This window comes from Xenopus tropicalis, chromosome 8, assembly GCF_000004195.4.
Source record: "Xenopus tropicalis strain Nigerian chromosome 8, UCB_Xtro_10.0, whole genome shotgun sequence".
NCBI lineage: Eukaryota > Metazoa > Chordata > Amphibia > Anura > Pipidae > Xenopus > Xenopus tropicalis.
In genome coordinates this window covers 111,129,623-111,251,518 of record NC_030684.2, presented here as the reverse complement: position 1 = coordinate 111,251,518, position 121,896 = coordinate 111,129,623, and the positions used below count along the sequence as shown (strand labels likewise).

General features: G+C 38.6%; 1 protein-coding gene and 1 long non-coding RNA gene across 8 annotated transcripts; one reads left to right on the top strand and one right to left on the bottom strand.

Annotated features, from left to right (window-relative positions):
* Positions 1-3,782: 3,782 nt before the first annotated feature.
* meis2 (Meis homeobox 2) lies at positions 3,783-100,199 on the bottom strand. Of its 7 annotated transcripts, none has more exons than XM_012967803.3 (13): positions 99,233-100,199; positions 98,205-98,434; positions 97,314-97,455; positions 96,809-96,859; positions 96,250-96,300; positions 95,131-95,280; positions 79,125-79,239; positions 49,396-49,541; positions 28,223-28,299; positions 12,464-12,522; positions 10,738-10,848; positions 9,921-10,005; positions 3,783-5,105 (listed from the first exon to the last, which is right to left on the bottom strand). In XM_012967803.3, exons 1-12 carry the CDS (start codon positions 99,242-99,244, stop codon positions 9,947-9,949), a joined length of 1,203 nt encoding a protein of 400 aa, XP_012823257.1. In that variant the 5' UTR covers positions 99,245-100,199; the 3' UTR covers positions 3,783-5,105; positions 9,921-9,946. The 7 variants fall into 7 exon arrangements, with proteins under 7 accessions (XP_012823257.1, XP_012823259.1, XP_012823258.1 ...); XM_012967805.3 differs by having other exon boundaries at positions 10,738-10,827; positions 99,233-100,198; XM_012967804.3 differs by lacking the exon at positions 99,233-100,199 and adding an exon at positions 98,757-99,016 and having other exon boundaries at positions 49,396-49,502.
* Positions 100,200-101,164: 965 nt separating this feature from the next.
* On the top strand, positions 101,165-105,838 carry LOC100498462. The gene is made up of 2 exons (XR_208950.4): positions 101,165-102,745; positions 105,324-105,838. It is a non-coding gene; the product is annotated as an uncharacterized LOC100498462 (long non-coding RNA).
* Positions 105,839-121,896: the final 16,058 nt, after the last annotated feature.

Genomic DNA, 121,896 nt, shown 5'->3' with positions numbered 1-121,896 from the left:
ACTGGCGTTTGGGGCATATTTTATATAGAGTTTATAAAGGAAGGAAGGGAAATATTCCTGTGGAATTCCCCCCGTGATTTTGTTCCAGGATTAAAAAACCGGCTCTTTTGTTTTTCGATTTCTCACTGGATTCGACAAACAAAATACAGAGCATGTACACTTTGCTATTTAGATGGAATGTACAAGAATGTCCAAGTGTTATTGTATAAATTAGAGCTTATTATAGTACTAATAATATTACTCCCTACAATGTTATTGGAGAGCAGTGTGAGCTGCTCATACCGGCCTGGCCCTGCTGCTCTGGGATCACTGAGGGAGGTGGAGCAGAACCATGGAGGTTCTGGTGGTGCTGCCGTTTCCTACAAGAAGAACTGGTGATACAGGCTAATTTAATAATAATAATAATAATAATAATAATACTAATAAATAGAACAAAACTAATAATAGTAATAATAAAGTGTTATTTTATATCTAAAGCCTTACAGACTCACACTATAGCGGACACATTCTAATGATTACATTTAATTTCACTTCTTTTTTGCAACCCTATTGGGTCTAACCTTGAAGTCAAAACTCTTATTTTGTTTGTGGTTTAATACAATTACACGCACCCAGTGGAATAAAAGCTGCCGGTTCTGGAAGTACTTTGCAACCAGTGGGGAACTCGCCGGTTCTGGAGTCGTTGGTGAATAATGTTCTGGAGTTAATCTAATACTCCTGAGTAACCTGTGGGTTCTGGAAGCATTCTGGCTGGCACCAGTGGCACCAGTTCTGGAGTTGTTCTGGGATCAGTGAGGAATCTAGTGATTCTGGAATTGGTATCAGAGACCTGTAGGTTCTGGAGTTACACTGAAACCAAAGAGAAACCCGATGGAGTTACTTTGGCATCTGTTAAACTGGAAAAGCACATTAGCTGCGGACTACTGTAACTATTATGGGATATCATTAGTTAGTGGAATATAAAGTACGGGTTCTGGTGTTACACCATTGCTTATGGCATGGGCCAAAGATTCTGAAGTGATACTCAGCGCAAAGTGTGCGGTTCTGGAGTTACAGCAGTGTGACCTACAGCACTTATATTTGTCTATTTGTGTCTGTTAGTTACCCTCCCATATAGATTGTAAGCTCTACGGGGCAGGGACCTCCATCCTCTTGTGTCTTTGACTCTTATCTTATTACAATTGTATCTTTTATTTATTTGTGCTTATTGTTATACTTTGTATTTATCTATTTTAATACCCCCTGTTTATATTAATGTATTCTACTGTACAGCGCTGAGTACATAAGTAGCGCTTTATAAATAAAGATATACATACATACATACATGCAGCAGCGCTGGGTTAGGTTACAGTGTGGAACAATAGGGCACAGGCTACAGGTCAGGGTCGGGTCTGTTCTGGGTCGGCACCGATTATACCATGAGAATGTGGGGGGACCCACTGGCTCTGAAAAAGAAACACTGGTCGGAATGGAAGTTGTGGGCTGGCAGAACTATTCTCTCGCTGTTTTTATATACAGACTGCGACTGCTTTTGTATCCCACCCCCCAGGTTCCCAGTGGCAGGACCCCCCCCCCACCCCTTGTACATTTGGGGAGCGGGGGCTCAAGGCAGAGAGACAGGAGGAAGTTTTGTTGAGTGGGGATTTCGCATTGATCACTCAGGGTGAGCTAATGTAATTATCCCCATCAATAGAAAGCTGCAGAGAGGATCATTATGTGGGTGACGTTGATAAATGATCTCGGCTGAGCGCTTTTCTCTGGGGGAACCCAGCACTGACCCTCCCACACACCCAGGGTGACCATAGAAACAAACTGCCCCTAAGAGGGCCCTCATTAACCCTTGCCTGCCCGGCGCCGCCAATACCTTGCTGCACACTTCCAGCGGGCACCACCGAGCGCTCGGCCGAGCAGGGGCTGTACACTGGCGGCAGGGCTGGGCCGGCACAGGCCGGGAATGCACAGGCCATTAGTTCCGAATAGAGAAGGATTCCTGGTATGTGCTGTTACCTATATCTCCAGGAATGGGCTCAAGGTTACATTTCAGCAAGGATAAATAATAGAAACCCGCGGATTTCCAGTAAGATGAGTCTCATCTCAGCCCTTTCCATCCTCTGAATATTTTATTTACGCAAAATAAGAAATATTGAGAGCAGTAATTGATTCCTAATGATTTAGAAATCGATGCGTGGAGGCCAAAGGGTGTTTGTTTATTTTGCAGTCTTGCTCTGAAGCTGCAGCCCCCAGTGAGCCAGGGGGAGAGACAGAGAGAGGGGCTGTGGGGCTGGGAAATGAGAAGCGAGCAAGATCATCCATCATCCCTGTCAGGGGATCTGGCTGGGGGAGCACAGCGCACACTCCCCTCTCCTCTACACCCAAACTATTAATATGAAAATCGCCTTTCACAGCCTGCACCAGCGCAGCCCTCTCTCACAGCGACTTTCTAAAGGAGCCCGGCTTTCCCAGATCGCCGCATTTACCCCCAACAGCTTCTGTTCATAAAAAGGGTGGATGGGGCACACAACTCAAATGTATGTGGGGGGGGGGGGGGGGAGCCTTCATCAAATCTGCCCGGGTCCCACTCCGCTTACAGACATGGTGTAAGTGCGGCACAGCAAATCGCATTATTAGTAAATGTACAATTCATAAAAGCTGGGGTGCCCTGTGCTCACGGAATACTGCGGGGCCGAGCTTAGAAATGGTTAGAGGGCTGAGGTGGTTTCATTTTAGCTCTATAAAATTGCTTCTGCTTTCTATACAAACATATACATATATATTCTCATAATGAACCAAATACAGCAATAGAGTCCAGTAAAAATAGTAATTAACACACAGATTGCCATAATGGTACGAGATAAGGCCGCTCAGCCAATGCCGAGGAACCTGCCGCTCATTACTGATATCTCCCGGGCACACGGGCGTTAATGTCGGCGCTGCACCGGTGAGTAGGGCAGTGCATGAGCTTATTGGCTCCCCCGCCTCACTGATACCTACTGCCCCCTGGCTTCCCGCCACACATGCCTGCAGCTACGAGGGGACCAGCGCACCCCCAATTTATCGCAGCAGTTTTTTTCGTTCCGTTGCGGCTTTCTGCAATCTATTCTCCAAGGTAGTTTCTTAACGGGCACATCTCCTAAACAATTTCGTTTGCCGTTATTAATTAAAAAACAAACACACACAGCAATCTTTATAAAGTACTTATTCAAACATCGTACATAATGCCACATATAGCGGATAAATCTAGGAAGGTGTGAGCAAAGGCAAAGTAACGAAAACGGTTTCTCTCGTTATCCTGTTGCGATAAATCTGGGCTGAACACGGCCGGGGTGATATTCGGGGGCCGATATCAGCTCCCACACACTGTATTGGGTTCTGTGTATATGAGCATCTGGCACGTCTGCAACTCCAACAGAAAATGTAGCAAAAAGCAGAAATAAAGTATAGAGAAGGGAATCCCAGCAGTGCGACTGTGTATTTACTCTCATTTCAGGGTTTCTGTGCATTAGTCGGTGCAACTCACTCCCCTCCCTGCAAGCAAGATATAGGGCAGAAGAAGTAGGGCACTTGCAATATGTCACTGTTCCCCGGCTTCCCATTTGGCTCCACCAGAGCAAATCCGATCCCCCAGATCGCAGTGCGATTAATGGAAGGAAAACTCTCAGTGACACACATGACTTTGCGGAGCAGAGACAGTCGCATCTCTGTGCCATCAGGGACTGCCATGAGAGTGCAAGGCCACCCAGCCTCCCACAAAGCGCTGCTTCACATTAACCACACGCAACCCCTACGAAATCCAAAATGAAATATTTATTACCGAATTTTTTAACACTTTTTTTTCTTTAAACATAAACTCACAGTCCTCATACAAGTATTTAATGTAAATCTGACAAAGCTTAAGGTAACAGCATTTTTCTCTAATGAGGAACACGTGCTGAGAAAGAAATTATCCATGGACATACAATACCAATCCCACAGCAGGTTGTACTAGGAGAACATTCTTGTTTTCAATTGAGGTAACACATAGAATATCTAACATGAAACATTAATAGAACGAACTCTGAACGAATCTTGTTACAGTATTCTCTGTCTGTCACGCTTTCTCCCCGGCAGTCGCTCTCACACGCTCGCAGTCGCACACACACGCATTGCTCACACACTCGCTTCCATACTCCAATCTTTGAGTTTACAATAAAGTTCAGTCTGTCATTTGGTGCAAAGACCAGATTGCAGGATGCCCCCTTCCATACGAGGGGATGCCCACATCAGGGAGAGGCAGTGTCTCTTTAGTGTCCGAGTGACGGTGCAACTGTCCCAGTGGCATGTCCTGTAGTGCTGACCGACCGGGGGTTGCAGACAAGGGCCCCAAGTCTCAAGCTGGAGGCTCTCTCTCCCCTGCACTGGTCACAGGTGGAAATAGTCAGTAAGTTTCCATGAGGAAGGGGGGTTCGGCTGAGCGAAGACAGTCATTCTTTTGGAAACAACACACATAGTGTGGAAAAAACAAGGATATCTTTTTGTTTCTTCTAAAACTATTTCAATCAACAGAAATGTACAAGTTAACTTAGTTCCTATGATTTATCCTACAGTAGTTATTATATCTCTGAGTCTTTCTGCTTTCCAGAGGGGACTTGGGGGTCTGGTTGCAATGGGCTTTGTAAGGGAACCCACCACTTCACATTTGTGTTCTTGGTTCATTGGTCCTTTGTTGAGTTTGAAAAAAATGACTTTTTTTTTTCCTTTTAAAAAAATCACAGCTGTCTGGAATTTAATTTACTTGTAAAACTGGTCAAAGTTCAAAAAGTCATAAATAACATTTTATTCCCTCGAAGTTCCTTTTTACCGGTGGGTTTCCTTGTCCAGAATATGATGCCAAGGGCTGGGGCCAGAAGGATTGGGTGCTTGTGCTGACATGGCCATCCATGGGAGAGCAGATCCTCTCTGTATACAAATGGCTGTTGACAGGGTGACTTGGCAGATGGAGGGCACTGGTGGTCCATGTCTGGAGGAAGAGGCTGATGCCAACTGGGGAGATATGTGAGCTGGTTGTACCAAGCAGATACCCATAGGACCACCCTGAGAAAGACAGTCCCCTGGCATGCCCTGTAGACCTGAAAAATAAGACACAGGACATTATTTAGATATAAATACAAGCTTATATTATTTGGCTTTGCATAGACACATTGGCACAGATACCGTTTAGCAACCACAACTTATCCCTTCATTCACCTCCTGATTTCCCCTTTAATGGAGTTTCTACATTAGTTTACTGTAGCCTTGATCATGCAGGGAAATGCTTTATGTGGTTACACACACATTTCTTGTGCTTAAAGGGCAACTAAAGCATTATTACAATGCATTCTTAATGAACTCCACCTAGTACATGGCATGTGTGCACTTTGTAACAGTACAGCAACTTTAATACAATCTCATTTTGTCGATGTTGAAGTCTATGTCATGTAAAGAGGTTATTTACAACTAAATCATAATTTAGTATGATATAGATGTACAAATTCTAAACATTCTTACAACTGTTCTCCTTATTCTCCCCCTTTGGTTTCTGTGTGACAGCTGCACAACAATTGAAATAACTGAGAAATCATAAAAAAAATAAAAAATAAGACCAGCTGCAAATTGTCTTAACATAGCACTCTCTACAACATAGAACTTGTTCATTTTCAGGTCAACCCCCTGTGTTTCAGACGGCAAACACAGGCTGCAATGGCAGGGAGTTGATGTGCTGGTGGAATCAGGGGGCATCTGTGCATTTCATGGTAGTGCTACATAACAATAAAGATGATTATATTTGCTTGAGAAAGCCAAGCATCAGTTGTACAATTTTTCATGACAATTTGGCCATTGAGTCACTTGCTCAGTGGAGTGTATGAATGATGGTTTATTGTATCCAGAACAGTAAGCATTAAGGCATCGAAACTCGTTACTATACAAACAAGCCTTTCTCTGCAGCATCACTTATCTTCATATATTTTTTAACACATTAAGAGAAACATTGAAGCATATGATTTTCCCTGTAAAGAGAAATAGCCCCCTAAAAAAAACTCTACCGCCATGCCTCAAAAACATGACATTGCTGTATACATTAATCCTAAGAATATCCAGAAAAAGCAATTAAAGGTGGTGATCAGAGCTGGGCCAAGTAGTGTTTGCACCCGAGCAGTCCTGGACTGGGATTCAAAATAGGCCCTGGCATTTCAAGTACACAGAGGCCCAATTGTGCCTGTGCCTAGACTTTCCCACCATGTAGGAGAATGCACCACAATGCACCATGGGTTGCTCACTACATACCAAAGTGACAGGCTGTATGGCTATAGAGGTGCATTGCTGCTAGGGCTGTGTACACACAGGTGCTTGCTAACTCCTAATGTCACTCAAAAGAGGGCATTGAATCGTGTTTAAAAATAGTTTTGTTAATGCGCTCATAATACATTTGGCATATATTTAGAAATGCCCAGTATTGAGTTTGTAAATGCTTTCACATGTCACGGACAATTCACTTGCAGTCACATGTATTTCACATGCTTCCCACGGACAGTAATAGAAAAAAGGGCTAGAATGCAGTATGTGTACTACAATAGAGATCAGAGGGTTTAACAAAGAGCAAAACCCAACCAAAATGGAAATGATCTACCATATGCAAAGGGGTTCAGCAACAACAAAGGCCCTGCATGTAAAACTCACTCATAGCCCAATATGGGGAGTATAATACTCATTAACAAATAAGAGTAGGACAGAGTGCCTGATGTGTCTTGGACAGTGTGTAATCATAGGCCGCCGTAATCCCTGGTTGATAGGCTCAGCTTACTGCACTTTCTTAGTATGACAATATTACACTCTCTTATTTCACTACCACCCTCATTCTGTGTTTCTGTAAAGCCTCATATGAGAGCTCACAGCTCTGTGGGCAAATTTGCATTAAAAATGAAGTAAACATTTGTAAACTTCACACACTGCATTACAAATGGGTATACTATACAGGCTGGAGACTGCTTGGGAGCCCATATAATAACTTGGCATACAGTTTGAATGATTACTGATTGGTCATACAAAATCTTAAGCTTTGAATGGATGATCAGGGAACTATAGCCTTTTAAAACCAAATACCTTACTAATGCAGAACTGCACAGACCCCAGTGTAGTCTTCAGCGTGTATTAAAATGATGTTGCACCTCTGAGCTGCTATGAGAAACCCTGTGCATAACATCACTTTCTAGTCTGATTTCTTTGTGGGGCTTTACCTTCTAAATTAAATATGGGAAAAACCAAGGGATGGAAAAAATGTAAGGTTGGTGAAACAAGAGCAATACATGTGCAAAGCAATAGATAGATGCTGTATTGAAAGTATCATTTACCAAGATGGACTACTCTAACTCTATCCAACTAGAATTACAGCAATCACTTGTACCTCATTGAAGGTGGTTGTAAAATATATAGGGTAGCAAATGTTTTCCCATGTAATATAAGGGGTTGTTCACCTTAAAATGAATGTGCAGTATGACCCAGAGAGTGATTGTGGAGCAATTTGCATTTGGCCTTCATTTTTTATTATTTGTGTTTTTTGAATTATTTAGCTTTTTGTTCAGTAACATTCCAGTTTGAAATTTCAGAAGCTATCTGGTTGCTAGGATCAAAATTACCCTAGCAACCAGGCAGTGGTTTGAATGAGAGAGTGGGACAAGAACAGGAGAGGGCATGAATAAAAAGATTAAATTAAAAGTGACAATAACAATAAATGTGTGGCCACATAGAGCAATAGTTTTATGGCTGCTGTGGTCAGTGACCCCCATCTGAAAGCAGAAAAGTGTCAGAAGGCAAATAGTTAAAAAAAAAACCTGTACAAAATGTAGAATGAAGACCAATTAAAAAGTTGATGTAATGTAATGTCTATTCTGTAATATAATAAAAGTTAACTTAAAGGTGAACAACCCCTTTACCCAAAAATGGGAGAATGATGCAAGGCTTTTCAGGAGAGGGAAGTTAATGAATGTGGCAAAAGGGAGTGAATGTATCTCCAATGGCTGGTCTACAGTGATTACTCAAGAAATGGCGTCAGCAAAAAAAAACAAAAAACAAACAAAAAAAATCCCCACCATTTTATTGGAGTGAAGCAATGTTGCTCTAAATTTATGACACAAAAAGTAGCACACGGCATCTAAAAATAAGCCTGCTGCAGGAAAATAGTAGCAATTGGGACATCTGCCTCTCAGACATGCTAATGAGCTATGGGGGAGTAAAACGTGGGTGTGTATCTCTTACATACATACAATAGCGCACGGGAAGGAATAAATGGAGCAGTGCAGGGCAAGTTTAGTGACGGCGGTGCAAACATGGGTATTATGGGGATCTTGAGGGAAGTCAGATGCAGACAGGTCATTTGAGAAGAATAGGGGGCTGTGCTGGAGCCCCAGCGACCTTCCAATGGGGAGGGGGTATGTTTTGCTATATGAATTTAACACAAACCTTCATACTAGTTTGACTTTCTTTTATCTGCAGTTTAAGTATCAGTGAGTGTTTAAGATGATGAACATATCCACATGCTGCCCTGGAGCCCTCTAAGCAGTTATCCTGCAAGCTGCATGGCTGGCCCTCTCTGTTTGTTCTCGCCCGCCAGCCTACTCAAGGATGATGATAATTAAGTACCAAATATACCATATTGTGTGGCTGCATAATCAAATCAAGAGAGGATAATATTCTTCTGTATTAAGCTATTAATGTAATTGGTCATGAAGCATAAAATATGTTATGTAATTAAATAGGCTAGAAATTATATGGCCTATATTAAGAATTATCCAAGCTGAGAAAATGTTTTCTCTATGGCCGTTATAGGGAACATTGCTTCCCGTGTCCTAACTGCATTTGTAAAAAAAAAGACGGAAGAAGTAGGAAAATTGGCTCATCGGTGAATGACACTGCAGCCCATTGAGATTAGCTATGAAATGCTGGCCTCTATTTACATACACTGAATGATTTAATCAAGATACACCTTCCTATATTCGGCCCCATTAAACAAAGAAGTTTCAGTGTGATGTGCAATTCTGTCTGCTCCGGTGCCTCCAGCCAAGGGAATGAAGCTGGCAGCTAGCACTTTTTCTTTTTTTCAAATACATCAAAAGTAGTCAAAGCTTTAAAATCTAATGGTTTTCTTAATCCAAGTGCAGTCATTCAACCCTCAGTGAAATATATATTGCTCCTAAATGTCTGTCTCTTTAAATTTATTGACTGTCCTTCTTTCCTCTATAGTCTGTCACAAACATGTGGAAGAAGGGGGGAGAGGAAACAATGTAAACACAGCCGTGCCATTACCGGCTGATGTCATACGCCCTAGATGTAATGGAGAAACTTTGAATGCAAATATATTTTACGCATCTCTGCAAAGCTGGACGGTCACTTAAAGTACCTGAACTGTGTCTCACATACATTTTCTTTCAAAAGCCATTCAATTCCAAACAACAGGTTTAGTGTTATGAAATAGGCGCTGTGTGACAGTGACATCTATGGAAACCCATATAGTGGATAGCGAATTATCAGAGGTCAAACACTAGGCGGGCATGGACTCAAGACAATTCTTATGCAGCTGTGACGTGGATAGATGTACGAACAGCATGAAAGGAATACGTAGACACAAAAACTGTGCTGGTTTTGCTCTTATAGAGAGAAATGACCCCCTTTGTCATATATATTCATTCATTTTTCAGTACAATTTTAACAATAAAGCTTCTAATTCTAACACCAAAAGCTTAACAAGAAGGCCCTCAATTCTTCTTTCCAGGAGGGCTGTAGGCACTATTGTCTATTGAACTGAGTAGCAGCGAATTGGAAGTGTGTACACCAACTGAATTCCCATTGGTTGCAGCCTGCTCAGCAGTCAGTATAGCTATGCTGAGCAGCTAAAAAATGGATTTACTTACTTCCCCTTGATTGCGCCGCAAAAGTGTTACATATAGTGCCACTGCCCGTCCATTCCCATGTTCATGCCCATTCCACTCATAGGGCCTGGAAGTAGGAGAAAACCCAGTCAGTAAAACAAGATAAATTACACTTAATTATAGAACATAATTAAACTTAATGCAAGAGACAATGCACCTTAAACTGTAGTCCCTAAAGATAACAGTCCTTGTACATTTAATGCCTTAAGGCAGTCTGGGGCCAAGTAGACAGCAGGCTTCATTATGTATATATAAAGTATGATTGCCTAATCACTTTTCAGCTAGCGGTAACTACAGTTAACTTTAATACCCCTTGAAAAAAAAAAAAAGCTGCACCCTGTAACTTGAATTTTTTAAAATCAGAATTATGGATTTTCTAGTACAAAGAGTGCAATTACACTCTTTGCACTAGAAATGTAGTCCCCCCTCAACCCGCACTGAAGCTGCAAACACTAGATGCAGGGGACGGAATCGGTAGGACCACCCTGTCACCCCCCCCCTCACAACCCCCTGGTGGCCTTCGCAATGCAGCACCCTCACACCCTGTGCTTACCTTTTTTGCACTAGATTGAGGGCATTCAATTCAAGGGTTGAATTTTTGTATAAATAACTGGGTTTCTGCTCTTGAAGTTACCAGGAGAGGCTTTTTGGCACTCCTGGTATCCTAAGAGCCACTGCTGACTAAAGCAAGGTTCTCACAGGGGCACCCCTATTATAAGTTAATAGAAGGGATTGGCAATTTCTGTGTAATTCAACAAATGGATATCAGTGGGTGTCTGAAGAATAAGTTTTAACTAACCTGCTGGCCTGATTCCCATGTGTTGCTGCCCGTCCAAAACAAAGCTTCCCATTGGCTGGCCTTCTGGACTATACGCTGCTCCTTGGCTCACTGAAGGATCAAGAAGAAAACCTGATTGTGGTCAAACGTGGACACAGAGAGGAAAAAAAGAAGAAGAGACATACCAGAAAATCAGCAAAGGTTCCAGTTTCAGGACTGAAACACATATTTGCATCCCACAGAAATATAAGTAGCAGACAAGTGATGTCTAACCAAATCAGACAACACAAACTTAAAAGGGGCAGATACAAATTAATGGCTTGAATTATGCAGTGGCCAGTTTAACACTACAGAAGTGAACTTTTCATTAAGTAAGTGAACATTCACACTGTAGACTCAGAGGGCAGTGTTGAGCTTTAGACTTGGAGGACAGAGTTAAGATGATGGAGTGTGGTAGCATTCATCCCTTATACAGAAATTAAATCTCCTGAAACATCAATGCAGGTATGGGATCTATTATCAGGACAACCATTATACAGAAAGCTCTGAAATCCAGGAATGCATTGTCCCATAATGTCCATTTAAAGCAAATAAGTCTTCTTATTTTATTTGCATGATTTCTCTTTTCTCTGTAATAATAAAACAGTAGCTTGTACTTAATGGTAACTAAGCCACATGAATCCATATGGTGCTTTTTTTAGTAGTCCTTTGCCCATGTAAAACATTTTTATTATTGCCTATAATGCATATATATCAGGACAAACAGTGATCATGTATAGCAGGCTCTGATTTAAGCATAATTAGAGATAGGCAGAATTAAAATGTGAACACTCATGGTAATTGTAGTACGGTGAATCATTTATCCTAACCAATTTAAAGCAACCTATTTGCATAAACCCCCGTCCAAATGATAATGTAAACATTTTTGGAAAAGGAGTAATGACAACGTATACAAATGAGCAGATTTTGCTCTTGCTGAAGGAGTTAGAGAAGATACGGAGGTTGTGTGTGCGTGCCAGCATTAAAATAGAAATAAGACAGCTAGTATTTTAATGGCGCTTTGGATGTATTACACGTTGGCAAGCCAAGAAGAAAAATAATCCTCATGATAATCTTCATTAGAGCCGAAGTCATTAAATAAGTTTGTAGGGATTTTTAATGGGAAGTTCCTTCCAAAGAAATTTAGGACCTTTCTTCCCCGCCCTCTGTTTTCCCCCACACACATTCTCACCATACACCTAAAAAATCCCGCATTATAATGCAAGCCTAGCCAGCTTTGTGTGAATAGGCAATTAAAAAATACATACAATGGGCCACGTATGAGAATGGCCTCCTTACACTGCCGGGAGCTGCTAAGTGGGACTTGGTAAGCAATGAGAAATTTAACCCATCCCGGTAAAAGCACCCAAAGCGACCCACTCCAGCACTATGAGGGTTAATATGCTTCCTTGTGGCCCACTACTTTGCGCCAATTAGTGGTTTGTGAAGAGGAGGGGTTGCATTTGTACCAAGAGCATTCTGGAAATCTCCAATTAGCACCAATTAGCTGCTCCCTATGGTGGGATGCTGGGATTTAAGGGGGCGAGATTGCCCCCTCTTCTTGTCTCTACTGTCTCCCAGAATGTCTTGCTGAGGCATTTTATTTACTGCCTATTGAGAGCCTCTCTGTTTCTTAAACCTTTGGCTGCTTGAAAGTAATGACAGAAGCCCTAACATTTAACCCATTAAAAGGAAATCAGCTTCTCACCTGCTCGATTTGACTGGTCAATCATAGGTTGTACTATTCGCCTCCTGGCATTGATAAACCTGCAAAAGAAGAAAACACACAATGTAGTGAAAACAGTGCCAAAGTGATGTACAAAATGCTGCAAATATTAGGTGTTTGTTACAATAAGATACCAAATACTTTACACCTGGTATCCAATCCTGAAAACTTTGTAATGCCTTTGGTTTTTGGCTTTCACTGTCCATTCAGCATGATAATTTCATTCAATTCTTGTTTTTTTAATGTTAAAATGTTATTTAGTAGATATAACAGATGGTGTCCCATATTACAGAAAAAACCCAGGTCCCAATCATTTTGCATTGAAGATCCTATGTGGGGAGTATCATGCATAAGTAGCATTTCGCCAGCAAATAGCTATGTCTACAAGCTACTGTGGCAAGGTCCTCCAAAGAAAGTGAAGAAAATAGTTCCTACAACGGTACAATACTTTTTATACTAAAAGTCATTTTTTAAAGTAATGTTAGACATTGGTATAGGCACCCTCCAGCCATCTTTAAGTTGAGCTTCTAGGAGTAATAAGGAAAGCAAATGGGAGGTCTCCTCAAATATCACCATAACTGGCAGAGCTGTCAAGGCAGGAAAGGCAGAAGTCCTGTCAAGGGCCAAGTTCAGGTAGGAGCCTGGATTATCCTAAAAAGGGATGGGGTTAAGATTGTGTGGATAGAGTCTGGGATTGGGCATATCAGATAGATCAAGAGGCGGTAAGGTAGGTATATGGGGCCCCCCAAGATTCATGAAGGCAACCTTGTTGTTTGTCCTCTAGACATTGATTACGAATGCACCACTTCAATCCATATCATCTTTAAGCTTTCTACCGGTTTTGTAACCCTTGTTTGTTCATTTATAGTTAAATACTTTAACTCCTGTATGCTATAAAATTATTATAATGCACTGTATAAAAATAAATAAATAAATATATATAATAAAGCATAATACATTCTGTCTATCCTTATATACTGTATATGCCAACAAACTCTATACATCATGCTCTCTCCAAGGAATAAAGCTGCCTTTGTATGATGTACTGTGAAACGTGTGTCAAGTCCATATTTATTTTATCATTATAAAGATGAGGTCATCGAAGAAGCTTACACAGACAGACTCTTTGTGACATCATAAGCACTAAGCTAACCCTTTAGGGCATCAACCTTTGCATTTTAACTGGCTAAAAGCTGGCTAAAAAGCTTCATTTAGAAAGTTGTCCAAAATAGCAAAATTATTTGTGTTTGATTAGATTAGGGAGTTAGAAGAAATCAAATTGTTGGCCGTGACGAATAAAAACACACCACCCAATTGAACACACATGCCCTAACAGAGATCTTAGCATGCCGCTGGCTATCTGCAACTAGAGTTTGTCATACACAATCCACCAGCCACTACACACAAACAACTTCATGTCTGCACCTATTCATTGTACCATGAGTTACTATATGTTTCCTTTAAGTTAAATGCATTCACGCTTCAATAATATATATACTACCTATAAGATTGCTTTCTAGAGTTCAGTTTTTCTTCCCTCAGATCTTTCAGCATAGCTGCACTCCCCATTCAGATCTAAATGAAGTCCAGGCTTTTGTTTTCACATGGCTTCCCTGGGTCAGCAGAGACATCCATTAAACTGTCTCAAGTTTTATTGCCAGCCTTACAGAGCCTATAGAGTAGGCTTCAGGACTGAGGCCCCCACTCTTCCCACCTAATATACACCACCTCCTGCTGACCCAAACGTTAAAACTAGGGGTTATTCAGAGGTCGGTGCCAACTAGGGTTGCCCTCTGGTGCCAAATGTGAGCCCAAGAAATTGCAGTTTTCATGACCTTGCCACAACGTTCTGTCACTGATGTATAAATATAAAGTGCAAAAGAGAGTGGTCTAGATACGAAACTATGTAGGCCTTGATTTTGGCCTAAGGGACGGTGCTTCCAAATGCTGGCCTCTCGATCACTGAGGAATGTGTGGGCACCAGCTGCAGACAGCAGGAAAATCCATCAGAGAGTCATGGGTGACCATGCAAGCATGTTAAGGGAATGGTTCTGCAGTTACCTATATTTTTTACAGCTGTTGCATGGATAATGATTATAGCTAATGCTTAATAAATATAGCACTTATTGACAGTACTTATTAGTCATGGAGTAAATAAAATAAATAATCGATGCATCCGAGCCAGAAGATTATAATTGGGATAGGTATTAAGGATAAACAGTGGCAGTGTGAGCAGTACACACTTATAGTTACTTTGCTGTTTATAGAGCAACTACTGCAGACATAGAAATCTCTTTTTAACCACCAAAAGTTTTAAATGCAAAAGGTATGCTGTATATTTGGAATCATTAACAAATCAGCGTGAACTGAGGCCTACACCAAATTGCAACCCTAGATGCTAAATAAAACATACATTATTTTACCACTGAAGGTCCGGCAACTCTCCTAAATCTACTGGCTGCCCAGTGATGGCCTGAGCCTGAATTAAGCCTGGGAAGGTACAGGAATCAGACAAAGAAGTGTATAAAGAATGTGTTGGGGTGGGAATGACAGATTTATCAGCTGTTAGACAGTGAAGGGTTAAAGGCGCCCACGGCATAGCACTAACCTGAACCCAAGGGAACTGGCATGCACCATTTCTATTTACCAGTAGGGATGTGAAGGGAATAGGGTGTGTATACTTAACACACACATGTGTTTGGCATTAGGCACAGAGGGAACTTTCCCTCCACCCCCTCCCTAAAAGCAGGTAGTAATGGTCCCCTATTTGACAAGGACATGCAGAGCCATAAGTCACTGGGCCGTTAAGGCTGGATTTAATTTAGATGGTAATCCCAGAATGAGTGCCTGCAATTTTTCATGTTACCTTAACTGGTAATTGTTGCCATTAATCCTCCATGTTTCGAGTTAAACAAATAAAAGGTACCAGTATAAAGCAGACCCCCATAGACCTGCACCTCCTATGGATTAAACACTACCGTTGCTGCAAATACACACTGTAAATGCTACTGAAACTCTGGATCTATGTATACCTGGATCTGGATCTATATGTATATATATATATCTATATACTTTGTATATATATATGAACCCATGTGGGCCAATAGATACAGTAGAGTGCAAGGTGGCAGAACTTACAACCTTTCCTTTTAAAACTACACCAAACCCCTCATTGTCTCTGCACCTTTTAGTACTTGAAAATACAAAAAAAAAAATTCAGTTTAATGACTGGTAACATAACCCACTGGTGGAATAGAAGGACGTTCCAATTGCACCAAAGTCTAATTTGGGTAATGATTTAATATTGCATTAAATAGCATGCAGTATTTAAAATATTGATTTTATTGGCTTACAAATCAGAATCCCCATGATATAGCATCAATAATCAATACTAAGATATCCTTCCTGGACCAGCACCATTGGATACGAGAATACGCAGCAAGCTTCTACCCCAACAAAGACCCTCTGAGGCCTGGAAACCATTAGCAATCCCCACCCCCAACACACCTCTTACCCAGGACTCCAGGCTGTCTTCAAACAAGTCATTAAATGGAGGGTTGAAGGTTCAAACAAGGGTCATTTCTTTGGATACTACACAGAAATGTTTAGTAAACTGGGAGACCTCTCTGATTGCTCCAGTGCGCTCTAACATGGGGCTACGGCAAATTAGCATGGTGAGAAACTTGATTTACCATTTCATCAACATATGCCTATCATCTATCTATCTATCTATCTATCTATCTATCTATCTATCTATCTATCTATCTATCAATCATCTATCTATCTATCTATCTATCTATCTATCTATCTATGTTTTAAATTTTAAAACACCTTCCAATACACATGAAGTTCAATAGTTGTAAAGTTATTTATAAACATAGTTGCAATGGAAAGGCATTTTTGTTAATCCTTTTTTTCTGTGGTTCTGACTCTTGAAACAATGTAGCAGAAATCTGCTCTGCTCGGTTTGGTAAACACACTCTGTAAAGCTTTCATTTTCTTTGGCTTTCTACATTTCTCCCAAGCAGCTTTCCACAACAGAGTTCTGCTGAATCTGTCATTAATGCAGTATTAATTTAGAATTCACCCTATGCCCAACAAAGCTGCTTCTTGGACAACATTGTTGGCTCCTTATTAAGAAGGCTTGGAGAAAATGTATATAGTTTTCACCTAAAGTTTTCACATTTATATTTTCAGAAGATCCATTGGAGCAGTGGCAGTATACATTAGGGAAGCACCAAATCCCCTATTTCTGGCTAAATATCAAATACTATACCAAAAAAAAATCAGCCACCTAACGACTGGGTCAAATTTGCAATTTTCAATTTAAACAAAATCCCCCTAAAATTTGATGGCTTGGATACTTGAATCCAGGTCCGGACTGGCAATCTGTGGATACTGGCAAATGCCAGAGGGGCTGCTGTAAAATGCCATAGACACTGGTGGGGGGGCTGTTTGGTCCTCTGTGCACTTGAAATGCCAGGAATTTTAAAAAGAATAAGGGTTTGCACACAGAAAATACAAGCACAGTGGTAGTATTAAAAAGTATAATCATTTATATAATATACAAAAGAGTTTTTAACAACAATCAATTTTAATTGCAAAGATACAACAAGAACATAGATTATTAAGATAATACATACCACAAAATGTGCACAGGCAAAAGAAGACACACAAGTTAGCGTATACACTTGCCAAAGATGAGAATTACCCCAACGTTTCAGCAAAAAGCCTTTCTCAAAGGGAATCCTCTTGAAATGCCAGGGCCTATTTTGAATCCCAGTCTAGGCCTACTCAAATCCAGTCATTTTTAAGAAAAACCCTGCCTTCCAGCTACATACATGGCTGCAGCTCACCCTTATAGTATAAGTTTCCTGACACATCAAAAATCATAACCATGAGAGAACAGCAGAGTCTTCTGGACGGCAAGCTGGACTGGAGGTGTTTGTATGCACTTGTGTATAAATGTTATAGCACTGTTGATGGAAATAACTTACTGTACTATACTCTATAACTTTACTGTATAAAACTGTGCATAAAAGGAGAGCAAGGGTACCAATATGGATATCTATGTGCACTGTTGACACAGTTGGTTATGAAAGGGAAAATGACACTGCAAGTGAGAATAGAGGCACACCTGGAGCATGATAACTAGGCAGAATGGCTAGAGTTAGTTTACATAAGAATGATGATGATGATGATGGTCGCCCATTGCCCAGGTGGAAGCAGGGAGGCAGATGGTAGTTGCCTGCATTTGCTGTGGGTTTTGCATATGTTGTGTCCCCACTGGGAAGAAGAGATAGCAAATGTAGGCCCCCACAAGCCTTAGCACTTTGCATATCAGTCTGATTTGCATACAACTGGCCCTCCTGATGTAACATTTCCTCTGCTACATGGTGCTGAGCTGCAAAGCCAAAGGAGATTTTTTAATACAATACTAATAACTGGCTTGAGAGATACTATTGCTAGAACTAAAACTACCAGAAACCCCATTGAGCCAGAGACTGCAGTATGTAATACATGGGAGCCATATTTTTGCTGTATGTACCACATTGATTGTGAATTTATTTGAATGGTGTGATAATAAAAGGAAATTTGAAGCAACAATAACAGTTTTTCCATAGCATTTGGTCACACTGCATTCTATTTTTCAAATACGTCAATATAATAATTTCCAAAAAAGAAAGTATTCAGACACATAATGACATGGGAGTCCTCGCTTGTACTTGTGGGAAAGGAGACCACACTTTCCACGAGGCAGCTATGAGCCTACTTCTTTAAACGGACACAAAACAAAAACAAAAAAAGAATGCCCCTGGAAATGGAGCAATTACAGAAAGGGAGCTTTGAAGAGATGAAGGTGAGAGTGTGTAGGTCCTCAGCCTTTCTACCCCTGATTAGCTCTGAGGAAGATATTTTCTAGGTCTCAGGGAGACATCTCTGGTCCAGATGTTACCTGTCCATCAAGCAGCTGAAGTGGACAAGTAGGCTGGAAGGGAGCATGTCAGTGCTTTGATCTGGGATAGAGGAACGGCTGATTTATGGAGTGGAACTCTGTTCATCCGTTCTGTTTTACTTTCTGTCCTAAGGCAGAACCACATATTGCAGAGAGAAGGGAAGAGAGGCAGGGAAAAATGCACCGTTCTTTACAACATCAACAAGCTCTGACAACTGAAACAGGGTTTTTCTTGGCCTTAACAAAGCTCGCAGGCATTTCCTTTGATGCTCCTGTTTTCCCCCTTGTGCTTGCTCTCTCGCTCTCTCTTCAACATATTACCTGCTGTTTAATTCAGCTGCAGTAAATGGAATGGACTGTGGCCAGGATGCCTGGGGCACAAACACACCTGTGTATGTAAGATGGCACTACAGATGGGAGTGTGCTCAGTGCAGGCACATTGCTTTACCTTGACCGACTGGCTGTGTTATGATATTTTCTAGCCTGCCTATCTATACAGCCAACTTGAGAAATCCACTGTAATCTCCCCCCTTTAGCCTTTGGATACTTTTATCTAAATTCAATTTCATTGTAGCCGCTTACTTAAAGGGAACATTAAACCTCAATTATTCAAGTCTCCCTTTTCTCATATCTGTGCACTGACTGACTCAACCTACTCTGTGTTCTGTTATTCTATGACTCTAGGTCCTAATGAGCCCTGTGAGCCACCATTTTTTTTACTGGCAGGTGAAGATTTGGTTAGTATCTTCCTGGCAATGAGTAAACAATGGATCATTTATCTTACATGCAACCCTTTTTCGTAGGTAGACTCTGCAAGGTCAATAAACAATTCCTAATTGGTGGACACGAAGGAGAAGACCATTGTTAAACTTTTTCCGAATAACAAAAAGGGCACCCTTATAATAAAGGCTCTCTCAAGAATTTCTAAAACTACTTTCCAAACCTTGCCGAGCAAAGAGTATATTTTGTGTTTGTCTTAATAAGCAATGATAGCTGAGGCTTGTCTCTGCCTCGTTCAATCCTGCTATGAAGATGGAATCTTTAGTGTTTTTCCAGGTTTTTCCTTATATAATTTAGTACCCTCCTGCACTCTTGTGATATACTGACTTCTAGATTATGAAAATATATTGCAGAACAAAGACTGTAAATTAGTGAACTGTAAATCAAGAGCCACAACTACAAAAATTAGGCTAAAGGCAATAGATAAGTGATTCCTGAAAATGCAATGTGCTCTGAACGATTCACTGCACAATTGTCTTCAGAAGGTATCCTGAAGCATTGTAATGGAGAATAATAAATAATGATGGAAGTATTCAAATGAATCGATCTGTCTTGCTCTTTACCAGCTGTAGAGTGATGCCAGGACCTTAGGGATATGGTTTCTCTACTGCCTTACCCTTTCTAACAGCAGGAAGTGTTTGTTGCACAGGGATCAAGACTGTTCATAAACTGTAAGGAAGTACTAGTATTTTCATTCTGCTGATCTAGAGATCAGTGCTAGACATTCAACCTTTTTTGTGTGTGGGGGGGTAGTTTTATAAATATACCTTTATTACATATAACTTTCTACACTGTATTTTGGTCTAAATCACTTCACACACTTCTGTATATATAACCAATGCATTCTCCATTACCCTGGGATCTGCCCAGGACTGTGCATAATAATAATAGCAGTATAGTATAATGATACACACCTCCATGGCTTGACCTGATCACTAAAGCTTAACTGCAATTTTCATTAACATAAACCTTGCAGGCAACTTTATAGTGTTAGATATTTTTAAAGCAAACTGTGCTAACGATATAATATGATTAAGGTAATGTTAACCCTGCGGTGCATAAAAGTGTCCCTGCAGTAATGAAGGGGTTATATTTTTCTCCACACATAACTAGGTTGGGTAATCCTGAGCTGTACTTTAATTTGGTTTTAATTTTATGGGCTTCGTTTTTAACTGCTTGCCTTACAGACCTTTATTCCTTACAGGAACAGTTACCTCATAAACACAAGATCCGCCGCTTCCTATGCACTTCGCCTTCCACCTCAAACTGCATTTCCCCCCATGCACTTACTCTCTTTCTCTCTCTCCTCCTTTTATTACTATGGCCTTTTCCATTTTTTCTGCTCCAAGCCTGGGACACAAATCTCGCTGCTATTGCAGTGTGTGACATCTCCGCTCGTTTGCCGCTGCTCATTAACAAACAATACTGCTGTGAAATTGGTTTAATGACAAAGTAATAAAATTGCTATTCTGCTCACAGAGAGCCCCAGGCATTCTGAGGCAGGCTCTGGGTGCCAAGATGCATTAAGCTGCTTATTCGTAAAAAGAGAATCATCTGGTTCTAAACTCCCCTCCCTGTATACATTTTGCCTTTCATCTCCTGATAAAAAAGATATATTTTCATAGGTACCTCTTCAAGATTGAGTATGAGATTGTTTTGAAGCAGCATGGTATCTGCTAGATCAGCTATGCACCCCAAACACCGGCATGGTGCTCTAATGCCAATTTCACTGCACTGTACAAGAATGTTCTCTTGAAATCTTCTAGAGCCCTTTAGCTATGAAAGCTGCTGATTCCTTATCTTGAATGATTTCTCTTGAAAAGGACCCCCCATGAGCTACTATTTTATTTGCCCTTTTATTTAACCATGAAATCATCATTTTCAATACATGGCACAGAGAATCAAGTACCCTAAGTACCAAAATACTGAGTCAAAATAACAAATATGAACCCACCAATTTTCATAAACAAATGTGATCCATTCATAACGTAATCATAACATGTCTACAATATGTGCTTATGGGCTTGATTACTACATGCCAAACGGTAAGAATAATGGTGTATTATCATATCTACAGTAGATGGCCAAAAATATCCGGAAAACTGCCGGTTTAGAATCCTATTTGAAACCAAGGGTATTCATCGTAAATTGATCTTTTCGTTGCTGTTAATGCTTTCCACCTAAATGTTGAAACATTGTTAGGTTTGGTTTCATTCAGTAACAAGAAAATTAATGAAGTTGGGCACTGATGATGGGGATCAGGCCTGGGTTTCAATTCATCCAGTAGTTCAGCTGGGTTGAGCTTAGGGCTCTGTGCAGACCAGTCAAGTTCTTTCACTAGCATCTCAGTCTTCCCATTCTATAAGAACCTTACTTCTGTGAGTTTGCATGGCCTTCCACTTTATTTATTGAAATTAGGGATGCAACGAATCCAGGATTCGGTTCGGGATTTGGCCAAGATTTGGCCTTTTTCACCAGGATTCGGATTCGGCCAAATCCGTGCCTCTGGCTAAACAGAATCCAGATCCTTAAAACTACATATTCCCTATATGTGTGGTAATTCAGAACTATATAAAAGAGCTTGTCAAGTGCAAAAAAATGAATAGTTACTATATCCACATGTACCTGTGAGTCATTTCTGCTAATTACGTGGAACACAAACAGTTCCCTTTTTGTTTTCATTTAAATCTAAAGACTCAGCAAGAGTTGCAGATAGTGAAAGTCTTTGGTTTAACATGTAATGCTTATCGTGGAAAAAACAAGAATGTGTTGCAATGCACAACAATCTTGCTGAAAAGCAAAAACTTCTTGTATGTCTTTGTCAGTAGGTATAGAGCACAAACGAAATGGTTAAAGTGATATTCTATATGTGTTTTTCTTGCTGAGTTCAAATGCAAATGTGGACATAAGTACAACACACAGTTGCATCACTTGGTGTTTACTTGTGCATTTACATTTCATTGTTTATTGCAAAGCAAATTGTAGTACTTACAGCACAAATGTATTGTTAAAGACAAACAAGGGCGTTCTCTTTTTTCCTTGAGATGTATTAAAGATAAAATGACTCTTGTATTAAACAGAATGGTAGTCATAAGTTAAAGATTCCATATAAGATGTAGAAAAATTCAGCCCAGTTATACTACATGAAGTTCTACAGGCCGGCTAGCACTGGGCCTGTGCGACAGCATACCACTACTGGTTAAATTCACCTGTCAATAGATACTTATATTAACTAAGGTAAGCAGTGTCCATGCCCCTACTGCTTTTTCTTGTGAGTGCAGATTATAGCCTAATGAGCAGGAAAGGAGTAATGCAAAGAAAACACACCCCCAGACTGCAAATTCCAAGGGACAAAGCCTTCATCTAACATACCAAACAGAAACCAACAAAAATCACCAATCTTCCCTGCTCAGTGCAATTAAGCAGGACGTAAGGGTAAGAACTGCAATGTTTTTGGGTGGTACTAGCCTTCTTCTATCAGGCATAAAGGGAAATCAGTGCAACTGTAAGGGGGAGATTTATCAACGTACGAGTTTGATTTATTTTCATGATTCGAGTGTTTTTATGCTAAAAAACTTCAAAGTATGTTTTAAAAACTCAAACTTCAAAATTTGAATGTAAACATTTGCCATCTAAAAGATTGTGAGTTTCTATAGTTAATAGTAGTTGTCCTAGGCAAAGCCATATTTTCAAACTCAAATTTTTGTTTTTCAAATGAGTTTTCCTTATTAACAAATAAACAAGCATTTAATATACAAGTTTATTCGATTTGTAAAAACAAACTTAAATTCACAAACTCAAAAATTGATAAATAAGCCCATAAAACTTGCAGTTGGGCCCATAGGCCTTATTTGTTATATACATAATTGCACAGAGAAGTTGCATCTATTGACTTTCAATAAAGTGCATATTTTGCTATGGTGGAGTTAAAATCACTGAAATCCCATATAAAATGTTCAGGAAGTTCTGAAAAAATAAGAGTAAGTAGACTGGAATATCTTGGTCCACCCATCTTGGAATACCATTCTTTCAGTGTCTGAGAACTTACAGATATATCTGTAAATGTAACCATCTTCTTGTCTCCCCATCTAAAAGATACAAAGAACTAAACAAAGATATTTATCTTACTGTTCAACTGTTGTTGAACCATGACCCCCAGCAGTTCTAAGTACATCCAAAAAGCATCTAACTGTTGATACATGAGTAGGGATGCTCTGAATTCACTATTTTGGGATCAGGGCTGAACCCCGAATCCTTAGTGAAAGATTTGGCAGAATATAGAGCCAAATTAAAATCCTAGTTTGCATATGCAAATTACCAACAGCGATAATTTTTCAACTTCCATGTTTATATGACAAAAAGTCATGGATTGCCCGGACCTGAATCCTGCTGGAAAAGGCAGAATCTTGCTCAAATCCCAAACTAAATCCTGGATTCGGTGCATCCCTATACATGAGCTCAGTAAATACATTTGGGAACTAGGAGGTGTCCTGTTAAATGCATATTCCATTTTCAGAGGGGAGCGTGCAGGTGATTTATAGGCATAGACTTTATCTAAGTCTGAACTCACCTGTAACCCTTTTACACTCTTTTCCGGCCTCTAATCACCTGTAATCGCTAAGTGATGATTACCTGCCAATCTATTGCACAGTTTCACTTCCTGAGACTGTCACCTTTAACCAGATTGAAACCTTAGTTTGCTCCCTTGCTAATGAGACTGATAGCTTATCACCTCAATTTAGGGAGAGTTTCAAATCTCCTGTTTACCCTCAAAGGTGAATAAGACAAACAGACTTTTCCACTGCTTTTAAGCACACACATGCGCATGCAGGCACACACGTAAACAAATAGCTGTTTTATAGCAGGCCAGCAAGTGCTAATGACTTGGCTATGGGATACAGAGGACTATGTAACAGAAAAATTAAACAAAAATATTGTAAATGCTGTACATTATACACAAAAATCTCATTACTTGTTATATTTGTAAACTGCCAAGCACAGTTTCCTGTACAGATTGAAAGCAGTAAAAATGCATTCATAAGACCCACAGACACAAATATTGCTATGGATAAAGAAGAACCCCATGTTTTTTGTATCATATCAAAAGCATCTCTTTTAGCTGGTTGGAGTAAGGCTACTGCCACATGAAAAGGTTTCTCAGCCTGCGTATAAGCATGGGCCGAAAAAGACGCCCCTCCAGTCAGATCTGCAGAATGGTGTGTCTGCACACAGAGGTTCTGCATCAGCGAAGACGCAGGTACATGGAGCAAATTTTTGTGCCTTAGCATGTGAATTCCCATTTGCAGCACAATCCGCTCCATGTCTGACGCAGCATTTCTGGGTGCAAACACACCATTCTGCAGATCGGAGAAAAGGGGAGTTTCTGCTCCGTGTGGCAGTAGCTTAAATGTTTCCTGGTTCTGCAATTCATAGTACCAAATAAAATGGTAGACAAAAACTTGACTTTGAGTTACTTAACTGGGACAAGATTTGCCAAAGAGAATAAATAATTGCAATGACCTGCAGAGATTTATTGCAGGTGACTCAGCCGCTCTTTGGTTTCTTACCCTTAGGGAGCTGGAAATACCATACAAGTTGCCATACATCATATGACCTCCTTTCTATCATGCCACTTGTTTGGGCTTAAGTAATCGGAACAGCACTTCCTTATCTGCCTATGCAACGTGCACTGGCTGGCATTGTGCATCAGCATATGTAATTTTCAAACCTGTCCAATTCACAAACTGTACGATACACGTTAGGACTGTTGATTGTTGAGCCACCATACATCATATAAAATGTACATGTCAAACTCTATCTAGGTTAAAAAGTCATATGAAATACAAGGGAACCAAACAGGCTAAAGTCCAGCACCATTACATTTTTTCCTAAACCTCTGGAAGAAGGGAAACAGATTCACAGAGCTGGCTAACATACAGAGAAAAGGGTCTGAAAAAAGAAGCTGAATGAAAAAAGAGGTGAATGTGTTTAGTGAATAGATAAGCCTCCCCTTGTACTGTGCACCAGTCTCATCTCTTTTCCAGGTTAGCAGTTTATTTGTGCATTAATCACAGTGACAGAAGCAAGGCAACTCAATTTTCTGCCTCCCTAGCTGGGCGCATCACTTTCTGTACTACACTCAGCATGGAAATGGCTGCATGTAAGCTGTGGTTACTGGTTTAATTGAAATGCTATCCACACTATAGGGTGCATTAAACTCTGATAACAGCAGTTCCTGTGGCCAACTTAAGTAGCTTGGGAAAAGAGCAAAGAAAAAAAAATTGGCTGACTGATAAGTCAGACAAACTGGCTAATTCTCAGAGCGTGTCTCTCATTGTGATCCGTAAAAAATGAAGGGGGGGGGGGGAATGAATCAAGGAACCACGAAAATCAATTGACCCACGGGTGGCTCATCAGGAGCTCAGGCTGATAAAGCTAACAGCTTTGTTGGTGTCTGCCTGCCTGCACGCTACAGATAGAGCACTTTGTAAATGAACCTGCTTTGATAAATATATTAAGGAAAGCTGTGAATAAAAGGCAAAGGCTTCTCATTTGTAAATACAGAGCTGGCTACATGGAATTAGAATGATAAAATAGAGTCCCATGTAATTAAGTTTGTATTAGTCCTGAAATCCGTGCAAATACGCTGCCCGGAATTTTAAAAGAGAACTGTCGTTTCAATTAATCTGAACATCACCCCAGAATGTACCGAACAAAATTAAGCTTGTGATAAAAACCGGGCCCTGTATTTTGATAAGTAAATCCAATATAATTTCTTCGTGGCTCTGATCTTTGTCTACAAATCCTGCTGCTCCTCTTTCTCCAACCCCTCCTTTTTTCTCCATGTGTCTCTCTCATACAGTCAGGGATAATCTGGACAGAGAGGTATCCTTTTAGGACTGGCTGTGAAATATCAAAGCAGGTTGTGTGTTGTCAAGATGGGTCACAGAATCACAGAAAAGGCTGCTGCTACTCTCACCCTCAAAGATTCACACCCTTTGTAGATAAAGTCATAGGCAGGATGTCTCTTATTCCTCTCTAATTCCTCAAAGTACTGTTGAAGGTAAGGCTAATCTCTCCTCCTCTTTCTACAATGTTCCAAGAGGGCATGGGTAAAGAGATATTAAGCCTCAGTTATGATCAAAGTGTAAGTGCAAGGTTTAAAGTGCATTTTTCTGATGCAAATTGCTATGGTTTTTTACGCACAATACAGTGCATTTTCATAGAATGTCATCACATTTGCATCCACCACAACTTGCATTCAGTACACAATATGTCTGTGTTGGTTAACTGTGTGCAGGTTGCAGGGCTTATTATATTGTTTGTATGTTGATTGGGCAGGTTTAAAAATCCCATCAGGCAAGGAGCACATTGGCTCATAGATGGGATTCTCACCCTGACGGCCTGCATCCTGTCAATGTGATCCACCTCAAGGTGGGCATATCAGGGAAAAACCTGTTCATTTGGCGAGGTTGAGATCATTCTTTTTATGGCTGTTTATTGCCCCTCAGCAATGCTAACCAATGAGCCAAGGTTCTGCCCTCTCTAAAACACATGTTTTGTTCCAGTATGACCATAAAAATCTAAACAGTTTCAGCATTTTCATATTCACTTCAAAGCTATGTTCACATAGGGTCCATATACCTTTAAAGTGAGGCAAAGGGGATTCTGTTCATAGATTATGAAACAGATAGTGCTTCTACCATGCAGGATATCAGAGAGACATTTAGTCAGAAGGTTAACAACCCTATGTAGTCGTATAGTGATGACATGACATTGTGGTTTCCTTTGCCAAATATCAAACTTACGGCTGCCATGCAAAAGAAGTCTCTAGCATGTTACTTAACATAACTGATAACACATCTATGATATATTATAAAATAGGAATAGGTGGAGGATATTCCTCTTTATGTATTAGTATTCATTTTTACTAAAAACACATTTTGATCAAATGTCACTTTTTCCTTAATTTAAAACCAGAAAGCATTATCTAATATCTGAATTTGTTGCCCCTCCATTACCCAAACTACTGTATGAACCTACAGCAATGTATCAGTGTAGGTGGTTTTGATTTAAAAGCACCTCTTTACTCATCTCATGTGTTCTTATAACAAAGCAAAAATTAGCTGTTCTACAAATGTTACACAGTGTATGAGTGGCTATTCAAAATATCTTGCTTTCAAAAAACAGGAGTCAAAATCTTTGATGAGATCATAAGCCAACAACAAATGGATAGTAAGTAGCTGCAATATCACAAAACAAAGACTATTATAGAAACAAAGAAAATGATAATTGATCAACGTATTGACAAGAGTAGTGCAGACTGTGCTGGGCAACCAGCACACCAAACTAAGTACTTAGTACAAGTGATCCTGTGGCTGTTTGTTCCCATATAAACACACTAGCTACTTTTCTAGTGCATCTTTCTGATTGCTGGAACCATGAAAATGATTGCTATTTGATAAGGCTGCGCCTGAGATGTGTGAGACTTGGTTAGATTCAGTTTGTGAAGAAAAATGTTCTGGCAAAGAAACATAGAATCTAACTTAATCTGACTTTTTACAAATTTTAAACACTTCATAAAGAAAACCAACTGTAGGGCCTTCCAAATTAGCTATTTATGGCAACAGTTGTTGAAAAGTATACAATCACATAGAAGCAATTAGATTCCTACTGACACCAAGGATGTGATGGCAATCTAACTAGTACAAACAACTGCTTTGGTTTGACTACATCAGACCCTATTTGCATGCAGGGTAACTAATATTTCTAGAAGAAATTCAGTCCATCAAAAAGTTGTTTCTTTTGGGGTTTTCGTTGTGGGTTGTTCCTACACATGTAACAGCCATTTTGATGACCTTATTGATGCTGTGCAATGTTGAACACTTATAAGATGTACTTGAATAACTGGTAAATAGAATTTATCACCTTTCTTAAAAAAACTTGTTTTGCTATTCAACCAGCAAACATGTCACTGTACACTGGAAATATACATGCTTTCTTACCAGTTGTTAACTTGCAAAATAGTCAGTCCCGTATCCTGTGCTAACTGCTTCTTCTGTTCTTCTGAGGGGTATGGATGCTGCAATATATAAAAAGGCAATGATCTTAGAATAAAACATCCACATATTTAAATGCTTTCTGCAAGAGCCATCATTTTTATTACCTGACGAGTCCTAAACCCAACATCGCACAAAAATGGTTAAGCAATTCAAAGAAAATCAAAGAAGTATTTGGAGCACACTAAAATAAATTGTTCTGAATGATTTCCCTATGCCTCGTTCTCCACACCCTTGTTTAGAAAAATGCTTTTTTCATGCAGAGCTGGCTGTAAGCAAGAATTTACAGTACTTAATCTACAGCACTAAAATGCCTAAAGAGCCATAGTAGCTTCAATACATTGCAAACACCTTGGTTCCAGAAAATAATACAATATAGGCATTATTTAATATGCTAAATGATGCAAAAGTATTTTACTATAGTTCTCTCTGCAAAGTGACAGGGAATGTGTAAAACAAACATTATCTCCCTATTGCTTCTGTAATACAATTTTGTGCAAAGGCACAAGAGTCCCATCCCCTGTGTTTAAACTGCTCTGTTTGCACAGGGTAGAATGCTCCATCGCCAACACATTTGCCCAAGTCGAAGAATAAATATTATCCATTCAGCACCAAGTAAACTTTTCCACTTCTATGAAGGAATTAGCAGAGACGGGCCTAGAAAGCACTGAGAAATGGTTAATGCACGTTTTTCCCCCTCCCACTCTAAACAAGCCAGATAGAAACTAAACCAACAGCTCATTGTTTGTGAGCCAAATGCACATATATTGGGGCTTTAAGGAAAAATACTAAGATGCAATTTAGGATGCAGAGAAGTAATAATATGTAACTGGACTAATAATACAGTAGGGTCCTGGATTGCAGCATTTGGCGACTTCCACTAAGGCAAATGGCAATCATTCAACAGACCGTGATGGCATCATAGGGTTAATTCTGTTTGTATTGATACTCAAGGCTTTTAATATTGGACAAATGTTAACAGACAAAGATGATAATGCTGAGTTAATGTGGGTTAAGGCTAAAATGAAAATACATTTTTTCTGATTGCCGGGTGCTGACAAATTTTTGGCTTCTTCAGCAGCCACGCTATTGAATCCATGTAATTACACCCAGGCTTTTTCCTCGTCTGCCCCCCTTTCTGCTCCTCCTCCCTGCTTGCCCACACTGCTAATGACCTGCTCTCTGTTATCAAAACCACTAATAGTTCTTAGTCCAGGCATTGGAAGAGATCATCATATATAAGGAGGGACAGGGTGATTTGCATTGGGTGAGCAGAATGCTCTCACACCCTACCCTGTCCCACCATTGCCTAACTGTTGTGAACAGCCTGTATGATAAATGCTACCCCTAACCCACAGACTGTTTTCAACAATGCCATTGCCACCTATTCTTCTGGACGTAATGGAGATAATGAATGAGCTCTGACGAGAAATCCTGCTCATCACCATCCCATGGTGGCTGGGAACAGAGAGCCGCCAACTGCAGGGAGAATAGGAACTTTAATTGGCTGAAAACATCATTTACAGAAGGGAGGGTATGGTAATTTTACCCACACAGTGCAAAGCTGTTAACTGGTTCTGTGTGCAAGGATATGGGCCTCTTGTTGCCTCTTTGTTCAAATGGCAATGAAGGGTAAAGTGTAATCCTTTTATGGCTCCACAGAAACATAAGGCACATATGTGCTGAATCATTGTTCCCAGCACCTTTCGCAGAGTGATACAATGACAGGCAACTTTCTCTACTTCGATCTGGTTGCACCATTCCCACATTAGCTGCCACAGGGTCAAGGTCCACACAAACTTTGCTCTAATTGGCTCAAAATTGGGTTCTATTATCAGTAAAACATACTGTACGTTAAATAAACCCCAAAAGTTTCTGTCATAATCAAATAGCAGCTAAGCATGCACCAGTCCAGTTTTATTTTCAGCTGGAGTTGTTTGTGGCAAATACACACAACATATACACCTATTGCGACACTCCTTCTGAAGACAGAATTATTTCAGAGCCAAGCCTTTCTACGTGATATGTGATATGAAGCACCAATCCGATGTTCCATACCTGTGGCAGAACTATAGAATTTGGGCACTGTGATTGTCACATTAGATGACAACTATGCCCTCCAGCATAGTGCCTGTGACCTGCTTGATGTGTGCCCCAACACCCTGCTCCCTAGTGAGGCACAATGTGCAATGTCACATAGACCTGCTAGCTGTAGGTACAGTAGCCCTCTGCCCTTAGATTATTAAAACAGTCAATATTTAATCTGGGCTTTATCTGCTTGGAGCATGCAATAAAACTGTTAGCCTGCACAGCTACTAAATCTAGACACAAGTTAAGAGCTGTACTGCCCAATAAAATCAACATAGTTCTGAGTCAACATTTAAAGGGGAAGTTCAACTGGTCATGCTTTTAATAGTTTTCTAATTATTGGCCTTCTTATTCTAAATCTTTCTAGCCTAAAACTAGCCTTCAACTGAAAATGCTCTCTTGCTGTCATTGTCCCTAACCCAGGACTAAAAAAAAAAACAGATTAACTGTGAAGCTTCATATGTATTGTTATTCTTATTTAATGTTTATCTCTCTGTTCAGGCCCACTACAATGCATCTTCCATTGTGACTTCCAGCCTGAATGCTGGGGTAATTAAGCCAGATAGGAGTTCTAAAGGTGTTCTAAAGGTGGCCACACACGTGGCGATCTGACGATCTTTCGAGCAACCATCGGTCGCACGAAAGATCGTCAGATCCGCCACTAACCTTCAGGGCTGAAAGAGGCAGATAAGGAGGAAGAAACAATAGGATTTCTACCTTCTTCTGCCGATTCAGCGCTGAAGGCAGATTTTGGTCAGGCGCCTTCAGGCGCCCGATCAAAATCTTTTAACTGGTCCGATCGGCGAGTCGACCGATATCAGCAGGTTCCTGCGATATCGGTCGACTCGCCGACTTGCCATACACGCACCGAATATCGTATGAAACAGTTCAGATCCAAAAAAACTTTTGGTAAGTCTTGATCTTTCTTATTATTGTAAATTGATATTCATCAACTCATTAATATCAGTTCTATCGAAATCTTGCATAGACACTAGTGTACAATGAAACTTATATTACAATGCATAACTATTGTTCCCCAATGGATAAGGATAATAACCCTTCTTTTGTGGACAACCCTAATTTTACTGCTTGTTACTGAACATAAAAGTTTGCATGGTTGTCCATCAATACCTGAGCTAAGCAATGAAGAGCCAACACCACAAAAAAGAAAAAGGAAACTTTAATCAAAAGTCATAAGTAGATGCTTGTAATGGTTAAACCATCTGGTTCTGAAATAGTTAATAACTCGTGTACACAGGTAAACACAGAATGTTCTTGCACAAACCAGAAAGGAGGTGGAGTAAGAATGTAGAGATAGCTGGTGTGGGAGGCCACAGCTCACATTAGAGATTATAATACAAAATATGGGAACACACGATCAGCGTGGGTGTAATTAAATTAATTAGCAATATAAAGCACTCTGATGGAAGTGTCTCCACACACAGAGGTATAAGGATAAAACAGGTTTTAAATATTTAACAGGAAGCCATCTGTCGTATGCTGGTTGGTGCTCAAGAAATATAAATAAATAGACATGCACACACAAACCCTTGTTCAGGTCTCTAGCCATGGTGTGGTTGCTGTGTGGTACATGGGCTACTGGGAAATATTTGGGCATACTCCTGCATCTTGGAAAGCAGTTTTCAGCATTGTTTTGATCTAGGAGTATAAAGGCATTACTGAGTGCAACTCAGCACCAGAGGTTTCTAGGAAATTTCTAGGACAGCAAATGCCCAGAAAAAGAGCTGGGCAGAAACTCACCAAAGTAAATAAGGAGCTCAGGTATACTGCCCTCAGCCTTCAGAATAGGTAACACATTGCTGTAATACATAAGACTAATGCCACATGGGGCTGATTCGTGGAAGGCTAAGAATCAGCCTTCTTCTGCAACTGAGTTATGATCATAAAATTGGTAAACTTCCATACCCCCTATAGTGGTCCTAACTATTTCCCTTAAGTCATATTTGTCATAGGCACCTCCCTGCAAGGTAGCATTTCTTGGAAAAAGTGTCTTGTGACCTAGGCACAGGTCTCAGTCACAGGCTTGATCCTCCCCAGCAATTAGCTTTTATAAGGAGAGAGATTGCCAAGACCAAGGCATTGGTTTCAGAGGATAAATCCATTCTCTTCTACTTTAGATACTGTCTAGAATTGTGACAGTACGGAGCAGATTTCGGCGTCAAAATACATAGTCTGCATTTCAGTGCCAAAATCCACTCCACATGTCTTGACCCGGGCTGGCTCATTTATACGCAGGCCAAGAATCAGCCCATTGTGGCATTACCCTAAAGACCTATGGCACATGTAGCGTTTTTTCTACCAGCATTTAAAGCAGATCTGTTCTGCACATATCCTATGCATGTAGTGACAGGACTGAAAGCAAAGCATAAATAGAGTAGATTTTGGACTGAAAATGCAAATAGGAGTGTTTATTGGCTAAAATCCCCCACCTGTGTGCAGTGACAGGCAGATTGCATTAATTGCCGTAACTACACAAAGAGGAGTGAATGGGTCTTTTCTCCACTGGTGAAGATGGCATTTGTGCCAAAATAGTGGGCCCTCTGCAGCAAGATAAGTACAATAGGTTAAGCAATACTAATAAGAATAACAAGACAAATACATATATAAAAAATAGCTACAATGCCCTTCCTGTGGCCAAGAGCCACTGAACATGGTAACAATGTAATAGTAATTGGGTAGTTTTCATTGGATTCAAAATTGACACTTGTTTATATTTGTTAATGAAATAAGAACAGGTTGTATTGACACAATGACACTTGATCTTTGAACTGAGCTCTGATGGTAACTTGGTTTGGGAGTTCATTAGTCTCAGTAAAATGGATAAGGGAAGTGTTAGCAGGAAGTTGGAGAGTCCCTGAGGAGGATTCGTTTTAAAATAAGAAACTGAACAGTTATATAGTGCTCTGTGAGTCACAGTGCTGCTTGGCATAATGAAGTGTGCAAAAAGCGCACAACTGATCAGTCTATTCAGCAGTAAACAATGCACACAGAGCACAATCCAATCAACGCAAACATTTTACAGGATTTATAAAGAAGTATTATAATATAAATAAAATCTTTTTTTAACCTAATAAAGATTTTTTTAATTATAAAAAATTACATATTTGCAAATGCCAATCTTTTCTACACATCCATTTGATATGCATTTGCAAATGGGGCTCCAAACAAACATACACATTTATATATATATGTGTGTGTATATATACACATTTAAGAACATTAAGATTTTTAGGAATTTTAACTCCAAACCAGGATATCCCATTCTGTCTTAGGATTTCTGCATCTGTGCATGCTACTGCACACAATTTATCACTGTACACTAAAGGAGTGCAATGATCAGCTGCATGCATGGGCATCAATGCCCACTCAGCTATGCATCCAAACTATTTCTTCTTAGTTGCATTTGTGACTAAAGGAGCCCTGAAGAATAGGGCAATGAATTCCATGCAGTCATGGAAACCTTTGTTATCTAACTATATACTCTGCCACAGATGCAGTAACCTTTCTAGATTTACTATATGGCAGTATTTCACATAATACATTAAAGTATGCAAGCAAATTGTGGTTTTTATCTATATTTAATGTTTATACAGTTAAAAGAGAAAAAAATACATTTATTATAATAACTTTGCTTGATGTTGCTGGTCCATAGAGGATTTATAGCTGCATGTCAAACTTGACATATGCAACGCAAGCATCCAAGAAGTGCATTTTACCCTGAGTTTCCATTTAGGTCTATTTATATAGTATCAAGTACATTTTCTATTTGCATAAGCAATACACTATTTTGTGCAGAATTGGCAGTAATATAATGCAAACTATATAAATATTCCTTCAATCAACAGTAAAGTCCTAAAAGACAATGGCCAAATATACTTGCCCTATCATGGTTCCTGCACCCCTGCCACATGTGTCATTGCCATAAACCATCAAGCCACCTGCACATCTGTGACATTAACACAAATATGATCTGATTGGTTATACCATGATCATTTGGTCCAACGAAGCTCAAACGGCATCACATAATTCCAGTGGCACTCTGATTTAGCCATGAACAAAATGTAATCTGACTGCTATTCCAACAAAAACATCATATCCTGTCATATTTTGTTTACCTCCTATATTGTGCATTTCACACATGCTGACCATCCCCTCACAAAGATTTTTTGCGAAATGTTTTTTTAGCGAAAAATCTATGGTGAAAATTTGCCAGTGTTCTCTTGCTGTGACAAAGCATATTCATCACAAATTACCATTACCATCCTCTGAAAATAATGAAATAAAAGAACATTATCTGTGTTTACAAAGTTTTCTTTTCATTTGTAATATGCCTACATGTATCTTTAAAGCTTTTCCGAGATTTTTCCCACAATTCCATAGATAATAATGCAATTTTATTTTCTGAGCAAAAATGAAGTCAGTGTTAGATTTGCTCATGGTATCGCAGCTCCAATGTTTTGGTTTAAATAACTAATGGCATGGTGGGCACCATATGGATCTTTAACGAACCTAATCTTGTACACTCTAGGGTTTTGGCCTTTAGCCTCTCATAAAGGAAATACGAAAAATCATAAGGGGATACATGAAGCACAAAAGATCCTAAAAGGAACAGACATCAAAGCAATATATTAAAATTAAAAATCAAATAAAACAACAGTACATAAAATACTAAAAAGGGACCCCAACACTAGACAGTGTCACTGACACTGTAGGAAGAGAACGTTTCTGCCTCCGTAAAATGTAACTTGTATCTAATGTGTAAGAGGCAGCCAAGAGCAGCTAACATTCACATTTCTGTTCCATAAGACAATATATAAGACAATATAATTTGGAAGTGAAAATTACTAATTTGTTCCCTTACTGTCTTTTCTTTTCTTGCGGTTAAAGAATGGTGTTCATGATTGTCAGATTAGTGGCTCAGGAGCCCCAGTCATCTAGCAGAAGATATTAAGTCACAGAATTTTATTTCGCCTCACATAACCTTGCTCACAATACCCAGTAACATTCTGATAGGGACATGGTATGGCCAAAAGCCCAGAGAAGGGGATGCTACACAATTTTAAATACGTTGAAAGAGGTCATGGTATAACAATGCCATCAATAAGGTAAATGGAACAAAGGATAAGAGATCTTTAGAACAAGTACCTTTATATTTTTAAGACACACACCAGTGGTGCATGATACAGTACAAAATACAGTACAAATTGCACTTAATTTAATGAATGAGGTAATGATGAGGTATCATCAACCATAAAAAATGTTTGTTTTTTCTTTCCAACTTGTCATTCTGTTTTGTACTGTATCCCTTTACCATTACAACCCAGTCTCTGGTCCCAGCATGCTAAGGCAAAGGTTAGAAATGCAGCCAGTGCTTGGGGTGTTTTTAAAAGAAAACACACCCTTCATTTTATTTTTAATTAGCCAAAGAGGGTGGCTGGGATCCAGCTCTAGTTAATCTCAGCCAAGCCATGCTCAGGCCTGGGCAAGGAGAGTGCAAGGTGACCTCTGATCTTTCTGTGCTGCTCTCTTATTGGACACCTGCTGAAGGTCACACTGGGGTCAAAAATCAGCCTGGAGCAATAGGGCAGTTCTGGCAGCAGGGCAGAAAGTAAATGTAGCTTTGTGGCAGCAGTGCAGCAACAAAACATACATTTTACTCTGAAAACGAATGCACAGAAAGGGTCAGTTCAGAACGTATGTGCAACAGGAAGGATGGTAGCACTCCAATGATACAAGGACTATTATATGTCACAAAAAGAGTATATGTAGGCACGGTAAGGGCTGACAAAAGAGTAGACTTTGTCCCTGACAGAGTTCACATTTCTTAAGACACAATAAATACTCAAAAAGCCATCCAAGTTCCTGTCATAAGCATAACTAACAAAACTACACTTTAAGACACTTAAGACATAAATCCTGTTTTACTATATTCCTAAAAGAAGAAAGCAAGGATTCTGCTGTAGGGCAGTCCCTTTGGCTGTATTAACCCCACCTCACCGAAGGGTTACTAAACTAAAAACAGATTTTTGCTTTCTTTTAAAGAAGACATAAAAGGTTAATCTGCTTAGGGCAAGAAGCTAAATCTTCTAAGCACAATGTGCAAAGCAACATATGTTCCAAAGGGGTGGAGGAAAAAAAACTGAAAAACCTTCTCCAGGATACAGGGCCAGCAGACAGCAGGGAGCGGGTCTAATAGCTCAAACACACAAACAGGTTTACCATCTCGTGCGCCTCATTACAGATTTAGATCACAATGTGCGGCCGACTGATATGCCATGCTATTGCACCTGTTATCATAAAGGGCTCTTATATTGTTTATTAGATAACCTACATAGGGAGAGATCCCTCATACAGCAATTAGATATATGCATATCTGCAACACATTTGACTGTATTTAGTTTGTATCCCACTGTACATATGAATAGCAAACTATCAGTATACTGCAAAGATCAAATCATGTCAGTATTAAATGGATATCTGAAATGAAGCTGGTGACTTACGTAGTCACCTATTTCTTTCAGTTAAAAGGCTATTTTTACTAAAATTTCTTTTTATATAAGCATTTACACTTAGTTCGGCAGCATAAACTGGATTTCAATATAGCCAACAATATACACCTAGTTCTCTTTTCTGGAAAATGTCATGAGTGTTATACAAACTTTGTTTATATTATAGAAATGGTGCTCTTTTATTTTTAAAACACATATATACACTTTAGAAGTTGTGTCCAACTTTAGTGGTTGAATATCCTGTATGTCTGCAGCCAGTTTACAATAAAATGTTGTCATATAATGGTGTCATATACATGTAAAGAGAGCTTGGGCAGGTTTGTGGCCATGAACATCCATTGAAGAGCCACAGCAAACGTACTTACTTTAAAATTATTTTACTTTTGGTTTAGTGTTGTTGTAGGTTAAATTTGATATCTGATTACTAGAGTTACTGATATTATCCAAATGACAGTGGGTGTATACCTTTCAGTTTTCAGACAGGCAGAACAAAAGCACACTGTTAAATTTAACAGTTAAAACATTGCAGACTTCTGTAATATAGCAGAATTATGTAATAAAAGGTGAGAAGTTTATTACAGGTGTAACCACCCAAAGCAACCCAACAGCAGGGAGCATTAATTGGTCACCTGTTAAAAACAAACATCTTATTGGTTGCTGTGGGTTATTGTACCTGGGCAAATTTGTGTCTTTCATTACATATGAGGACAAGATTATTTATAAACATATCTGTGCTTGTTAAAACTTCATTATATCCAGTAAGAACAACTTTTTTTTTAGCGTTATTGTTATGTTCCTTTAATCCAGACGACGCGGGGGGGGGGGGGGGGGGGGGGGGGGGGTGAAGTGGGGCCATGCTATGATAGAAAAGGGAACCTTTTTTTTCAGAAGCACTGAACTTTAAAGAATTCCTGCCTATACAATGCGAAGTGACACACTGGAAGAGATAAACCTGCCTGTTGTCTTTTGTCCCCGTCTGTTGGATTCTTCCGTTGACCCTCTGGCCATTAGCCAAGGTAACATGATATTACAAGGATCTTTTCATGACCTATCCTGTCACCACCTTTAGCAACCATTAGCCGCCATCTCTCGGTCCATCAGAAAGCCACAAAATACATGGGAAGAAAAGACAAAAAATGGAGTGTCTTCTTTTATCTCTAAATCTAATCCCACCTCAAATTTTACCTGGATCCCCCCCCCGACAACATTCCTCTTGCGTCTCGCTTGAATTAAACAAGCCACGGACTCAAATTTTGTATTTCATGCATAATCCTTCCTAATTAAAGGTTTATAGAAACCACAAATTTTTTGAGACTTGCTAAAAAAGATGGTGTGCTGTTCACTATACTTGTGAATGATCACTATGGCCGGTTAACAATAAAAGAATAAAACAAGTCTAAATATATTTATTTCACTCAAAAACATGCCCTAAAAGGAAATGGCTATACTAGCTATCATAAAAAATGTTTTTTTGTACAGAATTCTCTTAATTGTAAATTTAAACCAAAATTAAACACATAACTGTTTGTCTAATGATTGCAGTCTTGATGAAACACTACAGAGAAGGCAACCTTATTGTCTGAATCACTCACCCAATGCCTTTTAAGAATATGAACTCTTTGCTCTTCAATTGAAAAATTGTTCATGAGATGCATCATAAATCAGCAGTCACTGATCTGATCTGATAAATTCATTTTTAAAAGTTCACCTAATTCCCCTGCAGAATAATACTTCACACATAGATTCATATATCTACTTAGGGCTGACTTCCACAGATAGCTCAACTCAACGATTGCTCCTTTTGGCATCTATACAATTAACGTTCCTTCACTGCACATCACCTGCATGCTAAATTTTTCCTAACAACCTCAATGGATTCCCATAATCTCATTTCATTATATGAAGCATATCCAAAAGAAAGTACACTAGCAGTCACTTAAGCTCAGGGCAACACAATTGAAAAGAATACACAAGCTACATGTCAGTGTATTCCTTTCTAAGTAAAGATAGTGTACTTTGGTGATAATAACATTCTTATCAATTACATAAAAACATCAATTGACTCTGCTGGGATGTAACTTGGCATTAAGCATGTTAATAAGTAACAATTAAAATCAGTAAATCTGTACAGTCTATAACTGTAAAAATTATAATCTGGTTTCCCTGGGTCCTTTCTTATCTGAATAATCTATAAAGATAATTTTCAAATTATAAAATATTTTTTGGTTAGCATATCACCAAGGGATGTGGCAGAAAAGGGTACACCTAGCTGCTAGTGAGGGATCAAGAAAACTGGTGATTGGAGATATGCACACATTTACTATATGCATGCAAGACACATCAAGGTTTGTGGGACAGGGACCTTAAAAGGTTTTGGCATGAAACATAACATTAAGTAATTCCACTGATTCAACCTTCTTGAGCCCATTAACTAAAGGCTGGTGCTGTGGGGCTACTACCACACCACTTGTTAAAAAGAGGTTGACAATGCCACTGCCACCTCCAATTAACTTGAATGGGTTAGGCATGATACAGCCAGTACTGGCCCTTTTCAGCCTGAAACACTAACTAGAGCAGCTATTTCACTCTAGATGAATACAGCTTTCTAATTCCCCTGTTAGGGAGAGCAGTATTCATAGTGGGGTCTCAATGGAGACATTGCATGCATATTTGATTATTGTTCTGGCACAGTTGCTCTGATGTTAGCAGTATAAATATTGTGTTTTAAAATGAATTATAGCTGTTTTTTTTGGTATTTTTTTTTTTTTGCTATAGATAATTCAGAGTGTCTTTTGCAAATTATTCATAAAACAAAACAACCTTAAAAGAAAAAAACTAAAAGTTATTACTATGTGACCTATTTGAAAGTATTTTGTAAAATTCATTAAGTATTTATTACTTTATTAAACAAATATGATTTTGTATCATGTAATTTAGCATACAATTTCTGTTTAATACATTTCTGTGTTATAACTAAAAGCCATTAATTGGCTAGGCTAGAATAGCTATACCTTGTGTTTTGGGCTTACTGTACTAGTTATGGGTATATCTCCCCACCTAAAAATTCACTGCATGTTGGGGTATGCTGGTTGCTAGCTATGTGTGTTATATAGCACTGGGATGAAATGACCTTGCTAAGCCAGCCAGAAAAAGACATACCATGGTTGGACACACAGACAGGAATTCTAGCTATAATGTTTCATGCAGATCCAACTTAACAAGCCCAAAAACTGAACATCTGCTTGCTATGAACATCACTTACAATCATGCAACCATTACACCAGCAATAAAGAATGCCACTTTTAAAAGTTACATCTTACAAATTATCTAAGATTTCCCCTCTATCAGTGTCGTACGATAGTGACAAAAAGACATAGGTTCCTATTTTATTGCAGAAACAGAATATTTTAACAACACTAATCACTAAATGTTTAAAATAAGCACTGTCTGTAAATATATTTCAGTACATTCTTTGTATATGTATTTATGTTTGTTGCCCTGGGAGGGTAACACTGATTTCTAGCCTAGAAGCTCAAAATAACTTATGAGGCTGGGAGCTGGATTCCCCCCACACAAGTAATCTGAGTAACTGCATTTCTGAAATGGTTCTCATATTTTGAGCCCTTTGTAAATATAGGTATGAAACTCATAGAAGAAAAGTTTGTCTTGTTTCTATAGTCCTAAAAGTGAATAATTGTATAAACTGTGGCATTATAGGCTCTGTATCAGTTTACCAAGTATTTCCCCACACTATGTAATTTAACATGGTGCTGCAATGATTTTCAGTGGGCTGGATTAATTATTGCACATTGTTGTGGATCTTGTCAGAACTGCTTCATTAATTGACTTAATTGACTAGTTCATTGTGATTTTAGGATCTATGCAGCAGAGCTGTAAGATGGAACATGGAAATGGAACATAACACCAAAAGAAACAAATATCTAGGACACAGCCATCTATTGAATCAGTGAACTACTGCTGTGGGCCCTAATACAACGATACCAAACTACTCAATAACATTATTTAGGTGCATTAAAAATAAAACAGACAAAAATCCATGCCAAACTACAGCGGTATCTTAGTGCTCCATGCAGTGTCGGACTGGCCCACCAGGATACCAGGAAAACTCCCGGTGGGCCCAGGTGTCAGTGGGCCCTTCTGCTCACCCAACCATTTGCCTTGTATGCCTATACCATGGCCATTACTCAATTCTATATGAGAAGAAATGGAGGAAAGGATAGATAATAGTATGAAAAAAGAAGTAATTAAGAAATTAAAGAAAGTGAGTGAACAGGAAAGGAAAGGTTGTCTGGAGAGTGGGCCTAAGGTCTAAGGTTCTCTGGTGGGCCCTTGGTACCCCAGTCCGACACTGGCTCCATGGTCTCTACGATTCTCCCTCCTAATGTGTTTAATCAGAGGAGGAAAAAGCAGCCAATGGCATAAAAGCATTAGGAGGGAGGAACTTATGCACCATGGAGCAACAAGATACCTCTGTCGTGTAGTATGGTATGAATTTTTTTTTCTGTATTATTAAAAAAACGCAAAAGACACAAATTGTTTGCATTTCTTAAACAAATGGAGCATCTGAAAAATCTTCCAATTGGAAACAGGACAGCTGCCCATTGACTTCTACATGACCTTAACAGGTTTTAGATTGCGTGATTTTTTTTACTGTTTTGATGCAAAATAAATGTCGGAAAATCTATTTTTTTCCAATGAAAAATCCTAAAACACAAATCGTGATAAAAAAAGAAATATGAATAAATGCCCTAAGTGTAACACTGCCAATTTTGGTATTGTTAAAAGATTTCAAACAGAAGCAGAGTGCTGTTTATACCAACGTAGGAGAAGTTTTTAACTATGTGCAACAATAGCAAATAGCAGCATAGCTGAATGTTCTTACTAAATCTGTCACATTATTATATGTCACTTTGGCATAACAACATGGTGAAGCTGGTTTAGCATTCATTTGCTAAAACTAGAAATCTCACCACTCTGGGTACATTCATTCAAGGTGCTTGGCTCAACCCCTACACCTCTAAATTCCACTTTTGCTCGCTGTTTAACCCTCCGCAGGACACACCCTGCATCTCTTTGAATTCAAAAATCTACTACCCAAAAGGATAACTAATCCTTCAGGTGTGGCAATGAAATGCTTTCTTTACCAGGTGAAGTGTGGCTTATTCTGCCTTTATCTGAATTCAAAAGTGTGAACGGAGAGCTTCCAAACCACAGTGAATAAACATCAGTGTTTAAGTGCCATGAGAGGCGTTTGTTTAAGCAACCACTGATGTAGCAGTTTATATCCAGCATAAACGTAAACACAAATGTAAATTCTACTAGTACTGGTCTGATGCCCCCATATTAGTATGAATGTAAACAGATGTAATGTAGAATCTGTCAGAAGAAATGAAAGCAAGAGTTCATACAGTGAACACTGTCTGCATGTGTAGATTTCCTTGCATTCAGGCTTGCAACTTTACACATCTTAAAAGCCACAAATTATGTTTGTATGGTTTGAATCAGTATGCACTTCATTCAAAGATCAATTTATGGATAAGTTCAGAAAACCTGATATCTAGGGCCCATTCTCAGAACAATTAGTTGGATAGAACAGCAACTCCTATAAGTTACATACGCTTTAGGCAAAAATGGGAATTATCCCAGACTGGGGCCCAGCAAAATATCTTCTGGTACTTTGGAAGGCCACTCTGACCATTTGAGCAATTAAGAAGGCGAGTTTCTCACAGTATCTGTACATGGTCACAATACACTACATTCGCCTAATTGATAGCTATAGTAAAAGTATATTCAGTCACCTAACAAGTCATCTGCACAAAGGTTCCAATCATAAACAGCAGCAAAACCATAAAAATTCCATTTACCACATCAATTGAGAAAAAATTGTATGTATAACAATAAATAGGTTCCTTTTAATGATATCATTCAAATGATATCATTCGCAAAAGTTTGGACTGTTTCAATACTATCTGACAGGAAGAGAGCGTTCTGAATTATCAGTAGGTTAAGATTGCAATGTGAGAGTTCAAAAGGAGCCAAGGTGTCTGCAGGCGGTGTTAATACAACACAGTGTGTAATTTTTATCCATAAACAGAACCTGCAAATGAATACTCTGGAAGTGAAAATGTTAAAAGACACTGGCTGGTTGGAGTTACCTACAAGTAGCCTATGAGAAGTGTTTTGTGCACATAGAATAGAAGCAGCTTTCGGTTACCAGGAGCTTGGACAAGGATGATTAATTATAGCAGCCGCTTCTACCAGCCAAAACACAGGCAGAGGGCTTCATTTTGTTTTGTGTTTCTACACCATCCTTGCCCTTGACAAAAAGGTCACTTACCAACAAGGGACATTTTGGTATTCATCCGGTAGGCTCATAACCCATTACTTTAACATGTAGACATATTTTTAGTTCTGTGCTGTGATTCTGTACTTAATTATAGAAATTACATGCATGTAGAAATGATTAATATAGCATTTTTCTTTAGGGCAGCACAAGGTGCTTAAACTGTGAATGTGCCATTTTTTTGTTATGCCTTCTCTTACCATCTGCTACTATTCACCCTATATTATCAAAGGGGTGGTTACATTTAAGGGGTGTATTTATTAACACTGGAGACAAACATCACCCTTAGCAACCAATTAGCAATTAGATTTGAACTGTCACCTACAAGTTAGAAAACAAAAGCAAAGATCTGATTGGTTGCTATGGGAAATATCACCAGTGACGTTTGTCTCCAATGTTAATGAATACACCCCTAAATCTGAGCAACAACTGCCACCCTGGCAGCCAGACAGAGGTCACTTATAGCTATATGATACATGTATTTATCAGCAAAAAAAAAATCACAAACACAATCTGAAGACCCCAGCAACCATACCATACCAAATATGGGCCCTTGGGTGTTACCCAGCTGCCCTCATGAATAATAGCCCATTTGTTAAGGAAGCATAAATTTAGAGTAGGTACTGGAAAAACTCACAAACTCACAAGCTACAAAAAGCTCACAAGCTACAAAAACCTTTTCCTTAAATACTCCTATGTATTAGGCTAGAATCAGAACTACTCAGAGCCTTCATACAAAAGTACCAGTAAGGTTGCCATGGGGCCCGAGACTTGTGCGTAAATAGTCCTACCCCAAAATGAGAAGCTTTGTATAAAACACCAGAGGTGTATTTCATTCTGTCCAGCTGGATCTCACACAACATATTGCTCTGCAGCTTGCACTACTATGTTAAATACATTCACAGCTACTCATTGGCGGCATTTCAGTTAAAGCAACTGCCTCAGTTCTAAACTCACTGTAAGCAACAGAACATAAATATCTGTAAAAATAAATATTTCTGAAAGTTATTATAATAATTTACACATCTTTACTTAGCCACATGCCTCAGATATTACAATATGTAAGTATATAAACAAGAATTGTTGGTGTATTCTAAAAAGAGGCGGCTTCTTTAAATATGGAACCATTAAAAGCTTGACAGATGGCACAGACATGGGAATGGTGGAGGGTGATCTGCTCTCCCAACAGAGGCAAAAGCATGCGAGAGAAAGTTAACAAGAGTGATGGAGAGACAGAAAGAAAAAAGACAGAAGGAAAGGATAAGGGAGACAGAAATAATTATGTGAAAGTTCCAGAAAGAATATAAGAATAACATGCTGCTCTTAAAGTAGGGTGTCTTAAAGATAGCTTTAGGAGGCCAGTTAGATATCACAGGCTTTTCGATCAAGTGACGCAACCAGGACAGATGATTTTCAATACTCAGCCAAATGCACAAAACCAACATAATATTCTATCTGTTCAGTAACACTCAAGGAGGTATTGAAATCATCTGTTCAACACCTTTAAAAAATGTAGAAATACCTAATTTGATTATGAATGCAAATGTTGTGAAACACCATTAACCTGGACTGGGTAAAAGGAATGTGCATTCTTATTCTTTTTTAAACTAACATACAAAGCATTCTGGGTAGAGTAATAATACAAATAAACATAAATTGGAACTGTAGACATAGGTGATCTATTTCAGTTTTTTTATCCTTTGCACATGACACTAGTGGGTTTATAATCTTAAACTCTCAAGGTGACATGGCTGTTTGAAATATACCTGTACAAAAACTTTATGATCTCCAGAATAAACTAAAGGCTAAAAATGTTTGCTCTCTAGATCAGTGAGATCCCTTTGCAACTGCAAATTAATATGCCACTTGTCCAATCAACAGTAACAAGGGGACACCAGAAAAAGGTTAGGAAACTCACCTAAAATAGTCTGGAATTGATATAAACAGCTCTTGTGGAGTTCACTGGAGAACATTATGTACAATGCTCTGCCTGATAAAAGAACATTTAGCTTAAATCCTAAGTAAGTGCTGTCTTTGTGAATGAACACTTCCTGCTTCTGCCCGCAATTAAATATGTTTTCAGTCTGGAAAAAGAAGAGCACTTGACAGAAGAAAAGTGGAGATGCTAATAGACTTAATTGAGTGCATGGAGGGTTTGCTGGCATAAGGTATTGGACCCCCTTTACAGAGCACTTTGCATAATACAAGTGGAGATCGGTGTATTGTGTGTTTTAAATACCTGTTCTGCTCTGCAGCGTAATACTGTTGTTAGAACTTGGGTAGCACATCTTAAGCTTTTCTGCTATTGCCATACTGGAATTCCCAGAAACATTCAGTACGGGAAAATACTAAAGAACAGAAGTTATGCACTGATACGGCTTTTTACCAAATGGCACACTAATGATTTATATAGTGAAAGAGGCTTTATTGGTACTAGACTAACTGGTCCTTTGCCTGTAGTAGTCAAATGCAATGTCAACAAGACAATTAAAGTGATGTAAACAAAATACCCCTATTGGATACTATGACACAGATGCAAGGCAATCAATTTGCATGTAGTTGCATTCACATTAAGGATCTAAGAAGCACAGAGTACCTGAATGGCCCACCAGTATATGGTTACATTTTGTATTAGAAGGGACTGAACATGGCATCTGTTAGTAGGACAGAATTCTTATTGGGGGTCCCAACAACAATTTTCTATTGGAACTGCATTTCCCCTAAGGGAAAACCAAATATACATTGTTTAAACATGCTTTTAGAAATGTATAAAATGTTCTTAACCATTTAGGCTTGTAACCTGACACTTTAACTTTAGCCTTAAAATTACCTCCCAATTTCCAGCTGCAATAATATTACTCCAAACAGTTGCAAGCTCACTTTCACATTTAGAATGGACTTATGTGACTCACTTAAAAAACAAAATGCATTTTAAGTCTTTTCAGCATTCAGTTAACTAGTGAATAAGTAAAGCCAAAACAGAACAGGCTAACAACAAAAAGCCAACTTCCTTACTACAGAACATAGCTTGGACCTCTTCAAAAGAACAGGACTCATTTGAAGAACCTAGAAATGATTTCCTGCTTGACCCACAAACAGGATCTATTCTCGGCAGAACACAACCAGTGTAGTACATGCAAAGTACAAACAAACATGGTCTCCTCATTAAAGAAAAATCCATATTTGTTGAAAAAGGAAATGGCCCAGTGAAGGTCTTCTGCTTTGAGGTTCTGTTTCTGAACACAGAGCCTTATGCTTAGAGGATATACACATGAAATATTTTTCAAGAAACTTGCATGCTCACTCAAATTATGGCTGAGGCAGACCCTTCTGCCCTTGCTTTTATATCTAATATTTTTCATGTATTTATATTATAAAGATCCACAGTAAATGATGTGGCACATTCAGATAATCATAACGTGATTACGTTACACAAATTCATATACAGGTATGGGATCCCTTATCCGGAAACCCATTATCCAGAAAGCTCAGAATTACGAATTTAGTGATGTAAGGTAGGGACATTTAACCTGCAGTATTCTATTGGTAGCTAACTTACATGAACAACCTCCACCATTTTTTGACAAATAAATTCTATCAGAGAGTGCTGTAATTCAGACAAGGGGCTGCTCACTGCATGTCACTAATATATCACATCAGAATCCCATGACCTACAAGAACAAATGAGGTAGGGATACTACAGTTCACCTAACCTGAAACTCAGACTTAAAACTAACATTCTGTTTACTTTCTCCAAAACTACTAAAATGTACAACAGATAATGTACACTGTTGCACATGGTTAGGGAATAAAAAAAAATATTAGTAACAGTATTGAGGGGTGCACACAATAAAGTAGAAGGGGTTAAAACACTGTAGGGGTTGGTAAAGCCCCCAGCTGAAGTGATGTAGCAAAGAACAGCTGTGAAGTAATTCTACTAATGATGAGGATAATAAGCACATGGCAAGGTTCAGGGCTGGCTGCTGAAGCTTCACTGCTCCTGAATAGATAGAAGTCATTAAATACCCTTGATTATCTCTGACCAATATGTAATGGGTTTACAGCCCTTTCAATTACTCAGTATTTGCCTAGGATTCATTATTTTGCCTTTCCTTAAGTAAAAAGTCCAGCGGTTCAGTGTTCAGAGGAATTTCTGTTCAGCTAAGTTGGCAGAGGGCAGTGACCTTTGAAACGGAAGCAGCTTAGAAGCCAAAGGAAAGTGCTGGTCATTCTCTTTTTAGAAAAGGCAAAGACTGAAGTATTTTCCCCTTCGTCTCTACTTGTTATTATTATCCATGCACTCAACTAAATATTGTATGTACCCCAAAAATCAAACCTAATGTTGACTTGCTAACACACCAAAAATAATCTTTGTTACAGCTGCCCTTCCAGTTTATTGCTTTCATTTTGTTTCTCTGGCTCATGTGATCCAGGAGACCTATAGAGGATGTCCAGTTCAATCTGAAGTCACTCAAATATTAAAGAAGATTTATAACAGCGCATAGGCAGGCAAAGTCCATGTAAAAACCTCACCAGAACCTAGACTTCCGGAGTTCTGAATCACTCCTTAAGAGAACTGAAGTTTAAAATTGGTTCCCAGGTATTAAAGGATAACTATACCCCCAGAATGAATACTTAACAGATAGTCTATATAATGTTAAGTGACCTATTAAAGAATCTCGCCAAACTAGAATATATATATATATCAGTAAATATTGCCCTTTTATATCCTTTCCCTTGAGCCACCATTTAGTGATGGGCTGGGTGCTCCCTCAGAGATCACATGACCAAAAATAATGCAGCTCTAACTGTAACAGGAAGTAGTGTGGGAGCAAAAGGCAGAACTCTGTCCATTAATGGGCTAATGTGGCCTAGCATGTATGTGTGCCTATGATTGTTTGTGTGCACTGTGAATCATATGATTTTTAAAATGGCAGTTTACTATTTAGGATTACCCAATAGCACATACTACTAAAAAAAGTACATTTTTCTGAAAATGGTTTATTTAGATTTACAAATGAGCTTGTTTATGCAATATATTTTTATAGAGACCTACATTGTTTGGGGGTATAGTTTTCCTTTAAGAAGCTCTGTTTGTTTGATAATAACTTGACATTGGCATTGCAAGCAATGTATCTGTGTTTGATGTTCACAAAATCTCAACAAGACCTATCATGTTTGAAGAGGGAACATGACAGATTAGCAATTTAGGTGTGTAATCAGCAGATAAGATTCAGTATTGATAAATATAAGGTTAATATGTTAGATGTATAAATATTTATGCAAATGTAATCTTAATGGGGCTAATTAAAGGAAATTCTTGAATGAAGGAGGATCTAGGAGAACTTGTATTTGCAGTCCAAAATATGGTGCTAATAGTGTTAGTAGGTAAAACCAAAAGGTACTGTTTGTTATATTCATTACATTATGAATATGAATTACATTATGAGAATCTATACATGAATGTAATTATTTATTTTTCTTTGCCGGGTTAATGACAGTGAGACAAAGAACAAGGAAAAAATGGTGAATTATCACCCAGCCTAGAGTCTGTCTTCCTTTTATACAAGTGCTATGTAATATTGTACACATACATAAAACAGTGTTACAAAGATATATATATATTTTTTTTTCAGAAAGGACTGTTTTGTGAATCAATGAAACAATGTGAAAAGATATGGATGTAGATACAAAGGCAAATGTTGCCTAGTTCCTGTATCCAAAAGCATCCATGGTTCTGACTAAATTACACATTAAAACTGCTAGTTCCTAAGGGCAAAGCCACACTGAGCTACTTAGTAGCAGCTACTTGTCACGGCCACTAAATACCAGAAAATTCCCTGCCATAGAAAATACTAAGAATTGCCTCTGCTAAAACACACGTAGAGACAATCAGCATTGTCTGTTTTAGTAGCCTTGACAAGTAGCTGCTACTAGTACCTTTGTGTGTCTTTACCCTAAAGGTTACTGGACTGGCAAATAGTTTACCATTTCTTCTGATATTTTAACCATAATAAGAGAAGAAACTAAGGAGTGCTGCCAGTCCATACTGTAATGCACATCAAGGCTCTCAATATCTTACTATACATTTTATAAACCATGCATAAACTGATAGTAGGTGCAGTCTTCAGACTTACCGTGAGATGCTGGAAAAGCCACGCCCTCATAATGTTTGTTGCTACTTTTGGGAAAATGCCCCGTTTCTTTTGCCTCTTTTTGTCCTTGTCTGGGTCATCGTCATCCCCTGTGCCAGGAGAAGCCACACTGTTATCCAACACATCACCTATATTGTAAGAAAAAGAGGGACCTCATAAGAGGTATGTATATAACTACTATAATGAGTTATATTCATTTAAGCTACTTGGGAACCATTTGCAAAACCAAGTTAAATAATTAATATCTTTCTCATTTAACCCTACATAATTCTTGCTACTTTCACTTGTCTGGCACTCTTTCACTTTATATGTTTCTATTATATTTCCACTATATTTAAACTATTCATTTTCAAATAGGATATGGTCACCTGTCTGGAAACAGCCTGGGTACAATGGAGAAAAATACAGATAAATCTCTAAATCTAAACACACTGACATAACGAAAACAAATGATACAAAACTTCAATAAAACACCATCAAACTCTGTTCAATCTCAGTTTTTAACCAGGGCATAGGATCAGGCTGAAACATTTCCCCAAATAAAATGCCTTTTTAGGCTTATAGGAGTATTATGAACATCAGTTTACATTGTCCTTCTACACAAACTCCAACACTGCATGTCAGTAGACCCAAAAACAACAAATTGTTTTCAGAAAAAGAATGAAAAATATAAGGGCTTGTTTACTGATGCTAGGAACAAATATTGGTGGAGAATTGTGCCCATTAAAGTGATTGTTACTATGTTCATCAAGGTGAAGCCCATTATTTGCTAGCTCTAATTACATATTCAGATTGCAGATTGTGTAGGACAGGAATCTCTAATAAATCTTTTTCTCTATTTTCATGAACTGCTTTCTAAATTTTGTATGCATAGCTTTCTGAAAATAATTATTCACACACAAATCATGTTTAATACTTTGCTGTTTCAGCAAGGGGGAAACTGGGAAAATGGAAGGACTTTTTATGAGATTAAAAATGGGTGGTAAGTTTAGCACCCACTTTGAAAAGGAGACAAGACAGAAACAGATCTGGGTTGCAGCTATGGAGCATCATGAGTTTCTGACAATAGCATGTACATGCATATTTCTCCCTAAGCAAACACATAATGGCAATGCGCACAGTATTTACTAAGTGGCTATGCAGAAAATGTGTCATGCATATGTACTGAAATGGTTAAAAATAAAAAGAGGGGAAAAAACAGAGAGAAACACTCGTCAAAGCCAACGTGCCAACTTAATCAGAAGTTTCCATCACCCTATCCTGCTCTTTTGTGCTTTTCCCTGGCATTAATTGTGCATTAGCAAAAATCATTCACTTTTAAGAGCCTTGCTTATTTTTTTTGCCCTGCGGCTTCGATGCCTTGAAAGCAATGCCTTCAGGGCGTGTGAATTATGTATCTGAAAAACCCTGCTGCTGGGGCAATATTTGCTCCCTCCTTCCGAAAATTCATACAGCCATGTCTCCCCCTTTTTGGGAAAGCATCAATCAACGGAGGCTGAATATATCATTCACATGCATTAATATTTGAACTAATAACTTTGGGGGGAAAAATAGGGCAGCTAGGGTTAGTCAGGGATGTAAGGTACTTCTGGGATAATCAAATGCAAAATAAATGAAGATTACGAGGACACTCTTCACTAGATGGCTGATTCTCTCTCCCCTTTTTTTTTGTTTTAAATCTTACACATCATTAGCCCAGAGCCACACGAAAGAGAAAAACAGAGTGGGGGAGTTAATGCTCCCTGCTGGCCTCTGACAAGCTGCAAGTCCAAGAGAGGGACATGTGTGAAGCCACTGAGATCCCAGCTTGTTGTAATACTAGAACAGGCATTAATTAGCCCAAAAATCCATAAATCCCAGGCTAAGTCAGAAGCTTGTCCCAGGAAAGCCTAAAACAATAAACCAAAAGCTGAACTCAGAGCAGAATCACTGACACATTTTTCCAATAGGTGTGCTGTTACATGTATATATACTATTATATATATATATATATATATATATATATATATATATATATATATATATATATATATATTATATTCAAAATTAATTATCCATTTTAACCATATGAATCCTCCACAAATATTTTACTAAATACTAAACCAAATCAATAATAAAATCTGTACATTAATTTGCATATATAGATATATGCAAAAGTAAATAAATGGCATCATCAAATATCAAATATATCATATAAGTATTGTGTTCAGTTGTTCTTTGCTTTAAAGTAAAATTACATTAAGGGTATGGATTTGGCTCAGCTAGATATTAATGATTCTTTCAAATATATGTCTTGGAACCTAATTCTGGATAAGATGAATGCAGAGACAAAAGCCTTCAAGCTCTTGTATAAGCAATGTCTGTAAAAGTGCAAAAAAGTGGTAAGACTTTTTGATGATTTCAGCATAATTAAGGGCAATGGTACACATGGTTACCTAGGGAAATTTAAACTTTAAGGGCCTTAAGCGCCAGATCGAGCCCCCCCAAAGAATTTACAGCGTCTCGTAAGTGCTTGTACCAGCGCTTGTTAAGCGACAGCCCAAAAAAGCCTCCATGCATGTTTCAAGTCTACTTTTGCCTGACAAGTGCTGACACGAGTGCTTTTCAGGCATTTTACATTAAACTCTATGGGGGCCTACTTTAAGTGTTTTGATGACGCACATTCTGGACACACATTCTGGCTGCACATAAAACACCTGAAGTAGCCCTGTGTGCCATTGCCCTTAAGTGATGCAGTGCTTTACTTGAGGGAACTGTCATATGGGGCTACTTTGGGTGCTTGAAGCAGCAAATTTTTAGTAGCTCAAAAACATGGTGCACAAGCACCTGAAGCAGACCCTTATAGTACTCAAGTGAACATTGACAAGAACAAGTAGCCTGATAGTAGCAACTATTAAAGAACGCAGCACTTAAAGTCTCCACCTTTAAAACTGACTGTTTTTCATCTGTAAGTCTGAACATTGTTTTCTAAATTCATAATAATCTAGTCACAGCAATATCATTCTCATTCTAAGCTTATATATGCTACAGCATAGTGAGAATTTTACTATAAACCTCTTTTCAATTTTCCAAGGCTGAAGCACCTGCAGAGTAAGGTCTTGTGGGCAGACCATCACGTGTACTATCCTCCCTATGCTCTGATGGTAATGAAGCAAACACATAAATGTGGTGTGAAAGAGGGAATGCCAATGTGTAATAAAAGCTAATGAGGTGATATGATATCAGGTAGAAAGAACATACTTCCTGTTTTATTTGGGCTTCAGGGTCACTTCTATATAGTAATGCACTTCCTATTATAGGTCCTTTGATTTGAACTACTATAATTTTTCATGGTCAGTAGTGATCAAACTGTTACAAAGCCCAGGGAAACTTTGCTCCCCTTATGCTACCAAAACACTTTATATTAAAGTAAGCAAGTTTAGAATATTTGGAATCCTACTGAAGACCATTAAGAAGGACTATCCTAAATCATTTTTAATGACTGTGTTTTAATAGTGGCACAAAGTACCAAAATGAGGAACCTGTGACTCTCACCTATCTCATGGAAATAATAAAGGAGAGAGAAGAGTTTAGGAAAAAAGGGAAATAATGAATATACCAGTTACAAAACCACTTATCATACAACTTACATTGCCTCAAAACAGTTTTCAGATAGTGGCAAAAATATCATCTTCATTCAAATTAGAAGCTTGCTAAGACTAAAAACAGAAGTCAGAACAAACACTAAAATAAATGTCCTAACACTGCTTAGCTGCCACCTGGATTGAACCTGGAAGGAGTTAACACAGCACATTCCTGTTCAAAAGCTGAACACTTTAATTTCTATACTCTCACACAGACCAGGGAAGATGGGAATTGTGGGCAGGTTCTGTTAGAACCCTTTGAATATAAGCTTCTTTGTAAATGTGTATGTGAACACCCACATACACATTAAATATTCGTTCGCTTCCTTAATGCACAAGCTTTTCCCTACCGCCTCCACTATGCCAAGGAACTGCCATAGGGCAATTTCTCCCAAACAGTAATGACTTCTGACTGCTCCCTGGCAACCCAGGGCTGCTGTAACCTGGGTGTATGTGACTGTTTGAGGCCCAGGATCTGGCTGCTGCTTCATCAGCTGTTTGTGTGACACAGATGGAGAGTGGCTATTACAGAGCCAAGCTAGGAGGCCTCAGGGATCTGGGGTGTATAGCCACCGCCTGGGGCACTTTTGAAGAACAGCAATTGGACACCCAAAGCTTGTTGAGCACCTGTATCTGTAAGAGTGCAGGTGCAAATAAGTGTTACTACAGAAACAGCAGCAATGCGCTGCTAACAGAACAGGGATGACCACTGAAAAATTTATTTTCTTTGCATAATGAAATTAAATGTAATTCTAAGCCACTTTATGAAATGTTATTAATTTAAAAAAATCCATTATTTAAATAAAATTACAATAAAAAGCAGTTTTTATCTTGCTTTTGCCACCTCAGTTTGCCCAACTACAGAAACAATATATCATAAATATATTCTCCTTCTCAAAGACTCCAGTACCCACAATGCTTTGCACACTTCTGTTATTCTCCTCCTCGGGCCTGTTAATCTCAGAACATGCAGGGCATTGTGGGAATTGGAGTCATGGTCAAAGAAGAGCTGAATTACTTTTTCTTTCATATAACAAAAAACATTTTTGGCTGGACATTAATATTTAATATTACACATCAGTAAAGGTGGTTGTTCAAGTAAAAATGTGTATAACCTGCAGTTAATATCCGCTGTGCCAACCATTCTGAGGCACACATATAATATAATAATGTCACAGTTAGCAGCTCTTTACTGAGATCTGATCGCCAAGGAACCCCATTACCTTAAGTGAAGGGAGGAGGTAGTAGTTGCTCCATCTCCCTCTGGATACCTGCATAGCCCAAATGATTGGAACAGTAAATTTTGGTAGTCATTGCTATGCATGTAGGTTTGAGCTATCCCCCTCTCAAAAATATTTCCCTTAACATGCAGGCTTAGTGGTGAACTTGATTTAAGCTAAATGTTGATCATATTATTGATGTATACACCCTTCTATTGTACTACTCTGCTGAAATATATTGGCACTTTATAAATATTTGTTATCTCTAATAATACAGTGTCTTTAATAAATGACTCACACAAAGCCTACATGTAGAGACAGGTTGCTAAGAGGGATTGTGAATAGTAACCTATTACTTATTATTACAGAAGTTTAGAAAAGTGTTTGTTTTCATGATAGTGCCCCTTTTATGATTCCACCTCTAGAAGTATGTAAGCTTTCTGCAGCAATTATTCTAACAATCTGAATGTATACAATGGAGTTAATACCTCTTATAAAAATAAATATTAAAGGATATTTAAAGTCACAGCTATAAAGTGTGAACGCATCTTTATGGAATTTACTCATCTTTAAAATAGGATTAACCTCCCAATCCATTATTATTTAGCTTTAGGTGATATATCATTATCTCTACCCTCTGTATCTTTCAAAGTCTGTATGCATTGTTTGTAACCCTTGTATTACTAGCTGAAAAATCCAGGGAGTATATTATAAATATTTAATTATGAGCCCCAGTTATAATGCTAACAATATTTAACTGTGTTTCTTTACCATTCATATACACTCTGAAAAACATTCCCCACTATATTCTAAAACCATAGAGCTATAGAAAAACAATGAAACCACAAAACCACATGTAGCCAATAAAGAACAACCTCGTCAATACACTAATTAGCAATGTTTTTCTTAAAAACATTTTTAATGAACAAAGACATAAGTACGTATCTTTTGGTCAGTATAATGTATATAAAGTCCCTTTTTAAGCATCTTTCGATGTACATCTTTCTGTTCATTATAAATATATTTCACGTATTTTGTGTAGCCTTTATTTCTGTTTAATATAAATCTGTTAATATGAAGGAGGGTAACAATGACATGATAGACTTACTAATATTTACGCACCCCCTACGTGGGACCCTGCTGTGCTAAACAGCCCAACATGTTAGAGTGAAATTTGCCTGTGATTTGCGCTGACCACTAGCCCAGAGAACAGATGACCTAGCAAAGTTTACATGCAACATTTACTAACTGTGTGGGTTTTGTGACACTGAAAGGGAGGGGTGACGATTGTACCTTCTTCACACTCAAAAGAGCACTTTTTTTTGGGGGGGGGGGGAAGCATCTCTTCCGAAGCTTATACTAGCTTCAAATACCCAACCCCCCCAGGGGGACAAACCGAAAGATGGGACTAAGGAGAGAGAACAGAGGAGAAAGGGGTTTTATGCTGCTTTTTGTCCCAGGTTTTTCAGGCGGCATAAGAAGCATTTAGCACATTCATTCCCCAAATAGGTTGGGAGCTGGGAGCTGCAGGAGGCTGCTCCTTTGTTAACTTCCAGCTATTTACACAGGCTCTCCACTAAAGGGACCTCATGCTTTGCTCTGAAAGGGGTTTCCATTCACACTACATAAGGGATCAGCACTGAAATTAGCCTGGCCTCACACTGCTCCCAAATTATTAAGACCTTACAATGACAAAACATTTTTGCAGACTAATATCATCCCAACATTTTAGGACAGAATACTAATCCAATATAACCAGATTATTAAACACGCCTAAAATGTAATTATAAAGGATTTACCCACAAATCCAAACCACTACAACCTCTCAAGGTCTTCACACCACTTCAGCATTATGAAGACAACATTTTAACCTAACATTAAACGGCCACTAAAGAGCCTCTTAACAAACCAAATAACACTTATTTCAAATCGATTCAATCTTATCACGAGCCTCAGGCTGACCAAACCTGATTATAAGCTCACACCATAATTTGTACAGTATCTTATAATTAAGAGGCATAACAAGAGCTATATAGTTTCCTGGAAGAATTCTTATTCCTGCTGCCCTGTGATGATGTTTAAAATTTCAGGTTCTTGGTAAGACAGCCTTTGGAAAGGTATTTGTAATCGAATGTCATAAAGCCTTTTATTGACAGCTTAGCAATGAGCATCTCCCTCTGGCAGTAAAAGGGTTAGATATATCATAAAAAACACTGGTACTTGTTTATTGGGAACATAAAAGATTGTCAGTAATCCTAAGTAAATTTGGGGCACAAATGCTGTACAGTGTAAATTGAAAGGGGTGAAATTGCTGAATATAAATATAATACATTCGGAAGACAGATGGGTAGGAATGTAGAAACTGACTTTTTTTTTTGCTGCCATAGTTCTCACTGGCCTATATGAAGCTGACAAGCCAAGGCGCAAAATAAAAGAGAAAGAAAGCCACCACAGCAAGAATTTAAATATATCATTTACCCAAATGTGTACACATGAGCATACGGACACCGTCAATACTGATGACTTAAATTTTTTTTTTGAGGTTACCTTAGACAAAAATATCCCTCACCAAAACTGGAGATATTCACAAGTACCTCATGTACATGAACACTCGGAACAGATTAGAATAGTCTTTAATTTAATAAGATGCCATCTGTTGCAGTGCAGACCAGTATATAAAAAAATAAATATTCTGGGTTTCTGGCTTTTCTGATGAGCAAGCAGTATGTTGGACTGACACTATCTGTGTATAATCTACAGTATGATGAAATATCCTGGGAAAGAACTACCATAGGTATGTTCCACAGCTCTGGAAAAAATATATTACTCTGTAAAACTTCAAGAGAGTACAATAACAAGCACTGACAGTCCTACCACTCTAAAGCAGGCACTGACTGGGAGTGCAGCAACAAACGGAGAGGGAGTGTGAAGAATTCTACATTAGGCTGTATGACAAATGAACACCACTTGTTATCTGTAGGGGGCATGTATTTAAATTCAAACAAATACTTCAGCCAAATCCTTCTAAGTGTTCTTCTACCTTTCTGACTATAGTCAGTGTAACAGGATATAGCAACTTCGGAGGGTTAGGTAAGGGGTCCTGAACAATACAAAATTATTCATATCATTTATTTATACACCAACATATTCTGCATTATTGTACAATGGATTGAAGGAAAAATACAAACTAAAACAAACCAGTTACATAAAATGAAAATAAACAGGTAGAAGGATAATGCAAAACCTTCGTGTTTCCCTTGCCCATCTATGTATTTTAACACTGAATTTTTGGTGTGATGGTTAATAAAAAAAACCTATAATATGTAGATTCCTTACAGCAATATTTAGCTGTATTCCATAACCTGAAATTAGTGTACAAGCCCAGAAGTTCAGCAGCCCTATAATAATAATAACCTATGGATTCAAAGTTGTCCATAGCAACTCCCCATCTTCTGATCTTGTCAGGCCATTCTTTGGGTGCCAGTGATACTGCACATGCTCAGTATGCTCTGGGTGTTGCAAGGCTAAGTATAGGGTGTTTAGAAATCATCTCAACATTAGCAGAATGTGAAGTTACATCTGTCAAAGTAGCTCATAGCACTGGGATGCTTATAATTAATTCTGATGAAGGCAGTTGCCATGTACTGTAAATGAATAAATTACTAATCAAATTTTATTGTGGGATGGTACATAAGCTGAAAATATAAGGTTTAGCTTTTCAAGTTAAAATATTTATAAAACTTTGGTACTCATTTCAGCAGATAGTGGACCTCCAAAATAACCTTGGGGTTTCCATTAGACTAAAGGCCCATCAGCAGCAAGCCCAAGCCCTGTAATATTCAACAGGTTTTATCTACTGCAAACAATGGTATTCTAGAAGCGCAATATATGATATCCGGAACAGAAGAATTTTGGCTCTCTAAGGGGGATTTTACTCAAAGACTAGTGGATTTGGGTTCAAAAAGAGACATCTTCTCTTGGGAATAGATGGCTTTTTGCAGTCTGTTCCTTCAACCTTTCTCTGCAGCTCTTGGCAATAAAAACCCTTTAATGGGACTCTAATTTTTCATTTTAGTGACCTCTCAGTGCTCAATTATGCATAGTTATCACTCAGATTCTATTAAGCAGATACTAATGTCCATCCTAGTCTCAGCTCTCAGATTCAACTGTGCTTGCTCTGCACAATGCACAATCCCAAGCTTCCGATAATGTCCTGCTTTGGTCCCATGCGAGGCATTGCTGCTAACGCCGTTCACAACCATTCAAACTCACATACAGACTTTCAGTCTTAAAGGACCCATACATTATGAGTCATTCCCCTTTGTACACTCTTTTTTACAAAGGGAATAAATAGCCAGTTCATGTTTCTTGTAGGATACAGTATATAAACCTTCCTAAAAAGAGCTACTGCTAAAATACCTTTGGTACAATTTAGAACATAATAATGAAACTATTCATATCTGTCGCAAGTTTTATTATTTATGCTTTACCCCATCATTGCTAATAGGCCTAACGTCTTAGTAGCAAATAAGGTTAATAAAAGAAACCTAGAGTATATCAAAGACTTTACAAAACACTAGGGTCAGCAGACTTCAGAGAGATATGGTAGATGAACTAGATTCTTACCAGCATCTATATCAGTGTCTTTCCTACATACACTGATTCATGTGACTTCAATGGAAAATTTCAGATAGCCAGACACCAGAACAGTTACAAGCAGGCAGGCAGGCAGGCAGGCAGTTCTTTAAACTGGTTTTAATTTTTGTGTAAGAAACAGATTTAACGCAAATGTATCATCATAAATTTCAAAGCAAACAAACATGGGTGTTTTATAACGTCATTTCAAATTACCAGCTAATCTCTTAAACCCTGATGAAGTACTTGTTGCAGATGCAAAGTTCCTGTTCTTATTGCATGCTGTCACTGCTTCAGGCAACTTGATTCTGACATTCCTTCATTTCTTTAGAGGATTAGGAGAACTGAATGGACTCTGCCAATAATGGGAGCCAGGGAGCAACAGCTTCACTGCCTGGACCACAAATTCCCCCACAAAAGACACCAGGGCACACCAGACAATTTTGTTATCAAAGCATAAACCTCTAAAAACCATTATTTCCTTGTGGTGACCCCAGCTGCTACTGTGGTTTACCTTTGAGAGCTCAAGTACTGAAATCATGGCTTTGTATTGAAGTGATGTTACTGCAGTATTTTTTTCATTATGCTTAATTTATTTATGCAGTATGTAATAGGAATTATGTTGGCTTCTAACCTAATACATGGATTTTACATGGTTAAAGGTAACCCATGTTGTTACTTGCTTGTCCCAAGATCCTTGCTAAAAGCTCTCTTTTCAATTAAACACATGTAGCAGCTGGATACACTTGCTAGGAAACTCAGGAGAGGGGCCATTACATTTGGGCAGAGTAACCTAATGTGACTGGGGGCAAGACCATTTGTAATGAAAACATTTCCTATTTGATCAACAACCGCAAGTATGGTAACTCGTGTAGGGGCCTTGTAACTTTAGCTGGTAATCCCATAGCTCCTACTGCAATGACTTCAGTCTTAATGAACTTGGTGAAGACACTCTCCAGAATGCCTCCTGCTATCTTCTACTGTAAGCAATGGGAATGCCAGGAAGTGACAATACTGACCCAAGAAAACATTTTAGGCATGGTAGATCCCTAAATATGCTAGATTCAGCAGGGGAAGAATGACTTGACCAATATGATAAGGGCTGACATGGTACTAGAATGCAGGTCTCCCCAAAGACCAGTGATTGTACCACTCAATTATTTAAATCCTCAGACTGATACCAGCACATAATATCTCTGCCTATCATCAAGCTCAAACAAGCAATAGCCTGGAACACATATTTTAGGCACCAATAATTTCTGTGCAAATATATAAGGTGCACATGCTATACTCTGGCTGAAACCTTAGTGCAAATATCTTTGTATAAATATTTGCACTTGGAAGTAGTTTAATGATGACTACCCTACTGTAAAAGGGTCGAAGTCTATAACTAGATTTGTACAAATACATTTGCCTTAAGTTGTGGTATCAGGTTTTGGTTTTTCACATAAATATTGGCCTGCTCCAGAACACAAATGATTCCATTCAGCACTTTGCCTAGAGCTGCATATGGAAATCCAGTAGAGCATTTTCTAATCAAAGAATGTTGTTAAAACAACTGAAAATGCCATTAGACCAGCATCACTGACTAGATACCTCACAATCTTGGCATGGAAAGAAATGTTTACCATCAAACAGCCTAAGGAGAACTGAGTTTTGCAAAAACTTGCAAAAAAAAACCAGTATAAATGTAAGGAATAATATGTATCAATACATAGCTTACTACATATTTCTTCAATTCTTTCATAGAGTAAAACATAGAAAAATAAATAAAAAAGAGATATTGTGCTGAGATTCTTTTACTAGCGTTCAATACTACATTGGATGCTTTGTCACTCCCTGTGGCTTTTTCTATTCACTGCCACAGAAAGATATCTTGAATGATTTCTTACCCATGAAGGGACAGTATATACCTATATACACCTTTGCTAAGCATAACTACATAATAATAATGTTGAAATAGCATTTTGCCTATCCTTTAATTTGAAATATAAAATATCTATATATTCCTTTTTATTATAAAGACTGGATCATTGCTTTCTTTTTAACCTTAATACCATCCCACCATGCCAAAGCTGCAGCATATGTCTAGAGGTAAGTATACAGGGGTTATCTCTACATCCACTGCTGCTACTATCCTAACAGATCCATTGCAGCATTCTGCATGGTTTGGCCTGGATTTGGTTCTGACATGATATATAATGTTGATAATTACTTAAAATATGTTGCATGAAATCAGTATGTTTACAAATACTTAAAAATAAAAAGGCCCTTCTAATGCTATCCTATTATTAGGTGTGCAAGGGTCTCACTTGACCCAGGGACATGATATGGCAGATTGATATATTTACCACAAAGTATGTCCCTCACCATGCCCTCCCCAGTCCAGTTTTTCAATCCGCAGTTCCCTTTTATTCTGCAGGACAAAAATGAACTAAATGAGGGGGGAGACAACAACAAAAAGGTGGAGATCTGGAGTAAATGCTTCTATGTGATATACATCAATGCTTTCTCTTTATGTGATAAGGTTCAGAGCTCTCAGAAGGCTTCACACAGTTTGTGACTCTTTATCAGATACTCCCAGTTCATTACGGTAGAATAAATGAACAATCCAAGAATCCACACCAGAAAAATAACACTAATTGGTCCCAAAGGTGGGTTTGGTTCCGTCAGTGAAATCAAATATAGGACAGTGTCCCGCTGCTTGCTTCCTACATCACACCACGCACACGGGAGACCTCTAAATTACATACTATAATTGACATCAGATATCAAACCATACCAGTGAATATCTTTATTAGCATCCAATTCGCTCGCAAACAGGGCTTCCTCTGTGTTATTAAACAGAACTTGTCTTAGGTGTTGCCTGGCTAATTAGGATGAGCCTGAGGAAGGAATCTGGGTTGTGTTAAATTAATTGGAATGAGCATGAAAATTAGCAGAGCAAACTGCACCAATTTGCTATAGACCGCCTCCCTTTCACGCAGAGAGCAAAAATGGGTATCTCTAAGAATTAGCTACAACCCTTTCAAGTGCCTGCCAACCTAAAGTTACTGCAAGCTCACCAAAATCACCCTCAGATTTCTGAATGGTAATGAGCTTTTTTAATTCTGAGACTGTAAGTGTACAGTGGCAAAGAGGGCGTACCTTGTGGTGCAAGGTGCCAAGACATGCAGATTTTCATTTATTTCTAAGTATTCTCTGATATTCCTGGAATAGAAGAGTACAACTCATTAGTAATATATTAGTACCCAAGTGGCCCAGTTGGTAAACCGCCCATAGTTGAAGATGTAATATGCCTTTGATTCTTTGTAATCCTATATAACAAGGATGCATTAAAAAGAGCATGCGTTTTAATGAGTAATTTGGTATGCTGATAATATGCAGAAACGTGCCATAAACCTGCACTTAGTATTACAGTTATATGTAACTTTTCCAGAGGGAAAAGGAGTTTGTATTCAAAACTACAGGATGATCTTAATATTTGAACACCACAGAGCAGTATGCAGCACCCCAAAATGCCCCAGATCCCAAAATTAAATATGTTTATGCCTGTTGAGGAAGACAATCTATGTGCAGAAATCTGTACGCCTTTATCTGCCAGTCATTCCCCAATACCATTAAAAATGTGGACTTAAATTGTTCTTGTGTTTGCACAACACTTTCTATATTTACAACAAGATGTAAAAGTTCACAACGAGCAAGAAATCAGTTCTTTCTGTCCCGGCAATTAATAATAATTATATTACCAGTGATAAAAAAAAGACGCAGCAAAATGAGGCTGATAAAGTCCATTGCTCCCAACATAAACACCAGTGGTTTTCTCTGACATTCCTGTATGTTAACGCCCTGCTTTCTCCCCCGCCCCATTTAGCATGTTGAAATAAGTTGTACTCTTGACAAAACAGCAGGGAGAGAATAAACCTAATACATAATCCTAAGAGAACTGATAGGGAAATTCTCAGAGCTCCTCATTATAAGAGCCAAAATGAACCTTGCTGTGGCTTCTGTAACTGAAAGATTAGAGGAGTGATGGATCCTTCGTTTAAAATGCAGCTGTTTTATTCTGCTTTAGTAATTAATTCTTTTTCCAATAGTGTATTGATTAAGCGTAGACCCTGATATAGTTCAAACTGAAAATGATCTCTCGTGGCTGCAGTGATGCTGGAGGAGTCAATGAAAACTTCCTAGATCTGCAGCAGCCTCTCAGCCTTGGTTTGCCCAGGGAAGAGCAGTTTTTTGCTCATAAATTAGTCAGGCCATGTGTTGCTGTGCTGCTGTGTTAGCCGATCCTTGCTTTTGTCCTGACGCTTGCTGACTCGCTTTTCAGCTTGCTCTCTTTTGTACTGTCACATACAAAGTTAGCATTGCAGCTGCTGCTGCTGCTCTGAACTCACACTAAAGGTACACAACCATTCGTACAAACTACATTCCTTTCTTTTCTTTTTTTTCCCCTAGATTTACAGCTGCAACTTCCAGAGAAGCAGAAATCTGTGGGATGGCCCCAGGGACCCAACTAACAGACAAATCAGTGCTTGGGTGTGCAGGCATTTTGTGCTAAGACTACAAAAAAGAAATTGGAAAAAAAGGATGAGGAATCCTTAAAGACTTCTCCACAGAGATGCCCTTGTGGGACACAACACAGTGCCCTACATTTGTAGCACAAAGCCATAAATATTATTCTGGAGGTAAAATAAAAGCTTTAAATGATTAAATCTGCATGAGGGGGCATGGAGATGATTTCTTAACTGATATCTTTGAAGACAGAAATACATTCAAGGCTGACAGAAGCCTGCAACTCACAGGACAGGAAACTCGAAAATTGTAATGAATGGTACAAAATATTTGGTAGACGGTCATTTCTGTTTGAGTATATTCAGAGTGAGTTCTGACCATTTTCTACTTATTCTGTGTCTGGAAACCTGGAGTTTGCACAATGTCATGTAGATGATTCAGACGGGAATGGAAAGCAGTCCTCAGGAGACCTTCCCCAAGCTTCCTGTCTCCTAAACATGTCTGACATGTTTCTGCATCCCCTGCAGACTTAACCTGTGACCTCACCTTTGTCCCTAATCTTTTCATACTGTTTAGAAAGAATGGAGACTGGCAGGAAAACTCGGTTCTATCTAGAGCAAATATGCTTGATATGTGCTTCTGAAAAGCCCATACTTGAGGGTGTACACAGGTCATCTTAGGTCAAACACAAAGTCCAAGTTTGAGACCAAATATCAAAATGCTTTTATGAAAGACGTGGAGCTCACATGATCATAATTCAACATCAACCATGTTATAAGGCCTGGCATTTAGTTATTTTTGTGAACGGCAAGGCTATTTCATATCAATTGGGCCATAATTCCTTCAATGACTACCATGCAAATGAAGTTATTCGCAGCTGGTCATTTCGAAGATGAAGGTATATCCTTCATAGCAAGTACATTTTTTTCTATTCTGTAACCATCACCTATTAGTGTTATTAACCCTGCTTTTAAAACACTGACCCTGCTGTGCAAAGACAATTTATCACCAAAGTAAAAGAGAACTTTTATCTTAGGCAGAACAAACTTTTATTTATCTGGCACATCTCTCCCTACCATGCCTTGGAAACTTACATCTCCTTTCTGATGAGCTGGCTGACATAAGAATTTAAATGCTAAAAGGTGTTCATTTTGCATTTACTTTTACCAAGTCAGATCGGCAAAATATACTCTTCAGTCGACTTCTTAATGCTCAGCAGATATAAATACTGCCAGTTATGTAAAAAATACATTAACTCCTACCTGCAATCAGCTGCCTCTTCTCTGTGATATCAGGAACACAGTGTTTAATGTATACTTCGGGGCCCTATTCTGACAGTCTGACAGTTACATCTCAATTTCCATCACAAGTCAACATCTAAAATAAACATGTAGGTTATAAATCCTCAGCCTCCTCCTGCCACTTTCACTAAACTAAATTGTTTCAGGTCTTAAATGCAAATAAGGTCATGCCTGAAAATGCTGGCGAGTTGCCTGGAACACGAACCTGGGTGGGCTGATTGGATAGTGGGAAGGTAACCCTAGAGCAGGGATATTACTCACAAAGCCCTCCTGCAAACTACTATACATTACAACTGTGCAACTACAGGGAGTTGTAGTTCACACAAGTTAAGAAGGGATGTGTGGCCAGTTATGTGCTTTAGCAGTATAACTAGTAAAAACCACAATAGGTGCATAAACCTTCAGCTAAATAAAGCTGAGAGAAAATTAAAAGATAAATATGCAAACCAATATTGAAGTAATAATGGAAGGACTAAAGTGTAGACTTATGAGGCAAAGATTCTAGAAGGCTATATTTATCTTTCATTCATTTCCCCCCAAAACAGAAAGGTACATAGGCAGTCATGCTGCCCCCCTGCAGGCCATGCAAGTGACAGCATGCTCCAATCCATTCATCCATATGTCAAAGTTTTTATGGCAGTTTTTTGCCAAAGGCTTAAACCACCTACTGCATGTTCTTTAAAAACAGAACCTGTCAGCTCACACATATTTCTGTTTGAATGTGTGACACGATAGATTGAGTGAAAGTCAAGATACACCTTATACATAGCACTGCCTACCACTGTATTTAATGCAGACACTTAACTTGGATGGAGTATGATCACAAGAGTGATATATATATATATATATATATATATGCAAAACTCTCTTCATAATGAGTACGCAAAGCCAAACAGAAGCTAGCTTGTAAGATGGCAAACTTTTATGGGGGAGTTTTGATACAGATAGGCTCATGTATTAAGAAGGGAGAAGGTGCATAGTGCAAAGGTGCAAGGCTCTGGGTTCTTATGCATGTTGCAAGTTGCTCCCACAGAATTTACATATAGCTCCTTAACAAATAAATCTTTGCATTTACAGAATGTGCAAAAAGCAGCAGTAAAAAAAGTGTTGAGATTCTCTCAGGGGGTGGGATGCACATGGTCCCCCTAACTTGCTTGTGATTCTGAATGTGTAAGGAAGGTCCAGGGGAAGCCTGTCTGTGCTTTGCTCTGTGGCTTGTCCTGGATTTTCAGTTCGGTGCAAAATGAAAATCTCAGAAACACAAAACACTAGCAGTGAAGAAGTTAAGGTTTATAAGAAGCACAACATTGATAACCCGCCTAGGGCTTTCAGAACATGCACCCCTACTCGCTGTAAATGAGCCTGTGATGGTTCATTCTACATTCTTGCCTGCAGTATGGCAGTATGACATTGTTTTTGAATGAAGCTCTCTCATTGCTGAATCTCCAAAATGCTTATTTTGGCAAATGGTATGACAAATTGGTGAATATTCCCTTTACAGGTGGCTGTTGGTAATATTAACTCTGTTGCACATTGAAGCATAATCATGTATAATTGAATGATTATATTTGTTGTTATATGGAGCTTATATCATTGCAGTAAGCAATGACATACATATCGGTGGCTACAATAGTTTCTAATGTTTTTTCTAGCTCATAAATCTAACAGTTACGGTTTTAAATGGCAAATTTGGTACTAGGAGGCAGCAGAAAGATTTACCTAGGTCATGACTCTCACTCTTAACATTTTTATCCCATAAGTGCCTTTTCCTAGCGATAGGGATGCCTATAAAGCTTAAAGGGTACATGTTAGGATGTATCTGTGTGGCTTTTCTTGGAAGGCTACCAGCAGTGGTCAGACGGTTAGTCGTTGAGAAGAGAACACACTTAAGATCTAGGTAATTGATTGTAACACAATCTACATGCATTAGAGAGATCTCAGTGGGGCAGTGATTTAGCGGTTAGGGAGATGCTTTGAACATTAGCAGCGACTGTAGGACCATGTCATTTCTGAAGTGACTGCAAAGATTGTCTCTGTAGTGCTGTAATTTTCATTGGATTTTTGAAAGGCGCAGGATACATGGCATCGTTGGGCAGGTGGTGAAGAGACCCTATTAATTAATATTTAATTAAGCATGATCTTATATGGACAGGGTCAGTGTAAAAAACACGAATCTCTTGATTTTGTTACTAAAGGAACTGGTAACATTAAACTGGGTCTTTCACGCAAGCTTATCTGTCCCCATTCTTCATATCCTTTGAACTAAACAGAATTTAATGATTTATCCATTAATTGTGTGTACTCTATATAATTATCTTCCTTGGCAATGATTTTTTCAAATTAGAATATAACGCAACAAAAAAGCAGTATTAACTTAAATGGCAAAAAGGCTATGACGTGTTTAATTAAACACTGCTCTGTCTGTATTTATATGTAGGATTGGGGATTGATTTAATCATTGGAGATGTTTGCGAGAATATCAGTGTATTATATGGAGGTTGTGATGAACTTTATTTAGCAGGCAGCCACTATTATGTTGGATTTTTTTGGAAATACTCTGCATTGTGTGGTAAATATTGTCAGTACAATGTTAACAATCCAGCAAAAAAAAATTTTTCATAATGTTTTCATGATAATCACTATAGTTTTATTTCTGAGGCACAAGGAGCAGTGACAGGCACAACTTTTTTCAGAAATGATCAAGTGCCCCTTGTTCCATAGGCCTTTGGCAACATGAGGATTCTTAGAAACATAGTATACCAGCACGTGGGGAGCTGCCAATAAGATAACCCTTTGCACCTTTGTCCTATGCACCTTTCTGGGATACCTTACTGCTTTACATGTTTGACTGTTGTGCCTATGGCTTCGATTGTTACAAACTTCTGGGAGCTGTAGTCTATACCACCAGGAAAAGTGCAGGTGGACACATAACTCTCATAAATAATAGATATTGTTATATTGGAATATATAGATTAATTATAATATAGGGCTGATGTTGCTACAATATTTGTAAAACTAGAAGAAATAATATAAACTCATTTATTGTAAAGCATATATTGGATACAAAAGAATAGTCTTGGATACAGGAGAAAATCTTGAATAAAAGACATGAATTCAGATTTGCTGAGCTGAGTTTGGTGAAAAGGAAGGTGCCTGAAGGTTTGTGGGCAGAGGTGAGGTGAAAGGTTAAGTCAGCAGGGACTTTGGAAAACAAGGCAGACAAGTTAGTGTAGAGTTTGAAAGGAGACAGGAAGCCAAGGTAATCTCCTGAGAACTAGTTTTCATTCCTGTCCCGGTCTTGTTTGAGATAGAATAGAGAAATTTCAGAAGCAACATTGGCAGTGCAAAAAATCATAAACAGGACAAGATGTAATTGCATGAGAAAAAGTCTGTCTACAAACGCTAGTGCTGAACGCACAGTATAGAAGAATGAATTAAAAAAAAACATTCCCTAGACTATAATGATATCATTATTCAATACAGTCTAGGAACAGTGGTCCAGCCCTGGCAGGAATAGTGACATGCCACAGTAATGTGGCACTTTTCAAGAGAACTTACTATCATGAAAAAAAATACAAAATAGAAGGTAATCAATAAATATGAAAGACACCTATGGTTTGCATCCATGCCTAGGGCGCAATAGTGGTGGCGGGGCACTAGGCACCTCTTCTGTCACCTACCCATACTCCGGCCCCTTGTAAAAAGCGCGTGTAAGCGGCCAGCACTTAGAGGAAAGGTGATCGACTGAGTTGTGTAGGGCACCCAGACAGCTTTGCCTGGCACTGACTGGTTGCTTTGCATTAACAGGGCATAAACCAAAATGCTTACTAAATAACAAGCTTCTAGTGACCAAACGTGGGGGCCCAAAATGGAGGTTATTAATAGAAGAGTTAGCAAGGGGTAAGCAGTATTTTAAATGCTTTGTTTGTAAACATTGGATTATCAGTGAGTAGTTTACATACCATTTAGTTTCAAGACTTAATTAGCTAGGGACTCTTAACAGTCTAGCTGTAAGGAACAAGAAAACCAAACGAATTTAATATGGATGCTCCAAATCCATATTTTTTGTATTTATCAGAGTATCAAATCCTAATCCAAAAGATTCCCAAACTAAAACCTCTATTTACATAGTGAAATTTGAGGAAAATTTAAAAAATTGTATTAAACGTGAACACAAAATCCTCACATTGAGTTGAGAGTTTTAAAGTCACATGAGTTTAGTAAAATCCCCAAAAAATGGAAAACTATGAGCATAAATGTAGTAATCTAAATTCCCTCTTATATCATCGTGTCAGTTCAGTTGCTGTAAATTGTATTAAATTGTTTCTCTGAGATTTATTATACCACAATATATTATAATATTGGCCATATTTAGTGCATTATTTTTAAGATTCATGCTATTGCATTGTTGTGGTCTTATTATTTTGGGATGTAAGTACCAAAGAAGACTAACAACGTCAGGCACTGTATCGGGTAACAGGAAGGGAACTGGTTGCCACATGAATGGTGCCTGCAAGGAAAGGGGTGATGACAACTAAGCACAATAGTGCTATTCCTGAAATCCCAAGCAAATAACCCTTTCCTGGCTGTGTGAAAGACACTTTTTGGATGCACAGCTGCTATTGAAGAACTGCACATGCATCAAATGCATATGGACACAGCTTGTAACATTCATATTTACTTCATGCAGGAGTCAAACAATATGCACCTAAAATGTACCTGATTGCCGTATAAGTATAGCACCTAAGGTTGTCATGCTTTCAAGGTGCACTTAAACATATATATTTTGAAGGAATTTTAAAAACACAATTAATTTCTGCATTTACATAGCTTCAGGGTGTAAGGGGATAGGGGTTATTTAGCTCTTATGGGAGGCATCAACAGGTTGGATATTTTGTTTACACAGACCAGCTGTAATCTGATAGGATTGTGAGCAGTGTGTTGAAAATGGGAATATAATAATTGTTGCAGTGGTCTGAAAATATAGCAAGAATCTGCTAATCACAAAGTCTTCCATATATATTGATGTATGATCAACTTTTTTGAGACTTTTGAAGTATTGTAACATTTGTAACTCTAAGCAGTCTAAACATGAAAAAATCTTGTGTCAGCAGCAGCCCTGCTTCCTATCCTATGTGGACGTGTTCCTAAACGGCAGACCTTCTTTTAAGTGAGCTGTTATCCTTCTTACACTGGAAGTGATAAGCAAGGCATCTGGGCCATTCCCTCTTCCTATTTACTTCTAGTTTCCTAATTTTCCATTGAGCCAGTGCCATCTGATTTCAAGAATGTGCAGTGACTAACGTCTGCCACCCACATCCTTCCTATCTTACACACAAGGGCCATAATGTAGTCACAACTGGTCTCTCCATATATAGCACCTGATGAACCAAACGTATATAGTTTTGCTGACCAATAGCCCATCCTGGAATGCTTGAGTCTAGGACAGGTACATACTAAGTTTAGCAAGTAAGAAGAGTTTGGCAACATCCACCAAATTTCTACCTCCACCTAAAAGCATACCAAGCAGTGTTAGGTCAAGTTTGCTACTACCTTACAGTAAGGAGACTTTTGCAATATCAGTGACATTGGACCATGGAGAAATTACACTGGACCTAAGTACAACCATTAGGACCAATACAATGCAGGGGGCTTCAAACATCTTAGTTCAATTGTGTTGCTGCTTACATACTGCATAGAACTAAAATTTCATAAAAGTCCGAATATACGTATTCCCAGCTGCAATCAGACCAACAGTACATTAAAGGCCTTTAATCAGAACAAGTTTTGTGAAATTATAGTCAGTCAAAAGTCAAAGTATCTGAAAATACCTTACTAATAATTTTACATACTTATGTTGTTATCATTTTCTTCAATGTTGATAGACATGCATGCACAAATATATATGAGGCATAGCAAAGGTTTGGAAGCCTGAGTATCATCATCAAGTCCTGGTGACTTTTTCACCTTCTGGGTCCTGGCCAGACATGTCTGTTTAGGAGCATTCCTGTAAATCTGGGAACAAGGAGCTCAAGCAGAGAGGGATATATCTGAAAATACTGTGCATTAACTGTACTCCCACCCCCACCCCCTGAACTCTCATGCTGCATGAATAATTTACCCACTCTTATGCTAATGGGATCATGAAAGTCTCCCTCCTCCTTTAATGCATCTATTCTCAGCTTTTAGTAACAAACCCCACCAGGGGAAACCAATGCGTCCACTCTACATGACAGAGCATTCAGCAATAAGGGAATATCCCTGGCTATGTACCGGACCGTGTGTGAATAAAGACATCTCTATTGAATGTAGTGGATGCTATATACAGTAATTGAGCAAAGTCAGCAAGAAGGGCAGTTGGAATGAGCCCTGATAACTTCTAAGACAAAAACAGTGGATTCAATTTTTTTTTAGTTTTACCATCTCAGTAATTCAGAAAATGTTTAGCACTATTGAACAGGATGTTGTTCTGTATATTCACACAAGCCTTAACTGGTTATATGGTTTTTGTTTTCAGAAATATATGCACAAACTGATGATACCTTACTTTCTTAGGATGAAGACACACAGAGCTACTAGTAGCAGCTACTTGTCATGGCTACTAAAATAGATGCTAATCATTTACTGATAATTGTCTCTCCGTGTTTTAGCAGAGACAATTTGCAGGATTGTCTATGGTAGGGTATTTTCTGGAGTTCAGGAGCCATGAAGAAGTAGCTGCTACTAGTAGCCCAGTGTGTCTTCACCCTTAGGGGCACATTTACTAATCCATGAATGCTCCGAAGGTGTCCGAATGCGTTTTTTTCGTAATGATTGTTATTTTAGCGACTTTTTCATTGCCGTCACAACTTTTTCGTATTTTCCCCGACATTTCGTCACCTTTCCGAGATTTTCGGATTGAACGAAAGAACGGTCGTTGCACAACGAACGTTCTTTCGTACGCAAGTGCACTGATCAAGCCCATGCAGACATACAATCAAAGTCAGAAAGGTTTTCCCAGCATTTACGATCGTTCAATACGAAAAATTTTCGACAAAAAATCGTGAAAAATTCGAAAAAGTCGCAACGGCAACGAAAAAGTTCAGAAATTTTCGTTTCAATACGAATTTTTGCCGTTCGGGATTTGGATTCGTGGATTAGTAAATGTCCCCCTTAGTGTTGTCATATGGTTCAGTATACTGGCATTAGTGCAGTTGCCCAAGGCAGACTGGAGCACAAGGAAACTGCAGTGATGTGATAAAAAAATGTAACATTATTATGCACTGCCTACCTACCTTCTTTCTTTACAGATAACTGCAATCAAATTTAATCTACAAGCATACACCTTGATCTTACATACCTCCTGTTACATCATAAAGAAATAGTCTTGCATAGAACTAAACTGAAAGGAGAGATGTGCACCTGAGTTAAATCTACAATCAACAGAGAGCAAGGGCCACAAAACAGAACTCAGTTTCATTGCAACATAAGTCCAACAGTCAAGTGGGATTCCAGCAGCAATAAAAATAAAACTTAACTTTTAATCATAAGACAGGTTAAAAACAAACATCAAAATGCAGGAATTCAAATATTACATGAACTCTCCATTTTACTTGCAGTGCAATGCTGAGCTGAGATTTTCAGGTAATGAGGACACAGTAAAAAAGTTGATTGGATGGGGTGATCAGGCCCTAATCTTCAATACCACCCAGAGCCAAAAAAGACTAATTCTTTTCAATTTTTATCATACACTCTTGTCAAGCACCTAAACTGAAACACTGTAGTGCATTGATGTTTTATAATATATGAGTAATCAACTGTTCCTTACAATTCTTGTACAATTCTTGCTGGAAGACATGGTTAGTTGTTGCTCAAAGACATACGAGACACGGATTTGCTAACCCTGGGTCAGTTATTTAAACACTGGATGACAACATATGCAACTGACAGATTTAATGCAAGAAAAAAGTTCACCAACAACATTACCACTAAGAAACCTACTATATGCACATACCATATAGTACAGTAATTCAAAAATAGCCTTAATAACAAACAGGATAAAGGACCTTACACTAGCACTGAACCAAGCACCCAGACAGGACTTAACTCCAGGATGGAAAGAGGTAGACAAGAAAGGCAAATAATTCAAAACACACATTTAAATATCAGTTGTAAATATGCTTAGATAATGTCTGCCTACAAAGTACATAAAGTTAATTTTAAGTTGAACATCCCCTTTAAGGATAGTGTTATACAAAAGATTTGTCAGTGTTCAGTTGCTGAAGCTTTTAGTGGAATACTAGTTGGGACAATCTACTGGGAATTGTCTCCAATTGCTTCTTATCGTGGACAACTGGAATCAAAACATGTATAGCACTGCTACTTAACTTAACACATATGTTGCAAAAATTGCTAAATTTTCAGATGACAGTTGTACTTATGTATTTTGGCACTTCCAGTTGCTCACATCGGGAAGGTATTGCAGACAATGTTCATGTTCACTTTCTCTTTGCTACTTTGTGACATTTGAATAAAAAGACAATAAAAATAAAAAATCAGGCATCTTCATTATTATACTTTATTAATATAGTGCTGCCAAATTCCATATTTCACAGAGATTATTCATATCATTCACTGAAGCAGTAGATTTTATAATCTAGGTCCCTATTAAAATAAACATACAACCAATGGTCAATTATATATACAAACAATTAACCTACTGGTATGTTTTTTGGACTGAAAAAATGGAAGCAAGCATGGGGAAAACATAAATTTGTGCATACAGTTGGGTTCTTAGACTTTAAAAAAGAAAGTTCTCAGTCTATAAAATTCTGTTTGTTTAATGGGTAAAATTAGTTACAAAGCCAGGCAGCTAAACCTATGCAATTCCTGTTTCGATATAAATCATTCAGCTTCACTAACGAACATCATCCAGAGGATATCCCAACCCTGAGCCACAGAAGATATTAACACTACCATCCAGTCTTTCTTCCATCACAACCAACTGGTTATTTTCAGGGTCAGTGAACACATTCTATTTCATTCCATAGGTTCTTTCCCCACTCACAACTTCTACAAACAAAAGAAAAAAAGATTGCCCATCTCACAAGAAATGTAATGTTAAAATCTCGTGTTATCCCGATAGCAATCCTCTGCTAGGCCGCATCTTTTGCATTCAATGGAATTTAATAATCTCAAGTGATGAAAACCGGTTGTGAAAGTGTTGTGTGCAGGAACGCAGCTCAGTTGGACTGTATCCATGGAGTTCAGAACTAAGCAGAGCACACAGCAAAAATCACTAGGCCAAAAACAGCTGGCTTATACAGCTATGAAGCAGCAGGGAATGTGCATGCTGTATTGTTTATCTTTTGTTTATGATGCTACATTCAAGTTTAATTACACCTTTAAATTAAGGTCTAACAGGCGTCAAGAGAATTCTTTCTCCACAAAGAAAAAAAAAAAAGAAAGAGAAAAGGATCTGCGGTTTCACAACATTTTGGTTTCCAAGTAACTGAACATATAGAATACGAGAATGCCTCACTGACTTTGTATAGTTACTGTATTTATTTTTATACTTATTTCCACATAAAAAATGAATGGACGTAAACATAATTAGAACCCAGTTAAAATAATAAGAAGCATTTCTGAAACATTAAACTTTGTGGCAAAAGGGCACAAATCCTTTTAATCTGCAGGTGGTTTAACCCTATTGTATGAAACCTCACAACAAAAGAAACTGGCCTTAGATGGAGTTCAGTCCTGCTTTAGGTTAAACAGACGAGTTTATGCAATTATGATTTAATTGTATCTGTCTTCCACATTTTTAAATTTATTTAAGCTAAAAACACCATTGTCACCAAGCATTTCGGTGTTGTAATGTTTTCAAATGATCTTTAAAAAAGTGGACATTGAGCAGCAATCAGCCAAGCCACACAATGTGTGATTAGGAACTTTTGCAATGTCAGATATAACATCATCAGTGACTGGATCTGTCCCTGATGAGGTCAAGGAATCATTCAGTATTAAACAACACTCTCTAAATCAGAGCAGGGCAAATTGTGGCCTTCCTGGTGTTGCTGAGCTACCAAACTGGACATCCAATAATGGTTGTGTAAACAAGGCTTCATTCAAACACTTTCATAGGAGTAGCATTGCAAATCTTAAGCTATTTGGAAAAGGCATTCTGTTTTTTCAGCAGATGCAGGGAAGCTGTGTAATCTTGTGAAATCTTTTCAGCAGCATGTAGTTGAGAAAAAAAAACATTTTAACATTTATGTTCTAAAGTGGCTTTAAAGAATAAGGTACCAGACTTTGTACAGAGCTGCAGATAATTAGGATACTATAACGCCTATTAATGGAGTATAACTATTTGAAGTGAACTATAATTACAAGACAACATAAACAGTTTCCAGCAAGGTCTTTGAGAGTACCAAATAACTGACAATGGCAATAAATCTGTATTGAGGACTATTACAGAAGGGTAGCTGCTCACACATAGGTAATGGTGCTGAGCACAGCAATGAAAGGGTGTATGTAACTGTGATTTCTGCTTGCCACAGAGGGCTCTGCAGTTGCTGTCCCAGCCTGTCCAGGAATTCCATCTATACCCAAATGGGGCTTTTGCTGCTTTATTGAAACGTTTAACCATTTTCATTCCTTTCTGAAAGTGTCCACTATACAGTGCTTCCTAGTGAACAGCCGTAAAAAAGGGCATACTTAAGAAAAACAAAATCTACCTAAACCCTCTACTCACTGCAATGGCAAAAAATAAATAAATAAAACTGATTTGGGCTAATTCAAACAACAACAAAATTGTGTTTCGTGTAAATAAATAGATTCAAACATTTCCTAATGTTTCTCATACCATGTACCAATGCTAATTTAACAGGGTTTTATTGCTTCATTATAGGCAACTTTGAACAGATCTTATCACAGAGATCTTCCACACACAGAACAGCTCTTACTTCTCTCTCTTCTGTGGCCCAACTATCTAGTACTCCACTGTCAGGTGTCACACAATCTCCTGGTCAGATCCTTGCCACAGGTCAGGTTTTTCCTAGTACTCTCCTTGCCAGTGCAGTCACCACTTGTATATTTCATTCCATTTGGTGTCCCTGCTTTAAGGGAATTCACACAAGCCCAAGCCAGCTCACTTTGATAGGGGTAGGAGTGTAATTTCCCGCAGTTTCCTCATCTGAGCCCAGGTCTACTGGGCTAGCTATCATACTTCTAGCTCTAGTTTGTACAGTAAACTATAACAGGACCAGGCTTATGTCAGTGATATATACATAAAGGATAATAATAACTACCTTCCTCCTTGCTCTTGCTACATGCTCTTCCAGGGCCTACAGGAGCCTCCTACCTTCCTAAGGCAACCTTCTCCCACCCATACTTTACTGATATTGACCACAACCCTTAAGGGACTAGTCTCCGAAACTCTACTAGGCCCAGAGCCTAATTTCTCTTAGTATATTCTCTGACATAAGTGATCAAGCCAGCTATATTTACAAAAGAGTAATATAACTGACATACAGGCTCATAACTATTGCAGTAGATTATATAGTTTGATTATTTTTGAAAGACTTTCTGCATTTGTTTTTTAGGCTACAGTTCCAAATGCTGAATATATATTTATATATATATATATATATATATATATATATATATATATATATATATATACAAGATATCTAGGGTTTCATAAAATAACTATTAAAAGTGTGGCTTTGACATGAGTTACACCGAACAGTTAACAGAATAACAACTACAGAAATAAAGAGCCTTCAGCACTAGCGTGTGAATAATGTGCTGGAATCTTGTGTGTGTAATCTGTGTGTGAACCCTCTGGGCAGTTTAGCAGAACCTGCTCTAAGGGTAAAGAATTTTCAAGTTTTTTTACTCCAGCCCCACCCCCCCAAATGCCCTTCACTTACAATATTGTAGATAATTCTGAGAGTGCAAACATTGCTAAGTTGGATATTGGCAGGATAGATGATATCTATGATAGACTTTCCCAGGCTGAACACAGGTGAGTCATTCAAGTAACATTTTAGTTTTTAGTTGTCATCTATATTAAAAAAAACTTCTTATTACCATACTTTTAGACCAAGAACTCATTTACTAACATAGGTGTTATATTATTCACAAATCAGCTGTTGGGCTGTTGCATGGTAGCAATGTCAGCATAGATCAGATTGCTTGCTATAGGTAACTGCACCGCTGCATTTTAGCTCTTATTGTAATGATTTAGGCCCTAAGACTGCAGCTCACCAGCTGATGCTAAACTGCAACAGTTAAAGCAGGAGATAAATATTACAAAGCAAAATAGTTGTTCAATCTACACTGATGATGAAACACATAGAGATACTCATATACTCATATTTCATAAGTGAAATAACATGGCCAGATCCAGGCCAAGTGGCAAGATGGGAGCACACTCACATGTGATTTATTATATGTATTACATATTATGTCTATATAGGTTATTAAGAATAATTCATATGGTACACACTGCTCAATGCAGTAGGTGCGCCACAATGTCCTGTTTTTGTTAGCTTTTAATCACCAAATTGCCATTAGCCTTTTCTCACTACTGTCTAACAGCACGATTTTATCTTCATAAAAGCATAATTTGCTATACCTCAATTACTTCTGACAGCATTATGGCTAACATGAAGACCCAGTAAAGGTGATTTTGTGGAGAATGTCTCTTAGATTTCCCATAGAATAATGGAAGCCTACCCCATGGGTCATTTAGAGTGAATTTTGGGTGCTGTATATCTTTCTATATATTATTTGAACTATTGGTAAATGTTTGATAACAAATGTTTTCTATAATCTTGTTCTTATCATAGGGCATCCCAGCAAAACATTGGCGTTAAACCATAGAAGTCTGAAAATTTTGGTCTAAAACGAGCAAGATAGTAGGATTCAGAACAGGTTCCCTGACTTTAGGGTTTAAAACCTCAGCTTTTAGTAATAATGCAGTAGTTTAAAACTATTTGGCAACAAACAAAAGAAAGCAAAAACACAGGACTGTATGCATTCCTTTATGAGAAAAGTGGACAGACCACATGAGATGTGCTAGGTCAGGTGACCTTCCAAATCTGCTCATTCGGGTTCTTAAATCTCACAGTTTGCTTACAAAGTCAAACACATTCCTAAGAGCATTCAATAAAAGTCCAACAGCACACATTGCTTATCAACAGTTACCCAAATTATGCGGTAACTGGATATGCCATATGGCTGGATTATTAAAAACATGAATCAACTAAATTCTCAATACCTCTCTTTATTGTTCACATAAAAATACCAAATTTAGTTGTTTTTTCTATAATCCCTCAATCGCAGCCCAAGAGAGTGGGTCTTATCTAGAATATAGTCTTAAAAGCTCACGAGAGAGATTGCTATATATAACCTCCTACCAAATCTTCTCTAAAACCATCCAGGATAGTGTACACTTCAACAGGCAGGCTTTCTTGAAAGCTTGAACAAAATATAGTGGAGGTGGCCAGAAACAAGATTCGGATTAAGTTTTTAAAAAACTGAGGTGCTGTAGATAATTTGAGTATAATACTGAAATCTCCATTGGGAAAACATGCAAGGGGGAAAATGTTTGCATATAGTGGACCCCTATACTCTTCTTTCTCGCTTTTATGTGTCTTATAGGAGATAAAACCTCAGGAAATAAAAGCTAAGACACATTAAATATGGCCGTTAAAGGACATGTCAACTCAAAAAATTATTCTAAGCAACTTTCTAATTTACATTTTTTATTGCTTTAAAAGATATTTGTAAATTTAATTGCTTTTTAAAGCAGCATTTGCTTAATTTCTTGGTTATGACTTTTTAAACAAGGTTTCAAAAGCCGATCTCCTTCTGAAAGACAGGTCTGTCAATCTACTGGCTTGTGTTATATTGTTTCAAAAGTCAAAGCCCCGAGGGCAGAGAATAAAAAAGGACAGATACCACTGCTTTTAACAGCATTAATATGTAATTTTTTGTTTATTATTTATTATTGTATGCAGACATGAACAGTGGCACAGAAACCCAAAACAGTGTTTCCCATGTACATACAGAGATTCCACAGAAGTGTTAATGGTCCCATAAAACAAGTGTCTTCAAGACAATATATATATTTAAATCTGTAAGGCCTAAGAGGTAGAATGAAAAGACTGCAGGCATTCAGAAAGCATAGGTAAATCTAAGGAACTCATACAGGTCAGCTTTAGAGCCCTCAATGATCTATATTGTGCAAATAACAGAATTATCAATTCTGCTTTACTTCATTTCAGTTCATTGCTGCTGTATGATTGCAATGGATACTGCATATTGTACTATTTTATTTAAAGAGTGCCTTTGTATTATATTTATCCCTTTTACATCCTTCTCCTATGCAAAACATTTCAGACACCAGTATTTAAAAGAGTGGGTCTTACCTTGTTCACTACTGTTGTCTCCACTTTGTGAAGCATGACCACCACTTGAAGGTCCCGGGGTACCTGCAGAATGCGTGGAAACAGCATCATCATGATCTCGCCACGAGGCAGGATTCTGACAAGCCCATCAAAGGACAGTATACAGCAGCATATTGCAGCAGATTAGATGTTCATGGGAAGAAAATAATTGAGAAGAAAAGTGTTAGTAAGGGTGGAAAAGACATTGAAATGAAACAAATTTTGACAGAAGGTTTGGTTACATGTATAGAAAAATACAGCCTATACCCAGACCTTTTACTCTCCATAAAGCTGACCTAGTGGCTAAAAGATAGGAACAGAACTGAAAGAGTTAGGAGTTTTAATGTTTATAAAAAATGTCTCATTATGAACATTTATGGGGCCCTAAAAGTGGGCCCATTAATGCTTAGTTCCTGTACAGTTTCCAATATATTATGAAAAACCTTCCAGTGGTTCTTATGTTATTTCTAATGTATGTGCTATTGAAATCAATATCTTCTGGTTGGTCATATTCTCTGCACTACTGGTTCAGACTCCTTAAAGGAGAAGGAAAGGCAAAGTCACTTGGGGGTGCCAAAATGTTAGGCACCCCCGCATGCGCCTATTGTGTTAGTCGCAGAGAAACGAAGCCGGAAGCGCATCGCTCCAGGTACCCCGAGCTGGTGCTGTTTTCTCCTAACAGGGGCACCAGCCCGGGGTACAAGGTAAGCGAATAAAGTCACTTGGGGGTGCTTAACATTTTAGCACCCCCAAGTGACTTAGCCTTCCCTTCTCCTTTAAGACTGTGCAGGAAAAAGTTGCAGAAGCTGCAACTTTTCCAAATTGTTACCCCGAAAACTCGAATTTTTCTCAAATTGTTGTACAAAAACCAGCATCAAAAATCCAAAACCTCAAAAGTTCAAAGGCAAAAGAAGGATCTTTCAGGAAAGGGAAGGGACATCTGTCATTGACTTCTACATGACCTCGGCATGTTTTAGCTGGCAAATTGTTGGATTCGGATTTTTAGCCATTTGGATGCATAGTAATTCTTGAAAAAGTCACAACTTAGTTTTTTTATGTGAATTTAGCATCACAAATTCGAATTAGAAAAAAAATTAAATGGCCCCTTAAATGTGCAGCATTGTGGGTTGCAATGTTTGGTGACATTTATATATTTGATTGTGCTCTCTATTTTGATCACTGATATTTTCATTTATAAACCAAAGGCATCCCTTTTTCCCAGTTCATTGCCTTTTCATCCTTCCCTTCCAGTATTTCCAGACACAAGGGCAGCATGACCAAAATCAGGTACTGCAGCGATTATATTTCTTCATAACTTAATGGGGTAGGATATAAGGAAAAAGAGTCTTGCCCTTGCTGCCTGATCCCTACCATCCCAGAAAGCCATATGGCTATCAAGGGACAAGTTGCCAGTTACTCACTAGACCTTGTACTGCTTCTAAGTGGTCATTTAAAGGAAGGATTACCAGATGGTTGCCAGACTCCTGCTGTGTAACATGTTATGAAACTGAGATGTAAATAGCATACCAGATGCTATGTGTATACTGGCAGAAAGAATGTCACCTCTGGGTGAGAGATGCACACATGCTGCACATCATCCTGTAATATAAATATATATATGTGTGTGTTTGTAATTCAGTGGTTAGCACTGAGGCCTTGCAGTTCTGGGATCCTGAGTGCAGCTTTGACCTGGGTCCTATGCACGTTCTCCTCGTATCTGAGTGAGTTTCCTCTAGGTACTCTGATTCCCACCACACTTCTAAACATACAAGCAGGTTTATTGGCTCCATATAAAATTCAGCACAGAGTGCTTAAGAGTGATAAAAAAGGTTAAGACTCTAAACCCCACTCCACATCCATGTGAAAGATGAACAAAGTCTATAAGTATTGCATAAATGTGGTGGTGCTATACAAATAAAGAATAATAACTGAATACATAAATTTGATAAATAGATAGGCAGGTAAAAAAATAGATCACTAGATACAAATATTTAAATACACAGATAAACACAGTCCGTTATTACTATACTTTACAAGGCAAGTTGCAGAAAAACAACAGTAAATTAAAGCACAAAGCTATGCATATTGATGTTTTTTGCATTAATATTTTGTTTCTGCTTAACTGTTTACAGAACCATAGCGCACCAAGACTATTTAAACCTTGAAAATGGCTCCCAAACTCCACCCTTGTGCATGGTGGATCACAAAACACACCCTATACCCTTTAACCATCATCATTAGCATTATCATTTATTTATACAGCCCCAGCAAGGTCTTACAATAATTCAGCAAACAATGAGAAGAAGTAAAATATAAAGAAAACAACAAAAAGTTAACAAGCCAAAAAAACATACAAAATTCAGCAAAGGGGAAAGAGAAATAATGTAGGAACTTAGAAAATAATCTACGTGAACTATAGCAGTTCACATCCTGGAACGACTGTGAGCATTCTACCAGAGTATCTATTTGACAGCACAGATGTTGGCGCTGAATTTTGTATTTTGTTTGGCTTGTGCTTTGATCCCTAGTGCAGCTGCACTAGTCCTGGCGCTTTTTCCTTTACTTGGAAGGAACATGGGACTTTGTGCCTTTACACTATGCTTGCCCTTGCTTTTATTTAATTGATTTTGGAAAGTGGCTTTGGGTTTCATCCCCTTTAATGCTATCTGAATTAGATTTTCTGTCAGAATATAGTGTTGAGGGTGTTTTTTTAAACAAAAAGTTAAATCAATATCAATTTTGAAAGACAATGAAAGAGGCATGATACATGATAGCAGAAATATGGGAGGATTACAGAAATTTATGAAAGGCCTGCTTTACTTGCATGCGAAAATAACAAGAATATTTAATATACTTTAAAACATTTATCCACCCAAATATAGAGTAATGCCATTCTTACTGACCCTACCAGCAAATGCACACCAGCACTATCATCACTGCACTTACTCTTGTACAGTGGTTGAACATATCTGAAGCAGAACATGTTTACATAAGCCAAACTTCTTTCAATTGAAGCTTTACTGCAGGACTGACAAAAAAGTGCCCTTGTAACAACCAAAGCTAGATATAAGCAGAATACATGGGAAGCGGCACATGTGTCATTGCCTTTAAAGCGCATCATGTAGATTTACCCTAAACAACAAACATTCACAGGCAGATGTTTTTCTGTCTTAATGGTTAACTCTTTGATCAGTGGAAAAAAAAACCTGAAAGTACTTACATTAGGGCAGATTTATCAAATATCAAGCCCCATTTATCAAAAATGTATCAAAGATACCCTCGTGGATTTGTCAGAACAGAACTCTAACCCCATTCTATTCAATGGTTTGGTATTCGCAGTAGCACTTACCATTATTATTGTCATCCAAATCCCTACACCCGATGCAAAGGGAAGAAAGGATTCAGACTGTTTTTACTGAGCATAAAAAAGTGCTAACACTTCTTCTCTACAAAAACAGCATATTCAATTATCTCATGTTTTGTCAAGCTAGAAGTTATACATGTACATGCCAACTATAATATACTTTCTTTCATGGAAAATAAACGTATTTTACTATCAATATTCTGTTAATATCATCAAGGGACCAGACTGTTTGTCAATATTCAGAAGCCTGTTTACATTTTCTCTCTTTGCTATGTAATTTTGAAGCCATCTAGTGTTCTGAAGTGCACAAGTTTAAAAGATATTATAAAAATATTGTTTTCTTAGTGAATTAAATGAGAGTTCAGTCGAAAAATTTAAAATATTACGTGACTCTCTTTACATTAGATAATGAGACTGAATTGAACAGTCATTTGGATATCTCTTGAGTCTCAGCGCAAAAAGGTTACATATTTTGCAACGCCAAAAAGTCACAGTCCGGTCTTCAGAAACCGTAAAAAAAAGACAGAATCAGCCTTGAGATCCCCTAAACCACCTTCCTAAATATAGGGCTTAATAATCTTCAGTGAAAATGGTCAGCACTAGTTTTGTGGTTATGGAGTGTCAATGTGAAATGTATATTTGTAGAGAGATCACCAGAGCTGTTGATTTGATTTTTAAATCCATACTCTTGACTTTTTTTAGTTAGCACTAAACATGCCCTATAGCATGAGGTGCAATGTGACTTCTGCTCTCTACAAGATTTTCAGTAGGTATATTTTGTGCACAATCATCACAGATCTCAAGCTAGATAACACAAAATAGATTTATATCCTAAATCTTCATAAAACTAAATACATATATGCTGCTTCTTTAGGTTACCTTATTTTTGTTTACACTTTTTACTAGTATTGGAATACCTTATCCTATTTTACAACTGCCTCTGTCCCTTCCCTTTCTGTTCAATATTCTTCCTCCCATCCCATTGTCCAAAAGGACAGGTAAAACTCCTTGTATACAAATTAAAAAACACTCTAGGAAAAAACTTTAAAAAAAATAAAAAAAAAATGCTACAGGACATGTCTATCGTCATATGATATGCAGCTTACCCTCCCTACTTCTAACTATCAGCTATTAATTTGAGTCAATGTATAAAAATGCAAATCCAGTACAGGTATAGGACCCGTTAACCAAAATGCTCGGGACCAAGAGTATTCCGGATAAGGGGTCTTTCTGTAATTTGGGTCTTCACACCTTAAGTCTACTAAAAAATTAATAAAACATTAATTAAACCCAATAGGATTATTTTGCATCCAGTAAGGATTAATTATATCTTAGTTCAATTACAAAGCACTGTTTTATTTTTACAAAAAAAAAGGAAAGCAATTTAAAAAATCTGAATTATTTGATTAAAATGGAGTCTATGGGAGACGGTCTTTCTGTAATTTGGAGCTCTCTGGTTATCGGGTTTCCAGATAAGGGATTCCATACCTATATTTAGTTTTAAACATTTTGCACAAGAATAGTTAAAATGCCTGCAGGACTGGGTAACTACTTTGTAAAACAAAAGAGCATATTAACTTGTAGCAGCAATGTTGAAACTGACAGGTACTGCAAAATCATAGCTCTAAGGAATATCCAGTACACATGAAGAAGTATAGCACATGTTAATGAGGCAAAGTTTCTCAAAATTGACAGAGCCTAGCCACATTTTCATCCAAAATTAACTGAGATACAATGTAATACTGGCTTACATAAACAGATTTTTTTGGATCTAAAAACCCAATAAAATTCAATGTAAAAAATACAGTTTTTCTATCCATTTTGTTTTTACATAAATACTAAAGAGTTTTTTTCCACATGCTGTTGACAGATAAAATATTACTGTTGTATACTGTACATGTACATATTTATTATTTGGATCTACAAACATATCATTATTGCTGACTCTCTACATATAACTAACATGCATACCCATACACATATGTATACTCATACACAGATAGATAGATAGATAATCCCACAGTTGCATTTAGATTTATTTGGATTGACTAAAGCTATCCAAAATTACTGTATAAGTCATTTTTGCAGTTATCAATACATGAAACATGAGCCATCAGATCTGGATATCTACCCAATCAAATCTTTAGTGTAATCTAGAACTATGATAGAAGGTATACACACACACACAAAAATAAGAAAATATTCATGTAGAGAATCCATCCAGCACTTCACTGCATTATTATATTAAACAGCTAACAGTTTACTTATCTGCAGACAGACACGAGGGAGAATTTTTAATAATTTAAGATACAAATGTATGTTTCCTCTCTCCATCTAATTGTGTTAAAGAGCGCAGTTTCCAGGTGAAAAGCTGCGAATATTGAGCAGCCTGATATAAAGCGGATGAAAAAGACATCCAAGAAGCAAGATCCCTTGGGAAGGCATTTTCTATTTGCTGGGCCGGAGCCCCGCAGCTGATAATGCAAGTTGTAATTAATATAAAAGCAGGAGACAATATGGGAAGAGCTTGTACTTGCACTGCCACAAGAGATCTCTGTGCCTAGAATGTGTTTCTCATTTACACACCAGCCTGGCTCACAGTATTCATTCCTCCCTAGGAAGGTTAAAAATTGATTTTGCAACATCATTGGATTTTGCTAAACATACAAAAGATGGTAGTGTCCTTATTTACAGGGAAATCCCTTGTTATAATTAAAACCAGTTTTAAAAATATATAAATTGATACAAACGGATAGATAGATGACAAACAGACGGAGTCAGCCATGCCATGAATAAAAAAATTCTGAACAACCATTACCATAAAAGCAGATTAAATGTGCATGAATGGCAACTATTTTATTCTAAATGACTTCTCAAGGTTCGGCATTAGCAAGATGGTGAAATCCGATGACTTGCTCAGTGTTATTCCATCTGATAGACAGTGTTATTCCATCAGATCGGAGGAACTTTGCCATATCTCCTTCTGCTACAGATTGTAAGCTCCAAGGATCAGTTCACATTCCCTTATAGGTATAATGTACTGTTAATTTTACATTTTTAATTGTACTTTGGAGTTGTAGAAAGGTAACATTCTTCTAATAACTTTAAAGATTAACCACACCACACAAATTGTTACTGAAAAAATCTGATAAAAATGTATAATCTTGGGCCCTTGTAGTACATAGATACAACTTAACTGAAATGCCTCTCTTACAAATAAGATTTTTAATAGACATTTACTGTGTTATGTGCAGCCATACCACACAAAGACACATACAAGCATTTTTGCATTGTGATATTTCATTAGAGCAGGCAATATTTTTTCACATAGAAATACTCTAAAGTTCCTTCCAAACAGATCCTCACATTTTACAAAGGGGATACATCACTGTCACTTCCGATCCAACAGAATACTGGACAGGTATGTGTACACGAGAAGCCAGGACCATTCTGGCTTTCATTGTACACGTTCCTGCTTGGCAATCAGTGCCAAGAAGCCCAAGATCAGAGAAGACTCTGCCATGTCGGCCACCAACCCTGGTGCAAATTTGCACATTTTACAACTTAAAAACAATTAATACAAACAACAAAACAATAATTTTTCCACCAGGTTTTACTTAACAAAAATGATCATATATTTACATATGGTTAGGTTTAAAATGTAGCTAATAAAACACAATAGCAAAATTGCTGTCCAATGACTGCTAAAATTTAATTTAGAATAAAAAAAACTGCAATTCCTTTAGTTATGGAAAGTGCGCTCCCTTTCTAAATACTGTCATTTGAGCGCAAAACCATCCCTAACAGAGATAGATAATGTAATTTTTATGTCTGATACAGTTCAAATTATTGTTCCCATCAGATAAAAATCATATACACAGAACAACATTGCTGCATGGTACACAAACACTTGTTCTTTCTTCGGCATGGTGTAATGTAACATACAGTAGGATTATTTTTCTGAATGGGTTACCCACCATGCCATGTCAGATCCTTTAAGACCAACTACTACTGTTTTTTCTTTCGTTGTTTGACAAAACAGGACATACCCAACATAATAACAATAACTACTCAGCTCCGAGTCTCTGAGAAAGTATACTTGCTGCAAAGGTTTACACAGTATCCTGAAATTAATGTTTCCACAGATTGTTAAACAAGAGATACAGCCTATGCCACATAGTTTCTTCTATGTGGAGAAACTAGACCACATGCACAAGTGTGAGTGTATGGTATGTTCAGAATTCAGGCAGCACCCCTCCTCTGCCCTTTTGTGACATCACTGTGTCATCTCACCCTTGGGTGACGTTGATGGGCTTTGTTATAAAAATGGTGAGAACAACAGACCCAAAATGTGTGGGTTAAAAAAAAAGTTTAGGGTTCGAAAATATTCAACTTGAGCATCATATAAATGAATCACAGAATTGATTGTGCATCAAAAACTCAAGGCCGCTAATTTTTTTATTGTAATGGACTGCATTTTTAGAACTTATGGTCCAGACTGGACTTCTCACCATAGCCTACTATACCTAAGGCCTCATTCACACTATAGACTGTTATGCAAATTTTACTTGTGCATTCTTAGTTAATGCAAGAATATGTATCCCATTAATATCTGACAGACCATATCATCTCTATAGAATTCTTACCAAAAACAGATCTAAATTCTTTTTCATTAAATTAGCAACATGTGATTTATATGAAATTGGTATATTTGTATTTATTTAAGGAAAGTACTGAAAAAAGGGTTTTAAGTGAGTGCTAAAAACAAATTTATGTTACATTTATGTAATCTTTTAGAAGGTATACTAATAAGAGCTGGAGAAATATCAATGTCTCAAAGTTTTTACAGGGAGGTTAGCATGCCACTTCTCCATGAGCATCAGGCAGGGAGCTTTTCATTAATTGATACTGTAAGTGGTAACAGGTGGACATGGATATTTTGGCCGTTGCTGCAGGAGTCAAGATATCCATGTGTTACTAGCCTATCTGATTCATTCTATAGATTTTGCTTTTATTATGGAATGCACAAATGGATAACATGTGGTGGCAGGCAGTTGTTGGTTGGACACGCCGGACCTAGTGTTATTATATTTTATCTGCAATTTTTTTCCTTAATATTAAAGGATGTCCTGCATTCCAAGCTGGACATGCAGACCCTATTCCTTCAATATATGTATTGGTAATTTTGATGAGTAAATCAGCATGAAGAATTTAAGAAAAGCAATCTGCTCCAATAACACTGAAAGTTTCCTGTAGAATTCAGTCAGTTATTTCACTAACTATGATGGAAATGAAAATATTTCTGCCTTGTACATTATTTTATCAATAACTCTAATTCTGTTTTACTATTTACTCTTTTGTTACTGAAATACAAATCATAAACAGAAAATTGATTTAATTTATCATTCAGCATTTGTATGTCATTTGCTTGTTTGCTGTATACTATCTTCTTTTGTACATTGTTCCGAAATATGTTGGTACTTTAGAAATATGTAATATCTCAGATAGCTTTACAAGTGCTTTGCAAGAGCAGTGGCATTGGTCAGTTTTGGGTGTTTTTTAACAGGCAATCACTTCTACTAGCATGCACAAGCAACTGACAAAGCAGGCAATGGGGCAATTTTTCTGCTACCACCTTAGCAACTAAACATCTGAAAAGTGTCTGAAATCACCCCTATGTGCCACTGCCTTCAATACCCTATCAAATGCTGTGTTATACTTTTTATTAAAATGTCATTTGGATACATGTGTAAAAATGCTTATGTTTGCCAACCTTTCAGCAAGGGTAAGGGATATATAATTAAAATGCAATCAGTGCTCCTAAAGCCAATGGTAGTGTGAATTATACTGTATCTAACAAAGGGTATGAAAGATCCAAACCTGAGCGATTCCAATCACACCCACTCACAAGTCTTATCAATGTACAAAATCTAAACACCTGACACAGTGTAACATAATTTCTAAAATCGTCAGGATGTCCCAATAAATGCTCAAGCACACCTTCATCCCTCCCTATGCTCATTGTGGTAAACCAAATGCAAACTCTGCTGTTAAAGCAGTACATATTCCAATTTTAAACTACACAAACATGTTCCATTGTGGACATCCAAAGAAATAGTCAGCCTGAAGACTAAAATAAGCCCCCTAGGATGCACTGATACCATTTAGCACAGGCTGCTCTGTAGTAATCTACACTACAGAGCAGCTAAACACCCTATATTATATCTTAACACAGTAAAAGCCTTATTATTGTGGACAAGCTTAACATTATGAATTATCCAGCAGGCAGATAGCAATCATGAATACTAGAGAATGCCATTAAGCTGCGCTTAGGCTGTTTTTAACTTAAGCTAGATCAATTATTGCAACAAAGCAATAAAACCAAATACATATATGTCCTCTTAAAATCTGCTTAAATAATGTCAAACTAAAATTATCTTTTTAAATTCAATGTTTCAGCATCTAGATTAATTGTTTGTACATAGGTGTCATTGGGTTACAGAACTACAACTACTAACATGCCGTCAACTCAGTTACAGGGGGTATATAAGGCGTTGCTTCACAACAGCTGAAGGTGAAGATTCACTGCCCTTGCTTTATGAAATACCATAGGATTTGGAAACTTCCTGCCTTGGAACAAAGTTTTGTTCCATAATTTGGAACCTTCCAGATAATGGGTTTCCAAATAATGGATCCCATACCTGTAAAACATAATACAATTTTCTGCTGTAAATAATGGTGTATCACCAACAGCATAAAGCTTATTTACATTCTTTCTTAAACATGTTTAATAATTTTCAAAAAAATCACATTAATGTTTAAAAATATATATAGTCATCTCTCAGCACAAATACTAAAATGATATAACTGTGCAGATTTCACTTTATTTATAATCATCGGCAAATGCAATATAGTTTTACAGCAAATTAACTGATTTAATAAAAAATTAAATAGGGCAACAAGATTCAGGAACATTTTATTGCAGGTGTAAACAGGATCATCTTAGAGTGGTCTGGGAATATTCACTTGGGGTTTGTTTTTCAAATATAAAGTATGGATATTTTTTTTATTCTCCTGTGTTTAGGAAGCTGTAATTGTGCTATTCAGGTTCAGAAAAGTTATTGCAGCTGAAATCACTAAATTGCATCTTACTCTTCTGAGCCTTCCAAACCTGTGACCCCATTAACGAGAATTGGTATTGAATTTTAGTTATTCATATCCTGGGCTGAACATTTCGACCATCCACTCATGTGAGACAAGTCAGTTATATAGAGAAACTGTATGCAATTTTTGACTGATATAAATGTATAAAAATGTCTTGCAATAATTTCATATATACTGTGGAGCTAAGCAGTATCTGCACAGCGCAATATTACAATAATGTTGTATCAAATACTACATATTTTAATCAAAGATACATTAGTAGGAGAGCGTTGTTGAGTATTTATGGATAATATGCATGTTTGTCCTCAAATAATCTAGAATGGTATACATAAGCAGTAAATGCTGCTGTATGAGGCAAAGGCACGATTGCCCCCATAAGCTACATTCCCTTCAAATCTAAAAACACTGCATATAACTTGTGTCTATAAAAAACTAAGATTTTAAAAACAGGTTATTGGATTCAAATTTTACACCCAAAGAAAACATTCAGTGCAATGGAACATGTGTTTTTCATCCATTTGAGTGTTTCTGCGCTAAGGCAAGTATACATTTATGCCCAAAGATGACTGCTCTCTCATTAATGTAAATATTCATGAGCATTACAAAATCCGATGCGTATTTTGTTTAATATTATATACTCTAACTTGTGCCTTGGCCCTTTCAATACACTGTATAAACTGTTGCAACCTTATAAATTGCAATAATTATTGGAACAACAAATTTCTTATATGTGCATTTATATATATATATATATATATATATATATATATATATATCCTCCCTGTGTGTAATTTTGTATTTTGTAAGATTGTACAGCACTGCGTACCCTTGTGGCGCTTTATAAATAAAGTTATACATACATACATACATACACGAGCTGTGTTGTTTATCTAACTTTAAGCAATTAGGAGCTCATATTCAAACACATCAAGGATTCCTTGGATACATAACCATCATAATGCCCATACCATGAATGGGTCCTTTTTCAACTTCTAACTTCGAAAGCAAGAGAAATTAATTTTATCTGAAAGCAAAGTAACAGATTTATTTGTTTTCTAAACTGCAGAACAACATTACAATCACAACAACCTGCGATTTTACATTCAATCACCTTAACCTAAATCAATGTCATATATAATGGTTTCTCTGTTTAGTCTAGAATAGACATAGAACCTTACTTTCCTGTCTGATCGGCATCTATAAATCACACATTACATTTATTTATATAAAAAGTTTTGCTGTCCACACCCAACCTTTATTTTCCTATGATCCCTAGTATGTTTTTATTTACTGTGACACCTGCTTTACTTAAGCGATAAATCATTAATTCAGCTAATCCAATACATTTTCTTACTACTTTCTACGGAAGAGGTGATATGAACTTCTACAAACTTGACACTGCACACTACATTCTATTGTGATGTTACCTAAATTAAGGAATCTCCCTTATATAGTTTTCTTCCCATATATTAATAAATGCCCCAATTAGTTTATTTGGCCTGCTGACTTATAAAAAAATGCATTTCATACTGCAGTCTCGTATAACAGTAATGCATATCTCACAAGTTGTGCTATTTCCAAAGCACTTTGCTCTTTGTAAGGATTTATAGATCAATGTAAAGCACAACACAATATTGTAGTGATTTATAAGACAATGAGCAAGAGATATAAAGGAAAATAATGTCATGTCTATGTAAGTGTGTGGCTACCGACTTCTGAATTAGTGGCAAGTTGACTGAGGGGAATTAATGAACAATGGCTGTAGAGAATGCAGTTTAATAGGCGAGATAGTGAATGATTGAGAAACTGAACGGGATAGTGATGGAATATCTTTGTAAATTACTTAATGTGTGAGAGATTTACTAAAATGGTAGGTGACTCAACACACAAGACTAAATGTGAGAAGGATCTAAAATTTGTGTGAAACAAAATGATCAGTATTCCCAGCTGGTATAATTTCAACAGCCTATTTCCATAATATACAGGACTGTACAGCAAAATGACACTGTGTATGTGAGTGTGGAGGGGTGATAACCCCGACACACCATAGTTGCCCGACACACCATAGCTGCCCGTGACTTTATTTACTCCTTCCAGAACTATACATTTGCTCTCCCCCCCCCATTTGTCTAGAATGTTTTGCCTGAAAAATGTCAGGGGTGATAAAAAAACGAAAGTAAATTAGTATAATGTAAAATTAAGACGTAGGCAAAATCTGGAGGCAGGGGGAAAAACACATATGCCATGTATAGGGAGGTTACACTGCTTTCCATGTACTCTAGGCACACATACGCTACTATTTAGCAAATCAAGCAATTAAATGGTTAACCACAAAGGACATGCTGTGTACTCTCCTGCTCTCACAGGGTCAATAGTTCACATATTCAGGCCCCATTCAGCTCCATACCAGTCACCAGCAAACATTGAAACTCTTCCACAGGTTTTTCTCTATGTAAATACATGTCCTGCGTGGTCCTTAAAATTCCCCAGAAGTTTGCAGAGGACAAAATAAAATGTTCATTACAAGAAGCAATATCCTTCCACCACTGAGTAGAAAGTTTGCAATATTGTATCTAGGGACTTGTTCCTTAAAAAGAATTACTCAAAGGCTGCCAAAAAGCAGGGCAACATATCTCACAGAATGATCCATATCAGTGTTGTGTAAACTCCTGTACCTCAGAGCACACAAGGAAGTGCAAATGGGGGCCCTCAGTGCTGCTGAATTTGCCTGGCTGAAGTGTAAGGAGATGCATAGGGTTGGCCTATTCCTGACATTCCTGTAGAAGGTACATATTAAATGCAGACTTAGTAGGAGCAAATAAGGATCAGTTTCTAATCCCAATGCTTTATTATTTGCCCTGCAATCATAAAACCACTAAAATAGTAGGTATGCAACCAAAGTGTATTTATTTAGAGGGTTTGAGAGGAAAGGACCCCTGAATACCCTTAAGTGAATTGCAACACCCAGCATCACCCAAATAGTTTTCATCTATCAGTAGCAGTGCTGGAAGTAGTATGCCAACAGCCAGGGAAGTATTTATTAACAGTGAAGACAAACATCACCAGTAATGTTGCCCATAGCAACCAATCAGATCTTTGTTTTCAAACTTGTAGGTGACCATTCAAATCTAATTGCTGATTGGTTGCTGTGTCTCCAATGTTAAGAAATAATAACATACCAAAATTATTAATTGTAACTAAACATTATATATGAGCCACATCAACTCAGTTACATCTCCTCCCTACAACTTATGCACCAAGAACTATGAACAGCAAAAGAACTCACTGGTATTTTCAAAATACCATTCCAATAAGACGGAAATGACTAGTAGCTACTTCCGGTAGGAGCTATGCACCTTATGTGTGGCGTCGCTGCTGAATTTTGGCGGGAAACGTTACAGTACGCAATGACTCTTTGAACAAGGGCCAGGCTGGACGTGGGCGCGCAGCACATGGAATCTGCCTACGCTAAGGACTTCCAATTCTGTTATAAAGTTACAGTAATAGAAAATTGCAATGCAACGGAAGGCAACTTCATAAGGGGATAGTGTTGCAAATATAGTAAACAAGAGCTTGGGCGGGGACCGAATGAGTTACATGGCACGCTTGCTCAGCTGCAACTATCTACCGCCGCCCAACTCTCCTACTAATGTATTATGTCCCTACATGCTGATAGCGCCCTCACAGATAAATACGTGCTCGCCCAGTCACTGTATGAAATGATTCCTTATAACTAGAGAGAGGAGTACGTCGGCTTTGGCTGTTACCATCTGTCAAACCCCAATACAGGCCGGGTGTGTGATGTTCCAGCATGGGGAACGTACTAACTGAGCCGGGGGGGGGGGCGGGCTGCACAGACAGTGTATCTAACAGCTATTGTCCTGCCTTACTCACCCCCCCCCCCCCCTCACACAGCGGAACTTCCATTCACCCTGTTTATATAATGTCAACAAGATACCATCTTCCTGTCTTAGTCCATTGCAAGGTGGGACTCATCACATACACACACACATATATATATATATATTTATATAAAATGGTTTATACCATGCTAAAGTTAAAGTTGCCTAAAGTAAAGCTAAATACGCACTTATCACATGAAAGGCGCAAATATATATACTCTACAGATGTATATGTTATTATTGCTAATTGCTTAAAGCATTTTTGCAGAAATAAAGAGAAAACAGTAGTGAAATAGCGTTTCAAAATGTTTCCACAGCATTACAGAAAGGGCTATCCTGGCTTTGGTCTAAATGTTTTTCAACAATAATCCAACTGATACACCAGCACCTGAGCCAATCACAAAAGTTCAAACCATGAACACTGACGGCAGACATGGAGGAACATCCACTGTTATCAATAAAATACAGGGCACAACTTCCTGCTTACATTTTATTAAAACCACTATTTTATTTCTCAGTGTGCCAAGTAATTACAAGGGATCTCAACCCCAAAACTGTTTTTGTGTAATTTTATTAAACTTTCCAATATACTTTAAACATTTAACTGGTTTTACAGTTAGTTGTAAAGGTAATTGCTAATGAAAGCAGTGTCAGTCTTGCTGTTTATATTCTCTGCAGTCCTGAATCAGAAGTCAGCTGCTCAACAGACCTGGAGAACTGACTTCTGCCACACTGTATCAAGAGTCAGAACCAGAGACTAGAACGGAATAAACAAAATCCTTTTTTTCAGTGGCAAATACATTTGCCAATAACTTAAAAAAACAAATTTGTAATTAATTTATATTCTGAAGTTGCTTAGAATTATATTTTCTTTAACTATTCAAACAAACAGTTTTTGGGTGGATAACCCATTTATAGTGCTGGCAATCAATGCTTAACTTGTAATATGACAAATAATTCACCTAGCTGTCATAATTCACCCATCCTTCCATAATAGAAAAGCCAATTGTTAATGAATTAAAGGCCATAATGCTTTTACTATAAGGGGTTCCAGCTGCAGCTAAAACAGGCTAATTATACATAAACCTACATACACCTTGCCCTGCACCGGCCACATAGAAAAAGCTTAAACCATAGACCTTGCAAGAAGGAGTCAGCTAAGCAAATAAATACCGACTGTGAGCAACAGCACCTACCTAAAAGCAAAACTGTATAATACACAGAGAAACTGAACACATGGTTAAACAGTAAAAACATATCATGAATCAGTTCAGTTTGGCTATAACCAGAGATCTTAACAAATACATTCTTCTTTCCTGTATAAAATGTGTTTTATATATATATATATATATATATATATATATACACACACACATCTAACCTAAAGAAATGAAACAAACACAAGGTGTGTGTAGGGGCAAGATACAGCCTGTAACTGGCTCATGTGACAAGCCAATCCATGTACAAGACTGATAACATGGCACTGTGCAGTTGCATGATGAGACATGATATTAATGGCATCTAACATACATGATAAGATGATTGGCGTGGGACTCACATGGTCAGCAAGGTTTGTGGAGGACCCAGAGAGTTCTTCGTGGTCAGATTTGGAGCTGCCGTCCCTTTCATCAATCACTAGATCTATGGGCATTTTTCCTTTCAAACAGCTGATGTATCGATGGCAAAAATTATCACAGAGTTCATGGACCTGAGGAAAGAGAGGGGGAATAAAAGAAATAATTTAGTGTGGCTGCTGCATTCAAAGAGTAACTATTATAAAAGCCTGCAATAGTTACAAGCGAGGAAACAATAAAGAAATGGTAGCTGCGGATATTATTCTCCAGAGAGCGTCCAGCAACAAGTAAAGAGAAGAGAGGTGGAGAGGAAACGGAGGGGGAAAGAAGAGCAGGAGGGGGGGAATGGACACTGCGGGGAATCACAGGGGACACACACAGGACATTTAGCCCCCATTTCTGGCTCGCAGGCAAGTAGGCAATTCACCCCTAGGTGAGTGTCTCTAATTGCCACCACTATAATGTGATTTTAGAAAGTGATTACTGATATTTTCTCTATAAGGTCAACACAAGTGAAAGTGACACCCAAGTATTGGCTATCAACCTATGTGGATTCCCAGGGGCAAAGTAACAATCTCCCAGCAAAGCACTGCAACCTTTGGCTGATGATGGATTCTGGGAACTGTAGTTCCGCAACAACACTACCATCTCTCCCTACTAAACCCTTACAGCGCCTTTCCGGCAAAGGTAGCTCTGGGGGACTCAATGGACTCCCCCTGCATACATTGCTTCTCTAAAGACAACTGTGGTGCTCAGCAATCAGCTCACATAGCATTCACTATCAACACCTTCCCACCAGGGCCACAGTCCACACACTGCCTAGCCAAAAGTGCCTTCTGCTCGAATAAAGAAATAGAAACAATGTAACAACATCTTAACAGATGTTGCTAAATCCATGCGACTAGATACATATTTATAAATGATTTCCTCATTGGTAGAAATAAAGATACACACGCACACACACCAGACAATTCTGATGGTTTTGGGGCACTTGAAGGAATTAGGCGAATAGAATGAATCGCACAAAACAGAGTTGCACAAAGTATTCCCGTGGTCCATATACATCAGAACAAGTCGGGCCATACAATAAGCACTTATCTTACCTTTTCTAATTCCAAGAGGTGAAACCGCAAGACCTGGATCGCCTGTATCATCTGTAATGAAGAGAGTTGGATTTATGTTGGGACAGGTGATGGGCTAGCTGGGAGTTCTCCTTATTCTGGTCCAGGCTTGGGGATCCCCCCTCTGTGTGCCCCTGTCATGGGGAATACTAATTATCCCACATTTAGCCCATTCCGCCGTCACGCCTGGCTACTTCTGATCAAGTGTAATCCTGCCCCGATTCCTTCACATTTCTCATTTTCTCATTCACCTCTTGCCTGCTAATTCCCTGACATTAATAATCTGAGGGACAGGCAGGCCCACAGGTGGCAGCCCCACTGTACGGGCCCCCCAAATCCAAGCAAGGAGCTGGCAATACTGGCGCATTACTAGTGATTAGTTTCGCCTTCTTTTGCCCTATTGTCTATAATATACACGATGTAAAGCGTAAAACATGTACAGAGAACTATTGTTAATATGTTAATAATAATATTAATATGTTTCACCCCCCCCCCAATTAAATAGTGACAACACTGATCAATAGAAAATAAAATATCTCACCAAATTATCCAACTCCGGGTTTGAAGAAAAGAGTGGTTTCTCTGCTCTGACCTGCGGGAATACAAAACAAATCCGCTACTGCAATTCGCCTTACATTTAGGGATTACCAAAACAAGGGTAAAATCTGATACATGTATATATATTTTAAATATATTGTACAGGCAATACGTTAATATTTAATGGTTTCTGCCAAAAATAATTATTTTTACTGATCATTTTAAAATAAACACAAAAAAATGTGCAAAAAGATTTTTCTGTATAATTAGCATTATATGAAGAAAAGTTTAGAATAGCAGTGGCAATATGAAAGCAAGTCATTAAGATAATGAAACAGAAGGGTGAATGTTGGTAACAGTAGCAACTGGATTTGTTAATTCGTGCGATATTTACTATAGCGTAATTGTGTATAATATACATAAATGTCTACAACCTACGCATTATTATCATGCTGTATAGGACAACACATGCGCTTTGGTTGTGGGGTGCAGAAATCGCAGCGACTGACCTGCTTGGCGAACACAGCGATATCTTCATTAAAGGAGTCCGACGAGCACACATCCCCTCCCGCGACTCCCGGCTCCCGCGGGGTACACGTTGCCAGTTCACATTTCTCAAAAACCAGAGCTAGCAGAGGGAAAAGGGGGTGTCTGTGGGTTCCCCAAACAGGAGAACAAAGAAGAGAAAGTATCAGCAATGAACCGGACACAGAGAAAGCACAAAGGCGACAATAAGCACAAACAGCTTGCTTACACTGTGCAATACTAATATCGATTTGTGTCGCTGTAACAGCACAGTTGCACACACGCACACACGGCAGACCTGTTTGTTTGTATAGTGCAAGGAAGCTAAATGTCACCGCACATATAGTGCTACATCTCCCCGAATAATCCCCAGCCCGCTGGGCTGATTTTGCACATTGCAAGCTCTTAGGGTGACATGACAGTTTGTATCAGAGAAATAAGGGATTATCAGTTTTTCCCTTTGCATAACAACAAGGCCATTTTAATCCCCTCTTTAGTTGTTCCTTTAATCCTTAATTGGCCGGAATTAGAATCCCTGTGACTTCCCCTAATGAAGCCTGAGTTAGTGGCTTTGCGCACAGGCCCGGAGCTGCAACTTTCCTTCCCAAACCGCAGGGCGCACAGCAGCCCCCCGTTCCCTTTCCCTTTTCGACCTGGCTCCTAACCTGAAGTTCCTGCGTTTGATGCCCAGTGTGACTGGGGGTTTGTTTGTAAATCCACCCTGATATTCCCATGTGCCCGATGCTAATCTTCTTACTGCTGCTGCGAGTTTTCCTGCAATTTACTCGGCAGCCCGACAAGCCATCCCGCTGCATATATGAACTCTCCCCTTCTGGCCCCTGCAAATAAGAGCAAGCCTGTGTGCCAGTACCTACCCGTAAATGGCATCTTTGTCCCGCTTTAGGGCATCGTTCACAGCAGATCCCATGCTTGTGGGCATAACATTGGGGTGAGGGGCATGTGTTCCATAGTGCTGGCTGGCATGGAGGGGGGGTCCGTGGTTTAAGTGGTGTACCGGTGGGATAGGGCGAGGGGCATGGGGGTCGCCGTACATTGATGTTGGCACCCCCACTCCGTCCATGCCATAGTGCGGTAACTCATCGTACTGCCAGAAAAAGAAAAGAGGAATTTAGGGAAAATACAGAAAAAATGCAAAGGATACAGTAATAGAAGAAGAGAAAGATCCAGTGCTTAGAGAAGGAAGGCCCGAAGAGAGAGGCGAAATAGAGGGATTAAATAAACAGTACAATAAATGGCAGCAAAAATAGCAAAATGGAAACTAAAATATGACATTAAGAAATGTAAATGTGCAAAATAAAAAAAATCCAAGTATGTAAAAATAGATTTAAATAGAGAGAGAGAGCGTGAGATAGACAGGAAAATGGTAAATAAATAAAACTGTAGTTCCATTGGGGTAAGGAAGTTACCAGGAACATTGAGGTGTGTGTGGGGTCTTTACTGCTCATCCAAAAAATTCACTCTTCCGAGAAAATAGTAATAATAATTATATCAGAAATGATTAAATATAATCGAAAGCCCTCCGATAAAAAATGTAAAAGGAAAAAAAAGCCTTGGAAGGAATTTGTTAGAAGAGCAAGAGAAAGAGTGCAGGGAGCGAAGCAAGAGCAAGGGACTAGACTGACTGCTGGGGAAGGGGAGAGTGAGAGAGTGTGAGTGAGAAACAGAGAAAGAGAAACACAGAAAGAGAGAGAGAGAGAGTGAGAGAGAGAGAGAGAGAAGTGGTGAGAGAGAGAGGAGATACCCTAACCACTAATCACTCATATTCACTCTTTATTAAACACAAACAGACTGATCCCTAAATCTCCCGTGCACCCGCTTCCCACCCCCAGGTCATACAGCAGCCTGAGAGCACAGGGATGTAGCTGGGGGCAATTAAACCTACCCTTTGCGCCATCAATAAACAGCTGTCCGGCAGCCCTAGGGTATCTCCTCGTCCCCTGCTCCCAGAATGGAGCCTCTCGAGTCCCGGGAATGGGGGGCTAGGGGGGAAAAACTCAAATATTTCTTGTTCCTGCTGCAATCCAACAAAGATTCCTTAGCCGGCTCCAAGAAGAGAAAATGCAATCAAATAATCATGTTAATTCAGAAGCCAAGGCGCGGGGGTGGGGTGAGGGCTCCTTCTTGTTGTCCTTGTTTGTGTTTAGTTTTTTTTTTTTTCTTCCTTTTTGTTTTTGGGTTGTTTTTAACAAAATGATCAGAGGAAATAAAGTGTCCAAAATCCCAAGTTGGGGGTCAGTGGCGGCCCTGGAGAGAGCCACACGTACCCAGAGTGGGGACTGTCATGGCTCTCCGCCACTTCAGATGTCAATCAGAGGCAGAGCATGTCAGCGCGTTGAATGAGGGATGGTGGCAGGAGAGGAGGAGGAAGATGATGGTGATATTGATGAAGATACGATTGAGCAGCAAATCTTCCAACCCCTCTCTCTCTCCTTACGCGTCTCCCCTGCTGCTCCTATCTTTCCTGTAACTCCTCTTGACAGCTCCCTACAGATCTCTGTCTCTTTTATTTTTTTTCCCAGTGACACGTGAAAAAATTCTAGATCCAAATGATGAAGAGAAACCAATTAAAAAAATAAAAAACCCCAAATAAATATAAAAATAAAACTAGTTACAAATGTAATGAAAGCCAAAGCAAAGTGCTTCCGAGTGCAGAGAATGTGGAGCTGAGTTGGGTGGATGAGGTGGGGAATTTGCAGCCTGTCTCTGGCAGATGACTGACTGCTGGCAGGTTGGCTGCTGCTGCCTTATACAAGAGACTCAGTTTGTTGAGCTGATCGGCGGGAGAATGAAAATGACGGGACCCGGAAGTAGAGGGAGCCAGTCCTACGGCACAGACACATGGAGGGAGGCAGAGACTAAAGAGGCAATGCAATGGGCGGCGTGCAATCAGGAAAGCTCCTGCTCAACGGGCAGGGCTAGGAGGCAGGGAATGGGAGGCTACAAGCACAGGATTCTCCCTCACTACTGATCCTCTCTCTCTCCATCCCACACAGCCACAAAGTAACACAGACGCACCACCTCCCCTCAGCTAGCCAGAGCCCGGCGTGTACGAGCCAGCAGCTTCTTCAGGATTTGGCCAGCTGTCTTGCTCTCTGTAACTGGGGGATTTGTGTGCACTTACAGCAGGTTACTGGCCGATGTGTCTGGGACTTCTACATGCGCATAAATACAGCTCCCAGCCAGGGTCCCAGGATCAGAGGGGCTTCTAGTGAGGAAGTACATAAAAACATACTGACTTCATGCATTTTCATTATTTGTAAAAAAAGAAGTTCTGAGAGTTGTAGTACAAAGGTAGTTGGGGGTTGCAGATTGAAATCTCTGATTTATATATGCCCCCCCAATACACACACTCGAAACCAGATTTTTCAAAGTGGCGAAATGTACAGAATTGCGTATTAACAAATATCAGTTAATGTAAATCTGCCCTACCTGTTACCCTCCAGCTGCTCCCAAATCATCCAACTGCTCCCAAAATCAGGAAACTGTAGGTGGAACTCAATAAATTGTACCTACTAAAAGCTGGACTGGGGGATCTAATGTCTCTTATGCCATTACTGAGTATAACTAATGATTAAAAACAACTTAGTTTGTCATTCTAAACTACAACTGGAATACTGAAAGTTTTCGTTTAATTACAAATGAAGGGCCAAAAGTTGGACAACCTTGATGTGAATACTAAATATAGCAATATAGCTGCCGATAATTGCACCCTTTTTATTAGTCATTTGGCTTTTACAAAGGACATTTTACTGAGTGTCTCTCTGAGACTGCAGGCCACTCTCAGCCCTAGCCCCCTTTCCCACCAGCAGAGTAGAGATGCCCCCTGAAATAATTCCTGTTGTAAGAATGAAAGGAATCCAGACATGTTGCATTGTCAGTGAGGGCTCGGAGGAGCAGGGAGCGAGTTGCAGGGCAACTGATCGATCTTGGGCATTTGTTTGGGCAGTTGCAGAAGCCGGCTGTTGGACAGCTGATTGGCGATCCTAGGTTATAAGGGTTTTTGGATAGAGCAATCAGATTGGTACGTGCGTGTAGAATCTGGAACGGCTGCAGTAAGTGAAAACCCTTTGTTTTTGAGATTTGGCGTTAAAAACAGAACTGACAGGGCGCAGAGACTGCCACAGAACTGTTCTTCCCTCCTTACATATTGACTGGGTTTGATCTTCACGTATTTAAATGTATGGGTTATATTAAACATACACGTTATACGCTAAATATACAGGTACCCATGCCAACAAGCAGGAATAGGTGAAGGCCTCCCTAAGATGCTCCATGCAGCCCACTTTATGAGATAGTGTGGCCCTCTGCTTGGAGTCAGCAGGTCAGCAGGCAGTGTCCCGTCAGGCATGTGTGATAGCTGTACTACTTCTTTGTGTGTGGCTGTGGCATGTACACACAGGTATTAGTGCTATAATGCTCCCTAATAGCAACGCTAATTACACTCAGGCTATTTACTAAAGCAAGTAAAATGCTGCTCCCCGAGCACTAAATGAACTTTTCCAGCAGAAGAAAAGGAAAAAAAACACAGCCCAAGACTTTGTGTGGGGGAGGGGGGCTGCCTCTCTCTTTTTTTTGTCTTTCTGTCCAATCCCATTTGCTGGCAGTGAAACCTGCTTTAGACCTCAGAACAGTCAATTACTGCAAGTCCTGGAGCCCATCAATCATAGCTGGGCCCTGAAGTTTAAAGGGGGCGGAGCCTGAGCCTGCCCTGAGCTTTCTCGGATGAGGGCCCTTTTAATGCCCTATCTCCGTGATCCCACAAGTCTAAATAGAATAGAATTAGAAAGCCGAGTTAAAGTGTTAGTGGGTGTCAGAGGGTCACTGAGCTTCCCCACTGGCCCTAAGGACTTCTGATGCCCCTGTAATACAGCAGTAGGTTTCAGGGGTCAGGGTCCCTCTTCTAGAAGATTAGAAACAAGTCATCAGTTCAGGACAATTAACCATTGCTGTGCTGGAAGAGGGCGGTTCCTCCAGGCGGTTACTTCTGCCCCTCAGGCACTGAAGGGGTTAAAGCGTGGCAGCTCCCTAACATAGATGTCTGCGGGAACAATCGTGCCAGAAAGCTAAAGTAGCTAATGCAAGGGGTAGCAGGATGGAGGCATTGGGCATCCCCAGTGCACATAGCGCAACTTCATATCGCTGGACTCTAGGTTCGGGACTTGGGCTGCACCGGAGAGTTGTCGGGAAGGAAACTCTCCTGGGAATGGAGATGTGATGTCTCGGTTCTAAGATCCAGCAGAAGAGGCAGCTCTGTGAAGGAGAGAATAAGGGGATGGGGCGCTACTCGCCACAGGCAGATATGGGCCAGTCTGGTTATTGGAAAGGTACCAGGCAGTCAGACATTGGAACTCCCTGCTGAGTCTCAGCTGAGTGGGACTCTGCCCCAGGGCATTAGGTAAGAGAACTCACGCCAGGGGCTCTAGTAGGCATTGGGGAAGGGTGGGACTGGAAGGCAATGTTTCTGGTATGGCTTCTATGCAAAAGGGAGCTGTCCGGTAAGGAACTGGGCTAGCATACTGCAATAGACTGCAAGGGAGCTGGGACACGATGGAGCTTAGCTGGAAAGGGAGCTGGAGAGGTGAGACACTAATGTACATTAGCTGGAATCATTAACGTCTCTAGGTGTTGGGGTAGAACCTTTCCCTTGGCTAAGGAGCTAGGGCAGGTGGGAACACTGCTGCCAGGGAAAGGACGAGACTCTTCTGTAAGGGAAATGAAGCGGATGGATCGGTACTGTAAATGAGCCAAAGCGGGAGAGAGAGCTGCTGTAAGTTGGCAGGGCAGGAGGGAATGGGGGTAAATGCAGAGCAGGGGTAGGAGATAACACTGGGGTAAAGGAGCACTAAGGGCTTAGGGCAGGAAGGAACACTGGTGTAAAGGATCTGGGGCAGGAGATAACACTGGGGTAAGGGACTAGTGACAGGGGGAAGCACTGGTATAAGTGATGTGGGCAGGAAAGAAGCAGGCAGGGGTAGGAGACAATACTGCTGCTGGGGCAGAGAGGAATACTGAGATGTTGGAGGAGAGGCAGGATTCCTCCTTTCTGTAAGAGCTGGGGCAAGAGGGAAGAGTACTGAGAGCCAAGGAATTATGGGGCACGCTGGGTAGGGGTGCTAGGGCAAGGGGGTTCTCCATGGCAGGGAACTTGCACTGAGGCAGCGCTTCTATAAGGGAAGGCAGTGCTAGGGGAGCAGGGGCATGAGAATGGTTGCTTCGGGAAGCAGGGGGTAACGCTGCGGTAACGGGGCTTCAGTAAAGGCAATAGGGGTGCCGGGGTAGGGTACAAGGTTACTGCAGGGGAACTGGGGCATATTTGTTTACTTACATGTGTACCCTGCCCAGCCAGGAAGCTACACAAAGCAATTAGTAACAATTACACTTTTCCTGATGGATTCAACGTTGAAACCCTATGAAACGCAAGGTGAGTTGTGACTACTCCCCATCCATGGGGCAACGGGATCTCATTTCTTAGATTTATTCTACTGGCTCTATACTACTTGTACTACTTGCTACAGGTGTGCAGGCTGAGCAACATGGCTTATTCAACAACAGCCCTTCCCACAATCATTCTCTGGATAATACACTGCTCGCTTGCAGAGAGAATTTTTGTTTCAATTTTGGGTGTTTTTTTTGTTCTTTTTTTGCTTTTTAGAGCTACATGCACACTGTACCCAATATAAAGAGAGAGCAATACACAGAGATAAAAGAGCTACACACAATATATTGCTCGTGTAATTCTGTGCTCAAGGCAAGCAATGTAATTCCCACACACACGATCTTATGATCTTTTAAATATATATATAAAAGATATATATATCTATACATATATATTTATATATATTTGTTATATATACATATATATTTGTTGCTCTGTACATATATATAGATATATCAATGTATATGCAAGATGGCAAAGATGTATTGTATTATATTTTATATATCTATACATATGAATGTATATCTATACATATGAATATATAGCTACACATCTGTATATTTATACACACGCAAAAATATGTATGTTTGTAAAAATCTCCTAAAAGTGCTCAAAATTGCCCCTCTCTACTAGTGTCAGTTTGGCTTTGAATTTCGTGCCCATAAGACTAAAAACACATGTAGACTGGAAAATGAGCAATTCTCACATTCGAAGCTTACAAATAAATTCGCAGTGGAATCGGAATAAGAGGCAATAATGACTCCTTTTATTGTCTGTGTCCCTTCCCACAGGATCTTTCCTAATAGCCTTGTGTTTGGGGAATGGCAGCACGGCCGCTATGGCACACGGACACTGCATTTCAGGGCTTTTCATGTAATACGTGCAATAAACTGAGTAGCTTTGCAGTATAATATGGGTTTTACTTGTATTATTCTATCTTTTCTTTTATTCATTTTTTTTACTTCGTGTATATATATATATATACATATACACACACAAACAAGTACACATAATTGTAAACAATTATATTTATGCCTATTCTTGTTTTTCTTGCAGACAGGCTTGAGTATTTTCTGCAGTAATTCCCACTAATAAGCAAGCTATATAAACGGACTGTACACGATAAAGAAGAATACTAGTGAAATACTCATGATATTGCTACAGTTTGTTAGTTTGTTGTTATTTAATCGGACGGTGCTGATTGCAGAAATGGGTTTATTGTAACCAATGTTACATTGCCACATGATTATAATTGCGAATAGTAATCCCAGACAAACGCAATGTGCAGTTGCTATATACATATATATTTATATAAAGCAGATTGTTCAATCCGTGTGTGTAGCGGTCCCTTCCTGGGAATACGAGGTGTAGTTACTACGGGCAGGATTAACCCAGGCTGGGGAGGGAAAAAGCTCCAAAGTAAGTCATTAAATTGGAATTGTTTGTAATTAGCACTTAGAAACGGTTTAGGGCCATTGGAATTAGACCCATCTATTTATGATATTTTCCGTTGATTTTTATTTCTTTTTTATTTAAGGCACCACTCAGCAGGTATAATGGTGGCAGCAAAAGGCAGTAGCAGTGGGTGAGGTTGGTAAGGAACGGGTCACTATTGGGGTGAGAGTTCCAGCTGTGAGGGGATCATTAAGGACCAACTGCTAAAACAATAAAGCGCGTCTGACAGGTCGGAATCTCCGCACCAGCGGCTGGGACAATCGCGACACCCCAGCAGCCGCAGCCGCAGCAGCACATCATTAGGTCTCTAACACAAAGGTAAATAAGGGGAGATGCAGCGGCGGACTCACTAGCAAACACCCATGGGGGAGCCTAATGCGCTGCTGGGCTCCCTCTAACACCTCTGGGTGCCCCGGGATGGAGATGTCCCATTCCTTTCTTCCTCTGGCAATTTATCCGATTTAACCAATACTTCAGTATCAGCAGCAAAAACGACTCTGGGCACCTAGCATCATCCTTAATTCTATTATTACTAACTAATAATCATCATGTTTATTAGCTTGCCCTTAATACCAATTAAAGCCAAGGCTACAAAAACGAATGTTAAAGATATTTATTTTTAAAAGCCTTCCGTATTATAAAGTTTGTTTCCCAACGAATGAGCCTGACATGCTACAAAATCGCAGCCGCCGAGCGCTTGCCCGAGACGCATTAATACTGGCCTGTCCCTGGCTACTGACCCGCACGGTAAGTACTGTGTGCTGCCGGGGTCTGTATCAGATCACACAAGAGAGCTGCTCGTACTGGCTGCTAGTAGAAAACGACAAAGCCGCCGGTAGGGGCCACACTGGACGCTTCCGAACTTCCAGGCTGGTTGGACTCGGAGAATTCGTGGCCATATATATTCCGTGTCTGGGATCCGCCTGACCTCCCGGTGACCTGTGCTAGTTGTGGCGGTTCGGCAGGCGCAGTGTGACCTGTACAGAGCGCTCCCGGGACGGCTCGGACTTACACACGCCGGGGACTCGCCTCCATACGCGGCCCTAGCGCGCCCTCTGCTGGCACTTCTACCCACACATACTCTCAGGGTTCCGAGTTAGCCGCTGCCAAGGGATATTAGTATCTAGCGCACCGAATCGGCTAATCGCAGCTCCAAACTGGCTGTGCGGTACCCCCATATTCACCTCCGCTGGGCAGGGGTACAAGAAAGGGGGCTACTAACCAACTGGCCAGAGTTTCCTACACCCTGCCATCAGCCATCTCTCTCTTATCCCTCTCTACTTGTTCATACACTGCAAGCTGTGCCAACACCGGCATCGCTAGGATATTTACATTCCTAAACCATCGCAAACAAGCGCCTTGTCTGTGTGATTAACCCTGGCACTCCCTCCTGAAAGCCACGCACAGCTCCAGAATAAAATGCCCGAGCTCCTGCTGGGAAGGGCTTTGTATTGCTCTAATATTACATTTACCAGTCACTCCTCTCTGGTATCCTTCTACTTATTATTTGTCTTCCTTTATTGTTTGCCCTTTTTGCCATTTTACCCTTATTATTATTTGTGTACTTTAAAAAGTACCTACTCCCTATGCGCCCTCTGCTCTTGGGAACCCGCAAATATACTTATTCCTGCCCATAAATATAAATAAATATATATACGCACGGAATCGCTGGTATATTTACATTTATATGTGTTGGGGTGTTTGTAGGGGAATGTGGGAAGGTAACTGCGGGCTCATGGGAAAGTGACAACTATGTCATTAAAATGTCGCAATCTTTTTGATTTAACAACAAATGTCCTTTTATTTAAAGAGCACATTTCTCTTATTATTATTGATTGGCTAGCATGGGGATATTTTTGGCTTCCTGGAAAATAGTGGCCTAATAATAATAATAATAATAATAATAATAATCATAATAAAGGCAGCAGAGTGGAAGGGTGAGGAGGCACTCAGCCCAAGCTGATTCCTCTGTACTGCGAATTCCCATCAATTGATACTCCTATTGTCATTCTGTACATAACCAGCAGATTATTTCTTCTCTATAGACCAATGAGGGAAGACAGATACTCTAGCAATTACCGAATGGGAGATTATTGCTTTCATTCCTTTTCCCAAAAGCAATATCTTGCTCCTCTGTGTAAATAAAAAAAAATACCCATATATAGTTATATATATGTATTTATAAGAAACCCATATGTGATATGAAGAACAGCACTATTACAATCCCAAAGTGTGCCTTCATACACACACTGGTCATACATATAAAACACCTTGTAACTAAAAAGACCCTGTAATCAGTTATAAATATATACATATATCCATTGCCACATCAGCTGCTATTAATGCAGTATTGCTGGTATTTATGTAAATGGTTTTAGGTAAGTATAATCATCCCAGCATGAAATGTATTAACACCACCTATAGCTTATTTTAATTGCTAACCTAACCAACATTTGGGGGAATTTTATTGTTCTATATTATAGGGATGTATAGAAAGTACATAAATAAATAGAGAGGGATTGGATAACAGATAACTACAGTGAGACATAGCTAGACACAGAGGGGTGATATATCAACCTTCCAGTTTGATTCTTTTTCACAATTTGAGTTGTTTTGCTCTAAAAATACAAAAAATGTAATTATGGTTAAAAAAACGCGAATGTCTGGTATTTATTAAGTGCAACCAACCCAAAAACTCAAATTTAAAACTTTAACATCTAAAAGCTTGTGAGTTTCTATAGAAGTCAATTGGATTTGTCCTAGGCAAAGTCAAGCCATAATTTTAATTTTAGATATTCAAATTTTTGAGTTTTATTTGAGTTTGTAAACAATGAAAATTTGAGGTATTTAAGTTTTTTTATTCAAACGAGTTTACCACATTAATATATAAGCAAGCATTCAATATGCAGGTGTATTCGATTTAGAAACACAAACTGGAATTCACAAACTCAAACACTGATAAATGAGCCCTTAACAGTTAGATACATCAGTAGATATGGATTTAAGATATAAAGATGGTAAGCAGATTGATGGAAAGAAACCTAACCAGAAAACTGACAGACACAAGTTTCTAGGTGTATAATAAATACATAATAGAGTGATGGACAGATAACTAGGTATATAGGCAGACAGGCTGATAGATAATAGTAGAGTCAGGCACCCTGAAAACAGAAGATTTGTGTTTACATCCAGAGAAGCACAAGTTCATCCGCAAAACCCATGTGTCTTTTATTTAAAACTGCTATTTCAAGGCAACTTTGGGAACAAAAGCTTTTATTTCTCAATATCACTTTTTGTAAGTTTTATATAATGTGTGACAGCATGCTGAATCACATATCATTAATCAATCAGATATATAGTAGGGGCTTGGGGGACTCTGTAGCCCACGGCAAATACTGCTCACACCATTGGCTACAATTATCTAGTGCTAAACAGTATAACGTATATATAGATAAAGTATAATGTTTGCTTCCCGTAGCTGACCCGTAGCATGTATTTTGTCCAACACTACCTGACATTAGCCTGTGTGAGTTCAAAGTGACCCAACAATCTTACGGTAATGTGTTTGGGATGATCAGACACGCTGGAGGAATGAAACCACTTTTATACTTTTCTAACCAGAGTAACAAGAGGATGGGGTTAAAGCCTTAGGTAATTAATTAGTATTATATTGCTATAAACCAGCCACATATAATTTCACATCTTGTAGCCACCTTTAGACATATTCCATGGGTTGACACTGCAAAGGGAGTTTAAAAATCACACAGACAGCATCCAGGTTGGATCAGTCAATTCCAGGGCCCCCAGAGCAGGGAGGCAGACAGGTACCATCACCTTGCTTAAAAGTAATGCAATGTATAACTCCCGTTTACCCATGTAAACCAGTATTAATCTAGGCATCAAAACCTCAATGCACTAGTTAGTAAGAGCAGGGCGGTTACCAGGTCCACAGTGGAAGTCAAAATAGGCCCTGGCATTTTTAGTACACAGAGGCCCAAACAGCCCCCACCAGCCCAATAAACAGTGATTGTCTATGGCATCTTACAGCAGCCCCTCTGGCATTTGCCAGAATCCACAGATTGATAGTTCAGGCCTGGTGGTCTTTGGGAAAGTGATGGACCGAAATGGCCAAAATATCCCAGTACAAGGAGGATCAAACCATGCCAGGTGAGTGTCCATTAAACCATGTGACTGCTTGCAGGGCTGACAGCATATCATTGTTTAGTGCTAAAGTTCAGTTCAGTTTGAATCTGAAATACAGTAGTTATAGTTGGATTGGACACTTTTGTATTTAAAAGTAACCTATTGAATTAAAGATGCCTCCTCTGATCTTCAAGGACTAATCATTGTGGCACAATTCCTACTCCATATGAAGATAATGCCACCAAAAATAACAACATCTGTATGATTGTATGATCTGGGAATAAACTGGGTGCCTCATTGTAATTCCATGTAAAATAAGTGTGACCCATCTGCATTTTCTTCTATAGTTTGTCATTTACCTAATGACTTTATGTCACCTAGATGGAAGGTCACATCCCCCTTTAACCTTTCTATCGCTGCAGTAAGCATTCCCCCTTGTAATCAATGGTAATCAATTCATAGCAAGGGCCTGACAAATTCTCTCAAATTTCATACACTGCCATTTTGAGGCACACTGCAATAAAAAAGCCTTGGCTTAAGTTTTCCAATTCCTGCTATAATTCTGCGTTCAGTGTGATCTATAGCTGACCTTGTGGATGCTGTTAAATGTGAAGAGCCCATGCAATCTGTCTTGTCCTGGTCACAGATAGTAGAATGTTTAACTCTCTATGGATGCTTCCAAGGTAAGCTCTGAAATAGGGGGCGAGGCTGAGAGAGAAGGCTTTCGTGAAAAAAAAATTGCAGGCAGATAAAAATAGAGACTGTTGGAAAAATCATGATTGCTGGGCTCAATATAATAAGGGAATGAAATAGAAACAAACTTGCAGATGCCCTGCTAACCTGTTATTCCGCTTGCAGCGCTGCCATAGGAAGAGCAGTTTTGTGTAATTAAATATCTCTTCTTCTAGAGCAAAAATACAGCGCAAACCAAGATTTCATTCTCATTTCAAGCTGTCGGATTCACAATGATCTCTATAAAAAGTTATAATCAAAAGGAATTCTGGGAATGATTTCCAAACAAGCTCCAAAAAAAAATCCCATTTACATGGGATCAGATTCCTAACTACAGACTGGTTTTGCCTTTCTTGAGGCTCATCAATGTAGTGCAGGGTTTTATGATCAGCTGATAACAAACAGGTAATTGGTACAGGTATGGGATCCATTATCCATAAATGTGTTATCCAGAAAGCTCTGAGCCTTTCTGGGAAGGCCATCTCCCATAGAATCTAATTTAACCAAATCGACTTTTTAAAAATGTAATAATAAAACAGTACCTGATGGTAACTAAGCTGCATGCATCCATACTGGTGGCAGAACAGTCCTATTGGGTTTACTTAAGGTTTAAATGATTTTTAGCAGCCTAAGGACTGTGACACATGGGGAGATTAGTCCCATAAACGGCGCCGTGATTTGCCGAAGCTGCCAAAGTTTCCTCTCAAGGCAAGTTCGGTGTCTTCGGCAAATCGTGGCGCTGCGTAGCCATCCCACCGGCGATTTACATTCTAGCCCGTGGGATGGCATTGCAGAGAGATTAGTCACCTGCGACAAGGAAGATTTGTCGCGCGGCGACTAATCTCCCCATGTGTTACTGCCCTTAAGGTATGGTGAGCCAAATTACACAAAGATCTCTTATCAGGAAAACCCCAGGTCAAAAGCATACTAGATAACAGATCCTATACCTGTACAGGGCTTAGCAGGCAAGGGCATGGTTTGGTTCAGATGCTGCTGTAGTGGCAGAGGTCATGCATGCAAGGCACACATATTTTTGACTAATCTGAATCCTGGGCTCAAAAGAGAGAATGTTTCTACAAATCAAAATGCCTAAGGCTGAAGGCATATGGGCCTTTTTCTCTACTAGCATATTTCAACCAGAAGAGAAGAAACTTAAACCTCCACTGCCACCCCCCAGCACTGGATTTATAGCTAGCACTGCTGTAGGCATGCCCACCCTCACCTGTCCTCTTACCTACCTGTGTGCCTGTGCGAGTACATCAGAGAGGGTACCCCCCCTCAGCTCCACTGCTTGATTTTACAGCAAGTATCTGGCAGTGAACTTTAAATTTGAATTGGGAGGGCATTTTTATATATAAAATTGTTTTCAATATATAAAATCCATATATAATATTCCATGGTTTCAAGAGTATCTAGCAAATAATATCAGGTCAAGGCGACCTTTCATCTGTATGTAGGAAAACAAGTAGACATTCTTCCCAAATCTCACCCTATCTTGCCATCAGGCTAAGAACCCATGCCGCTGCTCAAACAGCACCACAGTTCTGGAACAATAGTCTCTTAAACACTATTTAAGCATTGGCTTCTCCATCCAACCTCCTTTACATTTTACATCTACAGGCAGGCCACAAGAAAACATGCCCTATTGGTTTTCAGTAGGGTGTACATATAGACCATGAATGGTGATGCAGGATTAATAGTTGGGCACATTTTCTTGCACTATGCATTTTCCCTCCATAACCCCTTTGCCTTATCATTGAAAACTATTTCTGGAGCACCAGCAAATCAAAAACGAGACAAGGTGGAGGACAAAGTAACAAACAGGTACCAGGTACATCAGAACCATAAGAACCATGGTGATATGAAAAGTGAAGGGAACCCAAGCAAGTTAATTTTAGGGAGGGTGCTCAACACCTCCAGAGAGATTAACTATTTCACAGATTTATACTGATATACACATACTATATCAGTATTGCGACATGCATCTATTTTACCCCCTTACCATAAATAAATAGTAACTATACAATAAAAAAGTGCCAGTTTTAAACTTGCGCTACTGTTCAGCAACATGTCATGTCAATGACCTCCACTGACCCAGCATGTAATCAATATTGCTTGCAATGAACAACCAATCAAAATAAGCATATTAATGGAAAATCAATCACATTTGCCCAAGGGTACATGTAGGTGCAATTCTATAAGATTTTGATTCTTTGTTCTGTTTCCAAGCAAAACAGTATTTTACAGATAATCAAGTAATCTATGGAGTAAAAAATGTGTTAGATGTTCCTATGTCCAGCTACTGAAATGCATAAATTGTAACATTGCAAATGGCTTTCATGTGCAATCATTTCATTGGTTAATAGGCATTTTATATTAAGGCAGCCATTAAGGGTCTCCAATGGAAATATTATATTTAAAGAGCTAGTAATGCTTTTAAGTTAAAATATAGTATTTATATTTAAAAGGGTTCAAAATCTGTTAGTCTAGCATCTGCAAGCCAAATTCTGCAGTTTGGCTTTAATCATTGTAGAGCAATAATACATTTTAAAACTATACCCCCAAACAATGTAGGTCTCTATAAAAATATATCACATAAAGCCCATATGTAAAACACTGTTTCATCTAAATAAACCATTTTCATAAAAAAATCTTCTATTTTAGTAGTATGTGCCGTTGGGTACTCCCAAATAGAATTTTGCCATTTTAAGTACTAAGGGTTGCCTCCTGGGATCATACAATTCAGGGTGCACATTAACAAATCAAGGGCACACATACATGTTAGGTCACATCAGCCAATGAATGGGGAAAGTTCTGCCTTTTACTCCTACACTTCTTCCTGTTAGAGCTGTATTATTTCCTGTCAGGTATCTCTGAGGGAGCACACAAAAACACAAAATGGTGTCTCAAGGGAAAAGATGTAAAAGGCCAATATTCACTGATATATATATATATTCTAGTAAAATTCTTTAATAGGCCACTTAATATGATATAAACTATCTGCTGGTTAAGTTTTCATTCTGGGGGTATAGTTTTCTTTAAATATATTTTTGGACACATTTTATAGCTTTGTGTGCAAAACAGTGGGGTGGATTATGTGTGCATACAATATGTATTTCTCTATTCTCCACTGCTTGATATTTGCTCTTGTGCCATAACGTGTGTGTGCGTGCATGAGGTAACATTGCTTGCATAGCTGGAATAAGACTGGCCTGTTAAATTCAGCCTTTGTCAGATTCCCTTCTGTGCTGAACCAGAGGAAGGTAAAGATATCTCTTAACAATACCACTGCCAATTAAATCTCATAGGGAATAAATAGCCTTACTGAAAATTGGATAACTCTATAAATGAACACCTCTTTTCGATTTAAAAAATAAAACAACTATCATTGTTACTATTAAAATCACATGCTAGACAGGTGATCATAAACTTAGTTTGATAAGAAAAGTATCAAAATACTGACCCAGTTCCAAGCAAAATTATGAGAGGTACAATATCTAATTTTCCAGATACCATCAAAGAATAAATATCAGTTTATTAAGATGGAAAACAGATTTTCCTAGTTGTTTCTAACTTGCATTGCATTCATTTCCTGAGGGTGGGTGTAGGTCAGTGTTGCCACTGATACTTTATACAACAAAGCAGTTAAACATATTCTGAGGAACAGCCTTGGTCCCCTCCATAGGCCTACATTCTCACTAACACCAAGTGCCCTAATACAGGCTTGATCTCCATACTTCATAATAACAGGCATAGTCACACAGCACATAGAAGGTTAAAGTATGTGAAGCTGAAGCCAGGGCTACATCAGCTTCAACTGCAAATGCTTCTGGTAATCAGAGAGTCTGTCAAGCAGTCGGAGTTGGAAGGCATCAACCCTGCTGCACTATGAATGTGCGTTGGGGTATATCGATGGTACAGATTGAAAGGGGAAAGATATAGCTCTATAGGTTACATCAGTAATATGGTTTGCAAGGGGAGAGGGTGGCTTCTGCAGAGTTACAAACTTGTTTTCTATTAAAGCTCTTCCCTAACTCTCAGGTACATTTCCTGGAAATTCATTATGATTCCCAAGTTAGAGTTTTTTTGAAATAGCAGAATACTTCCAGAGATAACACAAGCAGATCCACCAAATACATTGAAAAACAAATTATGTATTAAACATAAATATTCAGGGAATCTTTTTGTTTTAAACCCCAATGCAAAGATGCAGGCATAACCAGTATGCTGTAGTGTTCCATAATGTTACCACAATTTTTTAAAAAAGCACACCCCAAGTATAAAACGCTTTCTAAACAGTCTAGAGAGATTTAATCCCTCTAAACAGTAATAGGCCAAACCACTAAGATGGGAACCAAAGTACACACAGCCATATACTGCAAATGAAATGATTATTCTTAACTACTCAACGTCTACTGGTGTTTTGCTATATTCCAAATTCTGCAGTCTGGCTAACACTCAACCTGAGGATTCAACACAATATTCAACACTTATGGGCAGGATGCCTCACTGCTGAACCATTCTAATCATTATCTCTAGTTTTATATCATCATTTTCAACATTTCAAAATATGTTGCCACCACAACATAGTTTTGGTATCACACTGTTACTAGGGAACCTATGCTATATAAGCCTATTCTAAGCATGCCCCTCCAATAATTTATTGTCATTGGCCTGCAGGCCAAACATTTTATCAATGAGAAATAATTGCATTTATTTTGCAAAATTCATGTTTTTGGGATGTTAGTTAATCTAACCTTTTGGAAATAGGTAGAGACATTGCACTACACATCTAGGCAATAATCCCCAGAGCATGTTCAGTCACCAGAAAAAAACTGACCCATAGAACCTAAATGTTTTAAAAATTATGCTTGTCTGACTGGATTCATCAGAATGCAAATCATTCCTTGTTTATAAAACCATTTAATATGTCATGACTTTCTTTCCATACAAAGGTAGCTGAAGCTATTTTGGTAAAAAAAAAAAATATGAATACACAAGGAATTGAAAAATATTTGTCCCATAACTTCTTTATGTTCAGCTCCAGGGAATGTTACAATCACAGTGAGACATCTGGAAGCATATGTCATGGTGGATAATGCTATGCATTGTGCAGTTAAGGGCACTTAGCCATTATAACCAATGATAACTGCCTTCCTTTGACAAATTGCTAAATTGCATAAGCAGTGGAATATACTATAGAAGTGGGCATTAGAGCAAACTCAAGGATTTTTAAGTAAAAATAATACTTGGGCAATAGTTTACAACTTAAAATGAGTTGGCGCACATTAGCCTCTGTTATGGATAAAAATAATATAGAATTACAACAATTCTCCTAAACCAGGTAGAAGAGACAACCCCCAGAAGGGCACAGCGCACCCTTCTTTCAATCCTGTTGATGTACGCTAAGAAAGCTATAGCCCTACACTGGAAATCAGACACAGGCCCCTCAATAGCATTCTGGATGAATGTAGTCACCAAGGCATACCCCCTATACAAATTAACATACATGAGAAGGAATTGCCCTGAAAAATTCCAGAAAGTATGGGGTGACTGGTTAAGCACAGATGAATGTGAGTTGATGCCATGGAGAAATCAGTTACCCGGTCACCCCCTTCTCTCTATATGTGTATAGGGCACCCCCCCCACCCCCCTCATGGCTCTCTACAAAAATTCTTAAGCATTACGCAGGGCACTCTTTCCACACTCCACCGAGGAATGGATAAGCACAATTCGCTTTATAAAACAGGACCACCCGAAATAAATACAGGGTAAACACATTGTAATGCAGAATTTCATGTTTATTGTTTATTTAGTTTTGTATTAAATCAACCTTGAGAAACCTGTACAAGTATGATGACTGACTAATCTATGTATGTACATTATATGCATTTTTCTCAATAAACAGAATTGTTAAAAAAAAAATAATATAGAATATTAAGTTATTTGTGAATACATGATGAATACTTTTGCCTGATTTACTCTGTGTATGTTCAAGTTTTCTGTGCGCGGCCTTTGAGCCAATAAGACACCATAAGATTCATTTTTTAACACATGCACAGAGCACAAAATTGTTTACTATTTTGTGAAAATGTAAATACTTTTAACAAATCTACTTGCATCGATACATGCTCCTTATGACTTTCATGTAGCACCAGGGTCGGACTGGGCCCTGGGATACTGGGAAAAATCCCGGTGGGCCCCATCAGCCCAGACTCAACCCTTTGAGGCCGCTGGGATCAACATCCAAAGGGTTGATGAGCAACATGTTGCTCCTGAGCCATTGGTTGGGGATCAATGATGTAGGGAAATCAAAGGGAAGTATGAGGGAAGGATCAACAGCAAAGTGCTGACCAGATTCTGCTTTAGAGTGAATATTTTTTTGCTGGCGAGCAAACAAAAATGATCAAGAGGAAGGGGGAAAGAGGATTGAACCTGGGGGTGGGGTTTGGAATCAAGGAACAGACTTGCCTGGGGGTAGAGGATCCATCAGATTACCCTATAACCCACACGGAGCAGGTTCCTGACTCCCCACACCCTTTCAATGTCTGTCTGCTCCATTTAGTTTGCTGCCCCACTTCTCTTTATCAAACTTGCATAACTAACTCCTTCTCTCTATGCTCTTATAATGGTCAGTCATCCCTGTAGGCCATGGCTACCACTTGACCTCACCAGCATGATGCATAAACCTAAGCGATCACCTTCTACACTGTCCTGCTGTTCCTTTCCAGTTGCTCCCTTCTGCACTGGACATTTAATCTGAGCCAAATGAAGTTCCTTCAGCACTGGCATTGGGGGGCAGACATGTACAATACAGAACTAATGCAATTCAACCACTTTAGATGATGTCCAAGCTATGAATTATTTCACTAGGTGGGGAATGTGCATTAAATGAATTATTAGTTAATCAATGAATGAAATCAAATAAATGATTTTTGTCAACTAATTACTGCTTAAGTAAATAAATTAAATTAAATTCTTAATTTATAAAGTTGATGGACCACTGGTGCATATAAAATGTGTATGTGTGTGTGTTAATATTTATGTATCCATTTTATATATATAATGTAAGTGCAAGCCTACAAAGATTTCTGTGCAGTTTTATGGGGTTTGGATACTAAATACTAACTTGTTGATCAGAATTTTCAGCAATGCAAATAGCTCTTCACCCTGTCTGGTGATGTTGTGCTGGCAGATTCTATTAATGCCTTGGATGACTTAATGGTTTGGGTGATTTCTTGAAACTGCTGCAAAAATTCACTGCAACAAAAATTCACAGAGTGAGGAAAAAGTCGTGGTCGCGTCAAATGAGTTGCCGTCGTGTCAAAAAAGTCACACGTCAGAAAAGTCAAGCCGTAGCTGCATTTCACTTGTTTTTTGCAGTTTCTTGAATTTTTAAGCAGCTTTGTGAATTGTTAGGTGAAGTGAAACAGGACAGGATCACTAGTGCTGCTCATTTATATTGTATGTGCAGTGATTTCCTATAAAACAACAACATTGTATTTTTTAGTTATTTTTGTTTAATATTAATAGTTATTTTATGTGTCTATTATTTTTTAGTACTATTTACTTTTATTTTGCTATTTGCTTTTATTTTCCTAATGGGCTTATACGATTATATGGGTTGAGACCCTGAGGTCAGGTTCTCTGGCAACTCCCAGGTGCCCCAGTCTGTCACTCCTACACTCACTTTCATTTAATTCATTGAACTCTTCAGTTCTATTCTAACTTTTTCATACGGACTATTTTACCTGCAACTTGCTTTCCAAGGTTAAAACTCCCAAAGGGTTATGTATAATATATATACAGTATACATGTTAACACCAGAAAAACATTGTAAAAAGCTATGCAAAATAAATGGCAAATTTATCATGATGTGTGTTTTATCTGGTTGCTGGATTTGACACCATTATTTTAGACTACTACATTTCTTGAATTATTCAATAAAGTCATTGGGAGGGGGGAGCAGGAGAGAGAGAGGAGAGCTGCGCAGACTCTGGCCCCAGCATTGAAGGATTTTTCTGAGAGAGGAAGTCAGATACCCTAAGAACATGTTACAAAAAAGGAAAAAGAAAAGGAGAAGAAATCCTGTGTTTCTTTTGATAGAGGAGAGTACAGCTTTGCTTATGTCTATGTTTACATAGACTTTTCTGATAAAGCTTTTCTTAGTTTTTACCTCTCCTTCTCCTTTATATTAAGCAAAAATACCCTGATATTTAAAACTGTCATTTACTACTCGTTTCCCTATTGAAATCATGGTCCAGGATGGTCCAGAGTCACTAGCACACTCTCAAGTGGATTTCTATTTTGTACTCATAGAGCTTTGGGTAGGTGTACACAAAGAACCCAAACACATCATTATCCTAATAACACTTTCATTTTCTTAAATGTATTTCCATGCCATTTACCCTCACTCGAGTAGTTAAAGGATAAGGGCACATCTCTGAGTTCTTATTCCCCTTACAACTACTGGCTATAAATAAGAGGCAATTGCCTATTTAAAGGGGACCTGTCATCTTAAGAAATAATTCCAAATTGCTTTCTATTGTGTTTGTCAAGCAAAATAAACTTTACTTACACTATATAAAATTATTTTAATGTTATTTTGCAGCAAGAAAATTGTGTTATAGAATTGCCTATTCTAAGCAACTTTTTAATTGGTCTTCATAATTTATTTCTTATAGTTCTATTTGCCTTTTTCTTCTAAATGGGAGTCACTGATCCCAGCAGCCAAAAAACTATTGCTTGGTAAGCTGCAGTTTTATTTTTATTGTTACTCTTCGTAACTTGTTTTTCTATTCAGGTCTTCTGTGATTCATTTACCCTGGTTGCTAAGGTAATTTGGACCCTAGCAACCAGATTGCTGCTACAACTCCGAACTGCAGAGCTGCTGAACAAAAAGTGAAATAATTAAAAAACTACAAATAATAAAAAATGAAGACCAATTGCAAATCGTCTCAAAATATTACTCTTTACATCATACTAAAGGTAACACTATTTATTTACCTTATGTTATAATAATTGTACCAAAAGATATAATAGGACTTATTTTGCTCATTAAGGGAACAATGCTAAGTTTATATATTTTGCATGTACCTCTGTTAGCCTAAGGCTAGCCATATTTATTCTATCCAGTGGGATTCTCTGGGGCTTATTTAGTAGCATGTATGTATGTCTAACTTTATTTATAAAGCACTACAAGGGTACGCAGCGCTGTACAATCTTACAATATACAAAATTACACACAGGGAGGACAAGTAATAATAAATACAATAAATGCATATAAATACACAGGGAGTAAGTGCTACTGTATATAGTATGAGACACAGTAGGAAGGAGGTCCCTGCCTCGTAGAGCTTACAATCTAATTAGTTGGGTAAGACTAAAGTACACTAGGTATGGGCATTTGCCCTTAAGCGCAGGACTGGGCAAAATAATGTTTTAGTGCTCCAGAAGGTACAGTCTGAGTTTTATCTTAAAGAGACATCACATCACAACAAATGCCCCTTCTACAGTGCCCATAATTAAAATCAGATATTCTATTTCATCATTTTATCATAGACTGATAATTCTTAGCATTACTCTATTGGTGCATATTTGTCCATTGTTAACAAAAGTGACATTGTGTGTATGTTTATACCACAAATTAAAGATAGACACAAGAGTTGTAAAGTTTCTGGGAGGTATAATGAAGAATTGCCTTAAACCCAATGTAGCAACACAGTAGAGTACAATTGCCCAATAGAGCCCAGGACATTCTGGTAGCACTGCATTCCAGTGATTTATAAACCTAAATGACCAATAATCTAATGGAAGGGTACACATTACCTATAAATGGCAATATATAAGGAAGCAATAATTCCAAAGATCTTTTGTAAACAGATTACCGCAATGGGCTCACAGTTTACTGGTATCCACACAATCCAGTTGATACATATTCATGAAGTCTGTTCTGATTCTGAATAGTATGGCTTTTGACTAGGCAGAAGAATTAACCTCCTAATTTTGGAATAGGGGCTTTTCAGCAAGGGGCTTTAAGCAGAGCTTTCCAGAGGGCAGCACAGACAGATATGAATGGATTATTATTTAATCCAGAGAGACAACCGGACAAAAGAAACAGTGAAACCGAGACAAGATAAGATTCAGGACCAAATATTGACCACATTGCAAATCATTTAAATGTGATAACATTGAACCGGGATTATATTTGTGGAAATCTTATTTTACAGCAAATTATCACGAGAGAACCAGTGGGTTTCTAAGAGATCACCACATATTAGTATGCAATTTAAGATGACCTGTCCCAAACACTTATTAGGAAGTTGTAGATCTGAAGGCAAAATTATGTTTAGGACATATTTGTTATGGCCTATATTTTACAAAACACGTAAATAATATGTATTATAAAAGTTTTAATATTTTAGATATTTTATACTGTTAATACCTAGAAATAAATTGTAACATGTAAAAAGTAGAACCAAGCAATTCTTATATATTGAACAGTATGAATCTGCAATGACTAATTGAAGAAATACACAAGGGTACTTTATATTATTTTCTGAATTAATATCTACCTGGTTCCCATTTGGCTTTTATCAGAGCTAATTAAACTCAAACCTGAATACATGATGCATGCTGCTCTATTATCACTATAACATATTCTTTTTCCTTTTAGGTATCTTATTAATATCTTGATCTCATTAATATTATGTCAAGGTTTGACAAGCAGTTACTTTACTGCATTAGGCTTTATCATTACCCTTCCAGTTGTCAAACACTGTTTCAAATACAGCGCAGAAGTATTCAGACCCTCGGACAATTCTCTCATATTAGTGCATAACAAATCCTAAAGTGGAATTTTGTTCTAGGCGATATTTGTATTTCAGAGAGTTTAAAGGGGACCTGTCACCCTAAGAAATAATTCAAAATTCTTTTCTATTGTGTTTGTCAAGCAAAATAAATGTCACTTACACTATATAAGTAATATAAATCTTGGCCACTGTTATAAGAGGCAAGCTTTGTATCACCCCAAAATCTACATGACTACAGCCGTGATTCTGGGGCTGCTTCCGCCTGGGGAAGCAGCCCCGATGCTACCCCCTCTCTCTAAAGTTGTAAGCACGGAGCAGTTCCAGAGGGGGCCACATTGCTAGTGCAGAGACTTTTATGCCAGGGTGACAGGTCCCCTTTAAATTAGAGAAAAGAAAAAAAAAATTGGTTCACCTTTAGGTTAACTTTTATTATGTTATAGAATTACCTATACTTAGCAACTTTTCAATTGGTCTTTATTATTATTTTTTTTTATAGTTTTTGAATTATTTGCCTTGTTCTGACTTTATCCAGCTTTTAAATGGGTGTTATTGATCTTGGCAGCCAAAACAACCCCCCAAAAACGATTGATCTGTGAGGCTGCGATTTTACTTTCATTATTACTTGTTATTACTTACCCTTTACCATTTAGGTTCTTTCCTCATCTATTCATATTCCTGCCTCTCTTTCAAATCACTTCCTGGTTTATTGGTTAAGGGTTTCCTCAGCACTGTGTATCAAAAGAGGAGCACACTTGCGTTTGCACATGCGTCACTGAAAAATTAGCTCAACTGGACTTTCAGCACAACTGTGTCTGATTTATGATGAAGTGTGAGAGCAATTATGTTAATATTAACACATGGAGCGCCATTGGGTCAGGCGCAACACCCCCTTGCAACTGCAATGATGCTGGAATTATGGAAAAATGCTGCAGGCATGCCTGGCAGGCATGAAAATTAGACTTTGTGGGG

Bases quoted from the DNA above. Each gene is read 5' to 3' on its own strand.
- meis2 (XM_012967801.3), bottom strand. From the start codon at position 98,795: ATGAGCAGTAAAGACCCCACACACACCTCAATGTTCCTG. The intron at 96,860-97,313 runs GTCAGTCGCTGC...GTATTCCCGCAG, and splicing joins TCGCTGTGTTCGCCAAGCAG to GTCAGAGCAGAGAAACCACT. The intron at 96,301-96,808 runs GTGAGATATTTT...TCTTCATTACAG, and splicing joins ACCCGGAGTTGGATAATTTG to ATGATACAGGCGATCCAGGT.